Source organism: Salvelinus namaycush, chromosome 4 (genome assembly GCF_016432855.1).
Source record: "Salvelinus namaycush isolate Seneca chromosome 4, SaNama_1.0, whole genome shotgun sequence".
Classification (NCBI taxonomy): Eukaryota; Metazoa; Chordata; class Actinopteri; order Salmoniformes; family Salmonidae; genus Salvelinus; species Salvelinus namaycush.
This window is the reverse complement of record NC_052310.1, coordinates 48465132-48609310: the sequence shown is the minus strand read 5'-3', so window position 1 is coordinate 48609310 and position 144179 is coordinate 48465132. Positions and strand designations below refer to the sequence as shown.

Sequence of the window (144179 nt, the reverse complement as noted above, 5' to 3'; positions counted from 1 at the left end):
GGTTGGACTGGGGAAGAGAGAAATGCATGTGTGTGCCTAAAGAAAACACAGAGAACAATTAAACTATTTGAACCGACCCGGCTAGAACTCTGAGAAATTTACGATAGGACAGGGAGTACCCCTCCAGGTTTCCCTAATCTTGGGGGAATGGAACTGTTGGCTGGGTAGTGATAAACCGTGGTGAGAATTCTGGAGAAGAAGATAGCTCTCTTAGTGTGCATGTGTGTGCGTAAGTAAGGAGAATGGTATAAAATTAATGTCTTTGGATATGAACTTGGAGAGCTCTCGTTGATTGATTTGACTTGATTTGACTTGAAACATTGATTTGACTTCTGTAAGCTGGGAATTCTGTCTGTTTCATTTAAACCAGAACTTTACAAACTCTGGGTTGCAGATCGATTAGAATAACTGAAATTTATGAACATTGATAACAAAATTCCATATCAGTTTCCCTCAAGAATTACCCTGTATTTAGCGCCATCCATCATTCCTTCCATTCTGACCGGTTTCCCAATCCCTGCCGATGAAAACATACCACAGCATGATGCTGCCACCACCATGCATCACTGTGGGATGGTGTTCTCGGGGTGATGAGAGGTGCTGGGCTTGCGCCAGACATAGCATTTTCCTTGATAGCCAAAAATCTCAATTTTAGTATCATCTGACCAGAGTACCTTCTTCCATATGTTTGGGGAGTCTCCCACATGACTTTTGGCAAACACCAAATGTGTTTTCTTATTCTTTTCTTGAAGCAATGGCTTTTTTTCTGGCCACTCTTCCGTAAAGCCCAGCTCTGTGGCATGTACAGCTTAGTGGTTCTATGGACAGACACTCCAATCTCCGCAGTGGAGCTTTGCAGCTCCTTCAGGGTTATCTTTGGTCTCTTTGTTGCCTCTCTGATTAATGTCCTCCTTGCCTGGTCCATGAGTTTTGGTGGGCAGCCCTCTCCTGGCAGGTTTGTTGTGGTTCCATATTCTTTCCATTTTTGAATAATGGATTTAATGGTGCTCCATGGGATGTTCAAAGTTTCTGATTTTTTTTATACCCCAACCTTGATCTGTACTTTTCCACAACTTTACCCTGACCTGTTTGGAGAGCTCCTTGGTCTTCATGGTGCCACTTGCTTGGTGGTGCCCCTTACTTAGTGGTGTTGCAGACTCTGGGGCCTTTTAGAACAGGTGTATATACACTGAGATCAGATCATGTGAAACTTAAAGTCCATCTGTGTGCAATCTAACTACTTATGTGACTTATGAAGGTAGTTGGTTGCACCATATCTTATTTAGGGGCTTCATAACAAAGGGGGTGAACACATATGCACGCACCACTTTTCCATTTTTTTATTTAACCAGGTTCTTTTTCTTCATTTCACCAATTTTGTGTATGTCCATTACATGAAATCCAAATAAAAATCTATTTAAAATTACAGGTAGTAATGCAACAAAATCGGAAAAACACCAAGGGGGATGAATACTTTTGCAAGGCACTGTAGTTGTTAACATGCTATGGTACATGTTTCTAAATGGATGACTAATTCTTGCCTGCATTTAAATATCGACAAGACTGTTTGTATGTACTTCTAAGAAATCCATTGATTCTTCCCAACAAGCTGTTTAAAACCTCTTGAGAATCGGACCCTTTTTAAAAATAATTGCCTAAAATGACATACCCAAATCTAACTCAGGCCCTGAAGCAAGAATATGCATATTCTTGGTACCATTTGAAAGGAAACACTTTGAATTTTGTTGAAATGTGAAAGGAATGTAGGAGAATATAACATATTTGATCTGGTAAAAGATAATACAAAGAAAAATATGTTTTTTATACCATCATTTTTGGAATGCAAGAGAAAGGCCGTAATGTATTATTCCAGCCCAGGCGCAATTGAGATTCTGGCCACTAGGTGGCAGCAGTGTATGTGCAAACTTTTAGACTGATCCAATGCATATATGTTCAAAATATTGTATCAAGACTGCCCAAATGTGCCTAATTGGTTTACTAATACACTTTCAAGTTCATAACTGTGCACTTTCCTCAAACAATAGCAGGGTATTATTTCACTGTAATAGCTACTGTAAATTTGACAGTGCAGTTGGATTAACAGGAATTTAAGCTTTCTGCCCATATCCGATGTCCTGGGAAATGTTCATGTTACTTACAACCTCATGCTACTCACATTAGCCTACGTTAGATTAACCGTCCTGTGAGGGGAGTCACCATCCCATGGAGGTTAATGGGGAGAATCTGAAAGTTGTGTTGAACGTCAGGTATCTCGGCGTCATTTTGGACTCCAACTTGACATTTAAGAAACATGTGAAGGTGGTTAACAGTCAAGTTTGGATTATACAACTTTATGTTTATAAGACCTTTCCTTTCTCTGGAGGCCGCCAAACTATAAATGCACGCTGTGATCTTCTCACATATTGCCTCACATGCTGGTCACAAGCAGGAGCTACTACTCTGAAACCAATTGAAATCACTCTATAAACAAAACATTGTGATTTTATATAACAAACCAAACAGTTACCACCATTGTCATATCATTTACAAGCATAAATTATTTAGTCTGGATAGCTTTAAACAGTACATAGATGCAAGCCTTGTCTTTAAGATCCTGCATATACTTAACCCTCCACCCCTATGCCGGCATATCATGCTCAAGGAAAGCAACTCCAGGATAACAAGGGCAGTAACTAGAGGGGATTGCTTTGTCCCTTTTCAACACAGTAAAATCAGTCTATCGGTATTCTGTTAGAGCTACAATATACTGGAATGCAATGCCCATGGACTTGCGAAGCTGCACTGATTATTGTATTTTTACATGTAAATTGAAAACATGGCTCAAATCTATGAATGTACCCAAATAAATGTCACTAGAAAACAGCTTAAACAAATGCAAATGCAGCTACTTTATGTTATTCTGACTGCATTGTTTGACGTAACTGTCAGTTAGCTAGCAAGGGATAAGAACTTTGCCAGCCAGTATGGCAATAGAACATTTAGAACGAAGAAACGTTGCGTACATAAATACAGAACATGATCCGATAGAGTGAACGACCAGCCGGCTTGGGGAGCAGCCCTAGATTTGTGTCGGGACTATATCTTATGGAAAGATGAAATAGTATGAATGAATTCATCTAAATAATGTTTAATGAAAATATGTAAATCATTATTCGAATATGTTAATAACCCGTTGTATAAAAGTGATAATGCCCTCGAAACCGGTGTTTGGAGGATATATTAACACGATTTGCGGGGCCTCAACGAACAACACTTGTGCCAATATATCCTCCAAACACCGGCTTATCGGGCATTATCACTTAATTGAGTGGCATTGGTGTGGTCTGTCAGAAAGGGCACCTCAAAAACAAGCCGACAGAGGAGAAGTTGCATCATGGACAGCCTGAGCTTACTGAGAACACAAGCAGATAAAGACAGTATGCACCAACATTTCCTTTAGAATAACATATCCTTGTAAATAACTGTGCCCATTCTGCCTCTATGGTAGAGAAGGTGTGCAAGTGATGGAGGCAATAAGGGAGCGGTATGGAGTGACAGTGATAACATAGTTCCTCCATGTCCCCCACCTGCTTATGGCCAGCATGGCGTCTCTCTGGGCCTTGGTGAGGCTGAGGGCCCTGGACAAGTGGTAGACAGCCTGTAGGAGAGCATCCAGCAGTGGCCTCTGGCCCTCTGTCTCAGAGAACAGGCTGGAGCACTTAGTGAGCACAGCCTTACAGGTACGGGCTAGGGCCATGTCTGTGGCACTCAGATTAGTTTGCAGGGAGAGAAGCAGCCGGGTGAAGTTTACTTTACTGAAGTGTCAGGACCAAAAAGAGAATTTTAGCCTAGGGGAGGCTAGCAGGAAGAGACTGAGGAAAAATGATTTGATCCATAAAAGTCTGAGAGGAGAGTCCGAGAAATGGAGAGGGATAGGAGCGAAGGGGACAGGTTGTTCATTGAAGTCTGTTAAGAATGAGTGGAAGGGGGAGTGAATGAGTGAGGAAAAAACAGTGGATATAGTAACAGTGCCCCATAGTGTTCGGTAGTAGCCACTACTATTCTGTGTCTCCAATACTAACCTTAATTCAAATCTCATTCATTTATTAATGGTGCACTTCATCTGCATTAGTGTCTCACTCTTTGTTACGCAATGTTCATTAGCTGATCACTCCAATGAGGTTATAGTGAATCACAGTGGGCATTTCTGTAGGTCCCTCAGTTCCATAACAATGGTCACTTCAGTGGTGCTTTGCCAGTATGCCCAATGTCTCCCTAATTGTGTCCAGAGAGGCAGTAGCCTGCAGGTCTGTCAGGAAGAACACTTCCAGCAGGTGGAAAAGGACGCTCTGGTCCTCGATGCCCTACACAGTCCAGGAACAGTGCCTTGGCTGACTTGTGGTCCGGGCAGAGCACAGTGGCTGGGTCTGGTTCGACTACAGTTCCATCTGGATAAATGACAAGCCCCGAAAGAAATTTGGACAAATTTCACCACATTATATTTCGGCAAAAAGCAACAGAATTTTTTGATGGGTGGATTTGTAATAAATGCTTGGCGATCTGTCTCAACATGAGCCAACTTAACCCCAGGCTGGTGAGACTAGAACCAATTTATCTATAAAAGTGGAGATTTATTTTTATTTTTATTAAAGTCCAAGCTGCAAAGATTGGGTTTACAACCACAACACTATAGTGACTTCTCACAGACGACTGACCTTTTGCTAGAGAAGGGAGTTGGAAAGGGATGCTGATGACCCCCTCAAGGTCTTGGATGGGGATGAGGATTGCCTTTTTAAAGGTTCAATGCAGACATTTTTAACTCAATAAAAAATAAAAAATCTAGGTAACAATAAAGTCCTCATTGTTCAATTAAAATGGTCAGAAACAAAAATAGCTAAAGCCCTATTTGGACGGGATTAGTTTTATTGGGGGAAGTCGGGTAATGTAATTATGTGCACAAGCACAAAACACCACTTGCCATTTTTGTCCCGTCCGAATCTACCATGTCAGTCATTTTTACATGTTAGTAGAGTAACAATTCCTGCCAGAATAACCTCTGACAATACTAGTCCCGTGCAAATCGACATCCCTGTGTTTTGAGAGAAATGTCTGAGTTTGATCAGGAAAACATTAACTGAGTCGATAAATATATATATGAATGGCCTACATGTATCAACTTTCACAGTGAATGCTTTTGTTTGTTGTTTTGTACATATGAATATTGCCAAATGCATCAGTAAAAAAATATTGCGCCTATTTAATCCAACCCTTGCTGTTAATAGATCACAAAGCAGCATACACCTGACATAAACGTTTGGAAAGGACAAGTTAATAACCTCTTTGGGCTCAAGGGGCAGTATTGAGTAGCCAGATAAAAGGTGCCCATTTCAAAAAAGCCTCGTACTCAATTCTTGCTCGTACAATATGCATATTAGTATTACTATTGGATAGAAAACACTCTCTAGTTTCTAAAACCGTTTGAATTATATCTGTGGGTGAAACAGAACTGGACTTAGAGCAATTTTCCTATGTGTATGTCAGAATGCAGAATTTTGCTGGCTGTTCTGAGACCTGTATATTAATTTGCCTGTCCTCTATTGGTTGAGATGCACTGCATACGCCTTCCACTGGGTGTCAGCGAATAGGGAGAGTTGAAATGGAGTTTCTACGTAGGTCCCAAAGGTTATAAATTGCTTGGAACCGAAGTGTCCCATCTTTCCACTATTCGCTCTGACGCAGGAAGGGTCTTGGCATGTCATTTTAGAAGCTCCCGTATTAGCTCCTAGATATATCCGGCTCTGTTTTTATTCGATATAGGTGTTGAAGACATCGTAATGTTGTTATTTTAAACCGAATTATATCAGTTTATGTCAGTATATTGCGATTTTCGGGTATTTATTTTCGTGACGTTTTAGGAAGTTTGGTATCTCTGGCCCACATGGCTATTGTTTACTGCTAATTGCAACGTTGAAGACGACGTTCTCCAACCTAGCAACGATTCTTTTGGACAAAGGACACATTTCCCAAGATTCTGATGGGAGTTCATCTAAAAGTAAGAACTATTTATGCTGATAATTCATTGTTCTGTTGAAAAATGTCAAATGCATAAGACGCCATTTCCTGCAGTGTAGCCTTGCGTTATCGCAGCCTGTATTGCGCAGTAAGGTTAATTTTAAAAATGTAATTCAGCGATTGCATTAAGAACTAATTTGTCTTTCAATTGCTGTCCAACCTGTATTTTTTTTGTCAATTTTATGAATAGTATTCGATAAGAAAAGGTGCCTTTACAAGATGGCGCCGGACAGATTGCTTGACGTTATGGACACTATTCTCATTGTCTAAGCACGATTTGTGCCGCTAAATATGCACATTTTCGAACAAACTCTATATGCATTGTGTAATATGATGTTACAGGACTGTCATCTGAAAAATTCTGAGAAGGTTAGTGAAACAATTAATATATTTTGGTGGTTTATACGTTATAGCTATTTTTGCCTTGAATCAATGCTGTTGTTATGTTTGCTATTGTGCTAAGCTAATATAACGCTATATTGTGTTTTCGCTGTAAAACACTTGATAAATCGGAAATATTGTCTGGAATCACAAGATGCCTGTCTTTCAATTGCTGTACACTATGTATTTTTCAGAAATGTTTTATGATGAGTATTTAGTTATTTGGCGTTGGTGTCTGTAATTTTTCTGTCTGCTTTCGGTGCAATTTCTGACTGTAGCTGCAATGTAAACTATGATTTATACCTGAAATATGCACATTTTTCTAACAAAACATATGCTATACAATAAATATGTTATCAGACTGTCATCTGATGAAGTTGTTTCTTGGTTAGTGGCTATTTATATCTTTATTTGGTCGAATTTGTGATAGCTACTGATGTAGTAAAAAACTGATGGAGTAAAAATAGTGGTGTCTTTTGCTAACGTGGTTAGCTAATAGATTTACATATTGTGTCTTCCCTGTAAAACATTTTAAAAATCGGACATGTTGGCTTGATTCACAAGATGTGTACCTTTCATCTGGTGTCTTGGACTTGTTAATGTGTGAAAGTTAAATATTTAAAAAAAATATATTTTGAATTTCGCGCCCTGCACTTTGAGCTGGCTGTTGTCATAAGTGTACCGGTGTCGGGCTTGCACGCCAAACAGGTTAACTTTCTCATCCATAGCCTTAATAAAACACATCTCAAGTGCAAATGCACTGTTTAGCTCACATCTGAAGGCTGGGGGTCATTTATGACAAAATATCCTAATTATAATATTTCCTCAATCTAAGTATTATGGTGAGGCTATACCAAAGACGGTTTGGTATGGTTTAGAAATTTGTGAACCAAACTCGAGTCAGTGTAGCCCTGCTGACACTGAACATGTTGAAATACAAGGTGTTTCTCAATATGCTTACTACCGTGCTCCACACTCTCAGTATGGAGAATGCATAAAACAATACATTTGAGAAGCACTCACACGCCACCTACTGTATTACATGACTTCTTCACCTCCCATTCACTGAACCTTCTTCCAGCCAGGACAATGGCAACAACAACAAAACAAGACATGCAAAGCAAACGTTATTACTTCATAATAAGCTAGATATGTGAATCATAATATCCTAGCTAGCTAGTTACAGGCAAAAATGACCTAAAACAAATGTTTTGCAAAGTAGATACATTTTTCATGGGTAGCTAACAATTCTTCGTGGCTAGCTAGCCAGTTAGCCCTATGGACTTACCCGTTTACTGAATCCCCTTCCAGACAGAACAGAGACGAAACAAGATATATACAAAGCAACCGTTTTACTTCACAACTATCAGCTAGTTATGTGAATTGTAATAATGTAGCTAACCAGATAGTTTAACAGACAAAAATGATCTAAAACTAATATTATGCAACATAGATGTCAATTCTTCGTGGGTAGTTAGCTAACATTTTTTTTGTGGCTAATAGTACTAGAAGGTAGCCAGTTAGCCCTATTGACTTATGGGCTTGCGATATACGGTATGTTGGCAGGTAACATGCCAAAATAAACACAGCATGTATTTATTCGCGTATCAAGATAAAATATTGTAGTCAGGTAACATGATATGTGAATAGGCAACATTTCTTTTCGAAGTGCGAGTGTATTTTCTATCGCTTCAGCTCAAATAATGGTCGCCATTGATTAAGAAGTTTTGCGTAATTTTTACGTAGTTGGATCATATTTCTTTACATACTTTGTTGAAGCTTGCGTCGATGCATGCTTCAAAATATGTACAAGTGGAGTACGCATTCGAGAAGTCTCCTCCATGCTCCATTTCGCATACTACATTTCACATACTATGATTTTAACTCGTACTCCCACGCTCCTGTGCTCCAATTTGCATGCTCGGAGCACGGCAGTATGCTTAAGTGATAATGCCCTCGAAGCCGGTGTTTGAAGGATATATTAGCACGGGTTGTTAGGCCTGAGATGAAGTCGTGCCAATATATCCTCCAAACACCGGCTTCAAGGGCATTATCACTTTTATACAACGGGTTGTTACGAATCCCGCCGAGGATGGTGCCTCTTCCCGTTCGGGAGGCGCTCGGCGGTCGTCGTCTCCGGCCTACTAGCTGCCACCGATCCCCTTTTCTGTTTTCATTTAGGTTTGTCTAATTGGTTACACCTGTTTTGTGTTTAGGGTTAGGGTGTTATTTAAACCCAGTTAGCCCGCCGACTTTTGTGCGGGCTTGTTATTCTGTTTGTTGTGGTGGTGATTTTGTATAGTGGATTCTGTCCTATTTATGTTGGACAGTATTTTTGACGCGCCCTTTGTTGTGTGGAATAGCCGTCTCATAGATTATTTCTGGTTGAAATAATAAATTCCACTTGCTCAGAACTACCCTGCTCTCTGCACCTGACTCCTTCATTTCACCATTGGAATTGTGACAGAAGCCCGCACCACCATGGAGTCAGCAGAAGCAGCAACCACCCCTCTTCCATCGATGGAGGAGCGTGTCCTCCATCACACCGCCGTTCTCCATAGGATTGGGTCGGCGATGGATATGATGATGGAGAGGATGGAGCGATGGGAGAGGAGTGGTTTCCCGACGTCTACCCCAGCTCCTTCAGGGACGTCGCAACCTACTCCTTCCACGTCAGCGTCTGGTTCAGGCGCGTTGCGTTTCGCGCTCCCGAGGGAGTACGACGGAGCGGTGGCTGGGTGCCAGGGGTTTTTGCTCCAGTTGGAGCTCTACTTGGCTACTGTTCATCCGACTCCCTCGGGAGAGGAGAGTGTTAGCCTCCTCATCTCCTGTCTGACGGGTAGAGCCCTGGAATGGGCTAACGCGGTCTGGAACGGCCCAGACTCGGTTCGAGACCACTACCCAGAGTTCACCCGCCGCTTTCGGGCCGTATTTGACCACCCTCAGGAGGGCCGAGCGGTGGGTGAGCGACTGTTCCACCTCAGACAGGAGACGAGGAGTGCGCAAGACTTCGCGTTGGAGTTCCGGACCTTGGCTGCTGGTGCGGGGTGGAATGACAGGGCCCTGATGGACCATTACTGATGTAGCCTTCGGGAGGACGTCCGTCGGGAGCTAGCTTGTCGGGACACTACACTCTCCCTCGATGAGCTTATTGACATGTCAATACGACTGGACAACCTGCTAGCTGCCCGCGGGCGTTCAGAGGGGGTCCTGTCAGTTCCACCTCCCAGCCCTCCCGCTCCAACTCCGATGGAGTTGGGAGGGGCTGCATCTAGGGGGGCCGGAGGAGGTGGCTTCTCTTGCACCTATTGTGGCCGAAGAGGACACACTTCGGACCGGTGCTGGAGGAGTGCCTCTGGGAGTAGAGATGGCAGGCGGAATACTTCTCGGCCACCCCAGGTGAGTAGGCACAAGACTCACCCAGAGCTTCCTGTCGGTCACATGTTTTTGGTTATTTTTATCCCTGCGTTTTTCCCCTCTCTCCAGCATAAGGCGCTAGTCGACTCAGGCGCAGCTGGGAGTTTTATGGATCGAGGACTCGCCCTTAAATTGGGTATTCCGCTGGTGCAGATAGACCCACCTTTCCCTGTGCACTCCTTAGATAGCCGACCGTTAGGGTCAGGGCTGATCAGGGAGGCCACGATTCCGCTGGACTTGGTAACGCAGGGGGATCATAGGGAGCAGATTAGTTTCTACCTTATTGATTCACCTGGGTTTCCAGTGGTGTTGGGGGTTCCCTGGCTCATTTCCTGGAGACAGGGAGCTCTTCAGGGGTGGTCAGAGGAGTGTTCAGGTAGGTGTTTGGGAGTTTCCATCGGTGCCACGTCGGTGGAGAGTCCAGACCAGTTTTCCACTGTGCGCATTCCCCCAGAATATGCCGATTTGGCTATCGCTTTTAGTAAGAAAAAAGCGACCAAATTACCACCTCATCGACGGTGGGATTGCGTGATAAACCTCCAGGAGAACGCTGCACTTCCCAGGAGTCACGTGTACCCATTGTCACAGGAGGAGACGTTGGCTATGGAGACAAATGTCACTGAAGCTCTTGGAGGGCCGAATGAACCCTTGTCTATGTCACCCGCCTCCTCGAGTTTCTTTTTTGTGAGAAAAAAGGAGGGAGGACTGCGTCCGTGCATTGATTATCGAGGTCTCAATTCAATCACAGTGGGATTTAGTTATCCGCTACCTCTCATCGCTACGGCGGTGGAATCATTCCACGGAGCGCGTTTTTTCACAAAACTGGACCTCAGGAGCGCGTATAATCTGGTGCGTATTCGGGGAGGAGACGAGTGGAAAACAGCGTTTAGTACCACATCAGGCCACTATGAGTACCTCGTCATGCCGTATGGGTTAAAGAATGCTCCAGCCGTCTTCCAATCCTTTGTAGATGAGATTCTCAGGGACTTGCACGGGCAGGGTGTGGTAGTATATATTGATGACATCTTGATCTATTCTGCCACACGCGCCGCGCATGTCTCCCTAGTGCGCAGGGTCCTTGGGCGGCTGCTGGAGCATGACCTATACGTCAAGGCTGAGAAATGTGTGTTCTCCAAACAAGCCGTTTCCTTCCTGGGTTATCGCATTTCCACCTCAGGGGTGGTGATGGAGTGTGACCGCGTTAACGCCGTGCGTAATTGGCCGACTCCGACCACGGTAAAGGAGGTGCAGCGGTTTTTAGGGTTTGCCAATTACTACCGGAGGTTTATCCGGGGTTTTGGCCAAGTGGCGGCGCCCATTACCTCACTGCTGAAGGGGGGGCCGGTGCGTCTACGGTGGTCGGCCGAGGCAGAGGGAGCCTTCAACCAGTTGAAGGCACGGTTTACTGAGGCTCCCGTGTTGGCGCATCCGGACCCTTCATTAGCGTTCATAGTGGAGGTGGATGCGTCCGAGGCTGGTGTTGGAGCCGTGCTATCACAACGCTCGGGCACGCCACCGAAGCTCCGTCCCTGTGCTTTCTTTTCTAAGAAGCTGGGTCCGGCGGAGCGGAACTATGATGTGGGGGACCGGGAGTTACTAGCTATGGTAAAAGCCCTGAAGGTGTGGAGACACTGGCTTGAGGGGGCTAAATACCCTTTCCTCATCTGGACTGACCACCGCAATCTGGAGTATATCCGAGCGGCGAAGAGACTGAATCCGCGTCAGGCTAGGTGGGCCATGTTCTTTACACGCTTTAGATTTACGATCTCTTATAGACCAGGTTCCCTCAACACTAGGGCCGACGCGCTGTCCCGTCTCTATGACACCGAGGACCGGCCCATCGATCCGACTCCCATCCTTCCAGCCTCTTGGCTGGTGGCCCCGGTGGTATGGGAGGTGGACGCGGACATCGAGCGGGCGTTGAGGGTAGAACCTGCGCCTTCTCAGTGTCCGACTGGCCTTACGTACGTATCGCTTGGTGTCCGTGATCGATTGATTCGGTGGGCTCACACACTACCTTCTTCGGGTCATCCGGGGATTGAGAGGACAGTGCGGGGTCTTCGGGGGAAATACTGGTGGCCCACCTTGGTTAAGGACGTGAGACTCTATGTCTCCTCCTGTTCGGTATGCGCACAGAGTAAGGCTCCTAGGCACCTACCGAGAGGGAAGTTACAACCCCTCCCGGTTCCACAACGGCCATGGTCTCATCTATCGGTAGATTTTCTGACTGATCTTCCTCCATCTCAGGGGAACACTACCGTTCTGATCGTTGTGGATCGGTTCTCTAAGTCCTGTCGTCTCCTCCCATTGCCTGGTGTCCCTACGGCCCTACAGACTGCGGAGGCTCTATTTACCCACGTCTTCCGGCATTACGGGGTGCCGGAGGACATCGTATCTGATCGAGGTCCCCAGTTCACGTCCCGGGTGTAGAGGGCGTTTGTGGAGCGTCTGGGGGTCTCGGTCAGCCTCACCTCTGGGTATCACCCCGAAAGTAATGGGCAGGTGGAAAGAGTGAACCAGGAAGTGGGTAGGTTTCTGAGGTCGTATTGCCAGGACCGGCCAGGAGAGTGGGCAAGGTACGTCCCGTGGGCAGAGTTGGCCCAGAACTCACTCCGCCACTCATCAACGAACATGTCGCCCTTCGAATGCGTACTGGGGTACCAGCCGGTCCTGGCTCCGTGGCATCAGAGCCAGACCGACGCTCCTGCGGTGGAGGAGTGGGTACAGCGCTCTAGAGAGACCTGGCGGGCAGTCCAGGACTCTCTCAGGCAGGCCAGTGAACGGCAGAAGAGGAGCGCTGACCGCCACCGCAGTGAGGCCCCTGTGTTCGCACCAGGGGACAGGGTCTGGCTCTCGGCCCGAAACCTGCCCCTCCGCCTGCCCTGCCGGAAGCTGGGGCCGCAGTGTGTGGGGCCATTTAAAGTCCTGAGGAGGATAAACGAGGTGTGTTATAGGTTACAACTTCCCTCTTACTATCGTATTAACCCCTCGTTTCATGTGTCTCTCCTCAGGCCGGTGGTAGCTGGTCCCCTTCAGGAAAATGAGGTGCCAGAGGTCCCTCCGCCCCCTCTTGACATCGAGGGGTCCCCGGCGTACATGGTACGAACTATTCTGGACTCGAGACGCCGGGTGAGGGGCCTGCAGTACCTCGTGGACTGGGAGGGTTACGGTCCGGAGGAGAGATGCTGGGTACCGGTGGGGGACATTTTGGATCCGTCCCTCTTGAGGGACTTTCACCGCCTCCACCCGGATCGCCCTGCTCCTCGCCCTCCGGGTCGTCCTCGAGGCCGGGGTCGGCGCGCTGCGGGAGCCGCGCGTCGGGAGGGGGGTACTGTTACAAATCCCGCCGAGGATGGTGCCTCTTCCCGTTCGGGCGGCGCTCGACGGTCGTCGTCTCCGGCCTACTAGCTGCCACCGATCCCCTTTTCTGTTTTCATTTAGGTTTGTCTAATTGGTTACACCTGTTTTGTGTTTAGGGTTAGGGTGTTATTTAAACCCAGTTAGCCCGCCGACTTTTGTGCGGGCTTGTTATTCTGTTTGTTGTGGTGGTGATTTTGTATAGTGGATTCTGTCCTATTTATGTTGGACAGTATTTTTGACGCACCCTTTGTTTTGTGGCGTAGCCGTCTCATAGATTATTTCTGGTTGAAATAATAAATTCCACTTGCTCAGAACTACCCTGCTCTCTGCACCTGACTCCTTCATTTCACGATTGGAATTGTGACACGGGTTACCAACATTCAAATAATGATTTAAATATTTTAATTAAAAACTGTATTCATACTATTTCATCCTTCCACAAGATATAGTCCTGACACAAGTATACAGTTGCTACCCAAACCGGCTGGTCGTTCGCTCTATCGGTTTGGTTGCCAAAGACGTGGCCCAGTCATTTGTTCTAAATGTTCTATGGCCATACTGGCTGGCAACGTTCTTATCCCTTGCTTGCTAGCCAGCCTACTACGGCTAACTTACTAGTGACATTTATTTGGACACATCCATAACAAAGAGCTAGTGAGGCTCGATTTCACCTGGCATAGAAAATCTGCTCTCGTCAGGACACTGTTGTTCAGAGGAGCTAGCCATTAACTCAGCTAACACAATCAAGGCACCCTTTGCCAGATCCGTGTAAAGCTGTTCTAACTCTAGTTGTAAAGATTTAAATACAAACTCTTTTTGAAATAGAGTATCTTTCTTTAGAAAACTGTCAAGCTTGCTCATCAACTGTTTTTCTAAGGTTCTTTAGGTGCACATTTAATGGCTACAACTGACTTTATATTTGAAAAATTCCCGTCTACTTCCATGACTCAAGTCCTTTATTGCAAAAAAATATTTAGCTAACAATTATGTTCCAATGAGAAAAGGATCTTTAAGAAGTGTTTAAATTTCCAATACCCTCGGGTACCTTTTGATTTTTTAGTAGCTTGTAAATTCAGGGATATCAAATCATGATCAGAAAAGGGAGCCAACTGATGATCTACATCTATAACAAAATGGGGGGAATTAGGAATAAATCTATTCTAGATTTACGTGACATAGTTGTGTTGGTCCAGGTATAACACTTTGCATCCGGATTGAAATAACACCAGGCATCAGAGATCCTTGCATAATGTTGATATTGCTATTTTGAGAGCTTTGCCTCATTCTAGGACGAAAAGGATCAACAGTCATGTGTTTCATTAAAATTCCCTGAAATAATTAGAAAAGCCTGAGTATTTGTTGTGTAAATCCTGTAATTTTCTGGTAAATTGGGGGGAAAAAAGGGTCTTATTGGAGCATGTGAGTTATGGCCATACACATTACAGATGATGAAAATAGCATTGTCAAGTTTAACAGTTACTATGACTCATCTCCCATCCTGTGAAGATGTGGATTTAAGAATGCCACCTTTAAACTTGTGGATAAGTCTCAAAACACCAGCAGAATGGTTTTCAAATCCCTTTCACACAAATGAGTTTCCTGAAGGACAAAATCTACATTACTGCATTTACAATATAAAAATAAGGCTTTCCTTTTACTAAGATCTCTCAAACCCCTAGCATTCAGACTAACGATATTGAGTGAGATGAAAACAAACTCCTGCATTAAAAAAAGAGACAAACTAGATGACAGATGTAGTAATGTGAACAATAAAACAAACATTGAACCTTGAGGGTTACTCTGACGGAAAACTACGGTCAGCAGAGGTAGCGGTGTTTAACAGTATAACAAATCCCTTTTTTTCTTGGCAAGTGTTCATAAATTGTAGTTCAAACAGTAAATTTACTTGTGGTGGTACATTAAATGTACTCTTGGCAGTACTCCCAGTTCAAGTGTGGTTCATGTCAGAGTGAACCAGTAATCTTTCTTCCTTTGATAAATGCGTGTGGGCCCTTGAACCCAGCGTTCTTTCCCTCTTGTCGTGCGTTCTGTATAAGCGGCCACAGTTTCTCCCTGGCAGTCTGATCCTGCGGTATCAGAGCCTCTGATGCGGAGCTTCTTCTTGTCCAGAAACTTGTTCCCCTAGGCCATTTTTCAGATGATGTCCCTGTAATGGTGCATAGTGAAGCGCAGGATGACATTGCGAGGGGGTACATCAGATCTTAGTTTCCCAAGTCAATGTACCACGTCGATCATGTCTCTTAGCTTGTCTTTGATGCACGGAGCCAGGATATTAATGACGGCTTCCCTAATGTCCTCTCCCTCTCTTACACCTTGGATTTTCAGATTCCACCTGCACGAGTACCTTTGAAGTTCAGCTACATTCTCACAGCTCATTATTTTTGGGATTGCAGTTTCTTCAGCTCATTCTCTAGGAACGTTATCTTTTCCTTGTTCTTACTCAACTTTGTGAAGCTGACGGACAGTCTCTGACAATTATCAATCTTTGATGTTTCTTCGGTAACCTGCTCTATGATGGACACTTTTGATAACGTGGCACCTTGTTTATTAGACAGGGAGAGGATTGCGGAGAAAAGTTAATACATGGAAATGTCCTTTCACTTTTTTTAAATTTGTGGTCTGAGGTAGGTAAAGCAGTTGCAAGGATCTCATCCTGGTCAGTTTTTTTCCTCTTGCTTGAGCTTGCAGCATCTAGTGTATCCATGCTGCTCTGGCTCTCATCGTAGCCACCTACTCCTGTCGGCTTCTGTGAGGCTTGGATATTCCATCTTCTGTTGTCTTTCTGTCGTGCTCTTCCCATTGAACTTGACAAAAACTAACTCTAAAACTTGCCCTATGTGGTTAAAACAAGTTATAGTTAGTTTCTTGCTACATTGATAGCATATATTAGACTGTTAACCACCTAACCCTCAAAGTTGCTTTGACAAGTGAGAAAACACTCCCTCACAGCGACGCCATCTTGGCTTCATCTCTCTTATTGGTATATTAACTAATGTCACCAGGCAGGCCAAAACTCTATCCCACCAAAATAGGCTGAAACTGCAGGTGGCCTTTTCAAACAGCTCTTACACGAAAAGGGCATTATCATCATTTTCACAATAGCATTCCAGTATTCTCATAGTGTGGAAATATATGTTAATATATATAAAACACAGGAAATTAAGTTAACTGCATTGGGCCTTTAAGCTCTGCCATTCACTCCAAGATCTTCAAAGACCTCAGAGAAGCAGCCAATGTCAAATTATTTAGCGGTCAAGTAATTTGCTTGATATAATACCAACCTTTACTTTTTGGACACACAAAAAAGTGAGGAAATATAGATTCTTAACCCTGATAAAGTTTGGATTAGTATGCAGTGTCAATCACTGCATGGCCAATCAGTGTAAACCCAGGGGAGCTATTTGTGGTCCTACAAAACAGTACTAGTCTATTGGACTATTGACAGTGTCCCATCAGGAGGTTAAACAGACTCACGTGCATCTCAGGAGCACAGCGGCCCAGCAGGTTGATGAGGGCGGAGTAGAAGGTCCTGATGGCGTGGCCCATGTGGATGATGTCATTCTCCACATCCTGCAACACGTCGCTGTGTGGGAAGTGAGAGAGAAGTGTTCACATGACTCAGATGCTCTGCACCATAATGATTTTATCAAGGCGAGACCCAGATGCAGACACAGGAGGCAGATGGTCGGAGTCTTACAAGGTTTAATAATCCAAAGGGGTAGGCAAGAGATTGGTCGTGGACAGGCAAAAGGTCAAAACCAGATCAGAGTCCAGGAGGTACAGAGTGGCAGACAGGCTTGTGGTCAAGGCAGGCAGAATGGTCAGGCAGGCGGGTACAGAGTCCAGAAACAGGCAAGGGTCAAAACCAGGAGGACTAGAAAAAGGAGAATAGCAAAAAGGAGTACAGGAAAAACACGCTGGTTGACTTACAAGACTAAACATACAAGACAAACTGGCACAGAGAGACATGAAACACAGGGATAAATACACTGGGGAAAATATGTGACACCTGGAGGGGGACAATCACAGGAACAGGTGAAACAGATCAGGGCGTAACAGATTTTACTCATGTTTAAAGGTCAGTTGACATTACTGGATGCCTAATTGAATCAAGCTGAAGAGGGGACAGTCAGAATTACAGTGCAAACAGTATACTATAAATAAAATTGAAAACAATTGTCACATTCGCCGAATACAAGAGGTGTAGACTATGTTTATAGTAAATTGTTTGCTTACGAGCGTTTTCCAGACAATGCCGTGTTAAAAAGTAAAAAATTAAAAATAAACTCCTTTGTCTTGTTGACGTTGAGGGAAAGGTTTTTGTCCTGGCACCACACTGCCAGGTGTCTGACCTCCCTGTATGCTGTCTCATCATCATCGGTGATCATGCCTACCACCGTTGTGTCGTCGGCAAACTTAATGATGTTGTTGGAGTCATGTGTGGCCACACAGTCGTGGGTGAACAAGGAGTACAGGAGGAAACTAAGCAAAGAGAAATTCCACAAATTTACTTTTAACAAAACACACCTGTTAATTGAAATGCATTCCAGGTAACTGCCTCGTGAAGCTGGTTGAGATAATGCCAAGTGTGCAAAGCTGTCATCAAGGAAAAGGGTGGCTATTTGAAGAATCTCAAATCTCAAATATATTTTGATTCGTTTAAAACTTTTTTGGTTACTACATGATTCCATATGAGTTATTTCATAGTTTTGATGACATCACTATTAATCTACAATGTAGAACAGTAAAAGTAAAGAAAACCCTTGAATGAGTAGGTGTTCTAAAACTTTTGACCGGTAGTGTATAAAGATAACTTTAAATGGAGTAATCTTCCATTAAAATCGTACAGGTAGAACAAACCTCTTAGAATGATCCATCTTTAAACGATCCATCAAACAAGCAAAGTGTCAATACAGGATTAAGTTTGAATCCTACTACACCGGCTCGTCGGATGTGGCTGGGCTTGAAAACTATTACGGACTACAAAGGGAAACCCAGACACAAGTTGCCCAGTGACGCAAGCCTACCAGATGAGCTAAATGCCTTCTATGCTCGCTTCGAGGGAAGCAACACTGAAGCATGCACGCTCGCACCAGTTGTTCTGGATGACTGTGTGATAACGCTCGCACCAGTTGTTCTGGATGACTGTGTGATAACGCTCTCGGGTGCCGATGTGAGCAAGACCTTTAAACAGGTCAACAGTCATAAAGCCACAGGGCCAGATGGATTACTAGGAAGTGTACTCAAAGCATGCACGGACCAACTGGCAAGTGTCTTCACTGACATTTTCAACCTCTCCCTGACTGAGTCTGTAATACCTACATGTTTCAAGCAGACCATCATAGTCCCTGTGCACAAGGAAGCGAAGGTAACCTGCCTAAATGAATACCGCTACGTAGCACTCACATCGGTAGCCTTGAAGTGCTTTGAAAGGCTGGTCATGGCTCACATCAACAGCATCCTCCTGGATACCCTAGACCCACCCCAATTCGCATTCCGCCCCAACAGATCCACAGATGATGTAATCTCAATCGCACTCTACACTGCCCATTCCCACCTGGACAAAATGAACAGCTATGTGAGAATGCTGTTCATTGACTACAGCTCAGCGTTCAACACCATAGTGCCCACGAAGCTCATCACTAAGCTAAAGACCCTGGGACTAAACACCTCCCTCTGCAACTGGATCCTGGACTTCCTGACGGGCCGCGCCCAGTTAGTAAGGGTAGGCAACAACATGCCTACCACTCTGATCCTCAACACTGGGGCCCCTCAGGGGTGTGTACTTAGCCCCCTCCTGTACTCTCTGATCACCCACGCCTGCATGGCCAAAACGACTCCAACACCATCCTTAAGTTTGCTGACGACACAACAGTGGTAGGCCTGATCACCGACAATGATGAGACAGCCTATAGGGAGGAGGTCAGAGAACTGGCAGTGTGGTGCCAGGACAACAACCTCTCCCTCAATGTGACAAGACAAAGGAACTGATTGTGGACTGCAGGAAAAGGCAGGCCGAACAGGCCCCCATTAACATCAACGGGGCTGTATTGGAGCGGGTCAATCTACCAACGATCTATCATGGTCCAAACACACCAAGACAGTCGTGAAGAGGGCACAACAAAATATTTTCTCCCTCAGGAGACTGAAAAGATTTGGCATGGGTCCCCAGATCCTCAAAAAGCTCTAAAGCTGCACCATCGAAAGCATCCTGACCGGTTGCATCACCGCCTGGTATGGCAACTGCTCGGCATCTGACCGTAAGGCGCTACAGAGGGTAGTGCATACGGCCCAGTACATCCCTGGGGCCAAGCTTCCTGCAATACAGAACCTATATAATAGGCGGTGTCAGAGGAAAGCCCATAACATTGTCAGAGACTCCAGTCACCCAAATCATAGACTGTTTTCTTTGCTACCGCACAGCAAGCGGTACCGGAGTGCCAAGGCTAGGACCAAAAGGCTCCTTAACTTCACTAGGGTAGGGGGCAGCATTCGGAATTTTGGATGAAAAGCGTGCCCAAATTAAACTGCCTGCTACTCATCCATGAAAGCCAGAATATGCATATTATTAGTAGATTTTGATAGAAAACACTCTGACGTTTCTAAAACTGTTTGAATGATGTCTGTGAGTATAACAGAACTCATATGGCAGGCAAAAACCTGAGAAAAAATCCAACCAGGAATTGGGAAATCTGAGGTTTGTAGTTTTCAAGTCATTGCCTATCGAATACACAGTGTCTATGGGGTCATGTGGGACTTCCTAGGGCTTCCACTAGATGTCAACAGCCTTTAGAACCTTGTTTGATGCTTTTACTGTGAAGGAGGGGGGAATGGGAGCTGAATGAGTCAGAGGTCTGCCAGAGTGCCATGAGCTGGTCACGCACGCTAATGTGAGAGTTAGCTCTGTTCCATTGCATTTCTACAGACAAAGGAATTCTCCGGTTGGAACATTATTGAAGATTTATGATAAAAACATCCTAAAGATTGATTCTATACATCGTTTGACATGTTTCTACGAACTGTAATATGACTTTTCGTCTGAACTTTCGCCTGGACTTGCCCACGCTTCGTGAGTTTGGATTGTGTACTAAACGCGCAAACAAAAAGGAGGACATAAATGATGGACTTTATCGAACAAATCAAACATTTATTGTGGAACTGGGATTCCTGGGAGTGCATTCTGATGAAGATCATCAAAGGTAAGTGAATATTTATAATGCTATTTCTGGCTTCTGTTGACTCCACAACATGGCGGATATCTGTATGGCTTGGTTTTGTGTCTGAGCGCTGTATACAGATTATTGCATGGTGTGCTTTTTCCGTAAAGTTTTTTTGAAATCTGACACAGCGGTTGCATTAAGGAGAAGTGGATCTAAAATTCCATGCATAACAGTTGTATCTTTTAGCAATGTTTATTATGATTCATTCTGTAAATTGATGTGATCTCTGCAAAATCACCGGATGTTTTTGAACTACTGAACATAACGTGCCAATGTAAACTCAGATTTTTGGATATAAATATGAACTTTACCAAACTAAACATACATGTATTGTGTAACATGAAGTCCTATGAGTGTCATCTGATGAAGATCATCAAAGGTTAGTGATCAATTTTATCTCTATTTCTGCTTTTTATGGTATTCCTCTCTTTGGCCGGAAAAATGGCTGTGTTTTTCTATGACTTGGCTCTGACCTAACATAATCGTTTGGTGTGCTTTCGTCGTAAAGCCTTTTTGAAATCGGACACTGTGGCTGGATTTACAACAAGTGTATCTTTAAAATGGTGTAAAATACTTGTATGTTTGAGGAATTTTAATTTTGGGATTTCTGTTGTTTTGAATTTGGCGGCCTGCAGTTTCACTGGCTGTTGACGAGGTGGGACGCTACCGTCCCACATACCCTAGTGAGGTTAACAGCTTCTACCCTGAAGCCATAAGACTGCTGAACAATGAATCAAATGGCCAACGGACTATTACATTGACCCCCCCCCCCCCCCCCTTCCATATGTTTTGTACACTGCCACTTCTCGCTGTTTATTATATATTCATAGTCCCTTCACCTGACTCGGTACCGGTACCCCCTGTATATAGCCTCGTTATTGTTATGTTATTGTGTTACTTTTTATTATGTTTTACTTTAGTTTATTTTAAATATGTTCTTAACTCTTCTGGAACTGCACTGTTGATTAAGGGCTTGTAAGTAAGCATTTCACGGTAAGGTCTACACTTGTTGTATTCGGCGCATGTGACAAATAAGGTTTGATTTGATGGCTCCCAACGTTTTTGTATTTATTTTCGGTAATAACAATTACCCAAGCGAAGACATTCTTTTAAAAAAGTATAATTGGTCATAACAGACATCATATGGGCAAATACAAGTCATCGAATAAAAAGGAAAGTTTTACATCTTCCTAAGTCTGAGGGTGGTTTGAACCTTCCAGACTTGGATCTGTATCAACTCGCTACCCAAGGCTTATTTTACAAGAACCAACATCACTCCCTAGAAACACAACCTAAAGGAACAATCCTTGGATAGTTTTTCAGAACTCATCGTAAAATTTGCACACATGGAAAACTAAAGGGATAGAAACCGTAAATGACTTGGTACATTTATTTCCATCACATTTTTAAAAATACATTTTGGATTGACCAATGTAGGTAGATATTTTCAAATACATTCAACTTAAAATGATCCAAGATGGCATAGCAGTCAGGCGTCTTTGTCTTCATCTTGTCATGTCCCGTGTATATATATTTTTTTCTTCGCATATATTTCGTATATATATATATATATTTTTTTTTTTACCGCAACTTCAACATACTCTCCTGCAACCCGCCTCACCCAATGAGGTATGGATCTGCTATTTTCTTTACTTTAGAACCGGAACCCCCAACAGAAGCTAGCCAGCTAACTAGATACTAGCTAGTTGTCAGCTAGCCACTGCTAGTGGTCATCAGCTAACCTTTAGCCCAGACAACTCCTGCCAGTCTGCACAGTGCGATTCATCCCAGAGCATATCGGACTTCTTTTTCTCCACATCTCCGGATTCCTACCGCAAGCTCTGAACCTTTTCACCTGGATCATCGCAGCTAGCTAGTTGCTATCCGATTGGCTACTCCTGGCAAACGTCTCTGTTCCGAAGCAAGCACCAATTAGCCTGGAGCTAGCCTATGCCAGGCCCATCTCCCGGCTACCTGAAGAGGTCCATCAGCCACTCCTTGGGCTACAATTGCCATTTGGACTGGGCCGCTTTTACTGCCAATACAGAGCCCCGCCGATCCATCAGTACTGGACTACCGACGTAATCCGCACGAAGGGGTTTTCAACAGGCTCCTCCGTCGCGACGTCCCCTGAATGCCCGCCTGCTAGCCGCGGCCCGCTAGCTGTCTAGAGCATATCGGACTGTTAGCTGAAGAGGTCCATCAGCCAAACTCTTGGGCTACAATACCTATTTTGCCAATTGACCTGGACCCTTTTACTACACGGATCCCTACCGATCCATTACGACTGGTCTGCTGACGTAACCGCACGAGGGGGCTACAACAGACTCTTCCGTCGCGAGGTCCCCCTAAGGCCCTTCTGCCAGCCTGCTAGCCCCGGCCCACTAGCTGTCTGAATCGCCGTGTCTCCAGCCCACCTAGCTACTCACTAGACCCCATGATCACTCGACTACGCATGCCTCTCCCTAATGTCAATATGCCTTGTCCATTGCTGTGTTGGTTTTGGCTTTGCTTTATCTTGGCCAGGTCGCAGTTGTAAATGAGAACTTGTTCTCAACTTGCCTACCTGGTTAAATAAAGTTGAAAAAAAATATATATATTTTTTAATTTAAACGTTTTTTTAACACAACATGTCGAATCACAAAATGAGAAATCTTGAGGGAAATCTATTTCAGTCAGAAAATAATATTAATATGATAGGTAAGCTATACAAAACCTTGCAAAACCTTATGCAACTGACAATCTCTTAGAAAAAAATATAAACTATTGGAAGCCAGATTTGAAAAAAAACTGATATTGGCACAAGATGGAGGAAATGTTGCAACATAACTAACTAGATTACAACTGGCAATACTTGGAAAGTAATGTAGGCCTATGTGAGTAAAGAATGGACATTTCAGTGTGAGTCAGAGGGTTATTAATGGTTGTGTACCTGGTGACCTGGTTGACAAGGCAAGTCTGGAGAAGCAGGTTTCGCTCTGGTAGCAGGATATCACAGATGCTGGTTGAAATGCACTGCCATACTGTGACATAAAAAACACAGAGAACAACACCGCACATCCAAGACTTTACTCCCTACATTTTCCTTGACACCCAAAAGTACTCGTCACATTTTGAATGCTTAGCAGGACAGGAAAATTGTCTAATTCACACAATTATCAAGAGAATACGTTGTCATCTCTACTGCCTCTTATCTGGTGGACTCACTAAACACAAATGCATCATTTGTAAATTATGTGTGTGTTGGAGTGTGCCCCTGGCTATCCATACATTTTAAAAACATTAAAATGGTGCTGTCTGCTTTGCTTAATATAAGGAATTTGAAATCATTTATAATTAAGTATATTTGATCAATTACATTTACTTTTGATACTTAAGTATATTTAGAACCAATGCTTTTGGACTTTTACTCAAGTAGTATTTTACTGGGTAACTTTTACTTTTACTTAGTATGACAACTGGGTACTTTTTCCACTACTGGTGTATTGGTCATATTCAGTATCACAAACCCCAGAACTATTATAAACCGGTTAACAACATAATTGGAGCAGTAAAAATAGATGTCATACCCATGGTTTATGGTCGGATATACCACGGCTTTCAGCATTCAGGAATCGAACCACCTAGTTTATAATATCATATAGCCTACTATAAACTCAGGACCCTGTCTTTCAAAGATAATTCATAAAAATCCAAATAACTTCACAGATCTTCATTGTGAAGGGGTGTAACACTGTTTCCCATGCTTGTTCAATGAACCATAAACAATTAATGAACATACACCTGTGGAATGGTCGTTAAGACAGTAACAGCTTACAGACGGTAGGCAATTAAGGTCACAGTTATGAAAACTTAGGACACTAAAGAGGCCTTTCTACTGACTCATCTGCGTGAAAGTACCTTAGGCATGCTGCAAGGAGGCATGAGGACTGCAGATGTGGTCAGGACAATAAATTGCAATGTCCGTACTGTGAGACGCCTAAGACAGCGCTACAGGGAGACAGGACGGACAGCTGATCATCCGTGCAGTGGTAGACCATGTGTAACAACACCTGCACAAGATCGGTACATCCGAACATCACACCTGCTGGACAGGTACAGGATGGCAACAACAGCTGCCCGAGTTACACCAGGAATGCACAATCCCTACATCAGTGCTCAGACTGTCCACAATAGGCTGAGAGAGGATGGACTGAGGGCTTGTTGGCCTGTTGTAAAGCAGGTCCTCACCAGACATCACCGGCAACAACTTCGCCTATGGGCACAAACCAACCGTTGCTGTACCAGACAGGACTGGCAAAAAAAGCTCTTCACTGAATTCGCGGTTTTGTCTCACCAGGGGTGATGGTCGGATTCGCATTTATCGTCGAAGGAATGAGCGTTATAGAATTAATTTGGAGGTGGAGGGTCCGTCATGGTCTGGGGCGGTGTGTCACACCATCATCGGACTGAGCTTGTTGTCATTGCAGGCAAACTCAACGCTGTGCGTTACTGGGAAGACATTCTCCTCCCTCATGTGGTACCCTTCCTGCAGGCTCATCCTGACATGACCCTCCAGCATGACAATGCCGCCAGCCATACTGCTCGTTCTGTGTGTGATTTCCTGCAAGACAGGAATGTCAATGTTCTGCCATGACCCAGCGAAGAGCCCGGATCTCAATCCCATTGAGCACGTCTGGGACCTGTTGGATTGGAAAGTGAGGGCTAGGGCCATTCCCCACAGAAATGTCAGGTAACTTGCAGGTGCCTTGGTGGAAGAGTGGGGTAACATCTCACAGCAAGAACTGGCAAATATGGTGCAGTCCATGAGGAGGAGATGCACTGCAGTACTTAATGCAGCTGGTGGCCACACCAGATGCTGACTGTTACTTTTGATTTTGACCCCACCTTTGTTCATGGACACATTATTCCATTTATGTTAGTCACATGTCTGTGGAACTTGTTCAGTTTATGTCTCAGTTGTTGAATCTTGTTATGATCATACACATTTTTACAGTTTGCTGAAAATAAGTGCAGTTGACAGTGAGAGGATGTTTCTTTTTTTGCTGAGTTTATATACACATATTACTGTCCACTACAGTGAATGTATTTCATGCTGAGTGGGTCATTCTCACCTGGTAGCTCATAGAAGTAGTTGAGGATGTTCTCCCACTCATCTGCTGCCTTTTCCTAGCAGCTTAGCAAAATGGGTTGCCTTGCTGTACAGGTGTAAATGGTCAATGCAGTCAAGGACCAAACCTGATGACCCCCTGAGAGATAAAGAAATATTATGTGTTAAAATAGCAAACTTTCAAACAAAAACATACAAATACAGAAAACGTATTTTGTCGTGGCTATTCTGGGGACAGTAGATTCAAGGCTAAATAAATCACCATTACCTCCACTGTTCTTCAGTGCTCGCACACTTTTCTGCTTAGCCTCAGGTCCTAGCCCCTCCCCAGGTGTCTGGAAGTAGGCAATCAGATCCTGCAGACTCAGGCCCACTGTTTCTAGTGGCAGGTTGAAAGAGGGAACGTTCCCCTGCTGACAGACCATCAAGTCTCCTAAAAACTTGAGAGAAGATTGACAACATTCAATCAACCATTTCTGCATTTCCAAATGTATAGATTTTTTGTCCAGGCCTTGCTAAATGAGCCCAAATGTTCACAAACTACACAATGGCTCCATCATTTACACTCTTTACTCAACCAATCACACTGTTACCTCAGCTAAATCCCTCTCTGGGGGAACCCAGTTAGCCAGGTTCCCTAGATGGCTGTGTGGTGGCCTGTCTGATGAAGTGTGTGAAGAAGAGGACTGTGCTGAGGATGAGTCTGGTTGTGTGGGACTCCTCTCTATGATAAAGGGACAGGCTCAGACCGTCATCCATGTGACACTCACTGTGCATAATGACCAAGAGAAAAGGTCATGGGACAATGTGACAACAAAACACAATACAGTACACAGTACACACAAAAAGTCAACAAATTAAAGATGGGAAAATAAGCACATGTCAAAGTAATGACTCAAATACTGAGTAAGCCTACGGTGTAATGAAGTTCAGCAGAAATCAGTACTGGAAAAATACATTCTATTACCTTGTGCTGCACCCCTCCCAAGCGTACAAACTTGGCATTGATGGCTTAGTAGGTGAGCTACAGACCAGAGTCCACATGCTGGACGTAGGACATGGAGTCTTCATACTTGATCACTGTGGCAGCCATACCATCTATCTGCTTCTTTGGCCCACACTTCAGCTTCTACTAAAGACTAATGTGGAAATGTGATTCTAATCAACATCAACAATTTACCAATCAATACCACTGGGTATCAGATTTTGCCTATGTGTTCGGGGTAGACAAAGAACAGATCATTTGTCCTCTGACCTTGGAGGGTCGGCAGCAGGATATGGACCTGACGTCGGCCCTCCCCCTGTCCCATAATGACAAAGCTAAAACTGTTTTTTGGAAATGTTTTACATAAGTATTCAGACCCTTTGCTATGAGACTTGAAATTGAACTCAAGTGCATCCTGTTTCCATTGATCATCCTTGAGATGTTTCTACAATTTGATTGGAGTCCACCTGTGGTAAATTCAATTGATTGGACATGACTTGGAAAGGCAAACACCTGTCTATATAAGGTCCCACAGGGCATGTCAAAGCAAAACAAAAGCCATGATTTTCGAAGGAATTGCTCATAGAGCTCCGAGACAGGATTCTGTCAAGGCACAAATCTGGGGAAGGGTACCAAAACATTTCTGCAGCACTGAAGGTCCCCAAGAACACAGTAGCCTCCATCATTCTAAAATGGAAGAAGTTTAGAACCACCAAGACTCTTCCTAGAGCTGGCAGCCTGGCCAAACTGAGCAATCGGGAAAGAAGGGTCTTGGTTAGGGAGGTGACCAAGAACCCAATGGTCACTGACAGAGTACCAGAGTTCGTCTGTGGAGGAGGGAGAACCTTCCAGAAGGACAACCATAAACAGGCGTTTATGGTAGACTGGACAGACTGAAGCAACTCAGTAAAGGGCACATGACAGCCCGTTTGGAGTTTGCCAAAAGGCACCTAAAGGATTCTCAGACCAAGAGAAACAAGATTCTCTGGTCTGATGAAACCAAGATTGAACTCTTTGGCTTGAATGCCAAGCATTACGTCTGGAGGAAACCTGGCACCATCCTTACGGTGAAGCATGGTGGTGACAGCATCATGCTGTTGGAATGTTTTCAGCGGCAGGGACTGGGAGACTAGTCAGGACTGAGGGAAAGATGAATGGAGAAAAGTACAGAGAGATCCTTGATGAAAACATGCTCCAGTGCACTCAGGACCTAAGACTGGGGCGAAGGTTCACTTTTCAACAGGACAACGACCCTAAGCACACAGCCAAGACAATACAGGAATGGCTACGGTACAAGTCTCTGAATGTCCTTGAGTGGCCCAGCCAGAGCCCGGACTTGAACCCAATCGAACATCTCTGGAGAGACCAGAAAATAGCTTTGCAGTGACACTCCCCATCCAACCCGACAGAGCTTGAGAGGATCTGCAGAGAAGAATGGGAGAAACTCCCCAAATACAGGTGTGCCAAGCTTCTGGTGTCATACCCAAGAAGACTCGAGGCTGTATTCGCTGCCAAAGGTTCTTCAACAAAGTAATGAGTAAAAGGTCTGAATACTTTCTGGGTGTTTTTACAACGCATTTAAAAAATGTCAAAAATCTGGTTTTGCTTTGTCATTATGGGATATTGTGTGTAGATTGATAAGTGAAAAAAAACACCAGTCTCAATGTCAACAGTGAAGAGGCGACTCTGGGATGCTGGCCTAGGCAGAGTTCCTCTGTCCAGTGTCTGTGTTCTTTGCCAATACTAATATTTTATTTTTATTGGCCAGTCTTAGATAATTATTTTTCTTTGCAACTCTGCCTAGAAGGCCAGCATCCCAGAGTTGCCTATTCACTGTTGATGTTGAGACTGGCGTTTTGCGGGTACTATTTAATGAAGCTGCCAGTTGAGGACTTGTGAGGCGTCTGTTTCTCAAACTAGACACTCTAATGTACGTGTCCTCTTGCTCAGTTGTGCACCGGGGCCTCCCACTCCTCTTTCTATTATGGTTAGGGCCAGTTTGTGCTGTTCTGTGAAGGGAGTAGTACACAGCGTTGTACGAGATCTTCCGTTTCATTTTGAGCCTGTAATTGCACCCACAAATGCTGACGCTCCAGATACTCAACTAGTCTAAAGAAGGCCAGTTGTATTGCTTCGTTAATCAGAACAACAGTTTTCAGCTGTGCAAACATAATTGCAAAAGGGTTTTCTAATGATCAATTATCCTTTTAAAACGATAAACTTGGATTAGCTAACACAACGTGCCAGTGGAACACATGAGTGATAGTTGCTGATAATGGGCCTCTATACGCATATGTAGATATTCCATAAACAATCTGCCGTTTCCAACTACATTAGTCATTTACAACATTAACAATGTCTACACTGTATTTCTGATCAATTTGATGTTATTTAAACAAGGACATTTCTAAGTGACCCCAAACTTTTGAACGGTAGTGTACGTGTTGAAAGTCTTCGTCGGGTGTCTCTGTTGGGCCTAGGCCTTCGTGGGATGGGTTCTGCTTTGTGAGAAGGGTTCGATTGGGCTTTCTTCTTCAGATGGCCTTCTCCTTCGTTCTCAGGTGTAAGTCTCTGATTGTCCACAAGAGATCACAATGTCCTTCTTCTTAGTTGTCTGTTTACTTGCACTCGTTCTGGAAGAGTGGTCTTCTGAGGACGGCTAATCAGTCATATCAATGATCCTCAGAGTGGTGATGAGAGCAGTGTAGGCGACGATGATTTGAAGAGAATAACTGGATCATTCTACTTAAGTTCACGTTCTTGGATACAGTACTTAGAACAGCTACTCAACCGTAGCATTGGATTGTTAGAGGTTTCTTTGTCTTCACCAACCTCGTGTGGCGTTTCAGGGTCGTGACTAATGTAGACCTAGCTGCAGCTTGTGGTCCTTTTAGTCTGATACGTTAATTTTTAACTCAATCTTTTATACCCTCTGGTAAAAATGTCATACTGACATGCTCTCTGGGCTCACTGGAGTGTGGCTAGTTATGAGGCAAGGTATCATAATTACTATGATCTCGTTAAGTAACTAAAATCACAATCCTATTGTCACAAAAACATTCTGTTTATCCTTGATATTTTCTACACAACATAAAAGATGTAAACCTGATATACCCTGTGTAAAAGCTTTATACCAATTTTAATGACATCACAAAATAGACATACATTTCCATATTCCATCTCTCATAATTTCTAACATTTGGATGTTGAAATATATTGTGTGTGTCCCCCCCCCTCTCCCGCTGATCCACTGTCCTAATCTTTGGATCCTCACAGGAGAGTCATGACATAGATATCGTGACGAGATCCTGAGGCCCATTGTTGTGCCATTCATCCGTCACTATCACCTTATGTTTCACAATTCCTGGAAGCTGAAAATGTCCACATTGCACAAGCCACAATCAACAGCCTGATCAACTATGCGAAGGAGATGTGTCGCGATGCATGAGGCAAATGGTGGTCACACCAGATACTGACTGGTTTTCTGATCCACGCCCCAACCTTTTTTTTTATGTATAATATCTGTCACCAACAGATGCATATCTGTATTCCCAGTCATTTGAAATCCATAGATTAGCGCCTAATTTTTTCTTCTTCAATTGACTAATTTCCTTATGTGAACTGTAACTTTGAAATTGTTACATGTTGCGTTTATATTTTTGTTCAGTAAAAGTTAATGAGGCAATACAAATGTGATGTGACTAAAATGAAAGGGCATTTAGTTGACTAAAAGACCCACTGTTTTCATAATTTCGACAATAACTACACAAAAGCATTATGCAAATGGAAAAATGTGACTAAGACTATTACATTTTTTTTCAAAATGACTAAGTCTAGACTCAATTTAATAAAGAGTGCCAAAATGAACACTGCTTAGATACTACTTCAACACTGTAGCAAAGATTCCTTTAAAAAGTGCACACCAAGGGAGTCAGGTCACAGCCATATAAGGAAAGCAGCCAGGCTGGAACACCTCTCAGTGCCCAGGGCATGATGTCACTGTGGTGTCTGATCCCTGCCTCAACCTCCATTCCACCCTACTATGAGCAGCCTCTGGACTTTATGAGTCACACTGCACAGTAGAACCACTTATGGACCTAACTGAGTAAGGAATAGGGCTCAGAGCTGGCTGGGGTGAAGAATGTCATTTCCACTCAGGCCATACATTTAAAATTGTCAATATCCCATGAGATTTGAAAGGTTTTGAATTGTTACTGAGCTCAATCTTGCATTGTAGAGTCAGGTCAGGGCAGGGCAGGGGGATTGACTTGGCCCATCTCAAGTTCTTTGCAAGCAGAGATAAAGGCCACAGCAAAATTAACTGCAAACTTAGTTTCAGAGATTTCTAGTGTGGGCTGAGAGACCAAAATGACCGAAGCAGTACTTGTCACCACGGCCATAAATAGTCCATCTAAGCACGTGACTGTCTCACACAGCATCAGCCAACACTCCACCAGTGACATGTCTTATCAAATGGCTGAGATACCAAGCCGTGAGAGGATGACTCACAACCACAGAGAATGATAGGCCTCCGTTATCTCAGTAGAGATAATATGTTTAAACACAGAAAAAAATGAAATAAACTAACATTTCTACAGAAGTAGGCTAATGTTTCTTTAGAGTTTGTAAGAAAAGTCACCAAGTCATTTGCAAGAGTGACTCAAGAAAAGGGTTAAATGGCTGTTGTTATTCACTCAAATGAGAGGAGAGCAATAGAGAGAGTGAAATTCTGTAATTTACTGTCTTTTCTTAGCAAAATAAAAACCTGTTTTGGTGGGATGACATAAACAGGCAGTAAATTAGTTAATAAAACAATAACAAATAGAGTTTCAAACCTCTTTGCTAATAACAGCTAGTTTTTTGTTTCCCCCTTCCCACTCAGACCACTCCCAAACAGTCCTAGCAAAATTCTTTCTTGAGGAATTGCTCTTTGTTAAGAAACTATTTTAGTAGATTTGTGACCATTTTAATTTAAAACAATCACAGTAAGGTACTTAATTGTTACCCAAATATGTTGGGATTTTGAGAAAAAAATGGCTGCATTGAACCTTTAAAGACAAGTAATAGCCATTCAACACAGCCTAGTAACTTTCAAATAGACAAAAATTTAACAGTTTCATAGTGTACTCTAAACTCTCTATCATGAAAACAAAGGTTTGGCTTTTGTAATTTTTTATAAGTAACTTTCAAAAGAGAGTGTGACAGTGGGAAAAAGTGAAGAAGTAAAATAGCACATATTATCATACACCTGACCATTGTGGCCGAAAGTACCAGTGATTATTTTACAGTAGGCTACTGTAAATGGTTATTTTTCTGGCTACCGTATCGATACCCAACATAGCGTATGCGGCACACAACCTTACTTTCCCGCCAATGCCACCACCTGTGTTAAATTCTCAGTAGCATTAACCTACTTACCGTACTTAGAAATGTGATTTTATCTTCGCTTTCTCCCGATTCAGCCATGTCTGAAAATGTTAAACAGTTCACTGTCTGTAGAAAGCATAGTTGAAAAATAATCAGTGAGATGGACCGACTCTCATTGGGTGGCTCCTTATCATTCTGACCCAGCGTCTGCTTGGCAGGTAAAACTAGGCTACAGTCGAACATTTGTCCACAACCACGCACATGAATCGACCAACCTGGGCAATTCTGCTACTCTTAGACTGCTAATGCTAGAAATTCTATTCAAACTTTGAAACGTGCAGACCGGTCTGGAATAGTGCACTTTATACAGCTTTTAGATAACACTGATGAATCACGCTTCACCATCTGGCAGGTCAAGTGACGAATCTGGGTTTGGCGGATGCCAGGAGAACACTACCTGCCTGAATGCATAGTGCCAACTGTAAAGTTTGGTGGAGGAGGAATAATGGTCTGGGGTTATTTTTAATGGTTCGGGCTAGGCCCCTTAGTTCCAGTGAAGGGAAATCTTAATGCTACAGCAAACAATGAAAATATGTGCTTCCAACTTTCTGGCAACAGTTTGGGGAAGACCTTTTCATCACATTCCCAGTGGGTCAGAAGTTTACATACACTCAATTAGTATTTGGTAGCATTGTCTTTTAAATTGTTTAACTTGGGTCAAACTTTTCGGATAGCCTTCCACAAGCTTCCCAAAATAAGTTGGGTGAATTTTGGCCCATTCCTCTTGACAGAGCTGGTGTAACTGAGTCAGGTTTGAAGGCCTCCTTGCTCACACACGCTTTTTCAGTTCTGCCCACAATTTTCCTATAGGATTGAGGTCAGGGCTTTGTGATGGCCACTCCAATACCTTGACTTTGTTGTCCGTAAGCCATTTTGCCACAACTTTGAAAGTATACTTGGGGTCATTGTCCATTTGGAAGACCCATTTGCGACCAAGCTTTAACTTCCTGACTGATGTCTTGATGTTGCTTCAATATATCCACAAATTTCCCTGCCTCATAATGCCATCTATTTTGGGAAGTGCAACAGTCCCTCCTGCAGCAAAACACCCCCCACAACATGATGCTGCCACTCCCGTGCTTCACGGTTGGGATGGTGTTCTTCAGCTTGAAAGCCTCCCCCTTTTTCCTCCAAACATAATGATGGTCATTATGGCCAAGCAGTTCCATTTTTGTTTCATCAGACAAGAGGACATTTCTCCAAAAAGTATGATCTTTGTCCCCATGTGCAGTTGCAAACCGTAGTCTGGCTTTTTTATGGTGGCTTTGGAGCAGTGGCTTCTTCCTTGCTGAGCGGCCTTTCAGGTTATGTCGATATAGGACTCGTTTTACTGTGGATATAGACACTTTTGTACCTGTTTCCACCAGCATCTTCACAAGGTCCTTTGCTGTTGTTCTGGGATTGATTTTCACTTCTCGCACCAAAGTACGTTCATCTCTAGGAGACAGAACGTGTCTCCTTCCTGAGCGGTACGATGGCAGCGTGGTCCCATGGTGTTTATACTTGCATACTATTGTTTGTACAGATGAATGTGGTACCTTCAGGCATTTGGAAATTGCTCCCAAGGATGAACCAGACCTGTGGAGGTCTCCAATTTGTTTCTCTGAGGTCTTGGCTGATTTCTTTTGATTTTCCCATGATGTCAAGCAAAGAGCCACTGAGTTTGAAGGTAGGCCTTGAAATACACCTCCAATTGACTCAAATTATGTAAATTAGCCTACCAGAAAATTCTAAAGCCATGACTAATTTTCTGGAATTTTCCAAGCTGTTTAAAGGCACAGTCAACTTCGTGTATGTAAACTTCTGACCCACTGGAATTGTGATACAGTGAATTATAAGTGAAATAATCTATCTGTAAAAAAAATTGGAAGCATTTCTTGTCATGCACAAAAGTAGATGTCCTAACCGACTTGCCAAAACTATAGCTTGTTAACAAGAAATGTGTGGATTGGATGAAAAACAAGTTTTAATGACTCCAACCTAAGTGTATATAAACTTTCGACTTCAACTGTGTGTATTACAGAGCCCAAGATACAGCAGACCCAAACAAATGTACAATTTTTTAACTTTTTTCCTGTTTTGAACAGTTTGAGATAAAATATGTCTCCAATTACTATTCCAAAATTATTTTTTCCCCCCTGAGATCTTTTACCTCATGGTGGCACTCTAAACATGAGCAAATTCCCATTGGAACACACCCATTTTAAAAGTGCAGGGCTTGTGCAATGTCCCATACATTATTTTTCATCTTACTGGAATTATGTACATGCAGTGCATTCAAAAGTATGCAGACCCCTTGACTTTTTCCAAATTTTGTTACGTTACAGCCAAATACTGAAGTGGATTAAATTTACAAAAAATAAAAATCAATCTACACACAATACCCCATAATGACAAAAATAATATAGGTTTTTAGAATTTTGGGGAAATGTATAAAAATAAAAAACAGAAATACCTTACTTACATAAGAATTCAGACCCTTTGCTATGAGACTCGACATTGAGCTCAGGTACATCTTGTTTCCATTGATCATCCTTGAGATGTTTCTTAAACTTAATTGGAGTCCACCTGTGGCAAATTCAATTGATTGGACATGATTTGGAAAGGCACACACCTGTCTACATAAGGTCCCACAATTGAAAGTACATGTCAGAGCAAAAACCAAGAAATGAGGACAAGGAATTGTCCGTAGAGCTCCGAGACAGGATTGTGTGGAGGCACGGATCTGGGGAAGGGTACTAAAAAATGTCTGCAGCATTGAAGGTCTCCAAGAACCCAGTGGCCTCCATCATTCTTAAATGGAAGAAGTTTGGAACCACCAAGACTCTTCCTAGAGCTAGCCACCCGGCCAAACTGAGCAATCGGGGCAGAAGGGCCTTGGTCAGGGAGGTGACCAAGAACCCGATGTTCACTCTGACATAGCTCCAGAGTTCATCTGTGGAGATGGGAGAACCTTCCAGAAGGACAACCATCTCTGTAGCACTCCACCAATCAGGCATTTATGGTAGAGATGGAAGCCTCTCCTCAGTAAAAGGCACATGGCAGACCACTAGGAGTTTGCCAAAAGGCCCCTAAATGACTCTCAGACCATGAGAAACAAGATTAATTGGTCTGATGAAACCAAGATTAACCTCTTTGGCCTGAATGCCAAGCATCATGTCTGGAGGGAACCTGGCACCATTCCTACGGTGAAGCATGGTGGTGGCAGCATCATGCTGTGGGGATGTTTTTCAGCAGCAGGGACTGGGAGACTAGTCAGGATCAAGGGAAAGATGAACAGAGCAAAGTACAGACAGATCTTTGATGAAAACCTGCTCCAGAGCGCCCAGGACCTCAGACAGTTGCGATTGTTCAACTTCCAACAGGACAACGACCCTAAGCACACAGCCAAGACAATGGAGGAGTTGCTTCAAGACAAGTCTCTGAGTGTCCTTGAGTGGCCCAGCCAGAGCCCGGACTTGAACCTGATCGAATATCTCTGGAGAGACCAGAAAATACACTCCCCATCCAACCTGACAGAGCTTGAGATGATCTGCAGAGAAGAATGGGAGAAACTGCCCAAATACAGGTGTGCCAAGCTTGTAGCATCATACCCAAGAATATTCATTGCTGTAATCACTGCTAAAGGTGCTTCAACAAAGTTCTGAGTAAAGTGTTTGAATACTTATGTAAATGTGATATTTACATTTTTTTATTGTGATAAATTTGCAAACATTTCTTAAAACCTGTTTTTGCTTTGTCATTGTGCGGTATTGTTTGCATATTGATGAGGGGAATAAACAATTTAAGCAATTTTAGAATTTGGCTGTAATGTAACAAAATGTGGAAAAAGTCAAGGTGTCTGAATACTTTCCGAATTCACTGTATGAGGAGAAAGCTGAAGTCTCTACTCAACTGTTGATGTATATCCTCTGTCTGATTCCCAGTTCATCCACCAGAGAGCAGTAGGAGATCACATGACATCTCTTAGCCACTTGAAACGAATTGTGTCTGGTTTGGGCAGTGAGCCTGACATCTTAAAATGAACTTAGCAATCAGGGCTTTCAAGTTCAACTAGCTTTCAGTCTCACGTCAGAATAGACGTTCATCCATGTTTCTCAAATGTCAAATTTCAAAGTTGTTGCTAATGTCAAATTTCAAAGTATTTAAGATTACGTTTTGGCATTAACTACACATTTTTAAGGTTAGGGTTAAATTTAGGCATTAACTCAGAAATCTTAAGGTTAGGCATTAACTCTGAATGGTTAAGGTTTTGGATAGGCTTAAAACAAAATTTCAAAAACAACTTTCTATTGCTGGATTCGAACTTGCTCAAACGTCCAAAAGACATTGGCGTTGGTCAGTTTTTAGTGGGAACTGACTTAACAAATACCCCTCTTTGTCAGGAAGCTTATGCTTATGCATACTATCCCCATATTTAAAGAGGTGGTGTCAGGTAACTAGGCTACGTTATCCCCACTTTGTCCTACATTACCATTTTGGCACAAAACGGCTCAATATACCCTCTCTGTGCTCATAATCACACTCATACAGTAAGTAGCCTTTGACTACAGGAATGCTACCATTGAGAGCCCTTGCCCTGCCAATCTTATCAAATGTAGGATATTCACATCAGATTTTGCAGATAATTTTTATTTATTTATATCCATGTTTGAATTGTGACTGTCATTTTAACTTTCATATAGCCTACTTTAATCAACTTCAATGAAAGGAAATACGGCTTTTACAGTTTAGGCCTAGAGAATAGAAAAACACAATGTTGTATTTAACTAAACTCTTTTATTATGTAAAGAAAAATAAACATCAGTGATGATCAGGAAGAGGGTTTATTGAATAATATAATCAAATCACTTCAAAGTACAAAGTTTACTGTCAACAGTCTCTCAAACGGTCAAATGTTTTTTTTTGTTGCTTTGGATTGAATAGTACATGGATTCTTTTCTCCCTCCCTGTCTTCAAATGGGAAATCCCAACTGCTTAACAGGTGGCAGGCTGAGAGACAGGCTTAACCCTCTTTGAGGTTTGATTCAAAGTATGTAGGAATTTGATAGGATTTAAGGAAATAAGCAATATCATCAAAGAGGCAAAGTTGTTCCAAACTCCTTATGTTCTCAAATAAGAAAATGTAACAATGATTTCTCTTCGCTTTGGGTGTGAGAAATACACTGTACATTGTGTTTTAACTGTGCAACCTATTATTTTATCAATCAACCATAGCCTATAACTGTTCTTCTTTATATATATATTGGGTAAATTGTGATGTGAGAAAAGTTTGCATGGAGCAGGAAACATGAGCTATGATTATACCACAAGTACATTTTGGTTACATAAACAACATCCCACTGGAAGCAAGCATCAGTTCAACATCTAGCATTGATGTTTTTGTCTTATTCCCAATTAGAACTCATGCAGTAGTTCCTAATAAGGCACTGAAAGAAGATGAGGAGAAAATGCTGACTATTAGCCTGCTATTTGTCTGTTCTAGCTTCATATCCAACTGCTGCTATTACTGTAGTCAATAAACATTATATTATATCTAACTATTGTAGCTTATATGATCATGTTATTCCTTAAAGCAGATAAGAAAAACTGTTATTCTATCTTCACTTCACCGCAGAACTCATATGAGGGAAACTATTGTGTTACAATAAGTGGCGAGATGTACTATATCTACCTATTGTGACTAACATAGGTAACCACCTTGCATTTACAGTGTGTTTGGTTAAAGGGAATTTCCTCCAGACGTATTGGGTGGGGTCAAGAGGTCACTTTTGGGCATCATCTTGCAGGGTTAGAGGTCACTCTCTCCATAGAGGGCAGTGGAGAAGGCGGTGTAGTCTAGCGCCCCTGTGGACCCCCCTGGGCCACTGTAGCGGGGCATCCTCAAGATGCAGTACTCTGCCTGGTCAGGGGGGAGCTCTCTCCTCAGCTCCTCAACCAGGATGTAGGGCTGTGGAGTCGGGAGAAAAACAGAGAGAACACGGGCTCATGTAGGTAAGTCCGCTTTAGCAAATATTAATAATCTGACAGAACAATATGCGTGTTGACCATTGTATGAATCTGCCCCATCTGTGTGATTGACATGTTCCACTCAATTGTCACACTCCCCGTTCACTTTCTCTCACACACACACACCTTATCGGCTGCCAGGATCCTGAAGGATGCCACAACCTGCTCGGCGGTGTCCGTGTCAGCGGTTTCTCTGGTCATAAAATCAATAAATGATTGAAAAGACACCATGCCAGTGGCACTGGGGTCAACCAGCATCATGATACGGGCAAATTCCACTTCACCCTGACAGACAGAGAGAGAGAGAGATATTAGAGCGAGATCAGAGACAAGAGCACTGATATCTTTGTTCGTTATTACACATAGAATATTATCAATACCTCTTGGTATTAGTATGCATTGTTTGCATACTGTAATTCTGCATGAGAACATTGAGACGCCTACCAAATCATAACCCATGGAGATCAGACAGGCCCTAAAGTCATCAGTGTCCATCGCCCCATGTTTCTTCTGTAGTCGGAGGTCAAGGGTCATAGGGTGGAGGTTGGGAGTAGGAGAGGAGGGAGGGAGACCAAGAGAAGATGGATGGTAGAGTAGTGGAGATCCGGTAGGGGAGAAGACCAAAGCTAACATCAGAAACATGTACACATACACACAACCACAGACGAAAGCTGCTACCACCTATATCGCCATAATGTAGTGTATTATTTAGAGCCCACTATTCAAAAATAGATAGAACTGGGAAAATATGTGAGGTAGCAGCAGATTTGGTCTGTTCTAGAAGGATGGAAGAAGCCTAAGTCGTCCACGAGAGTCAGTCAGGAATCATGAAAGGTTAGAGGTCAGTAGGGGTGAGTACCTGATGTTCATTGCCCACATGACCAAGGCTGATCAGACAGGTCTTGAACTCCTCACAGTTTCCCTGTGTTCTCCTGGGACCAGGTGTTAGAGTTCACTCAGAGGTGTCACACACACACACACACATGCAAGTGTCCACTGTCCATAACATGCAGCATTAAAACAATGTAGAACCAATATAAAAAATAGATTTTTTTATAGATCTATACATTACACTATCATACAATACAATTGGATTTGTATTATGTTTTCTAAACAACCAAGGCCACAGAGCAGTGACCATTCGATTACAGCATCAACAACAACATATTACCCCAGTTTCCTTACGCAGCTTCTGAATAAGATAGGCAAGACGGTAAAAAAAATTGTCTGTGGTATTATGCTACTTAACATGCCATTCAGGTTAAGGGTTATTATAGGAGACAGAACCGGGAGTCCAGGGTGTGGATAGAGTACTATACCCGGTCAAAATGGTTGAAGGAGGAGCGGAACTCGTGCATCTGTTCTTGGCTGATGCCCTTGGCGTCGCGGGTCAGGATCTGGGTCTCGATCTCGTTGATGGTGCGGGCGATGGTGGTGAGGAGGAGCTCCCAGCCCACACGGATGTGCTTTTACCATGACGATTAAACACACCGACAGATATAGACACAGACAGACAGATTAATCAGCTGTCAACAATGTATTCCAACAATGCACTTTGGGATCTCGATGACATCCATCATCATTATCCCCATTACCACTTCTAATCTATATAGACCGCATGTAGAGACCGTCTCTCTGTGGTGCTCTGCAGTACCTCCATGGTGTAGTTGGTATGCTTGTTGTCAAACACCAGGGATTCCTGGATGTGCTGGTGGTCTCCCTCCAGCTTGTCGATGTTGGGCTTGTAGGTAACAATGATGTGCTCAAACTGCTTCAGCTGGGTCATCTGGTCCTCCAGGGTACCGCCCACCTCCAGGGAGCAGCGCCCAATCTCCTGTCAGAACCACACAAGTGAGCAAATCAGGGTTTTGTTCCGGATCCAAGGGTACCCTTAGACACTAAAATGATGGTTGACTCTCTGACCTCCATCCTTGTCTGTATCCAGGGTCCTATGAGGTTAGCCTGGGTAGCAAACTGCCGTCTCAGGCTCTCGCTAGTATGCTGCCGGGCTAGCTCCTCCTGGAGGGAGCCTTCCCTCTGGGGAACGAGCTTCTTCACCTGGTCAGCAACATGGCAACAACACATACATCAATCTGACAGAAATTGGCTGTGTATGTGCATGCGTGAATGCATATGTGTGCATGCATGTCTCGTGTTTATGTATGTGAATTTTCGAGGTTGTACCTTGTCCCACTTGGCGAGGAGCTCCTCTGTGGTGATTGTGCTGTAGAGGTTGAGGAGGTTGGCCTTGATGCCGTAGCTCTGGGAGATCTTCTGCACCTCGTTGTGGATCCCCAGGATGGCCTGTCTCTCTCTGTCTGCCTCTGGGAGGGTGGCCTTGAACTGCTCATGGGCGGAGATCAGGCTCTGCAGGGGAGAAGGAGAGGAGAGGTTGCAGTGTACCTAGCAAGTACTTTGGGCACTGAACCAAAATTACATAGCTGCAACATTTGTAACAACCGTAGGATGATTAAATCATAACAGCGAGTATTACGTACCTGGACCTCATCGATCGTGTGTACAATAAACATATCCTGCAGATCCTCCATAGCCCCTTCCATCCAGTTGTTGAAAGGTGCTGATCTCTTGGCAAACTCCAGGAACAACTGATCAATGGTTTCCAGCAGCTTCTCTGTCCTCTGGAAAACAGGAGCGAGAAAAAACTTTGCCATTCATCTCATTGACAATTCATTAATATTGCTTCACCTGTTTGGGATGCTAATCCCAGGATGCATCACATTGACATGACCCAATTGACCCCTGAGTTTGGCAAGATGGATTAGACTACTCCCTTTGGGCAGGGGCAGGTGTCAGACAGCAGCCCATGTCAGTCACCCTAATCCCAGGCCTGGATAAGGGTCTTGACACATTTGCAGGTCATGAGCGTCCAGTATGGATCAGAGGGGCTCAGAGGAAGGGGACTGTGGGCATCCTGCCAGCCAGATACTGTACAGGCAGCCATATCTACATGAATGTGCCTTTAGTTCATCCCCTTATCTCGGTCAGCAGACTTAGTGGGCAACCAATAATACGCTGTGTCTTCATTCCCAAGACCCAATCCTAAACTATCTCAATAGAATATACATGAGATGTAGCTTTATTATGGATTAAGCGGTCCTGTGAACACTCCACCCCAACCCAAGGTTACGTCATTCACTGCTTTACCTCCTCAGTTCTCAACTGGATTCATGGAACTGGTTCTCTTTTCACACTACCAAGATGTACTGTGACGGCTTGCTTTTCACTGGGTTTAGCCCAGTTTAGCTGAGAACATAGCATGTCATGTCCCAAACCTCAACCCCCTCCACTCACCTCCAAAGCCTCTCTCCTCTTCTGGGTCAATGTACCAAGTTGATCCCACAGATCACAGATGCTCTGACACCTCTGGTTGACAGCAGCCACACCATGATAGTCCAGCTCACTGCACAACACCACAGGAAACATACAGGTCAATCTAGGGCTGGGAAGTTTACTGTGTTTTATTAGCATAATACTGGCATTGATGCAAGTACCAGTTTGGATTTTTACTGTACCTTCTCTATCACTATTTTAATTTATAGAAATAGAGGCACACAAAGACAAAACAAATGTGGTACAGTGTGGAAATTAGTTCAGGAAATGTAGAAATGTACAAAATTGATAAATGATCAGAATGGAGAAATCCCATTAACATAACTTAGAATGTATTTGTTGCCACACCTAATCACAGGTAATGTGCATCATACCATATTTATGTATTTTGAAAGTTCTATATCTTAAAAACGTGATTGCTGACATGCAAAACATTTGGGGACTATATCAACAATGGACTGGTTTTTGGGTGGAATTTCCCTTTAAGTAGAATGCAGATTGTATTCCTTGTCAAAGCCATGATTTTAGGAACAGGATTTGGTAGGGATGATGGTTAGGAGTGAGGGTTAGAGGAAAAGTCCGCACTTGAGCTCCTGTGCGATGGCAGCGATCTGCTCCACCCTGTCCTGGTGAGCAGCCAGGTCACTCTCAAACGCCTCGTGTTTCCTTAGTAACGCCCGAACCTCCGTCAGGGTGGCTGTCTCGTAGTCCTTCTGAGATAAAATCAGCTCTTTACCTTGGTCACAGAGAGAGAGCGAGATAGAGAGATTATTGTTTATTTCACTTTTGTATATTATCTACTTCACTTGCTTTGGCAATGTTAACATATGTTTCCCATGCCAATAAAGCCCCTTGAATTGAATTGAGAGAGACAGAGACAGAGACAGAGAGAGAGACAGAGAAAGCGAGAGCAACGGTCATGAATCTCCCGTTAGTCAAAACAAATGCTGAAGATTTACTCTGACATTTTCCCATTGAAACATCTCAAAGGATTTGGAGCTAATCACTTACATTCAAAGGTCAAACTCTAGACATACCAGAGACATAAGTAAACACTGCACAGACAGACAATAATAGCCCATACTGACCACTAGCCCAGGTCTCATGGGTGGTGGCTTTCTGGCAAAACTTTTCAGCCAGGTGGTCCAGTCTCTCCAGCCTGCGGATCTCGGTCAGAAGCCACTCCTCATAACCTTTCTCAGCCCCCTCCAGCCCCTGCCATGCACTGGCTATGTCCTACAGCCACATGGAGACACAAAAACACAGGTCAAAAGCAGCAAACCATCACGCTCAGTTGATATGCTATTAAAACAGCTTTTTAACTTTATCAACATTCTGGTAAGAGTGCCTTGGTCTTTACCTTGGTCTTTTGGATTACCTACATCCATAGCTATCTATAGCTACTGTACTTTGACTGGTGGCTTGTGTTTCATCAGTTTTATATGATTCATCATTGAATGTTGGGTGTTAACACTTACAGATACCATCTTTCCCTCAGAGGGCATAAAGGCGGGCCGGTTGCTGATGCGCAGCTTGGTCTGCAAGGTGTTGAAGCTGATCTCCAGCTGGCACTTCTCCTGCACCTTGGGGGGCTTGTGCATGCGGCGGTAGTCCCTGAAATCCTCCAGCTTCCTCTGCATCTCAACCATGGTCTTCTCTGCGGCCCTGTTCTCTAGCCATGGGGTGGTCCGGCAGATCCACTCCAGTAGCTACGGAATACAGAAGGTAATGATGGAGTGGAGCTATGGGGTTTGTGTGCTGTGTGTTGTTATTCCTCTCAATTCAATTAAGTTGAATTGGACTTTGAATTTGATTTGAATACTTGGAAATTTCCAAGTGGGGTAGAAGTATGTCCCTAAGAGAGTTCACCAATATGAAAGCATATATCCAAAAGTATGCTTTACCTCGCTGGCCAGCCTCTCGTATTCCTCCATAAGTTTCTCATTATCCTGATTCACACCCAGCACTTTACAGATCCTGTTGGCTGCTGTCTCAGCCTACCAAGGGGAGGGAGGAAAGAGGAAAGAGAAATGAGGTCAGGGAGGAAAGAGAGGTGAGGTGAGGGTGTTGTCGCATATCTAATGCAATTCCTCATACAATTACCCCCCACCCCACCAACATGCACACCATTTAAGTCATACATTTAAAGCAATCTGTGTGTGTCGTTTCAAAAACATGCATGTCAATGTCAAACTCACAATTTACCAAATTAGTATGATGTCAAACAACTTTCAGGCTAGCGAAGAGGACAGACCAGGATATGTGTTTTTGGTAGTGACGGGGAAATAAGACTATAGAAAATTTGAATGATTGGATTATCATGTGCTTATTTTAAGTGGAATGATTGACACATGGTAATCACCATCAAATGATTTGGGGATATTGTACACAAAACATATTGCATTCACAAACTCGATTCAAATTGTTCATGGTGCAAGCTGTATACCTGCTCAGCTCCAGCAAAAGCATGATAGAAGCAGGACACATAGGTCATGATAGCTCTCTCATCAGGCTTAGGAGTGTTGATGATGTCTACAGTGTGGACACAGGGACAGAAGAGGGTGACAGACAACAAGTAGAGAAGGAGGAAGACACTGAAGGTGGAGACAGGAAACACAAGAGCACAGACAGAGGAAAAGGACCACAGATAGAGACTCCACACCTGAACGTCTTAGCCCAGGGCTATCCTGGAAGGAAATTGGGTTGGTCTATGGCCAAGGGGTCTAAACAAGGACCTAAAACTTGACCAATGTGCCCTCACCTTCTGTACCATTGCAAATGTGTGATACAAACTGCACATATAGGTCATAACAGTCCTGTTGTCTGGCCTTGCTGCCCTTATCAAATCTGTGGGATACCAGGCACTTAGGACTTTATCATTACAATGTTCATACAAGTACAGACAATCCTCCTGGCAATCTCCTCCAGACAATCCTGCAACAAAGCCCATAGTCTGACTCCCACCATTACAGTACCAAATAAGATGGTTTATGTTTTCATATTGAGCAAAACAAGATGCCTATAGCTAATGCCGAATTCAAAACGTTGTTTCCTTAGAAGACATTACCTTCTGCATCCAGCATCTTGGGAATATCCAGGTGCTTCTCTGCTATTTCAAAGGCCAGGTTCAGGTTCCCCATAGGATCATCCTAGAAAATAATCAGTATTATAGAAACATACGTTCCAATTATATTGTTACATAGCAGTTAGCATATAGCTGTCTTTCAATGCCACCTTAACACTATTACACTTTTTAAAACTAAGATACAGTCATGTTTTCATTTACTTTTAACATGAAAAAATGTGCACATGTAAAGTATTTGAAATCAGATTACAAACTGTCCTGCACCCAGTGATGTATTAACCAAACAGGTGACAGACAGTCAGTAAGTGTCTCCTCACTAATGCGGTAGGGTGAGTCAGTTTGTTTAGTGGGAGGAGAGGGCTCATGCTGCTGCTATTGTCCTAAGTCTGTTCCACTGATGCTGGCTGAGGGGGGAAAGCCTGTTACAGGACAGTGGCAGCTGCAGAGATCCAGGGCGGGCAGATACCCATGGGCCTGTTCCCCACATGGAGCCATTTCAGCAAGCTAACGCTCATGGCTTACTCAGCCCACTCACCTGGAGCCAGACATGACAGCTGACAGGGCCTGTCTGGGTCCAATGCAAGCATGGGAGTGTTTGGGGGGGCAGCAGAGGTGTGTGTGTGTGTGTGTGTGTGTGTGTGTGTGTGTGTGTGTGTGTGTGTGTGTGTGTGTGTGTGTGTCTCCACGTGCATATGTACGAGAGAGAGAGGGGGAACACCTCTACTAAAACTGTCTCTTTTCGGTATTAAACAACATTCTGAATGGTTTGGGTTGCCCAGATCTATCCATTTTTATGTGTATTCCCAAACAACAATGGATAGATTGATTGCCCTATAAAGGGCTGCCTCATTTAGAGGTATCTGCCCACCACAGCTGAGGTAAACCCTGGGCTCTATTGGGATGTGGCTCATATTTCTTCATCTATTCACAGTCAGGGCTAAGTCAGTTCAGCCTCCTGGGAAAACCATAATGGACTATGTTACTTTTTTTTTAGATTAACAAGGATGGAGATGTACTGTGAATGTAATTCGGTATTATAAAGGCCACAGGTTACACGGTGGAAGGACACAAATCTGTATATTCAAATCTGTATAGTCTACTCTTTAAAGTTACAATCATCACATATTCTCCAAAAAATACGTACAGTTAGGGTACATTTCTGTTTCCGAGGACACAAACCTATTTTATGTACCCCCAATGGTCCACTAATGATTATTGATGGTACTGATCTGTACCTTTGCTTAGCAGAAAAGTTACCCATTTAAAATGTATTGAAGGTAGATATTTGTACCCACCATTAGATACAATAATGAATCCACCTGTGCCATCGTATTGACAGGATTAATGTATTGTAATGGCGGGGCCTCGTTAAATAGGAGGCGTGGTTTAGTGAGGGTGTGGCTTTCAGTAAGTTCTTTTTGGCCACCCGTGAGTGGAAGTTTTGTATCAGTTTAAGTGGTCTATGGTTATTCTAATTCAACTTTGAGCAGATCTGCTGCCAGTTCTATAAAAGCTTGCATTAGAGCAATTAAAGCACACTAATAAATTAAATAAATAAATACATGTAATTACCCAGTGTGTACTAGGCTTGGGCGGTATACTGTATATACCATAAACCAAGGTATTTGGAAATAGCCGAGGTGAGGAGGGGGATTGTTTAAGATACTCTTTGAAGAGGTAGGGTTTCAGGTGCTTTTGGAAGATGGGCAGGGACTCTGCTGTCCTAGCTTCCGGGGGAAGCTGGTTCCACCATTGGGGTGCCAGGACAGAGAAGAGCTTGGACTGGGCTTAGCGGGAGCTACTCTCCTGTAGGGGTGGGAGGGCCAAGAGACAAGAGACCAGAGTGGCAGAACGGAGTGCTCAGGTTTGGGTGTAGGGTTTGAGCATAGTCTGAAGGTAGGGAGGGGGCAGTTCCTTTTGCTGCTCCGTAGGCAAGCATCATGGTCTTGTAGTGGATGCGAGCTTCGACTGGAAGCCAGTGGAGTGTACGGAGGAGAAGGGTGACATGTGAGAACTTAGGAAGGTTGAAAACCAGGCGGGCTGCAGCATTCTGGATAAGTTGCAGGGGTTTGATAGCACAAACCGGCAGCCCAGCCAACAGTGAGTTGCAGTACTCCAGACAGGAGATGACAAGTGCCTGGATTAGGACCTGCGCTACTTCCTGTGTGAGGTAGAGTCGTACTCTCATGATGTTTTAGAGTATGATCCTGCAGGATGTTTATCCTAGTTGTTTATCCCCCCCTGGACAAACGTTGAATATTTAAGTAAGACCGTGAGATCTTGTTAGTGTGTGTGTGTGTGTTTATGCATATGTAGAAGTGTGAGCGAGTGCATGTGTGCTAAGAGTCAGTGCAAGGAGACTGTTGGTGTGGAGGTGGTCGGTCCCGGTTCAGGAGTTCAGCAGTCTGATGGCTTGTGGTTAAAAGCCGTCTCAGCCTGGTCTGAGACCCGATGCTCTGATACCATTTGCCAGACGGTAAAGGAGAGAACCATCCGTGGCTGGGATGTGTGGGATCCATGATGATGTTACGAGCCTTCCTCAGGTACCACTTGGACTAAATGTACTGTATGGGTGGGAGCCTGGCCCCAGTGATGGACTAGACCATCTTCACCACCCGCTGAAGGGCTTTGCAGTCAAAAGCGGAGCAGTTTCCGTACCAGGCCGTGAGGCAGCCAGTCAGGATGCTCTCAATGGTGCAATGGTAGAAATTGGAGAGTGTCTGGAGGGACATGACACATTTCTTCAAACAACTGAGGAAGTAGAGGCACTGTTGCACCTTCTTCACCAGAGTGGTGGTGTTGAGGGACCATGTCAGGTTCTCAGTGATGTGGACACAGAGGAACTTCACCTGTAACATTATTTTACATTATGAAGATTACCATAGTTTCTCAGAACAGTCGAGACAGTCACGTGTTTGTTTGTAAATAACACAAAGGGAGAACGTGGGAGAGGGTGAGTCCAGCTGTGTATTTGGTTTGACTTGCTAGTTAGCTAAGTGGCTGAATTAACAAAGAGACAGGACATCATAGAGTGCTTTGGATTAGTTATCTGTACAGCTGCAACTGCTATCTTGATTTCCTTGCGTTTTTTTATCCTCTCCGTTCTCGGTCCACTAGTCTGCTCCTCCACCCTCTTCTCCAAGCAGAGCAGGCAGGCAGGCCCATTGCCCTAGCGACGCCAGACTCCACACAGACACAGCATGCACACATGCTGCTCCAGAGTCAGTGCTCTGCAGTTCTTCCTTTAAAAAAGCATGCGCCAAAACTTTGTTTATCTGCACAAAGTCTCTCATTTACATTCGCTTGTAAATGTCCAAACTCACCAAAAAGGACATTTGGTAGCTACTACCTATATATGTATAACTTTATGAGCTGGATTGCCTGTCTTTGCAAATTGTTTTTATTTAGTTTGTGCTCGTTAGCAGATTTAGCTAGCAGCCTCTATGGAAATTCGCTAGTACTTGTGCTAATTTGTTAGCATTCTGGTAATAGTTTTTATTGATTTATTTTTGTTCGTTTTTAGCGATCCCTTGTGTACTAAGGCTGTAATACCATAAATCCTGGAAAGAGATAAGGACGGTATGACAATATGAAAATCTGGATACTGCCCAACCCTAGAGTGTACCATACAAACGCTAAGTCTATAAGAGCTTACTACTACACACTGCACACACAACAAAGTCTACTTTTATGATATTTCAAACACTGCTGTACCTACACATATGATACCTTCAGATTGTGATAGTTGATTAGATCTGGCCTGTGTTTGTGTCTGGCCTGTGTATCAGGGCACAGAAGGCTAAACCTTCCTTCCAGCTTTATACAATAGGGGGTCATTCAGGTGAGCATGTCAGTAAGACAGTGGATGCAGAAATCAGTAAAGAATAGATTGGGTGAGTTAAATTAGGGGTTCATTTCATTTTTTGGGCAAAGGGATCCGTGGAATAAGTTAAGATAATGGTATCCACAGTACCACACCAATTATAAATGTTTTAATTCAATACTATCACCCCCCAAAACATTTTTTTTAACATAAATGTACTTTAATTTAATCTTTAAAAATGCACAGTTTTCTCTCTGCCTCGTGGCAAAATGTGTAGAATTGAAGGATATTAGCTTGAAAACTGCAACATTTTCTCTCTAGTGCCAAGAGGCAGGCCTGTTAAAAAAAAAATCCCAGGCCTGAGAATTGGATTGTCCAGCCATGTACTGTAGAAGTCCTTGTAGGCCATTTTTAACACACTCGAGTTGTGTTCTGATCATGAGGGAGTCCCTGATGAATTTGCAAACACAAAAGGTGTCCCTGGCCCCAAAAAGTTTGAGAACCCCTGAGTTAAACATAATGAAACACTCTCTTATTTCTGCTTCTCAAAAGTCAACCCACCCACATCATAACTTTCTATTAATCCACACTGTGGGAAAAGGCTGGAGTTAATATTATGGACATAGGGAACCCTTCTCTGTTAGTATGTGGGAGGCACCAGACACCATCATGGTTAGTGATTGGGACACACGAGAGACCTTGTTGAGCTTAGCATAGTCGATAAGGTCAGGTCTGTGTCTGTGAATCAGGGCGCAGAAGGCCAGTCCGTCCTTCCAGCTTCACCAGCAGGCAGCAGAGAGAACCAGGTCAGAGGTCAGATTGGCATGATAACTGAGTAAAGCAGAGGTCACCAACACTGGTCCTAGAGAGCTATAGTGTGTGCAGGCTTTGCATCTCTTATTACTTATTACTAACACATTAGTATAGAAAATAATAAAATAGAAAAATACCTATTAGGCATCTTCAAGGAGTCTTAACATTCAAAATCAAAATAACAAAATTATCCTTGTAATGAACTTATTAAAACAATTCCATATAGCTAAGTTGAACACCATCAACTGGGGTAGACAGGGCTTGGACTCTAAAGGGTTAGGAAAAGACTCAAGAGTGTTCTCACCTAATGTGGAAGTTCTGGACATTGACATTTCTGTAGGGGGCAGTCTTTCTCTGGCACCACAAGAGAAGGCCTTCCTTTGCAGATGTTTCTGAAAGGAGAGAGAAATATTTGTTCAACAGCAATATTCCCCAGTGAGATCTATATTTCATTAAACCAGGAAGGCAATACAGATCATCTGTCCAATAAGGTAGCTGCAGTATAAAAACACTGGGAATCCATATGCAGGACATAACTTACTATACAATAATTACAAAGGCAGGTTTTTTTCCACTCAAGTACGCTATTTTGTTAGAATTGTCCTATATTACCTTCTACAGAGATGTCCTGGATTGCAAAGCGGAGGATGATGGTCCATATCATTCCCAGAGTCATCTTAACGTTACCATCCACAATTTCTGAAGAGAAAAAATCCAACTACCATCAGATCCATCACATAATTGTAAAAGTTAATGTAAAATGGACTGTAAAGTTTTACAACATTGTGGAACACTCTACCTTTGATGAATAAGACCTGCTTCAGTGAATTAGATAATTGATTATTCAAATGAATCAAAAGATACTGAGCTGCCAACAGGTAAAGTACAGGCCAAATAAAATATCACCTTCAGCTCCAATAGAGACGAGTTTCACTCCCTTGCTGGTGATGAAGTCTAGGGCTTTGTTGACATTGGCAATCTTGTGAAAACGCATCTTCCCTCTGTCAGGCTTAGGTAACCTCTCACCTGAGGGAAGGAGCAAACAGCATTAATTTCTCTGTGAGTACCAATCAATTTATTCAACTATCAACTATTTAGTCAACAAACAGTACCTGAAATAATTTCCAAGAGAAGCATGAGTTTGAGGCCATTCCTGAAGTCGTCCTCAATGTTCTCAATCTGTGTTTCTGCTTTCCTCAGGTGGGAATTACACCAAGCTGTGAAGGTCTACAAATAAAATGATATTTTGGTGAGTAAAATACAAATAGTAGAATGTAAATTCCCATAACTTAGGATCTTATTCGTCACATTCTACCTTATTCGTCAAAGGTAGAATGTTCCACAATGTTTAAAAACTTTACAGTCCATTTTACATAACATTTTCCAATTTACCCTTCCCAGTTGAAAGTGTTTGCCATCTATACTCTATGAAGGTAGCTACTGTAAGTGTAAAGCTTGGTTGTAACATACTATAAGATAACAGCTTAGCATGACTTAGCCAGAGGCCATCAATTGTGATGACTGTGGTCCCTATGGCAAGTGCCACATATTGAGATGTATCCTATCTGTCGAGGGTCAGCAAACCCCTAGGTTTCAAATTACACCTTCCCTCCAACCAACCTACTGCCTATAAAGGATAAAGGATAAAATAATGTGTTCTCCGATAACGCTCATGCTTTCAACTGTATCCTGATGCATGACTTAACCTCTTTCAGCTAGGGGGCAGAATTTTTATGTTTGGAAAAATTACGGTTTTAAATTTGGTTTTAAATATACTTAAGTATCAAAAGTAAAAGTATAAATCATTTCGAATTCCTTATATTAAGCAAACCAGATGGCACCATTTTCTTGTTGTTTTTTTTATTTATGAATTGCCAAGGTCACACTGACATAAATTACAGACGAAGCATTTGTGCTTCTTGAGTCCGCCAGATCAGATGCAGTAGGGATGACCAGGGATGTTCTCTTGATAAATGTGTGAATGGGACCATTTTCCTGTCAAAATGTAACGAGTACTTTTGGGTAGTACAGAAAATGTATGGAGTAAAAAGTACATTATTTCATTTCAGAATGTAGTGAAGTAAAAGTTGGCAAAATATAAATAGTAGAGTAAAGTATACATCCCCCAAAAACTACTGAAGTAGTACGTAAGAGTATTTTTTACTTAAGTACTTTACACCACTGCTGATGATATAAGGTGTCAAATGTAGCCTGCTCTGGTGGCCCTAGTGATAAGAGACAGGAAGAAAACATTTTAACTGAATATCAAAATGAGAGGAAAATGTCACATGCATACAGTGCATTCTTCTCTCACGTGTTTCTCTTTGAAAAGAAAAAAGCCACACTTTTACTAAAATGATAACAAGTGCCTGATGATCAAAAAGGATAAGTGGAACTATAGCCTTATTGCTTTCGCTATCTATCCAGTCCTTCCAGATACTGTATGTGAATACCGAAAGGGCAAAGGCTAAAACGGGTGGGGGCTATGGGCCTTAATTGAAATTAATCTTGCCGTGTCACAAACTGAGAGTGATCTGCAGTTTATTGAATGGAATACATTGAACATCCCTTCTCAAAATGCCTTACTGGATCAGCCTCAATTAGACTCCTTACATCACTCAGGAATGTGATCTGTCAATCTGCTTCCAGCTTTCATCTACACAGTGTTGACTGTACTGTGCATAAACACAGAGAATGTTTGTATGCTTCAGTGACATGTTGTATTTTCAAGCCATTCCAGTCCACACAGCATGACTGGGGGAGTGATCCTTTGGCCCTTAAGAACCTTAAATTCTTATAGTACATAGCCTGGTCCCCCAGAGGGCTGTGGGTTAACGCCACCCGCCTGGAGAGGCTGCCCTGTGGAATGCCTGTCTAAATTAGGAATATTAGAGGCTTTGGAACAAAGGACGCAGCATGACAAAGCAGACCAAAGTGTACGTGACATTGAACTGCTGCCCCCTCGTTAAACATGACTAGTCTTCCAGACCTAACCCCCGCCAACCTCATTCCTCCCTCCAACAGCCCTAACGTTCAGAGCTAAATATATTCATGAACCATGTCCAATAGGGACCAACCCTGTCATTGAAGGAGGTGTTCAAACACATGAACTGGTTGAAGGCTGTTTATTCATTATTTTCACTCTTGGTTCCAAGAATCATGCCTAATTTGCCTCTGTTCACCAAACCCGGCTGAATCAGGTGGCACACCTAGCCTGTGCTAGAACATGGTAGCCTAATTGGCAAGTTAGTGTACAAAGGTAAGGACAGTTCAGTGTGCCAGAAGGTCTCATTCAAGGGCAGCCCTGTCTTCCCTGGTGGCTCTTACTGGGTAATAGGATTAAAGTGGAGGGAAAGCTAATAAAGAGCCTTAATTAAGATGCCAAAGAAGTTACTGAGAACTGCAAACAAATCCCATGTGGTCAACACTGCTATCCAAGTATACCATGCTTATACCATGCAGAAGGCACCCAGTAGGCCTATAGGTCTTAATTAGCATGTACCTAAAATACCCACAAAATACATATTTGCTTTGCCTTGTTAAATGAAGATAGTTGAGACACAGTTCAACCTCTTCCATGACAATAAAGTGTGAGCATTTCTGAAGGAAGACATACTGTAACCTCCTTCTGTATTAGACCAGTTGACAGATAGGCTACTGAGTTGGGAGCCTATATTCAGATGCTTGGTACAGTATTTTGTGGTTTCTATAAACAAAACAATTCCACACCAAGGACACTTGATTAACCCACTATAATGTCTTTTGGTCTTGAGGTTAAAATTAGATATAGCATCCATTCTAATCCCAAGCACGCCATCGTGTGTTAAGAAGCATCTGTTGACAGTTCACATTCCTCGCGTATCAGTGGAATGGCAGCAGTTTCGAGAGCCGCTCATTGAGCTATTGTTAGCTGGTACCCATCGCATCTGTCCGTCAATATTCCCGTCAACTGGAGCCAAGACAGACCCCTTGCTCCGTCTGAACCCAATACCAGGAACCAGAGACGCTTTGAAGTCTGAGCTCAACGTGAATAACTTAATATTTAATTATCAAACAATTTGGAAATGCAAACAAATTTTTATTTGATGTCATGTAAACTCCCAACCCGGTGCGTAAAGTAATGCAGTGCATAAAGTTAATTTGTTGAATTGGTTATGTGCATGTCGTCATCTTCTCTCGATTTACCTTTCTTTGCTGTTTTTCCCAGGCAGGGTCCAGCAACATGTCCCTGTCCCACTCATCATCCTGTATCATGTAGTCCTCCTCATCTCCGAATCCGTTATCATAATGCACCGTCGTCTCTATTTGGGTAATCATCGCGTCCTAAGTATTTGTATTTCCCCAAATTCACTGCGTTTTTGTCTTCCAATATCCTTATGTGTTTTGACTCTGATAATGAATTATTGACCTGGGATGGGTAACTTCCACTCTCCCTCTCTAGCTCACTCCCTCACGCTTGCCCGTGTTCTGTCTGGCCGCAGTTGCCACAGCCGGTCAAGCGCTGACATCAATTAGTACTGACAGGTCACGTGACAGGCGCGTTGTGTATCAGGGCGCTATACACAGGGGAGAAAACTGCTCTACTGTTCACAGACCCACGGGCGCCACACACACACACACACAAGTATTTGTTTCATTAATATAATATCAGTATGATTGTAAGATGGATAGTTATATTGTTGTAATGATAAATTGAGTTTCAAATGCTATCATCTGTGATAATACATTCTGGAACAATAAGTGCTTTCACATCTGAGTACACACAGAAGTGCTCTAGGACACCACAGGATAACTGAAGTGATTAGGATGAGAAGACATTGCTCTTGGAATTTGATTCCCAGGTTTGGACACTGTCACTTCCAACATTGGAGACCTAAGGAATATGATTCTGGTGATTCTGCAAGCAGGTCCTAGCAGTGACTTAACATACATGCGTATACACACACACACACACACACACACACACACACACACACACAATAATGTATTTCTGATTAAACCAAACACACTATCATTCACAAACGCACAGCAAAGCCTCCTCCCTAACTGTTCCATAAAAGCATCCCCTCTTCCAATCAAGCGGGGCAGTTTTTTTTTCACCCCTTTTTTTCTCCCCAATTTCGTGGTATCCAATTGATAGTAGTTACAGTCTTGTCTCATCGCTACAACTCCTGTACGGAGTCGGGAGATGCGAAGGTCGAGAGCCATGCGTCCTCCGAAACACAACGCAACCAAGCCGCACTGCTTCTTGACACAATGCCCATCCAACCCGGAAGCCAGCCACACCAATGTGTCGGAGGAAACACCGTACACCTTGCAACCGTGTCAGCGTGCACTGCGCCCGGGCCGCCACAGGAGTCGCTAGTGCGCGATGAGACAAGGATATCCCTGCCGGCCAAACCCTCCCTAACCCGGACGAAGCTGGGACAATTATGCGCCGCCCCGTTGGCCTCCCGGTCGCAGCCGGCTGCGACAGACCTGGACTCAAACCCAGAATCTCTAGTGGCACAGCTAGCACTGCGATGCAGTGCCTTAGACCACTGTGCCACTCGGGAGACCCTAAACACACCCTTTCTTTGCATGAGAGAGTACATAGCATCTCTCAAATCCAGAGATGCTTTTATAAATCATCAAAGCCTACTTCTTTTGGATATTTGAGTGAAAATGGCCTACAAAATACCCAGGTCAACAAATGAGAATAAAAAATAAAAACATCACTCAGGTGGGCAGCAATATACTTGATTTCTGTAGAAAACATACATTTCACACTTCCAAAAAGATTCCTGCACATTTGAAAGGACATACAAACACAACATGGGGGAATTTTGTCAGATATAAATATAATCTTTCTTCCTTGAGGCCCCCAGATAGTATTGCATAAAGAAAAACAGTAAACAAATTACACCCCAAGCTATAAACAGATAAACATCAGATAAGATTGTCTGTGCAGTACGTGGGAGTGTTGGAGTGTATGTCTGTGTGTGTGGTGTCTTTGTGAAAGAGTTATGTTAGTATAAACTGGAGTGACTTGAAATAAGACGTTGAGTGAACATTGACCTGAATTAACAAAAAAGTCCATGGCTTACTATGGACTCATTCATGTAGAGAGGAGCAGAGACTAAATATGAATTACACTAGAACATAGCTAGACTTGCCGTCATCTCCAGAACCTGCACTCTGAAATAACCATTTGAGCTGTGTACACACAGAGTCCATAAAGAGTGCAAACAAAGTCATAAGAATGAACACACAACGTGTTCATTTGAGACATATCCAACAGTCTTGAGATCACCATGTCAGTCAGAACACCACTAATACTGTCCAAACTGAAAGCCCCAAAACATCCTGGGCTCAGAGGGGAACAGAGTGGGGGTAAGGAGCGAATGAAGGAGGGAGGGAGGGAGGAAGAGGAGGAGGAGGGATGCCCATGGCCCCCTTTTCATAGACTGAAGTGTTTGCAGAAGTGTTCTCAGGTCCCGGGGTTCAAGAGGAACAGTGGGAAAGAGGAGGAGGGGTGTGGAAGGAAAGCCTTCACCCTTCATCATGCAGTCTCATTCAGGCCACAGGGTCGTCTGAACTCCTGCCCTCGTTCATGGATCCATTTGTTTGATACTGAGGGTGACAAGGAGGATAGAGAAAGATGTTAGCTGCCATAGCCTGGTCTGGTAAAACTTCTACAGTACTTACAGAGATTAATTTAGGTGGTTTCAATACACAAACTCACCCCACTTGTTGCCCACCAGTACTGGGCAGGCTGCGTGTCTAGTACTGTAATCTCCCTCTCCACTGAGAAACAGGTTGTACCAGAACACTGCAGTCCCCTGTAATACATCAGACACAGCAGAGAGGTTACAGAGAATGATGTAACTACGCTCATACACATTGGCCGCAAATACACACACTCATAAGCATTTAGTCACCTTTTTCGGCCATACTACAGCACCCACATCTGGGAAAACTGTAGCACCTCCTGCTGCCACATCACTCATCTAGAATCGAGAAAACAAGAACTAGTCATCCACTATTATCTTATTGGAATCTTCCCTAATGTATTTATTTTAGGGGGGTGGGGGTAAAGAAGGAAGCAGTCCCATGCATATAGAGATACTCACATAGAAGAGCCAGGTTGCTATGCGGTTTCCAGTTCCCAGCTCTTTAAAGGCATCAGGCTCATCTTTCTGTAGAGAGAGAGAGACTAAGTTATCATGACATGATCAATATGAGCAAAAATGGCACGTACTATGTGTAATCCAAAAACGTCTTACAACAATAATGTGGCCAGTTATAAATCAGGGCTGCAGGGCAATACTAACCCGTCCAAAGTCAAAGTGTGGCTCATACTGCCCTCCCACACCGTAGTTTGCAACCTGAAAAGCAACACAAATTTGAATAGTAAGATCATTAACATTGGAAATGTAACCGTCAACAATCCCAAACAATGACACAAACAAACACACATTACCTGCAACTCTTCTGCAGTGTCCATCTCCAGTCCTGTGAGGTCCTCAATCCGCTGGTTGACCTGGTCAATCAATGGGTGTTCATATGCTGTCAGCCATGCACTGGGACAGGGGAAGGACACAGGGGTTAATGGAGAACAGGTCAAATACAGGGTATATAAATTGTCACAGGGGGGCAGTAGAGTCACTATAGGACAGTAGTTATTACTGATGAACAGTATAGAAGAGAGAGAAACTAGACAAACCATGCTGCAAGCTCCTGCTGAAGATGAAATATATAAACTACAGTAGGTTAATGCGTTACTTGCATTCGATAGATGAGCGGTGGGAGGAGCGTTGAGAGAGGACGAGGAAGGACTTGAGAAAGCGGCCCGACAGTCTCCAATCAGCTCAGCATACAGTGGTGGGAGTGTCTGAAGTTTAGGAGTAACTAAATAAAGTCATGTGTTTCTTTATCTACTTTTCAAGAACGTATGCCTTCTATAGGTCAAAGCTTTCAGTCATAATATGGGCCGTCCTTTCATTAAAAGACTCAATCATGGACACTCTTACTGACAGTTGTGGCTGCTTCGTGTGATGTATTGTTGTCTCTACCTTCTTGCCCTTTGTGCTGCTGTCTGTACCCTATAATGTGTGTACCATGTTTTGTGCTGCTACCATGTTGTGCTGCTGCCATGTTGTGTAGCTACCATGTTGTTGTCATGTTGTGTTGCTACCATGATGTCATGTGTTGCTGCCTTGCTATGTTGTTGTCTTAGATCTCTCTTTATGTAGTGTTTATGTAGTGTTGTGTTGTCTCTCTTGTCGTGATGTGTGTTTTGTCCTATATTTTTATAGTATTTTTTATTTTGAATCCTAGCCCCCGTCCCCACATCAGGTCTTTTGCCTTTTGGTAGGCCGTCATTGTAAATACGAATTTGTTCTTAACTGACTTGCCTAGTTAAATAAAGGTTAAAGAAAAAAGGGAAAAAAAGAAATGTGGCTTGGGAGAATTCTGGAGGTCACATAGGCTTGGTTGACCACACACTCTAGCAAACACACACACAAATAAGCACTCATTTGCAGTAATAGGCAGGGACAGAAAAAAGAAAGTGATGTGGGGTGGTGGAATGGTTGGTTCTATTATTAAAAAGAGGAACATTTTTTAAGTAACTTTGACTTAAGACTGGTGTAACAGTATAGCTTCCGTCCCTCTCCTCGCCCCAACCTGGGCTCGAACCAGGGACCCTCTGCACACATCAACCACAGTCACTCACGAAGCATCGTTACCCATCGCGCGCCACAAAAGCCGTGGCCTCTGCAGAGCAAGGGGAACAACTACTTTTAGGTCTCAGAGCAAGTGACGTCACCGATTGAAACACTATTAGCGCGCACCACCGCTAACTAGCTAGCCATTTCACATCGGCCACACTGGCATGTTCACGTACAATCAGTAGTCTGACCATAGATTTGGGTTGTGTGGGTGTATTAGATCTCCACAAGGGGGCACTCACTGTTCAACAGGATCGAGAGAGAGAGAGAGACAAAGAGAGAGAGAGACAAAGAGAGAGAGAGACAAAGAGAGAGAGAGACAAAGAGAGAGAGCGACAAAGAGAGAGAGAGACAAAGAGAGAGAGAGAGAGAGAGAGAGAGAGAGTGCATGCGTGTGAGATGATATGGAACTTGAGGTGTTATTGGCCCTGTCTGCACAGAAACACTGTGGCCTCAGATGGAGAAGAGACAAGATGCCAGAATGAGCTCATTCACCTGATTGTAAGAGAGCAGCGCACTGTAGATTCACTGCAGAAAAAGGTTGGTGAGATGGCCCTATTGACTCAAAGACCTGCCAAAACATGGATAGGACATCCTGGGGATGCAGGGCAGGTCAGGGTGGTATTTGATGGATAGAGAATAGAGGGGATGGGGGGTCTCTGGAGCCCCTAATGTATTATGCCCTTTGACCGCTTACCTCTTGGAGACTCTGTACAGGGCCGTGGTGAGTTTCCCAGTTAGAGGGTCATGTACTGTGGCGCGCCTTAGCTAGTTCCCCGGGCACAAGAAAAAACAAGGAAGGAAACAATAGACAGAGCGAGAGAGAGGTGTAACATACACAACACAACAATATAGGAAGTAGAGGGAAACGGGAAGTGAAAGAAACAGAAAGAGGAGAAAGATAAGCAGATCTGGTCAATGTTATTCCGACATTATGCCAGGGGTTGTTTCAGGGCCAGTCCTTTCACCCAAGGTTAGTATCACTTAATGGTTTATGCTGTAGATTAGGAGAATACTAAACTAGTGATTACATTAGTGATAAAAGGAACAGGGGATTTGTGAAAGGACTGCTCCTGACACACCCTTAGTTGGCCAAAAGCAACTATGTAAACAATATAAACAACTACATCGTTACACCCATACGTTTTATCCTCCCCCCTCCACTGGGTTAAAATCCTAGAGCAGCTGTAACTCCTGAGCAGAAGCACATTTTCACCACTTTCAGGCCCTACACTCTTCTCTCCTTTTTCATTAGTTTATACTCTGAACCTCTAGAACGCCCTTGGAATCTTCTAGAATCTGACTTATGGTTAGACTAACAAATTTGTCAGAGAGAGAGAGAGTGGAGGAGGGTCTAATCAAAGTAAGATTCTGTGCTTCTGCAGAGGAGTCTTCAAGCCTAGGACGGAGGGAGGAATGCGGACAGGACTCAGAGGCATAGGCCAGTGGCAGGCGTAAGAGGAGGGGATTGAGGTGGGGTGAGAATGGGGAGAGGGGTTATGTGTGCCCCCCTCCTGCTCCACCCCTCCCCTCGACCCCATCCTCTCCTGCTGCCTGCACCTGGCTGTGCTTTACCTCTTGCTGATCCTGTAGGGGGCAGTCTCGAGCACACCAGTGATGGGGTTGGAGATGGTGGCCCGGCGGAGCTGTAAGCCAGGGAGAGGGGGTTTACAGGATATCCTGACACCACCTTCATCGCCCAACTCCACGCCCCAGCCTCTGCTCTGGGTGGGCTTAAAGGGCTCAACCTACCTACACTTTCATGGCTCTTTGATATAAGTCAATTCTCATTGACTCGATCAATGCATACTGTGTCAAGAGTGTTTAGGTTTAGCATTAACATTGCCCATTCGTTCTGCCTTCCAATGGCCTCGAAGCTGCAGATACACAGCTGCAGCTGGTCAGACAGTTACTAGTATGAGTATCTTGATTACCCCAGAGCAAAGACACAAAAATTACACTTCTGTAGGACCATGAACCCCTTCCATCACACACTTCTGTGTGGCCATGACACCCTTCTGAACCGTTATTAACTCAATGTAACACACACACACACATACCCGACAGAGAGTGGAACTTACCCTGGGCTTGGCCAGCTCTTTGACCTTCTCGATCTCGCTGTGAGAGATGATGTCATGGTAACGGACGATGTAGGGCCGGTCCCACTCGTCCTCCTGCTTCACCGGGCTCAACAGGTACCTGGGGTGACTGTGGTTGTCATAGTAACGGCAGAAAAGCCGGCTCTGTCTGCGGGGGGTCTACAAGGCAGAGATGGGGGAGGGTGGAGGTAAGAAGACAGATAGATTGACACAGAGATAAAGACACAAGAAGAGACGGAGCTAGAAACTGGACGTTACTCTTTGATGACTACAACTTGTGTTCAACTAACACACATATGCACAACCACATTAACACACACTCTAAACCCATTTATATGAGCTCAACCTTTCACTGTGTGTGTGAGTAACTCCTCCTCACCAGCTTGATGCCCTCCCCTCGACACAGCATCTCATACATCTTCCTCTCTGGGACAGGCTCCCTGAAGCGCATCTTCTTCTTGGAGGCATCACTCGTCTGTCTCTTCGTTCGCCCCTTGCCCTCATTCTGGGTCTTCTGGGCCTCCTCGGCCTGGGCCTTCCTCTGCTTTATCAGTTGAAACTCAAAGTACTTCAGGTTGCCGTTGGCACGCTGGTGTTCCGGGTCTGGAGTGAGGAGAGAGAGAGAGGGGACAGTGAGATGAAATACTGATGCTCATACAGTAACAAGACAAGGAAAACTTAATCTCATTACTCAGCGCTACTGACTATCTGGATGACTAACTTCAGATCCTACTGCCACCTGGGACATTTTATGAGTAATCCTCTATCCCAGTTTATGCTGGGCATACAGGACAGTATCTGTTGTTCAATGATTCACCTGGAGGGCATCATATTCCCTCAGCACTTGTTAACAGTTCAGGTCCTTCAGTGTGCTCTCATTTTCACTCCTTTAACTTTCTTTGTGTGTCCTAAGTTTGACGCCACCCTCAGTGTGCCTAGTTTAACTCCTTTAATTCTGAGCCATGTTAGGGTAACTCACCCAGTATGAGCAGCCTCTTGGTGAGCTCCAGGGCCCTGCCTAGCTCCCCTTGCTGGTAGATGGCATAGCTGAGGTAGTCCAGCACGGTAACCTTGTCCACGGTGGACTCCTCTCCTTCGTCCAGTTGCTTCAGGGCCTGCTCCATCCACAGCTCAGTGTGGTAGTAGTCCACCTCGGTGTAGGCAATATTCCCCAGCTCAAAGCAGTCCTCCACCGTCATAGGGCTCTTGTGCGTCACTCCTGTGGATGAGTTAGTGGTTACAAACTTACAAATTATAAAAGACCTCAAGTTCTCTCTATAGCACTCCCTAACCCCTTACCTGGCAGGTCTCCTGTAGAGATGATGTTGGTATCCAGCCTGTAAGTGTCCTGCAGTCTGAGAAGGGCCTTGGCTGCGCCTGTCTGGTCCTCGTCTGTAGGGAAGTGTTTCCTCTGGAGGGTCAGGTTAGAGATGAAGCCTGATAGAAAGATAGAGATCCTCATTGATGAGGATGCTCACTGTGAGTATACAAAAGACAAACAAACATTCCAGCAAATCTCTAAGATTAACACTTATCTGTCGTTGCTGCTTTGTGACTACTTACAACATCCTTTTCATCCCTTCTAATGTGACCCTCATTGTGTAATAATGTCTAACCGTCTGTGGTGTCCTTCAGCACCAGGCTCTCCAGGTCTCCCCATTCTGTGTTCAGCCTCTTCATCAGTTTGAAGGCGTTGACCGGGTGTCCCAGGAAGCCCTCGGGATCCTGCACGGCTGTGGCTGACAACACATCCAGCTTCTCTGCCCACCTAGGAGAGGGTTGGGAGAAGAGATGCAATTCAGCAACTCTGTTTGTGTGTGTGTGTGTGTGTGTGTGTGTGTGTGTGTGTGTGTGTGTGTGTGTGTGTGTGTGTGTGTGTGTGTGTGTGTGTGTGTGTGTGTGTGTGTGTGTGTGTGCGAGCGAGCGTGCGCGTGTTTCTGGACACTCACAGTTTGACCTGCTTCAGCTTGTTCTCCTCTGCCGTGATATAATCCTTCAGTGAAGTGACCAAGTCTTTCTCTGTGTACAACAGATCTGTCATGTGACCTAAGGGAGGAAATACACACACACATTATCAAACTTTGTTTTAAGTTTATCTAAACAAATAATACACATAGAGATAAGGAATACATTGTGTACTATATAATTCAACTTCCGGGTAGATAACAATCACAGTATGTGCTTGACATTTCAGACAGCCAGAGAATTTATTTCATTAGGGCAGTGAGGACAGACCAAACCGGTTTCTATTTCATAGGAGAGGGAGGAGCCTCACCGATGGATGTGTAAAAGTCACTGTGGGCTGAGAAAATCTGGAGCAGGCAGCTCAATACCGGTAAACACCACCAACACCGTCGCTCCATCCTGGACATACTGGGAGAGAGAGAGACAGCGACAGAGAGAGGTGAAGGAGAGAGAAAGAGAGATAGAGAGGGGAGGGGAGGGGAGGCAGAGAGAGGAAGAAAGAGGAGGTGAAAATGAGGGTTAGTGAAAGAAGGACAGTATGCTGTTTTTGAACTCGAATAATCTATCAGCTAATGTACTAGAAAAAGTCATGATTTACAGGGTAGTTCCCTTATGACAGAATGCACTAAGCACGGACCAATGTCGACGTCTTTTGGAAGTCTTTTTTCAAGCTCTTTTTTTTGTGCGGTCCGCACAGGCCTTGATTTCAACGTCCACAGACGTCCAGTCTGGACCAGCCTATATTTGGCCCAAACATAGACGTCTATAATTGGTTCAGATTAGGTCCGGTGTGGGCTGGCCTTGATTAGTCACAAACATAGACGTCTAAGTTCGGACAGCACAGTACAGCACAGTACAGTAGAGCACAGTAGAGTAGAGAACAGCACAGAAAGTAAAGTATAGTACAGTATGATACAGTAGAGCACAATAGAATACAGTAAAGTATAGTTCAGTACAGTAGAGCAGAGGAGAGTATAGAACAGAATAATGAACTGTATTGTACCCTACTTTACTCTAATGTACTCTGCTCTACTGAATTAAACTACTGTACTGTACTGTACCGTATTGTACTGTACTCTACTAAATAAAACTCTACTGTCCTGTACCGTACCATACTGTACTCAACTGTACTCTACTGTGCTCTACTGTACTAAACTGTGCAGTACTGTACTGTGCTGTTCAAACTTGTGAAACACAGCCTAGAAGTCTACATTAGTCTAGATTTGGTCTCGTCCGGACCGAACACATTTGTGACTCGTTTCAGGACACTAGGCATATGTCGCGCGTCACTACTTCACAGGAGAGGCATTTGAACGTAAATATATATATTTTTTCAAAATGCGTTTTTGGCAGAAATGCTTTCTGGAACATGTGAACTTTCATGTGCCTTAATAACAAATGTGTATGCCATCTGTAAATATTAATAGAACTGTTAAATTATGAGCCTAGTTGGTTTAGCCACGGAAAAAGGCAGGAACCTTCCAGCTAGTCATGATTGGCTGAGATAATGGATGGGTTGGAATGGAAGCAGAGTATGATAGCTAAGGAGGTGGAGAAAATCCAGGCGTTTGATTGCAAATATGTGGAGAAAGTAGAAAAGAGGACACACAGAAGGCTGTTGTATATAACACCTGTCTCCGGATTACATCTTCAAATTAAGGGCAACCATGGCATCCGTGACAGAGGGAGAAGCGTTCATCCATGTATACGGGTAAGAGAGTCTAGGTAGCTACATTTTCAGATATTATACGTTTCTATTTAGTCAGAAAGTCATTTTCATTGCAAGTAAAAGCGTACCTTTAACAAGCCAAGGTTAAAAAAATTAAAAGGAGAGCCGCACATTCTAGGAGCTCAGAGGCAATAATTGAATAACCTAATAACCAACGTTTCGACAGACAAGCTGTCTTCATCAGGGTATAATGACAAACACTGCGGGGTGACGAGTTTACAGTATATAGTGTCAAAGGATACACACAGGTGTCTGTAATCATGGCTGGGTGTGGCCTGATATCATTGGTACATTCTCAAATATAAAAATAACATACTAAAAACATGAATGGATAGCATACGATCATAGATACAATTTGGCTACATAGGCCTACAGACATTTACAACAGCAAAATCACAATAATCACAAGAATGGCTTCAGATCAAAGTCTACGTTGAGACCGAAGGGAGCAAGTGTAACGATTGTCTAGTTCTTCCTCCTCCTCGGACGAGGAGAGGAGAGAAGGATCGGAGGACCAAAATGCAGCGGGTTGTGAATACATAATGAAGTTTATTCAACAAACGACGAAACACGAAAATAACACTTGATAATAAACTACAAAATAACAAAACGACGTAGACAGACCTGAACATGGAACTTACATAAATACACGAAGAACTCACGAACAGGAACAGACTACATCAAACGAACGAACAAACCGAAACAGTCCCGTGTGGTGCAAACATACACAGACACAGGAGACAATCACCCACAAACAAACATTGTGAACAGCCTTTATATGGTTCTCAATCAGAGGAAACGTCAAACACCTGTCCCTGATTGAGAACCATATAAGGCTAATTACAAGTGACCTAAACATAGAAACACAAAACATAGAATGCCCACCCCAACTCACGCCCTGACCAACTAAACACATACAAAAATAACAGAAAACAGGTCAGGAACGTGACATAACCCCCCCCCTCAAGGTGCGAACTCCGGACGCACCACCAAAAGTCTAGGGGAGGGTCTGGGTGGGCATCTGTCCACGGTGGCGGCTCAGGCTCTGGGCGTGGTCCCCATCCCACCTTAGTCAAACCCCGCTTTTGTAGCCTCCTCCAAATGGCCACCCTCCAAATTAACCCCACTGGATTAAGGGGCAGCACCGGACTAAGGGGCAATACCAGAATGAGGGGCAACACCGGACTGCGGGGCAGCAGCTCCGGACTGAGGGACGGCAGCACCGGACTGGATGGTGAATCCTGGCTGGCTGGCTCTGGCGGATCCTGGCTGGCTGGCTCTGGCGGATCCTGGCTGGCTGGCTCTGGCGGATCCTGGCTGGCTGGCTCTGGCGGATCCTGGCTGAATGACGGCTCTGGCTGGTCATGGCTGGATGACGGCTCTGGCTGGTCATGGCTGGATGACGGCTCTGGCTGGTCATGGCTGGATGACGGCTCTGGCTGGTCATGGCTGGATGACGGCTCTGGCTGGTCATGGCTGGATGACGGCTCTGGCTGGTCATGGCTGGATGACGGCTCTGGCTGGTCATGGCTGGATGACGGCTCTGGCTGGTCATGGCTCGCTGACGGCTCTGGCTGGTCATGGCTCGCTGACGGCTCTGGCTGGTCATGGCTCGCTGACGGCTCTGGCTGGTCATGGCTCGCTGACGGCTCTGGCTGGTCATGGCTCGCTGACGGCTCTGGCTGGTCATGGCTCGCTGACGGCTCTGGCTGATCCTGTCTGGCGGAAGGCTCTGGCTGATCCTGTCTGGCGGAAGGCTCTGGCTGCTCCTGTCTGGCGGAAGGCTCTAGCGGCTCCTGTCTGGCGGAAGGCTCTAGCGGCTCCTGTCTGGCGGAAGGCTCTAGCGGCTCCTGTCTGGCGGACGGCTCTGTAGGCTCATGGCAGACGGGCGGCTTTGCAGGCTCATGGCAGACGGGCGGCTTTGAAGGCTCAGTACCGACGGGCGGCTTTGAAGGCTCAATACAGACGGGCAGTTCATGCGGCGCTTGGCAGACGGACAGTTCAGACGGCGTTGGGCAGATGGACAGTTCAAGCGCCGTTGGGCAGACGGGCAGTTCAGGCGCCGCTGGGCAGACGGCAGACTCTGGCCGGCTGAGACGCACTGTAGGCCTGGTGCGTGGTGCCGGAACTGGAGGTACCGGGCTAAAGACACGCACCTTCAGGCTAGTGCTGGGAACAACAACAGGGCACACTGGACTCTCAAGGCGTACTATAGGCCTGGTGCGTGGTACCGGCACTGGTGGTACCGGGCTGAGGGCACGCACATCAGGGCGAGTACGGGGAGAAGGAACAGTGCGTACAGGGCACTGGAGACGCACAGGAGGCTTGGTGCGTGGTGCCGGGACTGGTGGTACTGGGCTGGAGACACGCACCATAGGGCTAGTGCGTGGAGGAGGAACAGGGCTCTGGAGACGCACTGGAAGCCTGGTGCGTGGTGTAGGCACTGGTGGTACTGGGCTGGAGCGGGGAGGTGCGCTCTACTGCGTAACACGGTGTCTGCCCGTACTCTCGCTCTCCACGGTAAGTACAGGGAGTGGGCGCAGGTCTCCTACCTGACTTTGCCACTCTCCCTTTAAGCCCCCCCCCCCCCCAAGAAATTTTTGGGGTTTACTCACAGGCTTTTCGGGTTTCCAGCCACGTCTCCTTGCTGCCTCCTCATACCACCGCTCCTGGGCTTTAGCTGCCTCCCTCTCTTCAACAGAGCGGCGATATTCCCCTGTCTGAGCCCAGGGTCCTTTTCCTTCCAATATTTCCTCCCATGTCCACGAGTCCTGGTTTCGCTGTTGCGCTCTCCCCCGCCGCTTGGTCTTTGGTTGGTGGGTGATTCTGTAACGATTGTCTAGTTCTTCCTCCTCCTCGGACGAGGAGAGGAGAGAAGGATCGGAGGACCAAAATGCAGCGGGTTGTGAATACATAATGAAGTTTATTCAACAAACGACGAAACACGAAAATAACACTTGATAATAAACTACAAAATAACAAAACGACGTAGACAGACCTGAACATGGAACTTACATAAATACAAGAAGAACTCACGAACAGGAACAGACTACATCAAACGAACGAACAAACCGAAACAGTCCCGTGTGGTGCAAACATACACAGACACAGGAGACAATCACCCACAAACAAACATTGTGAACAGCCAACCTTTATATGGTTCTCAATCAGAGGAAACGTCAAACACCTGTCCCTGATTGAGAACCATATAAGGCTAATTACAAGTAACCTAAACATAGAAACACAAAACATAGAATGCCCACCCCAACTCACGCCCTGACCAACTAAACACATACAAAAAGAACAGAAAACAGGTCAGGAACGTGACAGCAAGAGTTTTTAAATTAAAGATCCAGGCAGCCTCTCGTTTTATCAATAAATTGTCGAGGTCACCCCCTCTCCTAGGGAGGGTGACATGCTCGATGCCAATATAATGTAGGGACGAAATCGAGTGGTTTGCTTCCAAAAAGTGGGCAGCAACTGGGTAAGTCAAGTTTTTGCACCTAATGGTGCTACGATGCTCTGAGATTCATACTTTTAATTAGCGCTTTGTTTTACCCACATAATTTTTACCACAAGGACAAGTTATAAGATAAATAACTGCCTTAACTTTGAACGTTCAAAGCAGAATTACTTTCCCATTGTTCCTCAACTGTTGTGTATGATATACCATTTCTTTCCTTTATCCAATGTAAAAAAATATATATATAATAATTTTGCTACATAAGACCGAATCGAACAGGTCGGTCACATTTGTACTTGTTTGGGGTGGAGGTCATTAAATAATACCCAGCATGCTTTGCAAGTGTTTGTTTTTACTTTACATTTTGGTCATTCAGCAGACTGTCACGGTCGTCTTGAGGTGAATGAATGGACCAAGGCGCAGCGTGATATGAATACATCTTCTTTTATTTTACGACGAAGAATGAACACGAAACGAAACACTTATACAAACTATACAAAACAACAAACAACCGTGAAGCTACAAACGAAAGTGCACACACAAGCTACTTACGTTCAACATAGACAATCTCCCACAATCACCTAAAGCCTATGGCTGCCTTAAATATGGCTCCCAATCAGAGACAATTAATGACATCTGTCTCTGATTGAGAACCAAACCAGGCAACCATAGACTTTCCTAGAACTCTCTCCTGAACACAACCCCATACACTATACAACACCCCCTAAACAATACACACACCCTAAACTAGACAAAACACACAAACTTCCCATGTCACACCCTGACCTAACTAAAATAATAAAGAAAACAAAGAATACTAAGGCCAGGGCGTGACACAGACACTCATCTAGAGTGATTTACAGTCAGTGCATTCAACTAAGGTAGATAAACAAATCACATATCACAGTCAAAGCAAGAAGAAAAGAATTATGTAACTGTTACTGATAATGTTATTGTAGTTCAAGTGGTTTGTTGGTTTACATCTGAAACCTATAGCATAATGAGTCCACTCATCTTTTTTTCCCAGAGTTTAGACTATCCTGACAGAGGTCAGAAAATACATTTAATTAGCTATAGCTGTGCTTCCACTGGTAGAAATAATTATAATAAAAGTGGGAATGGACATTCCTTGAGGACAAGACTACCCATAACCCTGTCTGGATTCTGACACAGCAACATAACATCACAGCACAAGCCCTCAATCCTCAACCCCAAAGAAGACACCGGTTAGGTCAGTGTGAGGCCGTGGAAGGATAAGCCATAGGGAGATACTGTAAAAACAGAAAAGAGAAAGAAAGCGAGAGGAAAACTGCTGACCTGGTGTATTCTACTATTCTAACTCTCAACAGTAATTTGAGACCTCGACTTTAATTATTATCAAACTGGACATAGATTTTTTCTTTAATGAATCCGATGCAAAGGATATACTGCTTTGTCAAAACAAGGCTCAAATCCCCGTCATCAGCGTGAAGAAAAGAAGGATTCGCCGACGAGTAGGTAAACCACCACTGCCCATGGTATTATTGGCCAACGTGCAATCATTAGAAAACAAACTGGACGATCTATGATTAAGACTATCCTACCAACGGGACATTAAAAACAGTAATATCTTAGGTTTCACCGAGACATGGCTGAACGACGACACGGATAATATAGAGCTGGTTGGCATCTCCGTGTATCGGCAGGACAGAGCAGCTACGTCTGGTAAGACGAGGGGCGGGGGTGTGTGTCTATTTGTCAATAACTGCTAGTGCGCGATGTCTAATATTAAAGACGTCTCAAGGTATTGCTCGCCTGAGGTAGAATACCTCATGATAAGCTGAAGACCACACTATCTACCAAGAGAGTTCTCATCTAAATTATTCATAACCATCTATTTACCACCACAAACCGATGCTGGCACTAAGACCACACTCAACGAGCTGTATAAGGCCATAAGTAAATAAGAAAATGCTCATCTAGAAACGCTCCCAGTGGCCAGGGACTTTAACGCAGGCAAACTTAAATCCGTTTTACATAATTTCTCCCACGTTGTCACATGTGCAACCAGAGGAGAAAAAAAACTCTAGACCACATTTAAGCCACACACAGAGATGCATACAAAGCTCTCCCTCACCCTTCATTTGGCAAATCGGACCATAATTCTATCCTCCTAATTAGGCGCATACATGCAAAAACTAAAGCAGGAAGTACCAGTGACTCGCTGACGAAATTTCATGACCGCCACAGCCCTAGTCATGACTGACCTTGGATGACCAGACTATGTGTCAACATCCTATGCCAATAGAATTATACCTTCCTGTGTCTGACCAAAGTGAGCCTTCTGGTACACACACACATGTTTTAGCACTTATCTTGTTTGATGTTCATTTTTCAATTCAGACTACACTAAGAAAAAAGGGTTCCACAATGGTTTCTTCCGCTGTCCCCATAGGAAAAACCTTTGTGCTTGCAGGTAAAACCCATTTTTTGGATCCATTTAGAAATATTTGGGGTTACATGTAGAAGCCTCTGTGGAAAGAGTTCTACATGGAACCCAAAAGGGTTATTCAACGGGTTCTCCTATGGGGACAGCCGAATAACCCTTTTAGGTTCTAGATAGCACCTTTTTTTCTAAGAGTGTACTGTCTGAGGCTGAGCTTTGTTTCGTGTTTAACTGAAATCTCTTTCAAGCTCATCACCTGATATGATAGATACTAACTGATCTGTTATGACCGCACAGAATAGGCCATAGAGAAATTTGACTTGGCACTTAAAACGTAGATATGGAGGCTTCATTCCTGTGGTTTTCAAGGAATGTTGTGGAGCACCCATGTCTGTACAGGTATTCATTGGCCACCTATATGTTGTGTTGACAGTCTTCAGTCGTAAATCTTTATCATTGACCATGGTTGTCCTAAAAAAGACCCCACTAGCTTAAAGGTTAGGAAGCATGAATTTTTACTCACCAAATTAACAACTTAGTGTGACCATGACTGACCCAGCAGACTCGGACCAGCTCCGCAACGCCATCTCCTCCCAAGGAGCCACCATTGGTAGACACGAAGAGTTACTTCGAGGTCTTCTCCGCTTCTACACCCTCGAACCCCGAGACCATACTTCCTACCTTGTGCCTGGTGGCTACCCTCGTCTGGGGAATAGGGGGGGGGGGGGTGTCCCAGACGCTGGCCGCTCCCCTGTCTTGGAATGGGCTCATTCATCCAGGCTTGCCTGCCACCCTAGCTCTTGTTGGACCCTGGCCTTTGTGCGACAACGCCTTTGGTGGCCCACCATCGTTCCAGACATTGACACGTTCGTCGCCGCCTGCACCATCTGTGCTCAGAACAAGACTCCACGGCAAGCTCCGGCTGGCCTCCTTCAACCTCTTCCTGTCCCTCACCGTCCCTGGTCACATATATCCCTGGACTTCGTCAATGGTCTCCCTCTGTCTTATGGCAACACCACAATCCTCACAGTGGTGGACAGGTTTTCCAAAGCCGCCCATTTCATTCCCCTCCCCAAGCTACCTTCTGCCAAGGAGACGGCCCAGCTCATGGAGCAGCACGTCTTCCAGATCCATGGACATCCGGTGGACATGGTTTCTGACCGTTGTCCTCATTTCTCGTCCCGGTTCTGGAAGGCGTTCTGCACACTCATTGGGTTGTTGGCCAGCCTCCGGGTTTCATCCCCAATCCAACGACCAGTCCGGAGCGTGCCATTCAGGACCTGGTGACAACTCTTCTGTGCCTCGTCTCGGCCAACCCCACCACCTGGAGCCAGCAACTCGTGTGGGTGGAGTACGCCCGGAACACCCATCCCTGCTCGGCCGCTGGGCTCTTGCCCATCGAGTGCTCCGTGGGTTATCAGCCCCCGCTCTTCCCGGAGCAAGAGGAAGAGGTCAACATACCATCTTCCCAGATGTTTGTCCCCTGCTGTCAGCGTACCTGGAAGAGTGCTCTGTCTGCTCTTCTCAAGACCACCTCCAGGTATCGTTGACAGGCGGACCACCACCGGACCCCAGCTCCCCGCTAGCGTCTTGGGCAGAAGGTATGGCTGTCCACTCGGGATCTGCCCCTCCAGGTAGAGTCCTGCAAACGTTCCCCTCGTTTTATTGGCCCTTCCCCATCTCCAAGATTATTCCCCCCCTGCTGTTCGCCTTCTGTTGCCCCATACCCAACGTATGCATCCCACTTTACATGTGACTAAGATTAAACCTATGTATCACAGACCTATGTCTCCTGTTTCTTGTCCTGAGGTGGAATGTCACGATAACAGCTAAAAACTCCCTTGAGAGTTTGAAAGGTCGGCATTTGACCATCAGGTATTCCAACATGGGTGAACATTTTCATTATCCAACTACAGTCTCATTTTGATATCCTCTTTCTTAAAATGTTTGAGATTGATGACCAATGAGTTAACTTCTCTGTGCTACGGATCCCTTTAGCGGGATCATTTTCCTAAACAACTGCTGAATTGCAGTTGTTTACTAAAAATATTACTAAAAATATTTATAATCATGCAATAACAAGTGAAATATACCAAAACACAGCTTAGCTTTTTGTTATTCCACCTATCGTGTCAGATTTTGAAAATATGCTTTGCAGCGAAAGCAATCCAAGCTTTTGTGAGTGTATCAATCAATGCTAAAACAGCTAGCCCCAATAAAATTAATCGCTTACCTTTGATAATCGTCGAATGTTTGCACTCACGAGACTCCCAGTTACACAATAAATGTTATTTTTGTTCGATAAATATTACTTTTATAACAAAAAAACGCCATTTGGGTTGCGCGTTATGTTCAGAAAACTACAGCCTCGTTCCGGTCCTGAAAGGCAGAAGAAAATTCCCAAACGTATCAGATTCAAAAATATTACAAAAAATATTTATAATCATGCAATCACAAGTGAAATATACCAAAACACAGTTTAGCTTGTTGTTAATCCACCTATCGTGTCAGATTTTGAAAATATGCTTTGCAGCGAAAGCAATCCAAGCTTTTGTGAGTGTATCAATCAATGCTAGAACAGCTAGCCCCAAATTAGCATGGTCACGAAAGTCAGAAAAGCAATAAAATTAATCGCTTACCTTTGATAATCTTCGGATGTTTGCACTCACGAGACTCCCAGTTACACAGCAAATTTTATTTTTGTTCGATAGATATTACTTTTATAACAAAAAAACGCAATTTGGGTTGCGCGTTATGTTCAGAAAACCAAAGCCTCGTTCCATTCGACGAAAATTCCAAAAAGTATCCGTAATGTTCGTAGAAACATGTCAAATGTTTTTTTATAATCAATCCTCAGGTTGTTTTTAACAAACATAATCGATAATATTTCAACCGGACCGTAACCTATTCAATAAAGGTGCAGGAAGTAATCAGAGGACACCTGACTATTTTTGAAAAATCTCGCTAATTTTTCAAAATAAAAGCCTGAAACTATGTCTAAAGCCTGGTCACAGCCTGAGGAAGCCATTGGAAAAGGAATCTGGTTGATACCCCTTTAAATGGAAGAAAGACGGGCCAGGAAACACAGATTAAAAATAAAAAAAATCACCTCCGGGTTAGATTTTCTCAGGTTTTCGCCTGCAGAATCAGTTTTGCTATACTCACAGACAATATTTTGACAGTTTTGGAAACTTTGGAGTGTTATCTATCCTATTCTGTAAATTATATGCATATTCTACGATCTGGACCTGAGAAATAGTCCGTTTACCTTGGGAACGTAATTATTATTTTTTTAATCTGACCCCTAGTGTCAAGAGGTCCCACTTCAATATAAAGGGACAGGGGAGCAAACTTGCCTTTGCTACCACTCGTCTGTGCTCCATTGCAGTTGGTAAATAAATGTGAGCAGTTGAGACATTTGACATAGACAATGAGACATTTTTTGTAGATTCTGACTGTCAAAGATTTTTTACTGTGCGTTACTGTTCTGTCGTGGCCTTCACGCCCACATTATGCCAATTTTTATGCTTACAGTAAGTGTCATATGTTGCGGTCCCTCAGGAAAGTCCTAAAATATCCCTGACCGCAGTGGTAGAGGAGGATGCAAAGTATGTATATGAGCAATTTGCTCTTTTTTAAAGATCTATAAGCTATAACTGCACAAGCTTCTTCAACTAGTACCATGTGTCACGCCTGCTCCCGCTCCCCCTCCCTGGCGCTCGAAGGCGCCAGGCTCCCCGGCATTACGTACTCCTGCCGGCATCATTACGCTCATCTGCCTTCCCCCGTCACGCGCGTCAGCAATTATTGGACTCACCTGGACTCAATCACCTGTGTCATTACATCTCCTATTTCTGTCTGTTCCCAAGCTCTGTTCCCTGCTTCAGGATTTATGTTCGTATGTCGTTGTGTTACCCGTGTGCTGACGCTGTTCCTGTCTTGTTCCATGTCTGTTCCTCATTAAATGTTCAACTCCCCGTACCTGCTTCTCTACTCCAGCATCGGTACTTACACCATGGAAATACTTTTAGCCAGCTGATTCCACAAAGTTTCTTCAGGAATGTCCTTTTCTAGTTTTCTTTTAAAATCTCAAAATGATAAAGTTGTAATGTGCTGATTCTTCTCACTACAGATTTGACCCATCACACCACTCTTGAGGGCCACTACGCTCCAGATTGCCTTCTCTGCTCAGAGGTCCTTGATGAGGATTTTACCCCATCACACCACTCTTATTAATCAGTCATTAAAACATTATGAATTATAAAACAGTTACTGTATGCAGATGTGCAAAAAAAATGTGATGTAGATTTATTTTTGCCATTGCTTGATCTATTTTAAATATAACAATAGGTTGCAGATTGAAACTTAAATTGGTACCTATGGAAACCAAAAGAAATGTAATTAACAATATTTTCAATATATAACTTTATTCTCTGCAACACTTGATACAGTAGGTAATAAGCTGTGGTCATTAACAGGTTAGGATTGTAATATTTGTGTTGTGGAGAAATGACCAGGCAGGAGACGGGAGTACAGTTAGTTTTCGTTTAGTCAAAACCTCTCGTGCTCTACAGTTCCCGGGCACACTAGTGCGCATGTGCATTTCCTATTAGGTGTAGTAACGTAACACTGTCGTAATACATCACTGCTTAGTAACAGCATAGTAACTAATATAAACAGATGTAGATCCCAGATACTACACTTCTCCCCCATAGTGTTTAACTCCCAGAGAACAAGGTAAATATGTTAGGGAACTACTAATGCAATATCTGAACAATGCATTCTTAACATTTTTCAACTACTGGGTTGAAGCAGACTTTTCAGAGCCCAGCACAAATCCAGGGGATTATTCTGCCCCGAAGATGGAGTTTGTGTCCTAATAACTAACCCAGGTAATGTCCTTTTTCTTTCCTTTTATCTAGGACATATTAAAGTGTTTGTTTGTTTTACTGTCTGTTACCTTAAACAGCTCAACTCACAGGTCAAGCTTTTGAGGTGCCTTTCGCTGTCGAATAGGATATCTCCGCTCCTCCTGGGCTTCCGGTAGTGGGCCAGGTTCGGGTGGAAGGTCAGGCTCTGTCTCTCCCGTACGTCCACAGTCAGGAGAATAGTCCTGGGGGTCGTTATTGTTCTCTCGGCGTGTCTCTGCTGGGGCGTTGGACCGTAGCAGATGATCCACATGAACGTTGACCTGGAGATGACCAATTTGGACTTGGTAAGTCAAAGGTCCTTTGCGTTGCAAGATCACACCTGAGTTCCACAGGCTCTTGGGGTGTCTGAAATCACGTACCATCACCCTCTCTCCCTCTTTGAATTCTCTGACAGTCTTTGAGTGTCTGTCATGAGCTTTCTTCTGCTGTAGCTTGTGCTTTGCCACAGTGCTTGACAAGTCTGGTTTCAACAATGTCAGGCGGGTACGTGGTTGGCGTCTCAGAAACAGTTCAGCTGGTGTACATTCCGTTACTGTGTGTGGTGTGTTGCGGTAAGTAAACAGGAACCGGGGAAGCCTTTGTTGGGTGGGCACAGACTGAACCTCGAGTCTAGTCCAGGCCTTCTTAAAGGTTTGCACGGCTCTCTCCGCTGCTCCGTTTGATGCCGGATGGTAAGGTGGTGACCGGATGTGCCTTACTCCATTGTTCTTGAGAAACATTTCAAAATCATTTGACGTGAAAGGAGGGCCATTGTCCGATACGAGCTCCTTGACTAGTCCAAAGGATGCGAACAGGTGTCTGAGAAGATTGATGGTCTTCTCAGCTGTGGTCAGTTGAGTAGGGAACACTTCCATCCACTTGGAATGGACATCGACGACAACAAGGAAATGTTGCTTGTCAATCTCGGCGTAATCCACATGGATGCGTTCCCAAGGTGTAGCAGCCCAGGACCATGGATGAAGAGGTGCAGCAGCAGGCTTGTTGCGAACAGCTTCACAAGGTGAGCAGTGGCCTACATGCTGTTGAATGTCCTGATCCAGTCCAGGCCACCACAGATAACTGCGAGCGAGTGCTTTCATTCGAGTGATCCCTGGATGTCCCTCATGCAGGTCAGATAGCAGTCTCCTCTGGAATTTGTGAGGTACCACCACCCTTGATCCCCACAGAACACATCCTTGATCAGTGGACAACTGGTCTTTCTTGTCGATGAATGGACGAAGGTTATCGTCATTTACGAAGTTTGGCCAACCTCCTAATGTTAAGTCCAAGACTTTGGAAAGCACTGGATCTTTCCTTGTTTCCTCTGCTATGTCTGAAGCAGATATGGGCAGTTCGTCAATGAGAGAGATCTGGAAGACTGCTCTATCATCTTCACTGTCGGAGTCACTATTGCATGGTAGTCTTGATAGTGCATCTGCATTTGCGTGATCACTGGATCGTCTGTACTCAATCTCGTAGTCGTAGGCTAACAATATCAGAGCCCAACGTTGCATTCGAAGTGCAGCAAGGGTTGGTATAGCTGATTTAGGTCCAAGGATGGCCAACAGAGGCTTGTGATCTGTCAGCAGTTGGAACTTCCTTCCGTACAGGTATTTGTGAAACTTCTTCACTCCGAATATTATGCTCAGGGCTTCCTTCTTAATTTGAGCATTATTTTTCTCACTTGGTGATAGAGTCCGTGATGCAAATGCAATAGGGTGTTCTTCACCTGACGATATAACATGTGAGATGACGGCTCCTACTCCGTATGGAGATGCATCATACGCGAGTCTCAGCTTCATCTCTGTGTTGTAGTGGGCAAGCCACTTGCTCTTTAGCAGACGCTGTTTGCAAGTCTTGAATGCTTCTTCGCATTGTGGGGACCAATTCCACTTTGTATCGGCCTGCAGCAGTTGGTGAAGCGGATGCAACAATGTGGACAAGTTTGCCACAAACTTTCCGTAATAGTTCAGGAGCCCCAAAAATGACCTCAGCTCTGAGATATTTGTGGGTGCTGGTGCGTTTACGATTGCTTTCACCTTGCTGTTGGTTGGGTGCAGGCCTTGTGCATCAATCTTGTAACCGAGATACTCCACTGAGTCCTGGAGGAACTCACACTTGCTGCGTTTCATTCTCACTCCGTATTTCTCCAGTCTTGACATCCCTTTGTCCAGCACTACAAGGTGCTCTCCAATGGTTGGTGCTGACACGAGGATGTCGTCCATGAAGCACACAACGTTGTCTATACCGTCCAAGATCTGATCCATTGTGTGTTGGAATATCGCTGGAGCTGTCGAGATTCCATAGGCCAAGCGATTGAATCTGAATAGCCCCTTGTGTGTATTGATGGTCAGATACTGTTCTGACTCCGGATCCAACTTCAGTTGCTGATAAGCGAATGCCAGGTCCAGCTTACTGAAAACCTTCCCACCAGCTAGAGTGGCAAACAGATCTTCAGCGTTTGGTAGTGGATATTCCTCTGGTAGTATGCAGCGATTTACTGTGACCTTGTAGTCACCGCACATTCTGACGGTCTTGTCTTTCTTTGGGACTACAACAATCGGGGCGGCCCAGTCGCTCCTCGCTACTTTCGTGATTATGTTATTCTTCTGTAGGCGGTCCAGTTCCTTCTCTACTGCTTCCTTAAGAGCATAGGGAACTGGACGTGGTTTGTGAAAGATAGGCTTGGTTCCTTCTTGCACTCTGACTTTTGCTGTGAAGTCTTGTATTTCGCCGTAGCCATCTTTGAAAAGTTCTTTGTGCTTCTCCAGCATGTTAGTGAGTGTAGCCTGACTCACTGGTTTGTCCTTTCTCAGACTGAAGATTTCTCCCCAGTTCAACTTGATCTTTTGTAGCCAGTTTCTGCCTAGCAAGGCTGATTTTTCTCCTTTAACAATGACAAGCGGTAGCGTCCACTCCTTCCCCTCATACCGGACTGGTACCTGGATCTGCCCTAACACAGGAATAGTGTCACCAGTGTATGAAGAAAGGCGGATGGACGCTGGCTGAAGAGGGCACTCTTTCAGTTTTTCTTTGTAGAGTCTCTCTGGAACCAGAGATACAGACGCTCCGGTGTCCAGCTGCATTTTTACCGGTTTTCCCGCTAACTCCATGTTGAGATAGATTCCATCTTTTTGTTGTTGAGCTGTGTACACTGTGGACAGTTCCAATACTGTTTCAGTAGTACCTTCCTCTTCTTGTGCTGCGTCTGACACTTTGTGCGCTCTTGCTGTGCGTTTTGAGGCTTTACACACTTTCTGTAAATGTCCAACCTTTCCACAATTGTGGCACTTTACATTTTGGAATCGACATTCACTGTGCTGATGATTATCTCCCCCACATCTGTAGCAACTTGGCTTAGACCTTTGAGATGTGGGCTGCTTTGTTCTTGTGTAACCTTGAGGACGGGACTGAGAAAAGTGTGACTTTTGTGAGCCTTTTTCACCACGTGCATCACTGACCTTGTGAACACCTTTCTGACGTTCTGCATATCCCGATAGCTCAATAGTATCCCTGTGGGCAAGCTCGAGTCCAAGTGCGATATCACAGGCTTTCCGAAAGGTCAGGTCCTTCTCTGACAGAAGCCTTCTGTGATATGCTTCACCTGTGAGACCACATACAAACTTGTCTCGAAGAGCATCATCAAGAAATTGTGCAAACTCACATGTACTTGCCAGCCTTTTCAAAGCAAGGATGTAGTCAGCCACGGTTTCCCCTTGACTCTGGTGACGTTGGTAAAATCTGAAACGTTCTGCAATGAGAATTGGCTTAGGCTTGAAATGCTTTGAAAGAGTTTCAGTCAGTTCTGCATAGTTCAACTCCACTGCTTTTATTGGTTCAATGAGACCTTTCAGCAATCCATACTCAGTTGGACCCAAAACACTGAGAAATACGTCTGCTTTCTTTTCATCTTTGATTTCATTTGCAGCCAGCCAACGCTCAAAACGCTCCAAATAGGAATCAAAATCCTCTTTTGTAGCCTCAAACTCTGGTACTCGACCAATGGTTGCCATTTTCACAGTTAATTGTTCAGTTTCCTTATTCCTTGTATTCCTTAATTTGCATCTAATTCTTCACTTCAGAAGTTTCTGCAATTTCTTCGTTCACTGCACTCATTTGTAATAATGTACACACCGTGTTACGTTCCCTCTTCCTTTTTTTTCTTTCTTGATAATATTTCTCCACTGAGATCGCCTAATTTCAATGGGTTCAATGACAGTTTTTTTTATTTAACCACCAGAGGGCAGTGTCGCTATTCTGGACTCCAATAGTCTTGCTACTTGGCAGCTCCTGAACACTGTACCTGCTAGCAGTGCTTAGCCTTTTTTTACTGGCGAAAGAAAATAAAAAATAACTGACGAATTACGTAATTATTTTGAGTTTCATTACTCACGCAACATTCTTCCCTTCAAGCAATGTCCGTTAAAGAAGTTTAATCACCTCGTCGCCACTGTAATATTTGTGTTGTGGAGAAATGACCAGGCAGGAGACGGGAGTACAGTTAGTTTTCGTTTAGTCAAAACCTCTCGTGCTCTACAGTTCCCGGGCACACTAGTGCGCATGTGCATTTCCTATTAGGTGTAGTAACGTAACACTGTCGTAATACATCACTGCTTAGTAACAGCATAGTAACTAATATAAACAGATGTAGATCCCAGATACTACAATGATGAGGTCTTAACTATGACCAATAAATAATATACCACATAATAGTGGTCAGAATTATGAACAGCTGGTCAGATAGAGGTCACAATTATGACCAGTTGGTCGTACGGTGGTCAGAAAACCAGTGCGACTAGAATAAGACTTCTGAAAAAGTCATACTGACGTCTTTTCAACCAGATTTTGCTCACTGGGAACAGGGTTGCCATGTCTGTAGTTTTCTACCCAAATGTAGATACTTTGAAAATGATGTTGCGGGTGAAAATATATTGGTCACAGGTTGCAGGTTTTTGGGCTACTTCTAAGTTACACCGCGGCCGCCATGGAATTTCTCTTAAAAAACTAAATCTATTTCACTGTGACCTGCTGCTGCTGACTTTCAGGCAGTGAAGCAGGCTGTTGGTGAGCGAGTGGTGTGGAGGCCTTAAGGAGTGTGTGACTAGCATGTGAACTTGGCTGAGTCACGTGAGTGAGGAGACATAGCAGTTATGTTATGGGGAAAAGTCCTGAATGGAACTGACATTAAATATGGAAAATAATACATCTGTTGGCAATAAAGTAGCCTATTAATTTATATGATATTGTAGGCTACTGTAGGCTAACATTTGACATAATAAATATGTAGAGATGACAATATCACTGGAGTCATTGCAAATCAATGTGTGCCACTTGCGTAGCCTACCTGGAGCTATTTAACAGATTTAATAAATAGCCTATAACTTCAGTTTACTGTTGTTGTAGCCTTGTGTTACTATGCAATTATTAATGGCCATGTTTTGTTAATTCAATTGGAAGTTGAGAAAGCTCTATCGCAACTGCTTATCAATTGTTAGAACGCATAAGATTGAGGTTTAACAGTCAGTCAGATTAGGCTACAGGTAAAAAAACACTTGCTGTTGTCGACAAGCATATTCAGTTCATATACATATTATTAATATTTCATTCAGAAAATTGAAATTACGACCCCATCCTCAGTAGCCTATTCCAGCAGGCTATTGGGAAACAAGCACTTCTTACCTTGAAATCGCCTCACTATTCATGTTGAATAAATTAGTCAGTTATTTTGAACTAAGCAATCTGCTAAATCGTTCAGTTTACATCTAACCTACACCTTGCCTTGGCTACTGAAATGAAATGTAGGTGTATCCGGGGCTATAGGCTACCTGCATTTACCTAAGCAAACCATGACAATGTTTAATTATGAAATGAAAAGTAAATCTTGCAAATGGCCATTTATAACTGTTTGTAGTCTTTAAAATCTGGCACATAATGAAGGCAAAATTGCCAGAAAATAGCCAAGCATTTGTTTTTTAAAAGTTTGTCCAAGAGTTTCTTCCTCAAAGATTTCTAGATCCTCTGTCCAACTTTCATCACTCAAACTCTCCTGTCAGATGTATCTATAGTTATGCACATGGGCAAAAGGGATGTCGTGACTGAGGGGGTTATCTAGTTTATAGATTTCTAGGTTGGTGGTATCTGTGGTTCCCAATTAGTGGCAGCTGGTAATCGTTGCCTCTAATTGGGGATCATATTTAGGTAGGCTTTTCCCCCACCTGCATTTGTGGGATATTGTTTTGTGTTCGTGCATGTGCACCACGTAGTCACGTTTAGTTGTTCATTTATTGACTTACTGTTTTTTCTTTAAGTTTCACTTTGCAATAAATATGTGGAACTCAACATCCACTGCGCCTTGGTCCCGTTCTTACGACAACCGTGACAAGGGATTTATTTACAATTATAAACCGGGTTCGAGCCTGACTACTGATTGGCTGAAAGCCGTGGTATATCAGACCATATACCACTAGTATCACAAAAAAATATTTGTACTGTTCTAATTACGTTGGTAAGCAGTTAATAATAGCAATAAGGCACCCCGGGGGTTTGTGGTATATGGCCAATATATAACAGCTGCATCTAGGCACTCCTCTTTGCATCATACTAAAGAACAGCCCTTAGGCTTGGTATATTGGCAAAATACCATACCCCCCCGTGCCATATTGCTTAATCATAGGAGTCAAACAAGTTAAATCAACATCCATTGATGGAAAATGATCTGGCAAGTTTAATAAGGGTGAATTATCTTTTATCTTGAGACATATTCAAATTCCTTTATTATGTCATGTCATAGCTAGCAAGACCTGCATTTTGCTTCTAATGTCTTTACAAGTTACATTGATATTCCTTCTTAATTGGCTTGATAGCGTTATGGAAAAAGGGTTTATTGTATCAATGTGGCAACTCTTCTCTTTCTGCAGGAAAAAAACTATTTTTCTAGTTTTCAGGCCTTTTGTACGGGTTTTGGGTTGTAATTCGCTTATACATTTTGCAAGACCTGGCAACCCTGACTGGGTTAACGTCACACAAACTGACACCCAAAACAAACTTGAAATGTGACATCAAGTCTACCCTTACAAAGAATAGCCGTTTTGAAACTGCAGAAAGTGCGGTAACTGCAGTCGACTGTGGTATTATGGACACAGTAATTGCAGAATAACTCCAGTGCGAAATTACTGTAGTAGAAAAAAGTGTAATTTTGGATGCAGTTTTTGCAGCATTTTTAACTGCAATATTCTTTCGTAAGGGTATATCACTATCGTCCATATATTTGGAGGGCTGCTGAATCCAAATACATGCATAAACGTAAAGAACATAATTCCCAAAACTGTGCTACAGTCATTTTTTTGGGAGACTAAAGACATAAGTATGAGTGAAAGTTCCAGAATCAGAGGATGTGGAGAGCACTGCCACGTCTTCGCCACTCCCCCGCATGGAATTTTCTCGTGATGGGAGTAGCCTATGTGAATGCTGTGATTGCTATACTTGCAACCGGCAAGAAACGAATGAAAAATACTGAGAGCTGAAATACCTACCTGGAGATTCTGACAGTTTGTTAATTCAGTAAATCAGCCCTGACAGTCAATAAACATCAGTGGGCTACACACGTATACTATAAATAAATGACCTGCTAATATGTAACAAACAATGGTAACAATCACTATAACAACAATAACAGCCAGGATATAATGTTTATTAATTTTAGCAACGGAAGTCTTATAGCTAACTTTTCCTTTTGATAGACTACTAAAGCCATGGCATATTCATATATCCTACAATATAGCAATATATGGAATAAAACAAACATCATTGCCTTCTAGTGTGTATATAAAGTCATACCCACGTTGCATCAGAATTTAACGCAGTGGGTTTTGAATAGATGCCTGGATGTATAGGTTTTGAGCGTCTTGTAGGCTACAAATAAATAAATGACAAGACCAGTTTCAATGATAAAATATAGACAATAGATTTTAAGCAACTGACTATCACAAATTGAACATGCAACGCGTTTGTAGAGAAAGTTATTGGTCTATTGATAATGCAGATGCATGCAGATGAAGCTCCCATCCAATATGGTGATCATACTAAACACTAGGCTATGTTTAGACAAACATGAATCATTACCGAAATGATGAGAACACTTGTCTTGGAACCGTGGCACAAAAGCAGTCCGGTGTATCCCCAACTCCCGCTCGTAAGCTCTCCAAAGGTGTCTCCCTGCTCGGTGCGTTGGTACTGTTTAGGACAGCCCCAATCTCCAGTCGCTCTTATCTTCGGTGTGTGATCGGTCCTCGGCTCACCATCTAGCGGCTGGTTCTATCCTCGGAAAATGCTACGTGCAAAGGCTCACACAAACTCCACCTTAGTTTGGTACGGGGAATTTCAATGCAGTTGAGAACTGCGGTCAAATTATCCTGCAAAATAAAATCTTTAGTTAACGCATCTGCACTGTAGAATTTCCCGAATGGTCTATTAGGTTAGACTTTATATAGTAAACGTAAATTCTGGATAATCAAATTAGTATATGCTATGTTTGGTATGGTTACATACTTAAGGCAAAAAAAGGGAGGGTGGTTGGTGGGGGTAGATGGTCAAATCTCATCACGGGAACATTAGCATTTTAGTTCATTAGCAACTTTGCAACTACACTGAACAAAAATATAAACGCAACATGTAAAGTGTTGGTGCCATGTTTCATGAGCTGAAATAAAAGATCCCAAAATAGATGTCTTAAGTTTTGATGGAGCATGCAATTGGCATGCAGACCGCAGGAATTTCCACCAGAGTAGTTGCCCGATCATTTAATGTTAATTTCTTCACCATAAGCCATCTCTAATGTCTTTTTCGATAATTTGGCAGAATGTCCAACCAGCCTCACAACCACATGTAACCACGCCAGCCCAGGACCTCCACATCCGGCTTCTTTACCTGCAGGATCGTCTGAGACCAGCCAGCATGGCGTTGTGTGGGCGAGCGGTTTGCTGATGTCAATGTTGTGACCAGAGTGCCCCATGGTGGCGGTGGGATTATGGTATGGGCAAGCAGGCATAAGCTACGGCCAACAAACACAATAAAATTTTATCGATTGCAATTCGAATGTACAGAGATACGGTGACGAGATCCTGAAGCCCATTGTCTTGCCATCGATCCGCCACCATCACCTCATGTTTCAGCATGATAATGCACAACACCAAGTCGCCAGGATCTGTACACAATTCCTGGAAGCTGAAATGTCCTGTATACAATGGCCTGTATACTCACCAGACATGTCACCCATTGAGCATGTTTGGGATGCTCTGGATTGACGTGTAAGACAACGTGTTCCAGTTGCCGTCAATTCCAGCAACTTCACACAGCCATTGAAGAAGAGTGGGACAACATTTCACAGGCCACAATCTATAGCCTGATCAACTCTATGCAAAGGAGTTGTGTTGCGCTGCATGATGAAAATGATGGTCAAACCAGATACTGACTTGTTTTGTGATCCATGCCCCTTCCGTGACGAGTACCTGAGGCTCATTATGAGGCCAACAGATGTGACCAACAGATGCATATCTGTATTCCCAGATGTGAAATCCATAGATTAAGGCCTAATTAATTTATTTCAATTGACTGATTTCCATATATGCTGTGTTTATACTTTTGTTCAGTGTACTTAACTACCACATTTTATCTACTTTGCAACTACTTAGCATGTTAGCTAACCCTAACCTTAACCCCTAACTCCTAGAGCTAGCTCACATTAGCATTAGCCACCTTGCTAACGTTAGCCACAACAAATTGGAATTCGTAACATATAAGTTTTGCAAATTCGTAACATATTATACGAATTGTAATTTGTAACATCACAAGAAAGGAATGATGGACATCCACCAATTAAAACATACCATACAAAATGTAACATATCATACTAAATGGAGTGTCTCGAAGTTACGTACAGAATAATACAAAATGCTCTGAGACCACATTGAGCATTTGCAACATTAATGCACTGCACATTATAACAGGGTTTCCCAAACTCGGTCCTGGAGCCCCTCTTGGTGTACATTTTGTTTTTTCCCTAGCACTACACAGCTGATTCAAATAACCAACTCAAATCAAATTTTATTTGTCACATGCGCCGAATACAACAGTTGTAGACCTTACAGTGAAATGCTTACTTACAAGCCCTTAACCAACAATGCTTTAAGAAGTTCTAAGAAAAATAAGTGTTAAGTAAAAAATAGATAATTAAAAAATAGAAAATAAAAGTAACAAATAATTAAACAGCAGCAGTAAAATAACAATATCGAGGCTATATACAGGGGGTACCTGTAACGGCAGTCTAAGTCGTCCTCCTCCTCAGACGAGGAGAGGCGAGAAGGATCGGAGGACCAATGTGCAGCGTGGTAAGTTTCCATGGTTTAATAACAAGAAAACTATACACAAAATACAAAACAACAAATGTACTAACCGTCACAGTCCCGTGTGGCACAAACACTGACACAGGAAACAACCACCCACAAATCCCCAACACAAAACAAGCCACCTATATATGATTCTCAATCAGGGACAACGATAGACAGCTGCCTCTGATTGAGAACCATATTAGGCTGAACATAGAAACAGACAAACTAGACACACAACATAGAATTCCCACCCAGCTCACGTCCTGACCAACACTAAACAAGCAAAACACATAAGAACTATGGTCAGGACGTGACAGTACCGGTACAGGGTCAATGTGCGGGGGCACCGGTTAGTCGAGGTAACTGAGGTAATATGTACATGTAGGTGGAGTTAAAGTGACTTTGCATAGATAATAAACAGAGAGTAGCAGCAGCGAAAAAGAGGGGTCTGGCTAGCCCTTTGATTAGCTGTTCAGGAGACTTATGGCTTGGGGGTAGAAGCTGTTAAGAAGCCTTTTGGACCAGATGTAGAACCTTTTGAAGATCTGAGGACCCATGACAAATCTTTTCAGTCTCCTGAGGGGGAATAGGTTTTATCGTGCCCTCTTGACAACTGTCTTAGTGTGTTTAGATCATGATAGTTTGTTGGTGATGTGAACACGAAGGAACTTGAAGCTCTCAACCTGCTCCACTACAGCCCAGTTGATGTTAATGGGGGCGTGCTCGGTCCTCCTTTTCCTGTAGTCCACAATTATCTCCTTTGTCTTGATCACATTGAGGGAGAGGTTGTTGTCCACACGGCCAGGTCTCTGACCTCCTTCCTATAGGCTGTCTCATCGGTCAGTGATCAGGCCTACCACTGTTGTGTCATCGGCAAACTTGATGATGGTGTTGGAGTCGTGCCTGGCCATGCAGTCATGAGTGAACAGGGAGTACAGGAGGGGACTGAGCACGCACCCCTGAGGGGCCCCTGTGTTGAGGATCAGCATGGCGGATGTGTTGTTACCTACCCTTACCACTTGGGGGACGGCCCGTCTGGAAGTCCAGGATCCAGTTCCAGAGGGAGGTGTTTAGTCCGAGGGTCCTTAGCTTAGTGATGAGTTTTGAGGGCACTATTGTGTTGAACGCTGAGCTGGCATTCTCACATAGGTGTTCCCTTTGTCCAGGTGGGAAAGGGCAGTGTTGAATGCAATAGATATTGCAACATCTGTGGATCTGTTGGGGCGGAATGCAAATTGGAGTGGGTCTAGGGTTTCTAGGATAATGGTGTTGATGTGAACCATAACCAGCCTTTCAAAGCACTTCATGGCTACAGATGTGAGTGCTTCGGGTCGGTAGTCATTTAGGTTGGTTACTTTAGTGTTCTTGGGCACAGGGACTATGGTGGTCTGCTTGAAACATGTTGGTATTACAGACTCAGTCAGAGACAGCGTATGTTCGGAGTACACGTCCTGGTAATCCGTCTGGCCCTGCATCCTTGTGAATGTTGACCTGTTTAAAGGTCTTACTCACATCAGCTACGGAGAGAGTGATCACACAGTCGTCTGGAACAGCTGATGCTCTCATGCATGTTGCAATGTGACTCGAAGCGAGCATAGAAGTAATTTAGCTCGTCTGGTAGGCTCGTGTCACTGGGCAGCTCGCGGCTGTGCTTCCCTTTGCAGTCTGTAATAGTTTGCAAGCCCTGCCACATCTGACAAGCATCGGAGCCGGTGTAGTATAATTCAATCTTAGTCCTGTATTGATGCTTTGCCTGTTTGATGGTTCGTCGGAGGGCAAAGCGGTATTTCTCATTAGCTTCCGGGTTAGAGTCCCGCGCCTTGAAAGCGGCAGCTCTACCCTTTAGCTCAGTGAAGATGTTGTCTGTAATCCATGGCTTCTGGTTGGGGTATGTACTTACGGTCACTGTGGGGACGACGTCATCAATACACTTGTTGACGAAGCCAGTGACTGATGTGGTGTACTCCTCAATGCCATCGGAAGAATCACGTAACATATTATAGTCTGTGCTCCGTGATCATCCGTTTACCCACACTGCGTCTCACAAAGACAAATCAGTCGGAACCAAAAATCTAAAATTTGGAGTCTGGACCAAAGGACAAATTTCCACCGTTCTAATGTCCATTGCTCGTTTTTCTTGGCCCAAGCAACTCTTCTTCATATTGGTCCGGCAGGTAGCCTAGTGGTTAGAGCGTTGGACCAGTAACCGAAAGGTTGCTGGAGCGAATCCCTGAACTGACAAGGTAAAAATCTGTTGTTCTGCCCCTGAGCAAGGCAGTTAATCAACATCCACGGCACCCAGGGAACAGTGGGTTAAGGCAGCCTCACGCACCTCTCTGATTCAGAGGGTTAAATGCGTAAGAAACATTGCAATTGAAGGCATTCATTTGTACAACTGACTAGGTATCCCCCTTTCCTTTAGTAGTGGTTTCTTCACAGCAATTCGACCATGAAGGCATGATTCGACCATTAAGACATGAGCCTGTTTCATCATAGCGCTTCATGGTTTTTGCGACTGCACTTGAAGAAACTTTCAGTAATCTTTTTGTTATTAGTCCCAACTTTTTGTTTAATTCAAGCCCTCCCATCTATCTCTTAACACCATCCATATTGGATTTCTGTTTGCCATATATTTGTCAACTCCGCTGTGATGTTTCACAAAAGTTCTGAATATTTCTATTCTCATTGTTTCTACAGATTGTAAATTAAAGATTAACATGTTTGCTAAAAGTATTATTATATTATTGATCAATTGACTATGACTTTTCAAATCACCCAGTAGTTATATCTGCAGAGTTAGCTCCAGGTAAATGTTGAAATTCTTCAGCCATTCCTGGACCTGTGACCAAAAACAAGCTACATATGGACAGTACCAAAATAAATGATCTGATGACTCTGTCTCTTTGCAGCAAAATCTGCAGAGCTGGGAAGGTTGTATCCCCCATATATATAACATTCTATTGGTTGCAAGAATTTTTATAATAATTTAAATTCTATGTTTTGAATATCAGTTCATAAACCATGTGGCATGGAATCGGTACATTGAAAATCTCTTCCCAACTATTTTGCAATCTATATGGCACAGCTGTCTATTTTTGGTCCTTAAATGAAAGTGGTATACTTATTTATTTATCACAATTTTCTTTAACCAATTTGATCTTTAATGTAGGGCCGGCAGACAAGTTCCTTACTTTTCCCCCTTTCCACTTGCCTCTTCCATTTTTGCGGTAATGCCGCAATTAGTTGTTTGTAATTTTAGGTAGAGCAGACATTTACATATATTTTTGTTAGCTGCATGTGTGACATAACTCCACCAGTCCTATTTATGATATAATTTACAAAAATTATACTTTTTTAAAATGTATTAAAAATATATATTTTTTTATCAATTACTATATTTGAATTTAACCACAATATTTCTTGTATTATTTGTTCTATCTTTTCTGGTGGATTAAACTGAAATTCCAACCAACTTTCGATGGCTTGTTTTAAAAATATCGATATTTTGGAGATTATTTCATTTTCAATTAACCGAAAGTGAGCGGTTGTAATCTGAATTATGGGGAAAAGGCCATTCTTGAACATGGGGTGAGACATTCTTACTAATTTGCTATAGAACCAGTTCTGATTTAAGTGTAACTTTTGTAAGACACATTTTCCCAGTCAGAGCAATAGCACTAAAAGCAACAAAACAAAATACATAAAAGCAACAAAGTGTTTCCACACCTCACCAGCTGCAGACAACATGGAAAGCGGCAATACACAGCTAGGGATTATGTTCACTAGTCTGATTGGCCTTTAGCCATGTCTTCATGTTTTTGTGAAGGTGTGATAGTTGGTAAAGTTGTGTGTGTCTGATAGCTGGGTATTCCAGACATTGGAAGCTCTCACAGAGAAAGCAGATTGACTAAAGGTGCTTTTCCTTCAGAGAACTATACAGTCACCTCTCATGGCAGACCTTGTGGATCTGCTGCCATAGGTTTGGGTTTTCTGTTTAACAAAAGTACTGAGTGGAGGGGGAGCCATTCCATGTAGGATCTTGAATACAAGATGTGTCTGTGTATTGCGCAAGATTTTCCCAACTCAGGAGCTCATGCTTTCTGAGGATGTAACAGTGATGATGGCTATTGGGTTTCCTATCAAGCCCTTTGAGAGCCTGTTTGTAGACAGGCTGAATGGGTTTTAATGTGGTACAGCAAGCTCGGGCCCAACTAGTCAAGAAGTATGTTAATAAGTGGGGGAGTATCATAGATTTGAAGTACAGTTTTGCTTCCTCTGTAGTCAAAAATTTTGTGTAAATCGGAAATTAGCTAGGTTGAATTTGGTTATTTGAGTTACCTTTTTCACCTGCTTTTTAAAAGAGAAGTTGAAATCAAGTATGATGCCAAGGTACATAAAATCAGATACCACCTGGAGCTTCTCCCCTGACACATAGACATCTGGCTCAGTGGCATCAGTTTCCCTCCTTGTGAACAACATGCAGACTGTTTTTTTTCACATTGAGATGCAAACATGAGTCACTGAGCCACTTTGTAACCTGGACCATTACAGTAGTGAGTTCTTGTGCAGCTTGTTGTTTGCTCTTTGCATACACATATATCACTGTATCATCTGCATACATTTGAACTTCAGACCCAGTACAGACAGAAGGCAGATCATTAATGTACAGACTGAACAGTATTGACCCTTGGGGCACGCCCACATCATAGCTAAGAGTGGGTGACACTTAGTTTTGACTATTCCGCTGATGAGACAGCACCAACTTTTTGAAAGTTCTGGATTTGTTAAACAACAGGTTTATATTTGAACTAAATCAATGCAACAGGATGAAATGATTAGATTACTAGAAAGGGGTTACGGGTTTGTTTATTGTTCATTTTAGGTGTCGATTCCACTTAATGAAACACTGTATTATCTGATGTGTTTTGAGTAGGATTCTTCCTTCCAGAACTGATGGAAGTCCCCTACAGTATGTATTTTAAGGGAGACATAGGAGACATGTCTCAAACAACTTTTTAATAGATGCCTGGGATCAAATATCACTGATTCCTTACCCTGAGAAATTGACTACATTTGCGACAGGAAAAAAATGTAGTAACGATACCAAGATAATGTTATATGGATATGGAAAAGACAGACCAGTCATATAATATAATATGGGAGTGAATTGTTAGACTCGGTGGCGAGATACATTTGTGTGTCTAAGGGTAACACCTGCTAAATTAAGCGCACATAAGCGTTGGGGTACGTTAAAACGATTAATGATTTGAGGGAGTACAATGGACTTATCATTACCATAAACCTCTGGGTTACTGATTATGAAATTAGTATAGTGAATGCTTATGAAATTGACATTTTCTTCAAGGATAATGGGGGTAGTCATTTTCTCACTTTGAAATGTTTCCTGAGGCTATGGTCTCGGGGAGAGCAGTGAGTGAGATTGAGGCCGTAAACTACCAAATTAAATAAGGGCTGGCCATTTTTGTTTGTTTTCACCTTAAGTACCCACACACAACACACTTGTCATGACTATTTGTTGTTGTTTTTTAAATACCAGGTTTAATTTATTGTTAGTGTTCTATTTCATTTGGGTTTAGTGAGTTTTTCATTTGTCTTTGTGCCAAGGTATCTTAAAGGTGCACACACACAAATGGAATTTTCTGAAGTTTATCTTTTCTAAGTTTTAATTGAAAACGTGAATTCTTTTGATAAGACATGTACTGGAAATTTACTAGAAACATGGGATACGAAATGTATGAAATGTTTGACTGTTTTTCATTTCATTATTCTAATATAGTAAAAAAAAAAAATATTTGAAGGGTTTGTATGACCTCTGTCCTGACTTTCCAGTGTGGTTTGATCCCCCTCACTGGAAAACAATTTGGATAATGAATTTAAGGGAATTTGTAATATTGATTTGAAGGTCATTTGTAATATTGATAATTATGAAGTTTAAAGCCATATTTGTTATTTGGACCAACGGGAAGAAGGAGAGGGAGTAGCCTTTGACTAAGGGTAGGCTATCTTAACTTCTTTGGGGTAGGGGGCAGTGTTTTCACGTCCGGATGAAAAACATGCCCAGAGTAAATGGCCTGCTACAAAGCCATAAAAGCTAGAATATGCATATTATGAGTAGATTTGGATAGAAAACACTCTGAAGTTTCTAAAACTGTTTGAATGATGTCTGTGAGTTTAAAGAGACCAAACTGAACGATAATTTATAGCTAATGCTATCTGGCTATGGGATACTCCTCTTTCAAGTAAAAGGCCCTTTGTAATGTTCCTAAGATCTGTGGTTCGTCATGTGAGTTGAGAGGGGTGTATCTTGGCTATAAAAGATACTAAGAATTGTTTTGTAAGGACTCTCAGAGAATTCATTTATAGACACTGAATTGATCTGAGAGTCAAAGGGCTATGGTGAAGCTCATATAATTAAAGATGGACTTTAAAATATAACTCTGACTTGTGTGTGGTTTGCTCTCTCATCATTTAGTAATACAGGAAATTACCACGACACTTGTTAATAAGGTAGCAGGTCAATACAACACACACATATAAAGTGAATCGATTAGAGTGCTCCACGATAATGATGGCTGGTCGACGACTCACTCTTAGGTGATTCCTTGAGAGCCCCGAGACAAAGGTACAAAGGTCTTTTATAGCCAAGATACACTCCCTTCAGTCTACATGAAGTATGGAATGGGTCACAAGGTTAAGATTTGTATGAAAGATACTTATAATTCACAGCAGACAGTATCTGCTGTAAAAACTGTTCTCATTGTGTAGAAACCAGGGTCTGGCCCCGAGCCATCTCTCCCTGGTACCTTATAGAACAGAAACACCAATTCATGCTATGGAATGTGTTCTTGTTAGGTTTATCACCCAAAGTATCGTAAATCTTCTGTCAGCATTAAGCGCCCCAGAGGCCCACTTTCAGTTCTTACAGACACAATAGAGTTATAAGAACCCTCTATTCTGTTGCATAAAACAATTTGATGCAATAACAGTATTATAACATAATCTTGTAATTTCTCTCACACTACATGTACAAAATAACTTCACTAACCTGTACCCACGCACATTGACTCGGTAGCGGTACCCCCTGTATATACAGTGGCAAGAAAAAGTATGTGAACCCTTTGGAAATACCTGGATTTCTGCCTAAATTGGTCATAAAATTTGATCTGATCTTCATCTAAATCACAACAGACAAACACAGTGTGCTTAAACTAATAACACACAAATTGATTTTTTCTTGTCTATATTGAATACATCATTTAAACATTCACCCCTAGGCAAGGGGTTCTTAAACTTTTTCAGGCTGGGACCCAAATTTGAAATTCTGTGTTTTCCTGGGACCCAAGCTTATACATAAATATCAGTACATTTCATTGCCCTTGTGCCCAAAACAGATGCAATATAGACAAAAACAAATAACAATGAAATATCCATATAAATATATATTCATGTTTATTTCCCCCCATTAAAAACACTCTTACATATCTGTCTAGGTTGGAACTGTTGCTGTTAAAATACAATAAAGCATTTTAATTCAGAACTGGAATAAACTTATTGATCACATCCCACAGATGAATAACAGAACACACACACAGGCTTTTTGATAGTGCAACCCTAAGTAACAGTACAGATGAAAAATGATCAGGCCAACTGTACATCTTACTATAGAAATTATTGTTGAAAGAAAGTCCAGGTTGGAACTGTTGCTGCTAAAATAAAATAATATTTTTTATTCTGAACTGGAATAAACAAACTGATTGATCACGTCACAAAGATGTAGACCAGAAAACACACACACACACACTGTCCTATTGAGAGGTGTGTAGCTGGTTGAAGTTTCCAACAAGCATGTCTATTCTGGGCTCCGTTTTTGACAGTGCAATACCGAGGTCATGCTCAGCCTTGAAACTGTTTCTGTACTTGTTTTTTAAGTGTGTCAGAGTTGAGAACCCTGACTCGCATAGGTATGTGGTGCCAAACTGAACCAGAACATCTACTGCTTTCTCATTCAGGCAGGACACTGCTCCCTGCTGTAGATGAGCAACCCAGAACTGTGTGAGTGGGTTTGCCTCAAAAAGCATCTTGCTTCAATCAGTTTATTCCAGTTAAGAATAAAACATATTATTGTATTTTAACAGCAACCGTTCCAACCTAGACTAGTTTTCAACAATAATTTCTACAGTAAGATGTACAGTAGGCCTGGTCATTTTTCATCTTCATCTGTACTGTTACTATGGTTGCACTATCAGTAGCTAGCGTGCTTTGGCAAATGTTAGCTATTAGCTGTGTACAAGGCCAGGGGATTGTTTGAAAGAGAAACTCACGTCTACTACTATGAGAGTTAGTACTCCCTTATTTCTGCTCATTATCACCTGTTATAAAATGACAACAACGCCTTGCTAGCGGACTTTTCCACTTTTGAAGCACTGTTTCCTGAAGCATTCTGCCCTGTTCTGAAAGAACTCCCTGGGTTTACCATCACGCTGTGGATGTTTGGTCAGGACGTGTCGTTTAATTAATTTGTTCGTTATGAGAGACTCATTACCAAGCACTTTCCATCACAAAACACATTGTGGACGCTCCTCGTTATAAGTTTGTATGAAAGAGAGAGAAACTCATCGCGGTATATGCGTTTCATGACAATTGAGCTCAATCCATTTCATGACAGAGGTGAGTGATGGCGATTGGGAATGACAAGTCAGAGGCAGACAGCACATCTGCTGTTGAATGACAGTGCTGCATTGTGTGTGTCGCGGAGTAATCTTCAAGAAAACTGCAGAAAAAAAGATCTGTTAAACCGCGAAGCACACGGGCATCTCCCTCTCACACTCGCGCAGCTGCCAAACTGAACAGAGACCACTGCTAAGCAGAGAGCGCACTGAACAGTGAGCGCAGATGCACTTGACCAAATCAATTCCAGTAATTCATGAAATAATTATAAATGTACTCTGACACGTCGCGACCCACCATTAACAGGTCTTTAAAGAAAGGCTGCCCTAGGCTAATGACTTCTCCAAAAGCTAATTGGAGTCAGGAGTCAGCTAACCTGGAGTCCAATCAATGAGACCAGATTGAAGATGTTGGTTAGAGCTGCCCTGTTCTATAAAAAAAACTCACAAAATTTGAGTTTGCTATTCACAAGAAGCATTGCCTGATGTGAACCATGCCTCAAACAAAAGAGATGTCAGAAGACCTAAGATTAAGAATTGTTGACTTGCAAACATCTGGAAAGGGTTACAAAAGTATCTCAAAGCTTTGATGTTCATCAGTCCACAGTAAGACAAATTGTCTATAAATGGAGAAAGTTCAGCACTGTTGCTACTCTCCCTAGGAGTGGCCGTCCTGCAAAGATGACTGCAAGAGCACAGCGCAGAACGCTCAAATAGCTTAAGAATCCTAGAGTGTCAGCTAAAGACTTAGAGACTAACATCTCTATTGACGAGTATACGATACGTAAAACACTAAACAAGAATGGTGTTCATGGGAGGACACCCCGGAAGAAGCCACTGCTGTCCACAAAACAACTACATTGCTGCACGTCTGAAGTTTGCGAAAGAGTACCTGGATGTTCCACAGCGCTACTGCCAAAATATTCTGTGGACAGATGAAACTAAAATGTACTTGTTTGGAAGGAACACAACACTATGTGTGGAGGGGAAAAAGGCCCAGCACACCAACATCAAAACCTCATCCCAACTGTAAAGTATGGTGAAGGGAGCATCATGGTTTGGGGCTGCTTTGCTGCCTCAGGGCCTGGACAACTTGCTATCATCGACGGAAAAATGAATTCCCCAGTTTATCAAGACATTTTGCAGAAAAATTTAAGGCTATCTGTCCGCCAATTGAAGCTAAACAGAAGTTGGGTGATGCAACAGGACAACGACCCAAAACACAGAAGTAAATTATCAACAGAATGGCTTCAACAGAAGAAAATATACCTTCTGGAGTTGCCCAGTCAGAGTCCTGACCTCAACCCGATTGAGATGCTGTGGCATGATCTTAAGAGAGCGGTTTACACCAGACATCCCAAGAATATTGCTGAACTGAAACAGTTTTGTAAAGACGAATGGTCCAAAATACCTCCTGACCGTTGTGCAGAAAACGTTTGGTTGAGGCTATTGCTGCCAAAGGAGGGTCAACTAATTATTAAATCCAAGGGTTCACATACTTTTTCCACCCTGCACTGTGAATGTTTACACATTGTGTTCAATCAAGACATGAAAACGCATAATTGTTTGTGCATTATTAGTTTAAACAGACTGTGTTTGTCTATTGTTGTGACTTAGATGAAGATCAGATCAAATTTTATGACCAATTTATACAGAAATCCAGGTAATTACAAATGGTTCACATAATTTCTCTTGCCACTGTAGCCTCTTATTTTTATTATGTTACTTTATATTTGTATTTTAGTTTATTTAGTAAATATTTTCTTAACTCTTTCTTGAACTGCATTGTTGATTAAGGGCTTGTTAGTAAGCATTTCACTGTAAGTATTCGGAGTATGTGACAAATAAAATTTGACTTAAATGGAAATTGAAATCTAGACACTGACTGTAGGTCTATAACCTCTCATATAGCCTTAATAATAACTACTGCAGAATTAAGCATTTCTTGCAGTAAAATGATACACCAAATGTAAGCTACATTTTGACTCGGAAACAGGAGTGGAGAAATATGATTTCTTTCTTTCAGCATCTTGAGAGAATGCAAACACAGTTAGAAACCATTTGTAGAGGTGCGATCTTTATCAGCATCATAAAAGCTGATATTATTTCAACCAGATAAATTATGCATCCAAGCTGAACTATAATCTTATCAGAAACATGTTGGGTAATTTTCACAGCTTTTTTCACAGAACGTTAGAAATTATAGGCTAAACCAAAAATTGTTCCGCCATCTGACTGTAGCCTAAAGCGCATTTTCTATATTAGCATCTTAGTGTTGGGGGCGGGCTTCAGATTTTCACTTTATCACATATAGGCTAGTTGTGCGGTTGCGGATTGGTTATTAGCAATAGCGGGCGGGTGCAGGTGAACAAACAGCTGTCCAGCACTACGTCTTGCTCCCAGACAAACTAAACAACTTCTTTGCTCGCTTTGAGGACAATAAAGTGCCACCGACCCGGCCCGCTACCAAAACCTGCGAACTCTCCTTCACCGCAGCCAACATGAGTAAAACATTTAAACGCGTTAACCCTCGTAAGGCTGCCGGCCCAGACGGCATCCCTAGCCGTGTCCTCAGAGCATGCACAGACCAGCTGGCTGGTGTGTTTATGGACATTTTCAATCAATCCCTATCCCAGTCTGCTGTTCCCACATGCTTCAAGAGGGCCACCGTTGTTCCTGTTCCCAAGAAAGCTAAGGTAATGGAGCTAAACGACTATCGCCCCGTAGCACTCACTTCCGTCATCATGAAGTGCTTTGAGAGACTAGTCAAGGATCATATCACCGCCACTCTACCTGACACCCTAGACCCACTAATTTGCTTACCGCCCTAATAGGTCCACAGACGACGCAATCACACTGCACACTGCCTTAATCCATCTGGACAAGAGGAATACCTATGTGAGAATGCTGTTCATCGACTACAGCTCAGCATTTAACACCATAGTACCCTCCAAACTCGTCATTAAGCTCAAGACCCTGGGTCTCGACCACGCCCTGTGCAACTGGGTCCTGGACTTTGACAGGCCACCCCCAGGTGGTTAGGGTAGGAAACAACATCTCCACCCCGCTGATCCTCAACACTGGGGCCCCACAAGGGTGCGTTCTCAGCCCTCTCCTGTACTCCCTGTTCACCCATGACTGCGTAGCCATGCACACCTCCAACTCAATCATCAAGTTTGCAGACGACACTACAGTGGTAGGCTTGATTACCAACAACAATGAGACGGCCTACAGTGAGGAGGTGAGGGACCTTCGGAGTGTGGTGTCAGGAAGATAACCTCACACTCAACGTCAACAAAACAAAGGAGATGATCGTGGACTTCAGGAAACAGCAGAGGGAGCACCCCCCTATCTACAGACGGGACAGTAGTGGAGAAGGTGGAAAGTTTGAAGTTCCTCGGCGTACACATCACGGACAAACTGAAATGGTCCACCCACAGACAGCGTGGTGAAGGCGCAACAGCGCCTCTTCAACCTCAGGAGGCTGAAGAAATTTGGCTTGTCACCAAAAACACTCAAACTTTTATAGATGCACAATTGAAAGCATCCTGTCGGGCTGTATTGCCGCCTGGTACTGCAACTGCTTCGCCCACAACCGCAAGGGTCTCCAGAGGATAGGGAGGTCTGCACAATGCATCACCAGGGGCAAACTACCTGCCCTCCAGGACACCTACACTACCCGATGTCACAGGAAGGCCAAAAAGATAATCAAGGACAACAACCACCCGAGCCACTGCCTGTTCACCCCGCTATCATCCAGAAGGCGAGGTCAGTACAGGTGCATCAAAGCTCGGACCGAGAGACTGAAAAACAGCTTCTATCTCAAGGCCATCAGACTGTTAAACAGCCATCACTAACATTGAATGGCTGCTGCCAACATACTGACTCAAATCTCTAGCCACTTTAATAATTAAAAATTGGATGTAATAAATGTATCACTAGTGACTTTAAACAGTGCCACTTTATATAATGTTTACATACCCTACATCACTCATCTCATATGTATATACAGTGAGGGAAAAAAGTATTGGATCCCCTGCTGATTTTGTACGTTTGCCCACTGACAAAGAAATGATCAGTCTATAATTTTAATGGTAGGTTTATTTGAACAGTGAGAGACAGAATATCAACAAAGAAATCCAGAAAAACACATGTCAAAAATGTTATAAATTGATTGGCATTTTAATGAGGGAAATATGTTTTTGACCCCCTCTCAAGCAGAAAGATTTCTGCCTCCCAGGTGTATTTTATACAGGTAACAAACTGAGATTAGGAGCACACTCTTAAAGGGAGTGCTCCTAATCTCAGTTTGTTACCTGTATAAAATACACCTGTCCACAGAAGCAATCAATCAATCAGATTCCAAACTCTCCACCATGGCCAAGACCAAAGAGCTCTCCAAGGATGTCAGGGACAAGATTGTAGACCTACACAAGGCTGGAATGGGCTACAAGACCATCGCCAAGCAGCTTGGTGAGAAGGTGACAACAGTTGGTGCGATTATTCGCAAATGGAAGAAACACAAAAGAACTGTCAATCTCCCTCGGCCTGGGGCTCCATGCAAGATCTTACCTCGTGGAGTTGCAATGATCATGAGAACGGTGAGGAATCAGCCCAGAACTACACGGGAGGATCTTGTCAATGATCTCAAGGCACCTGGGACCATAGTCACCAAGAAAACAATTGATAACACACTACGCCGTGAAGGACTGAAATCCTGCAGCGCCCGCAAGGTCCCCCTGCTCAAGAAAGCACATATACATGCCCGTCTGAAGTTTGCCAATGAACATCTGAATGACTCAGAGGACAACTGGGTGAAAGTGTTGTGGTCAGATGAGACCAAAATGGAGCTCTTTGGCATCAACTCAACTCGCCATGTTTGGAGGAGGAGGAATGCTGCCTATAACCCCAAGAACACCATCCCCCCGTCAAACATGGAGGTGGAAACATTATGCTTTGGGGGTGTTTTTCTGCTAAGGGGACAGGACAACTTCACCGCATCAAAGGGACGATGGACGGGGCCATGTACTGTCAAATCTTGGGTGAGAACCTCCTTCCCTCAGCCAGGGCATTGAAAATGGGTCGTGGATGGGGATTCCAGCATGACAATCACCCAAAACACACGGCCAAGGCAACAAAGGAGTGGCTCAAGAAGAAGCACATTAAGGTCCTGGAGTGGCCTAGCCAGACTCCAGACCTTAATCCCATAGAAAATCTGTGGAGGGAGCTGAAGGTTTGAGTTGCCAAACATCAGCCTCGAAACCTTAACGACTTGGAGAAGATCTGCAAAGAGGAGTGGGACAAAATCCCCCCTGAGATGTGTGCAAACCTGGTGGCCAACTACAAGAAACGTCTGATCTCTGTGATTGCCAACAAGGGTTTTGCCACCAAGTACTAAGTCATGTTTTGCAGAGGGGTCAAATACTTATTTCCCTCATTAAAATGCAAATCAATTTATAACATTTTTGACATGCGTTTTTCTGGAGTTTTTTGTTGTTATTCTGTCTCTCACTGTTCAAATAAACCTACCATTAAAATTATAGACTGATAATTTCTTTGTCAGTGGGCAAACGTACAAAATCAGCAGGGGATCAAATACTTTTTTCTTTCACTGTACTGTACTCTATACCATCTACTGCATCTTGCCTATGCCGTTCGGCCATCGCTCATCCATATATTTATATGTACATATTCTATTTCATTCCTTTACACTTGTGTGTGTATAAGGTAGTTGTTGTGAAATTGTTAGATTACTTGTTAGATATTACTGCATGGTCGGAACTAGAAGCACAAGCATTTCGCTACACTCACATTAACATCTGCTAACCATGTGTATGTGACCAATAAAATTAGATTTGATTAACACACACTTCACTCTACCCACACATTCACACTGGCAGCCCAACATACACACACACTGCTGCTACTGTCTATTATCTATCCTGTTGCTTAGTCACTTCACCCCAACTATAATGTACAGTACATAGCTACCTCAATTACCTCGTACCCCTGCACATCGGCCCGGTACTGGTACTCCCTGTATATAGCCATGTTATTTTGTATTGTTTTTGTTATTCACTCTTTTTATTCCCCGTGTCACTATTTCTAATTTTATCTCTCTCTTTAACTCTGCATTGTTGGAAAAGGATCCGTAAGTAAGCAAGCAAGCATTTCATTGTTAATTGTAAAAATGTGATTGTATTTATTTGTATTTATTTGTCATATGCTTCATAAAAAAACAGGTGTTTACGAAGCATATGACATAAATAAAATGTGTATTTAGTTATCACATTTTTATAGCTTCAATGAGGCTTACAGAAGTGTATGAGTTCCCTAAAAGCCTATGTAAATACCATTGTTGGGATAAAAAAACTGTTATTCCTTATTTTAATATATAATAAATAATCATAATATTATAGAATAATGTTTAAAAGGCACATAAATAAATCAAGGAATGTTTTAATGTCTAGTATGTAAACTTAACATGAACAGGAACGACATTTACTCTCACGGATGGCCAATAAGAGCTCTCTGAAAGTCATGCCCCTAATAGGCCACGCCTCCAGAAAATAAATACCCAGCTGCTAGGTCAACACAGCATGAGTAAAAAAAAAGCCAACTGATGGTTAAATTTAAGCCATGGGTCACAATAACCCAGCATATGTTCTGTCCAATATTTACCCAGCCCTGGGTTACCAAATAACCCAAATTGGGTTGTTTTTAACTCACCATTTTTTTGTGCATGAAGGATCAGTGATGAGATTCCCACTAGGGTTACTGTAGGACTAGATACACCTCCATGCACATATGAAGTCATACTAAACAGTACGGTATGTCACATTTGCAGAGGATGGATACAAATGCAGAGGATGGAGCAGACAAATGCATTGTTTATTTAAAAATGAAAGTCAAAGATTGACCTAACAGTACTTCCATACAATATGTAAAGCATTCATGACAAAGTTATATGTGCTTTTACCACTAGGCTACATATACTGTAAGCTCTATAAGCATAAAACCATGACCAAGCCATGCTATGTTTATAACGTGTCAATAACATGTTTACAACTATCTACAATGTGGCCCACAGGTATTTTTCAAATGGCTTCAAGGCATACAACTGTATCCTGGATAGATAACCAGCTGACATGCATGGGTTAAAACCTCTGAATTCCTGAAACTACAACCGCCTCTCCTCTCAGGGATCAAATCACTCCTTCCTATGACCACCTCTGGGTGATCTATTTAAGCAAGAAGGCCCGAGGAGGTGTGGTATATGGCCAATATAACACGGCTAAGGGCTGTTGTTAGGCACGACGCAAAGTGGCCATATATCACAAACCCCCAAGGAGCCTTATTGCTATTATAAACTGGTTACCAACGTAATTAGAGCAGTAAAATGAAATGGTGTCATACCTCTGGTATACGGTCAGATCTAGCACAGCTTTTAACCAATCACAATTCAGCGCTCAAACCACCCTGTTTGTAATTACACATGGATCACTCATTTAAGAGAGCTACTGTTTGTTGATCCTTTTCTGTTAAACAAGATACAGATTGAGTTTGATGCAAAGACAATTTTACATTATTTCCCTACTGTAGAATATATAGATACATAGTGTCTTTGTTAGTGGTATTTGCCCACCAACAGAGACACTTTACTGTCCCCCTATGGATTCTAAACTCAGCAAAAAAAAGAAACGTCCCTTTTTTAGGACCCTGTCTTTCAAAGATAATTCGTAAAAATCCAAATAACTTCACAGATCTTCATTGTAAAGGGTTTAAACACTGTTTCCCATGCTTGTTCAATGAAGCATAAACAATTAATGAACATGCACCTGTGGAATGGTTATTAACTTCTCTGCGTTACGGATCCCTTTTACGGGATCATTTTCCTAAACAACCGCTGAATTGCAGGGCGCAAAATATGACTAAAAATATTTATAATCATGCAATCACAAGTGAAATATACCAAAACACAGTTTAGCTTGTTGTTAATCCACCTATTGTGTCAGATTTTGAAAATATGCTTTACAGCGAAAGAAATCCAAGCTTTTGTGAGTGTATCAATCAATGCTAGAACAGCTAGCCCCAAATTAGCATGGTCAGGAAAGTCAGAAAAGCAATAAAATTAATCGCTTACCTTTGATAATCTTCGGATGTTTGCACTCACGAGACTCCCAGTTACACAATAAATGTTCTTTTTGTTCGATAAGTATTACTTTTATAACATAAAAACGCCATTTGGGTTGCGCATTATGTTCAGAAAACTACAGCCTCGTTCCGGGCCTGAAAGGCAGAAGAAAATTCCCCAAAATATTTATAATCATGCAATCACAAGTGAAATATACCAAAACACAGCTTAGCTTGTTGTTAATCCACCTATCGTGTCAGATTTTGAAAATATGCTTTACAGCGAAAGAAGTCCAAGCTTTTGTGAGTGTATCAATCAATGCTAGAACAGTTAGCCTTATATTATCTTGGTTAGCTTGGTCACGAAAGTCAGAAAAGCAATAAAAGTAATCGCTTACCTTTGATAATCTTCGGATGTTTGCACTCACGAGACTCCCAGTTACACACACAACAAATGTTCTTTTTGTTCGATAAATATTACTTTTATAACAAAAAAACGCCATTTGGGTTGCGCGTTATGTTCAGAAAACCAAAGCCTCGTTCCGTTCGACGAAAATTCCAAAAAGTATTCGTAATGGTCGTAGAAACATGTCAAATGTTTTTTATAATCAATCCTCAGGTTGTTTTTAACAAACATAATCGATAATATTTCAACCTATTCAATAAGAGAGAAAAAGAAAATGGAGAGCTACCTCTCTCGCGCGCAGGAACTATTCAGAGGACACCTGACTAGTTTTGAAAAATCTCGCTCATTTTTCAAAATAAAAGCCTGAAACTATGTCTAAAGCCTGGTCACAGCCTGAGGAAGCCATTGGAAAAGGAATCTGGTTGATACCCCTTTAAATGGAAGAAAGACGGGCCAGGAAACACAGATAAAAAAAAAATCACTTCCGGGTTAGATTTTCTCAGGTTTTCGCCTGCAGAATCAGTTTTGTTATACTCACAGACAATATCTTGACAGTTTTGGAAACTTTGGAGTGTTTTCTATCCTAATCTGTAAATTATATGCATATTCTACGATCTGGACCTGAGAAATAGTTTACCTTGGGAATGTTATAAAAAAACAAATAAAAAGTCACTAACAGCTTACAGACAGTAGGCAATTAAGGTCACAGTAATGAAAACTTAGGACACTAAAGAGGCCTTTCTACTGACTCTGAAAAACACCAAAAGAAAGATGCCCAGGGTCCATGCTCATCTGCGTGAACGTGCCTTAGGCATGCTGCAAGGAGGCATGAGGACTGCAGATGTGGTCAGGTCAATAAATTGCAATGTCCGTACTGTGAGACGCCTAAGACAGCGCTACAGGGAGACAAGACGGACAGCTGATCATCCTCGCAGTGGCAGACTACGTGTAACAACACCTGCACAAGATTGGTACATCCGAACATCACACCTGCAGGACAGGTACAGGATGGCAACAACAACTGCCCGAGTTACACCAGGAACGCACAATCCCTCCATCAGTGCTCAGACTGTCCGCAATAGGCTGAGAGAGGCAGTACTGAGTGCTTGTAGGCCTGTTGTAAGGCAGGACCTCACCAGACATCACCGGCAACAATGTCGCCTATGGGCACAAACCCACCGTCACTGGACCAGACAGGACTGGCAAAAAGTGCTCTTCACTGACGAGTCGCGGTTTTGTCTCACCAGGGGTGATGGTCGGATTCGCGTTTATCGTCGAAGAAATGAGCGTTACACCGAGGCCTGTACTCTGGAGAGGGATCGATTTGGAGGTGAAGGGTCCGTCATGGTCTGGGGCGGTGTGTCACAGCATCATCGGACTGAGCTTGTTGTCATTGCAGGCAATCTCAACGCTGTGCGTTACAGGGAAGACACCCTCCTCCCTCATGTGGTACCCTTCCTGCAGGCTCATCCTGACATGACCCTCCAGCATGACAATGCCACCAGGAATGTCAGTGTTCTGCCATGGCCAGCGAAGAGCCCGGATCTCAGTCCCATTGAGCACGTCTGGGACCTGTTGGATCGGAGGGTGAGGGCTTTCACTGCTATGCGGATGACACACAGCTGTACATTTCAATGAAACATGGTGAAGCCCCAAAATTGCCCTCGCTAGAAGCCTGTGTTTCAGACATAAGGAAGTGGATGGCTGAAAACTTTCTACTTTTAAACTCGGACAAAACAGAGATGCTTGTTCTAGGTCCCAAGAAACAAAGAGATCTTCTGTTAAATCTGACAATTCATCTTGATGGTTGTAAAGTCGTCTCAAATAAAACTGTGAAGGACCTCGGCGTTACTCTTGACCCTGATCTCTCTTTTGACGAACATATCAAGACTGTTTCAAGGACTGCTTTTTTCCATCTACGTAACATTGCAAAAATCAGAAATTTTCTGTCCAAAAATGATGCAGAAAAATTAATCCATGCATTTGTTACTTCTAGGTTAGACTACTGCAATGCTCTACTTTCCGGCTACCCGGATAAAGCACTAAATAAACTTCAGTTAGTGCTAAATACGGCTGCTAGAATCCTGACTAGAACCAAGAAATTTGATCATATTACTCCAGTGCTAGCTTCCCTACACTGGCTTCCTGTTAAGGCAAGGGCTGATTTCAAGGTTTTATTGTTAACCTATAAAGCGTTACATGGGCTTGCTCCTACCTATCTTTCCGAGTTGGTCCTGCCGTACATACCAATACGTACGCTACGGTCACAAGACGCAGGCCTCCTAATTGTCCCTAGAATTTCTAAGCAAACAGCGGGAGGCAGGGCTTTCTCCTATAGATCTCCATTTTTATGGAACAGTCTGCCTACCCATGTGAGAGACGCAGACTCGGTCTCAACCTTTAAGTCTTTACTGAAGACTTATCTCTTCAGTAGGTCATATGATTGAGTGTAGTCTGGCCCAGGAGTGTGAAGGTGAACGGAAAGGCTCTGGAGCAACGAACCGCCCTTGCTGTCTCTGTCTGGCCGGTTCCCCTCTCTCCACTGGGATTCTCTGCCTCTAACCCTATTACAGGGGCTGAGTCACTGGCTTACTGGTGCTCTTTCATGCCGTCCCTGGGAGGGGTGCGTCACTTGAGTGGGTTGAGTTACTGACGTGATCTTCCTGTCTGGGTTGGCGCCCCCCCTTGGTTTGTGCTGTGGTGGAGATCTTTGTTGGCTATACTCGGCCTTGTCTCAGGATTATAAGTTGGTGGTTGAAGATATCCCTCCAGTGGTGCGGGGGCTGTGCTTTGGCAAAGTGGGTGGGGTTATATCCTTCCTATTTGGCCCTGTCCGGGGGTATCTTCGGATGGGGCCACAGTGTCTCCTGACCGCTCCTGTCTCAGCCTCCAGTATTTATGCTGCAGTAGTTTGTGTCGGGGGGCTAGGGTCAGTTGGTTATACCTGGAGTACTTCTCCTGTCTTATCCAGTGTCCTGTGTGAATTTAAGTATGCTTTCTCTAATTCTCTCGTTCTCTCTTTCTTTCTCTCTCTCTGAGAACCTGAGCCCTAGGACCATACGTCAGGACTACCGGGCATGACGACTCCCTGCTGTCCCCAGTCCGCCTGGCCTTGCTGCTATTCCAGTTTCAACTGTTCTGCCTGCGGTTACGGAACCCCTACCTGTCCCAGACCTGCTGTTTTCAACTCTTAATGATCGGCTATGAAAAGCCAACAGATTTATTCCTGATTATTATTTGACCATGCTTGTCATTTATGAACATTTTGAAAATCTTGGCTCTCTCTAATTTTCTCCTTCTCTCTTTCTTTCTCTCGGAGGACCTGAGCCCTGGGACCATACGTCGGGACTGCCGGGCGTGGTGGCTCCTTGCTGTCCCCAGTCCGCCTGGCCTTGCTGCTGTTCCGGTTTCAGCTGTTCTGCCTGCGGTTATGGAACCGCCACCTGTCCCAGACCTGTTGTTTTTCAACTCTTAATGATCGGCTATGAAAAGCCAACTGAAAATTATCCATGATTATTATTTGACCATGCTTGTCACTTATGAACATTTTTGAACATCTTGGCATAGTTCTGTTATAATCTCCACCCGGCACAGCCAGAAGAGGACTGGCCACCCCTCATAGCCTGGTTCCTCTCTAGGTTTCTTCCTAGGTTTTGGCCTTTCTAGGGAGTTTTTCCTAGCCACCGTGCTTCTACACCTGCATTCTAGCTGTTTGGGGTTTTAGGCTGGGTCTCTGTACAGCACTTCGAGATATTAGCTGATGTACGAAGGGCTATATAAAATAAACTTGATTGATTGATTGATAGGGCCATTCCCCCCAGAAATGTCCGGGAACTTGTAGGTGCCTTGGTGGAAGAGTGGGTTAACATCTCAAAGCAAGAACTGGCAAATCTGGTGCAGTCCATGAGGAGGAGATGCACTGCAGAACTTAATGCAGCTGGTGGCCACACTACATACTGACTGTTACTTTTGATTTGAACCTCCCCTTTGTTCAGGGACACATTATTCCATTTTGGTTAGTCACATGTCTGTGGAACTTGTTCAGTTTCTGTCTCAGTTGTTGAATCTTGTGGTCATACAAATATTTACACATGTTAAGTTTGCTGAAAATCAACACAGTTGACAGTGAGAGGACATTTCTTTTTTTTGCTGAGTTTATAATCTAACAGGTGAGGTTAAAGTCCATCTAGATGTCAATTACTGTGTACTTAGAGTTCGTGAAGTTCTGTGTGCTTAGAGTTCTCATGGAAAATGCATTCCGCTCAGGTCATTGGCCATCAGACACGCCATACAGAGAACAAAGAAAGGGAACTATTTTAAACCTGTTTGATAAGGAACATGCATCTGTGGATATTGGTTGGAGAGGAGAAGGAGACGAGGGACAGTGGAGGAGATTGTGGAATATTAAATAAACACCTAATGTAAAAACACCATAATGGAACAATTCAAACTCAGTGGTAAGTCCATCAGTTTTACATGTTAAAACTATGTACATTTTCTTAAGTGTAACCATTTTAGATTTTCTGTTTCTTTTGAAAACATTATCCTTGGTATTGGTCTATTTGTGTTTTATATGGTGCTTATGTCATCTGCATGTTCATGATTCTTGTGTGTGAGTGGTTACATGATGACTTGCTATGTACAGTATCATCGTCCATTCAGTAAGTTCAGTTTAATAAGTACAGTATAAATGGCTTATTTACATAGTTAGTTTTTCAATCCGATATAGTTACTAAGAGCACTCCTGTAAAAACAAACCAATCTTTCCACCCTATATTATAGATCACAGATAGAACGGTGGATATGAAATGTCATGGAAACAACATACATTTTTCTTATGGAGTATTGTCTGAGTAAATATAGGGTATAGTCCACTTGAAGAGTTTGGGAAACCCTGTTTAAAATTACTAAAATGTCAAGGTAATTGTTTTACATACAGATCTCATATTACTGTATTGAATTATAATGTTTTATATATTTGTCACAAATGTATCATTTGTGTAGTTCTTTATTAAAAATGTAGTTATGTTACATTTGACAGTGTAAAACCTAGCAGTGCTACTTATTTATCTGAGAGTGAGGCAGATATGGCAAAATAATTTGTCTCTAAAATATCAACCCCATGTTATTAGATAGTGAAAATAAAACACCAAGCTCTTTCATAATTTATTTAAAACAATTAAAGCTAATTTACCAACATTTCAGAAAATGTATATATGGCGTTTCGGAATGTATTGTTTTGTCATAGTGTTTTGGCAGATACAAAGACAGAACACCCAAGATAATGGTGAAGTAAATTAATAAAGAAATAATGTTAACGTGATTTATGCCATGGAAGTGATTGGTGAGCGCCCATTTTTTAGGGAGTGGAGGAACGATGGCTCTCTACCTCCATTACCTGCTGCAGTAGAGGGGTTGATGAGAGGCAGTTGGAATATGAGGATGGACCCCAGTGATACCTACCCTACTACCAGGGGCTGTCTCCTAACAGAATGGTAATTCACCTGTTTTCTATAATAGTAGATAATAGTTGAATAGTACTTAATTGTAGACACATGAGATATATGCAGTTCATTGCAGTGTATTCCTATTCGTTCAAATGTTTCTATCAATAGTCTCCTGAAGTACACTCCTTCTGTATTACTCTCTGTACCATTGTGTTCCCTGACCAGTCCTTGGTGGATGAGATGGAAGAGTGCTCGTACACTGAGGAGGTTTTTGCCTGATGTATGGAAGCCTCTGGTGCCATTACTCAGCTTTAGTGCCACCCTATTGGTCATGGTGTTGTATGCCCTGGCAGATCGGCTCCGCAGCTTTGTTGCTGATATCTTCATTCCCCAGTACCACTACCCGTTTGCTGTACCAATCACATTTGTCCAGGTAGGGCACGATTTGCTCAGGGTTACTATAAAAGTAATCTGTGTCGGGTTTTGAGTTGTGGTGTTTGGATTTTGCATGAGCCATCAAAGTTTCTTATCATCATTAGGCCTTTGCTAAGTGGTAACTTTTTGAAATAATAATGACCAGAATTATCTTCAGCCGACTGGTGTGCGACTGTAGGAAAGCTGGTTTGACTTTGGATAGCCTATCTACGGGGCTAGTTAGGGACCGTCAATAAATTACACAATGTAAATGGGAAAATATTTTCATGTTGCAGACCTTTTAGTTGTCTCATTAAATGCTTTCAATATTTGTAAAGGAATTTCTACAATCTATAGTTGTTTTGAGATTAAGTATATGAAATTGAGAGCTATTGACATTTTAAGATATTGTTCCATGTACATTGTGTAATTTACTGTTGGTCCCTAACTAGCCACATAGGGATATCAAATGTCAAACCAAATTGTGTTGCCCATTGTCAATCTGGTCGCATGCAGCTGTGTTCCCAATTGATGATTGCTTGGGTGCTGCCGGCTGTGGGCATGTGGGCTTTACTGAAATAAACCCAACCCAAGGAAAACTGTTACGGAACCCTCATTATGTGACATACTATCATCTCGCAAATCTCAGTTTTGGATGAGATGGACTATGACCACTTATTTACAATTCGTAGTCAATTTTGACACTAGAATAAATGTTTGATTTATCGATGCCAAATAGGCCATTTTCAGAAGGAGAAGTTGTTTTTTAGGGGCAGTTGCTCTTTAAAATGGTTAATGTTTGCCTGTGTTTATGGCATGTCTTTCCCAGGTGCTGGTGACTCTGCTATACTTGCTGCTCCTCCATGCCATGGGCCTGGCACCACTGAAGCCCTACTCTCTGTCTCTGGGAGAGCGCCTGCTGGTGCCTTCTATCTGTGGCAGTGCCCAAGCTGTGCTGGGTGTGTGGGCAGAGGCCAGTGCCCACTCTGGCATGTACGCCCTCACCATGCGCCTGCTGCCCCTGCTCTGTGTGGGCTGGAGTCACGGTCTGCGGCTGGCAGAACCGCCATCAGTCCACCTAACAGGCCTTATTACGGTCATCACTTTCACCTCCGTCACTATCACAGGTAAATGCATTTACAGTGTTTAGCTTGAGGGGAAAGTCAGTGGGGGAGGTATGTGGGAAATCTTAATAGTCTCATAAAATTGAATGTGTTGGCGTGTCAATCATCAGTTGTGTCAGTACACTAACTTACCCCTTCTCCTTGCAGCGTCTCAGGGTCTCCCGTCAGTGGAGGTTCTGGAGTGTCTCTACGCCCCGCTGGCCCTCCTTCTCCACAGCCTTTCTCTGACCTGGCTGGCCAAGGTGGCTGAGACCGAGCACCGGCGCCACAGCAGCTCCCACACCTCGCCTTTTGACCTGTACTTCACCCTGATGGTGAACCAGAGCCTGGTGCTTGGCTTCCTGTGCCTGCTGCACCCAGAGGGCCCCCGGGCACTGGGCGAGGGTAGCTGGCACAGCCTGCTCTTCATGGGCTACCTGCTGGCAATACTGCTGCTGGGAGCTCTACAGCACCTCTTGGTGGACATGGCCGCTCTGACCTTCTCACCGCTGGCTGCAGCGCTACTCCACACGGCACACGGATTAACAAGACCGTTGTACAGCCTGTTGTAGATGATCCAACATGGAGGAGGATGAAGTTGACTATAGAGACTAGTCAGAAGTCAGTTGCCTCCCTCAAATCAAATTGCATTTGTCACATACATATGGTTAGCAGATGTTAATGCGAGTGTAGCAAAATGCTTGTGCTTCTGGTTCCGACAGTGCAGTAATATCTAACAATTCCCCATCTACTTAATACACACAAATCTAAAAGGGGTGAATGAGAATATGTACATATAAATATATGAATGAGCGATGGCCGAGCGGCATAGTTGGTATAAAATACAGTATATACATATGACATTATATATAAACATTATTAAAGTGGCATTGTTTAAAGTGACTAGTGATCCATTTGTAAAAGTGGCCAGTGATTGGGTCTCCATGTAGGCAGCAGCCTCTCGGAGTTAGTAATCGCTGTTTAGCAGTCTGATAGCCTTGAGATAGAAGCTGTTTTTCAGTCTCTCGGTCCCTGCTTTGATGCACCTGTACTGACCTCGCCTTCTGGATGGTAGTGGTGTGAACAGGCAGTGGCTCGGGTGGTTGTTGTCTTTGATCTTTTTTGCCTTCCTGTGACATCGGGTGCTATAGGTGTCATGGAGGGCAGGTAGTTTGCCCCCGGTGATGCGTTGTGCAGACCACACCACCCTCTGTAGAGCCTTGCAGTTGACGGTGGAGCAGTTGCTGTACCAGGCTGTGATACAGCCTGACAGGATGCTCTCGATTATGGATCTGTAAAAGTTAATGGTTAAAGGGAGGATTTGGCAAGGATAATCTGATCCTAGATCTATGTCTATATGGTCAACTTCTACTAGTAGCAGGATAGTTGTACTACAGAGCAGTATTATTCACTCTCTGTAGTACAAAGTCTTCAACCCCTAGGTGCAGCGCTTTTATTACCAGCGCCTTGTGTTCCTTCTTATCCTGTATATCATACTTACTACTGAACCTATAGAAAATGGTTTGAAAAGGTACTCAATATGTAGGGAGACTGGATAAAATCTTGCACTGGATTATCAACCATACAGAAATGATCAGAATGTGACTGGGAATATGTCATAAGGCTGCTACTTTAGAGTGGTGTAATTGATAAACTAAATGATAAGCAATACAGTTCAAGTGTTAACCTATAAAGATACACTGTCTACCTCAAGGTTTTTCAAATCCCCACATGCAACAATAAAAGTTAAGTGACTAGGTTTCCATCCAATCATGTGAATATTCAAAAATATGCATAAAGAATCAACTTGTTGGGGATAATATAATAACATATGCCATTTAGCAGACGCTTTTATCCGAAGCAACTTAGTCATGCATGTATAGGTTTTACATATGGACGGTCGCGGGAATCGAACCCACTACCCTGGCGTTACAAGCACCATGCACTACCAACTGAGCTACAAAAGACAAAAATAATAAAAAGCAGCACATGATGACCATCCAATTACAATACTAGAATAGTCTTGAACCTTATAAGGTAAATGTTAGCCATTTTGGTCTGGGAGTTGGTCAACCATGGTTTGCCAGTGCTATAAGATAGTGTAAAATAATGCATTTGAAGAATTTATATGCACTGTATGTTTGTTAGCTAGCCATCCAAATTTAGAGGAATGATTCCATGCATTTTTCTAACTGCCAATATTCAATTCAACCAACGCAGTCAATCCACAGACATACAATACACTGGCTGAAATCAGTTGATAGGACTTAGAACATTTGTATGTTCATGTAAATCTACCGAATAAAAATCAGTTCATTTTCTACTCTAGCAATTGTCACAAAAACTGTTGCGTTAAATAGCAACAGTTATTAATAGTTACATAATAAAACACTAGCCAACAGCTCACATATACAGTGGGGGGGGGGGGGGGGGGTAGGTTAATTATGGATAAGAGCGAGATCATTTTTATTTGTCAAATAAAATATATATTGGAAAGGCGCAGCAAACTCATCACCGTGCACTTTCAACACCCTGTGAATTTCATAACATATTTCACCTGTAACCTAATAAACTTTCCCTGAGTCTTAGTGGGATGACCACAAAACATATCTTCGCGTGACTCCAGGTTTACGTTAATAAATCATTATTGTGCATAAAGGTGTTTCCACCACCATTTTCCACATAATTAATGTTACTGACAAATCTCACATTGTCTAGAATATTTTTTGGACATTTGTAAAGTTTACTGACAAATTTGCTGTTTCCATCAGGCCTGTCCTGACATTTTTTATCCGACATGTGCAGTACTTTACTCAGATGAAAAGGTTAGATGGAAACCTGGTCAGTGAGCAAGTCAACGCATTTATCTGAACATGTATTACTGAAATTGGCTGGGCTTTGGTTAATATTTAATAACAATGTAATTCCAATAAAGGCACAGGGTAAGTGAGGAAAGGTATTTTCACTGCCTTGAAACCACATTTAATTTAGAAAATGGTTACACATTTTGTCCCCAAAAAGTAATGGCTTTATTATTTGACTATTTCATGTATTCTAAGTGCTGTAAAAAAGAAAACATATTTCAGACAGTCAGAACCAGATTAATAATTCCAACAGGGATACAAGTGTCTCTATGTTAGAATCACACATTTTAGGGTTACAGTTAACTTTTAGATCCTGCCATTCTGAATGCAAACATGATCCAGTTGTCAAACCCCTATCCTGATGATCAATATTGATTCTGGCCCAGTGTACTCTGAGCCAAGAGTTTAAAGTCCTGTGCATCCTGGCTGTGCAGACAGTAAGATATGGACGCTAGGTCATAATGAAAGGTCAGTGTTGGGGGCAGATGTTCATGAACGGTCAGTATTGGGGGGCAGGTGGATGCCAAGACTGTGCAGCAGGTTAGAGGCAGGCCCGGCCAGCCCAGCCTGGGAGCTCAGAGACTCCAGGAGGTTAGTGACCAGGTTAAGGTCTATGTTCAGGGGCTGGATCTCCTCTTCATCCTCACCCAGCAGATCCTCCTGGCTGGGGCCTGCTTTACTGGTGTCCTGCTTGAACCATAGAATAAAATCGTTATTTAACATATTTCTATGCAACTAATTCAACTTATGCAGCCTCTCTCCAAATAACTCTTTACAGAATTTCCACACTGCAACAAGAAGTAATAAATATCCACCACAACTTGGACTTGCCTGCTGGTTGAAGCTCTGTCCAATGTTTGTGCCCATTAGCTCATGGTCCATCTCATCCATGTACTCCCTAAGACCTTCCAAAGCTTCTGGCCCTACTCCTAGCGGTCCAGTAGGACCCTTCACGCTATCATCATCATCGTCGTCGTCATCGTCATCTAGGTCATCTGAGTCCAAATCCTCGTCCTTAGCCCCTGAAATATTTACATAGCTGAAAAGTACAGACTAGACAGGCCCCGACATTATACAGCAGGTTAGGGCCGGGCCTGTCTTCTGTACAGCACTTCGAGATATTAGCTGATGTACGAAGGGCTATATAAAAATAAACTTGATTTAATCAATAACTAGGGTAAGGGCAGGGCTCGGTTATCACTAACATTTTGAAGCTGAACCATTTGCGCATATACTCTGCTGTGCAGTACAAGCATATCAAATAAAATGTTATTGGTCACCACATATTTAGCCGTTATTGCGGATGTAGCGAAATGCTTCTGTTCCTAGCTCCAACAGTGCAGTAGTATCTAACAATTCACACAAATATAAAATAATGGAATTAAGAAACATAAATATTAGGACGAGCAATATCGGAGTGGCTTTGACTAAAATATAGTACATACACATGAGTTGAGTAAAGCAGTATATAAACATTATTAAAGTGGACAGTGATTCCATGTCTTTGTATGAAGGGCAGCAGCCTCTAAAGTGCAGGGTTGAGTAGCAGCTTGTGACAGCAATTTAACAGTTTGAAGGCCTTGAGATAGAAGCTGTTTTTCAGTCTCTCGGTCCCAGCTTGATGCACCTGGGGCGGCAGGTAGCCTAGTGGTTAGAGCCAGTAACCGAAAGGTTGCTGGATCGAATCACCGAGCTGACAAGGTAAAAATCTGTCGTTCTGCCCCTGAACAAGGCAGTTAACCCACAGTTCCTAGGCCGTCATTGTAAATAAGAATTTGTTCTTAACTGACTTACCTAGTTAAAGTTAAAAATATATTTTTAACTTTATCTTAAACTGTACTGACATCGCCTTCTGAATGATAGCGAGGTGAACAGGCCATGGCTCGGATGGTCGATGTACTTGATGATCTTTTTGGCCTTCCTGTGACATCGGGTGCTGTACGTGGCCTGGAGGGCAGGAAGTGTGCCCCCGGTGATGCATTTGGTAGACAACACGATTGCGGGAAGTGCAGTTGCCATACCAGCGGTGATACAGCCCAGAATCGAGCGCGATGGGAAAAGGACAAACCCTTCCCTAACCCGGATGATGTTGGGCCAATTGTGCACCGCCTCATGGGTCTCCTGGTCACGGCCGGCTGCAACAAAGCCCGGGATCGAACACGGATCTGTAGTGACGCCTCAAGCACTATGATGCAGTGCCTTAGACCGCTGAGTCACTCAACTGTGCATCTGTAAAAGTTGAGGGTCTTAGGAGGCTATAGAAATTTGGTTTGGCCCGAGGTTGAAGAAGCGCTGCTGCGTCTTCACCACACTGTGTGGGTGGACAATTTCAGATTGTCAGTGATGTGTACACAGAGGAACTTAAAACTTTCCACCTTCACTACAGTCCTGACGATGTGGATAGCGGCTTGCTCCCTCTGCTGTTTCCTGAAATCCACGATCAGCTCCTTTGTTTGAGGCGGCCTCGTCATTGCTGGTAATCAGGCCTACTACTGTTGTGTCGTCAAAAACATGATTGAGTTGGAGGCGTGCATGGCCATGCAGTTAATGGGTGAACAATGAGTACAGAAGGGGGCTGAGCACACACCCTTGTGGGGCCCGTGTGTTGAGGATCAGCGAAGTGGAGGTGTTGTTTCCTACCTTCACCACCTGGGGGCGGCCCGTCAGGAAGTCCATGACCTAGTTGCACAGTGCGGGGTTCAGACCCAGGGCCCCGAGCTTAATAATGAGCTTGGAGGGTACTATGGTGTTGAAGGCTGAGCTGTAGTCAATGAACAGCATTCTTACATAGGTATTCCTCTTGTCCAGATGGGATAGGTCAATGTGATTGTGATTGCATCGTCTGTGGATCTATTGGGGCAGTAAGCAAATTGAAGTGGGTTTAAGGTGTCAGGTAAGGTAAGGTAGAAGGGATATGATTCTTAACTAGCCTCTCAAAAGCACTTCATGATGTGAGTGAGTGTGAGTGCTACAGGGTGATAGTAATTTAGTTCAGTTGCCTTTGCTTTCTTGTGTAAAGGAACAATGCTGGACAGCTTGAAGCAAGTGGGGACAGCAGACTGGGATAGGGAGAGATTGATTATGTCCGTAAACACTCCAGCCAGCTGGTCTGCGCATGCGCCGAGAACGCAGCTAGGGATGCAGTCTGGGCCGGCAGCCTTGCGGGGGTTAACACGCTTAAATGTCTTACTCACGTCGGCCACGGAGAACGAGAGCCCACAGTCCTTGGGAGCTAGCCGCGTTGGTGGCACTGTGTTCTCCTCAAAGCGGGTGAAGGGGTTTAGCTTGTCCGGCAGCAAGACGTCGGTGTCCGCAACGTGGCTCATTTTCTCTTTGTAATCAGTGATTGTCTGTAGACCCTGCCACATACGTGTCAGTCATTGAATTGCGACTCCACTTTGTCTCTGTACTGACGTTTTGCCTGTTTGATTGCCTTATGGAGGGAATAACTACACTTTTGTATTCGACCATATTCCCTTTCCTCGTGCCATGGTTAAATGCGGTAGTTCGAGCTTTCAGTTGTGCGAATGCTGCCATCTATCCAGTTTGGGTAGGTTTTAATAGTCAGTGGTAACAACATCCCCTGTACACTTCCTGATGAACTCAGTCACGGTGTCCACGTATTAAGTCAATGTTATTCTCACAGGCTACCTGGAACATATCTCAGTACATGTGATCAAAACAATCTTGAAGCATGGATTCCGATTGGTCAGGCCAGCGTTGAATAGACCTTAGCACAGGTACTTCCTGTTGGAGTTTCTACCCATAGGAAGGGAGGAGCAAAATGGAGTCGTGATAGGATTTGCCGAAGGGAGTGCAGCAGAGGGTCTTGTAGGCATTTCGAAAGGGGGAGTAGCAGTGGTCCTGTGTTTTTCCAGAACGAGTACTACAGTCAATGTGTTGATAGAACTTCGGTAGTGTTCTCCACACATTCGCTTTGTTAAAAATCCCCAGCTACAATAAATGCGGCCTCAGGATTTGTGGTGTCCAGTGTGCATAAAGTCCATTGTAGTTCCTTGAAGGGGAATATATATACTCGGCTGTGACTATAACAGAAGAGAATTCTCTTGGGAGGTAATACGATCGGCACTTGATTGGGAGGTATTCTAGGTCAGGTGAACAAAAAGACTTGAGTTTCTGTATGTTATCACAATCACACCATGAGTAATTAATCATGAAACATACACCACCGCCTTTCTTCCCGGAGAGTTCTTTATGCCTGTCTGCACGATGTACCGAGAACCCAGCTGGCTGTATGGACGGGGACAGTAAGTCCCGAGAGAGTCATGATTCCGTGAAACAGAGTACGTTACAGTCCCTGATGTCTCTCTGGAAGGAGATCCTCGCACTGAGCTCGTCTACTTTATTGTCCAGAGACTGAACATTAGCGAGTAATATACACGGAAGTGGTGGATGTGTGCTCACCTCCAGAGTCGGACTAGAAGTCCACTCCGAATACCTCTTTCTCCGCCGGTGGCGTCTCAGAGTAGCCTCTGGAATAAGTTCAATTGCCCTGGGGGTACGAAAAGGCTCCAATTCGGGAAAGTCATATTCCTGGTAAGTTACCGCCGCTCTGATATCCTAAAGTTATTACCGGCTGTATGTAATAACACAAAAAACGTTCCGGGCTAATAATGTAAGAATTAACACAAAAACAACAATACTACAAAGTTTCTTAGGAGATATAAGCAGAGCTTCCATGTCTGTCGGTGCCATCTGTTAACTCGAAATGACACAAAGACAAGGTTCCAGTTTAACAAAGTTTACTATACCGTATGAACACTCAAAGGTAGCCATTACACTCAAGGCTAGGTCCATCAACGATTAGACTTCCTGCGCATGCGCACTCTTGACTGAGTGATAGCCCCGTAATAACAGAAATATAGGGATACTTAAAACCATCTATGTGCCATCTGACTAAGACCATAATATAATTTCAGAAGTGCTTCAACCTCGTCCAATATAAAATAGGAGAGATTATTTCACAGAAAATAATGTTCCTCAAGTTCAGAGTGATGAAAATTACACAACTGCTCGCTCATGTCTCTTCATTGAGCAGAGCAGCCCAAGTTGATCCATTGCTATGGATACTCAGACTCAAGAGCGTCATGAGCAGAAAGGGCTGCGCGCAGGGAGCGAGTGAGACAGCGAGGAGCAGCTAATGGATTTACAAACAGAATAAGTTATTTCAGATTTCGGGCCGGGCCTTAAATTTGGCAGAATAAATCTGTCCTGGGTAGGGCATGAATGTCGCAGGCATGGGAGCGCTCTGGCTTTAAATTCATACCTGTGCAGGGCTCTAACGCAGACCACCACTTCAAGCTAGTTCTACTGTGACATATGGATTTCATAAAACAGTAGCCCTTATTCAACTACATACCCAGTAGTCTGTCCAGTGCACCAGCCATGGATTCTGGATCAAACCTGAACGGCTCATTTGAATGGGACCTATAACAAACAAAGGCAAATTACATATATATTACATATTCCTGAATACCCGTTGCTGTCAGCTAGCGTACATTAACGTTCTATACAGTATTATTGCATAGCCCTTTACGTGGGAAGCTAACTGCTAAGTAGAACAGTGTGGACAGACAGTGAATCAGCCACTCAGTCAGTCTAACCAGGGTAGTTCGGCCCCCTCGTGTGAAGACATGGCGTTGATGAAGTTCTTCATGCCCTGGGTCACAGCCACTAGGCTGTAGCTGCCCTCCTCCTCCCCTTTCTCACTCCTTCCCCCCTGCGTATGTTTGGTCAGGCTGGGCTTTGAGCCACCCAACCCCACTCCACTCCCCTCTCTTTCCTCCAACAGATGCTCCAACTCCTGGGCTGAAATATCCAGCCAACTTTCACCTGGACATGGGGGATAATAAAAAAATAAAAAAGTGTTGTCATCAACTTTGAGCTCATTCTAGCTTATCTTTAAGGAAACCGCTTCTTTGTTCTGTTTACTACATGGGTATGTTCACTACAGGCTGATCCCTTCCCCTAATCAGCAGTCCTTATGACTGTGGTTTATCTAACATGAAAGCCAGCATGCTACGTTATTGTGAACATATCAGTTCAGTGAGTGAGATCAAATAAACGGAACTTCACTCAATGCACCTGAGCTGGTACAAGACTGACTGTTGTACTATAGTAAAGTGAGGTGATGTACTCACTATCCTCTGGGGGTAGATGGGCCTCCCGTTTACTCAGCTCATCCAAGTTGTAGGGAGCACAGCTCTGTAATAGCTGAAGGACCTCCTCAGCTGGGGCCCTGCCACCTGAGCTACAAACACACACATGATAGTGTATTCACAGTGTTTCCCCTATATGCATTTAGCAGTGGTGCACTGCTAAAGCATTTTCAGTAAACTTAAACGACTAAAACCAGATAGAAAGTACGTAGAAAAGCTAATGGAGCAATATATTTTTCAATAAGATCCTCTTTAAGAACTAACAACCACCAAAACTAGACAGTCAGGGAGAATCTGAAATTCCCAAAATGTCATGAAGTCCACATTGATTTTGTCATGTTTGAGTCACTCAGATGGCTTATGCCATGTCAAAATGCGCATAATTGTTAGGAAATTTGCTTTACAACTGAAAATTCTCAGCCCTGTTGACAAAATGTGTAGAATTGCAAGAATTTGTTTGAAACTGCACTCTCGCTCTGCCCCATGGGAAAATTGCAGGAAATTAGCTTTAAAACAGGTAAATTTGTCTCTGCGGCTAAGACCACGGCATTGAAAATACCACACGTGTACCTACACACAAACATAAGCGGAAAGCACTCACCTGTGTGTTGGGGTGATTGACTGCTTAAAGAAGTTCTCTGCTGAGGTCATCAGTTTTCTGTAATGTGCAGAGCCCTCCAGCTCCCCCTGCCAGACAACACAATAATATGTCACCAAAAGGTATAACACTATGAAACACTGACAATTGCAATGCTAACAGCACAACACTGCTATCCTCACTGAAACACGAAATAGAGGGTTGTTATGAGTAATCTAGGAGTCTGTTCAAGAGTTTATTCCCCCCCCCCCCACCAACAACAATTATGAAATAATTATTTACTTTTGTTTGCAAGATTGCTAATGTTTTTTTTTGTCTGTTGCTAACCAATAGAAAAATCGATACTCTTGAACATGTGTAATCAGTTCACTGGGTTAACGATCAGTTGAAGCAATTGTACATGCTGTCAAGATTACAGCGGTTTAATAACTCAAGTTCATTGGTACAAAACCGATGAGCTAGTGTCTGCTAAATGTTATATCATATAAAATAAATATTACATAAAAATGTGACACGTGATATATACACACACACACATCAACCAAATATATGCAAGCCTTGAGCCAATCACCCTTTCTGTCAGAGGCAGAGTAATGACTCACTCTGAAATAACCATTCTTCTTCAGACTGTTCAGAAATCCTTTCCACAAGGGGTTACAACTGATGGGAGCATCAGGTACCGATGATGGCTGTCTGCATTTGGAGCACAGGATTTCAAAGCCATGGGCCTGGGAAGGTCAGAGACAAGAATGACTAAGATCTACACAATAAATAATTATCCCAAGTAGTCTAAGAAATATCAATATTGCTAGTGGGTGGGGGTGAACTCACCAGTTTCATGCCCAGCTCGTGGGCACGGTACTGGGGGTGGGACCGGGCAGGCAGGGTGAACCCACTCCTCCGGTCGGGGGTGAAATGCTGCTGCTGCATTTGGGCGTACAGGCAACGGGTGAACGTCACCTGGAAATACAAATAGACAACATCTAAATACAGCACTAATATACCAAAACTACACAGCATAACACACAATGCAGTCATGTTGTAATGATACCAGATACTAGGAAGTAAAGGACACAAAAACAGCCTTATGTTTCCAACCAGAGTCACATTTGTATATTTCACAAGTTATAGCACATATTTTACAAAAGCAGGTTTTAAAGGACAATAGAGTTTAGGCTGTGTAGTATTCTTTTTTTGCCAAGGAAAATCTGGTATCTCAATATTGGTATCATGACAACACTAAAATGCATACACCCGTCAACCAGTCAAAGGCAACTTATGTGTACTGAGGTTAGGACTCGTGTGTCAGCGGGAAAGGTCCGGAACGTCCGACAGGCCTGTAGATCCACTGGATCTCTCAGGTAGAAAGCTGACACTGCCGGGGCAACCAGTTCTGGTCGCTTTGCCAACACTGTAGCGATGCCCGCAGGCAGGAAGCAGTGAGCATGGTGAAGGTTTGCCTGGATCTTCTCTGGATATCTGTGAAGCCAGATACACCCACTTGCGGTCATTATGACAGTAGGATTGAATGTGTGGCTAGACCTACACAAATCTATATACCTTTAAATATGTATTTCTGAGCAATCATAAGGCCCAAATCTACCCTCAAACAGATACCCTACAATCACTTCAAGTCATAGCGTTGTTTCTGCTGCTTCACTCACCCCTCCAGTCTTTTTCCCAGGGCAGTGCGGATTTTGGGGCTTGCGAGACAGGCCTGTGTGTGAGATGACAGCAGTGCCAGAGCCTGGGTCACACTGGGCACCGCATCCCTGGGCAGGCCAACATCACCAGAGCTGGAGGGACAAGGCAGGATGTACAGCTCACCTCTGTGGAGGAACACCTAGCCGACCAGAACCAGAGAAATACACAGATTGAGAGAGACCTACAGAGAGACCAGAGTGAGCGAGACCTGATATGCACCTACAGAGACAACAAACAAAGGGATAGTAAGGTATGTGAAGCGATGTACAGAGAGCGATACACAGATTGTAGTCATCACACGTAGACATCTTACTCTGTTCTCACTACTCTCTGGATTCAACCACTTTGGAAGATAGTCTGCTGCTTCAATCAGAAGGAACTCCCCATCATTGTCCTCTAACCTGTATCAAGTTAAAGTAAATATCAGTAGGAAAGAAAACACAAAAGAAGAATTGAAATCAACTGGATGTATTACAGGGCTTTGCAGACTGGGTTCCACTCTACCTGGCAGCAAGTTCAGGGAAGGCTTGCGTGATTTGTAGGAGGAGGTATACAATGAACCACTCATCCTCCACACTGTCCCCAAACACAGTGCTACCTCCAATGTGTGCAGGAACTCCCCCTGCAGGTACAATCAAGACATCACCATTCAATCAGTCAAAGCTTGAAATTAATTTATATAACAAATACTTAAAACCTTGAAGAGCATTTGTATCCAGATCAGGACAAGTACTGTACCTTTCTCAGTGTGGTACTTGAGGTTGAATGGTTGCTGTTGCCAGATATACCGCATAACGAGAGGTGCAACCTTGGCCAAAATCTCCTCCACTAGGTGTTGCAGACATAGTTCGTCAGCCTGTGTGTCTGAGACGTTTGGCTGAACCAAGAAGAGATTGTACTGGACCATGTCCTCTTGCATGGCTGTTCTACTAAGTAGGTCCATTGTGGGGATGGCTTGATGAACCTATGATATGAGCAATAACAAGAGAAGTGATGTTTCTTGAGTTTTATATCAGCAGAGACTGTTGTAGGTCAGGACATTGTGACATACAGTGCATTCAGAAAGTAAATCAGACCCCTTGACTTTCTCCACATTTTGTTACATTAGCCTTATTCTAAAATGTATTAAATACATTTCCCCCCTCAATCTACACACAATATCCCATAATGACAGTGTAAACAGGTTTAGAATTTTTGCAAATGAATAAAAAATAAAACTGAAATACCTTATTTACATAAGTATTCAGACCCTTTGCTATGAGACTCGAAATTGAGCTTTAGATGGATCCTTTTTCCAATGACCATCCTTGAGATGTTTTATACAACTTCATAATAATTAACCTTTATTTAAGTAGGCAAGTCAGTTAAGAAAAAATTCTTACTTACAACGACGACCTACCCCGGCCAAACCCGGACGACGCTGGGTAAATTGCGCACCGCCCTATGGGACTCCCAATCACAGCCGGATGAGATACAGCCTGGATTCGAACTAGGGACTGTAGGGACACACTGAGACGCAGTGCCTTAGACCACTGCGTCACTTGGGAGACCACCTGTGTTAAATTTAGTTGATTGGACATGATTTGCAAAGGCACAAACACACCTGTATATAAGGTCCCACAGTTGACACTGCATGTCAGAGCAAAAACCAAGCCATGAGGTCGAAGGAATTGTCCGTAGAGCTCCGAGATAGGATTGTGTCGAGGCACCGATCTAGGGAAGGGTTCCAAAAAATATCTACAGCATTTAAGTTCACCAAGAACATAGTGGCATCCATTCTTAAATGGAAGTTGTTTGCAACCACCAAGACCCTTCTGGCCGCCAGGCCAAACGGAGCAATCGGGGGAAAAGGATCTTGGTCAGGGAGGTGACCAAGAACCTGACAGAGCTCCTCTGTGGAAGTACTTGTCCTTCTGGAAGGTTCTCCCATCTCTACAGCACTCCATCAATCAGGCCTGATGGTAGAGTGGCCAGACAGAAGCCACTCATCAGGAAAAGGCACATGACAGCCCGTTTGGAGTTTGCAAAAAGGAACCTAAAAGACTCTCAAACCATAAAATAATCACTCTTGCGTTTGGGCCGCCTGGCTCATTGCGAACTAATTTGCCAGAATATTACGTAATTATGACATAACATTGAAGGTTGTGCAATGTAACAGGAATATTTAGACTTATGGATGCCACCCGATAGATAAAATACGTAACTGTTCCGTATTTCACTGAAAGAATAAATGTTTTGTTTTTGAGATGATAGTTTCCGGATTCGACCATATTAATGACCCAAGGCTCGTATTTCTGTGTTACAATTAAGTCTATGATTGATAGAGCAGTCTGACTGAGCGATGGTAGGCAACAGCAGGCTCGTAAGCATTCATTCAAACAGCACTTTCGTGCGTTTTGCCAGCAGCTCTTTGCAATGCTTCAAGCATTGCGCTGTTTATGACTTCAAGCCTATCAACTCCCGAGATTAGGCTGGTGTAGCCGATGTGAAATGGCTAGCTAGGTAGCGGGGTACACGCTAATAGCGTTTCAAACGTCACTCGCTCTGAGACTTGGAGTAGTTGTTCCCCTTAATCTGCATGGGTAACGCTGCTTCGAGGGTGGCTGTCGATGTGTTCCTGGTTCGAGCCAAGGTAGCGGCGAGGAGAGGGATGGAAGCTATACTGTTACACTGGCAATACTATAGGGCCTATAAGAACATCCAATAGTCAAAGGTATATGAAATACAAATCATATAGAGAGAAAGTCCTATAATAACTACAACCTAAAACTTCTTACCTGGGAATATTGAAGACTCATGTTAAAAAGGAACCACCAGCTTTCATATGTTCTCATGTTCTGAGCAAGGAACTTAAACGTTAGCTTTCTTACATGGCACATATTGCACTTTTACCTTCTCCTCCAACACTTTGTTTTTGCATTATTTAAACCAAATTGAACATGTTTCATTATTTATTTGAGGCTAAATTGATTTTATTGATGTATAATATTAAGTTAAAGTGCTCATTCAGTATTGTTGTAATTGTCATTATTACAAAAAAAAAATAATAATAATAATAAAAAACGGCCGATTAATCGGTATCTGCTTTTTTTGGTCCTCCAATAATCGGTATCGGTATTGAAAAATCATAAATCGTTCGACCTCTAGCCTGAATGCCATCATCACGTCTGGAGGAGACCTGACACCATCCCTATGGTGAAGCATGGTTGTGGCAGCCTCATGCTGTGGGTATGCAAAGTAAAGAAAGATCCTTGATGAAAAGTGCACTCAAGACCTGGCCCAGCAAGAGCACAAATCAAATCAAAGTTTGTCACGTGCACCGAATACAACAGGTGTAGACCTTACAGTGAAATGCTTACTTACAGGCTCTAACTAATAGTGCAAAAAAGCTATTAGGTGAACAATAGGGAAGTAAAGAAATAATACAACAGTAAAAAGACAGTGAAAAATAACAACGAGGCTACATACAGACACCAGTTAGTCAGGCTGATTGAGGTAGTATGTACATATGGTTAAAGTGACTATGCATATGATGAACAGAGTAGCAGTAGCGTAAAATATGAGTTGGTGGGTGGTGGGACAATGCAGATAGCCCGGTTAGCCAATGTGCGGGAGCACTGGTTGGTCAGCCTAATTGAGGTAGTATGTACATTAATGTATAGTTAAAGTGACTATGCATATATGATAAACAGAGTAGTAGCAGCAGCTTAAAAGAGTGGTTGTGTGGGGGCACACAAAGCAAATAGTCCAGGTAGCCATTTGATTACCTGTTCAGGAGTCTTATGGCTTGGGGGTAAAAACTGTTGAGAAGCCTTTTTATCCTAGACTTGGCACTCTGGTACCGACTTGAACCCCCTGTGCAGCAAAGCTTCCCATCCAACCTGACAGAGCCTGAGAGCATCTTCAGTGAAGAATGGGATTAACTCCCCGAATACAGGTGTGCCAAGCTTACAGCGTCATTCCCAAGAAGACTCATGGCTGTAATCGCTGCCAAACGTGCTTCAACAAAGTACTGAGTAAAGTGTCTGAATAATTATGTGAACGTGATCAGTTTTTTATTTTTGCTTTTTCATTGAGGTTAGTGTGTAGATTAAGAAAAAACTATTTCATCCATTTTAGAATAAAGCTGTAACGTAAAATGTGGAAAAAGTCAAGTGGTATGAATACTTTGGGTGCACTGTATGTACAATGACATTTGAATGATAGCTAATTGAATTATAGGAAAATAAACTATTCAGCTCGTCCTATATCGATTAATGTACTGATTCGCTTGCTAACTGTTAAAGTAAGCTCTAGGGTTCTAGTTTGGACATGCCTCTGGAGACCTTGCTATCGTGGTATGATGTAATTGAGCTAGCTAGCTAACTGGTTTCTTATGTAACTGCAATTGATCACATACCATCTTGATCTCTCGAAGTCTTCAATGTATAGGCCTAAACTAAAAATTACAGGATATTTGCAAATTAAGTCATGACAATAAAAGTAAGCTCTCTGGACTGCTAGCTAGCTAGCTAACGCGACACCATTCTAGTCAGTGTCTTTACCATGATAAATTCACGTTAGTGACAGTTCCGAGAGCGGTATTACCTTGCCTTGTTTATTATGTAGCTGATGTAACGTTGGTTTTCTAGACGGAGTCCAATGAAATTACAATTAGTCGTGAAGTTCTGTCGTTCTCATGCTGTTTTTAAGACCGTTTTTGTCCTACCATTAATACATCTCGGCTATAAAACTAGTTTTACTATGGTTCCTATATGAAACGGATTTATCTCAGAAATATTTATTTACTGCAATGAAAATGTGCTTTAAACGTTTAAATATTGACCAAACGTATAATGAATCAATAGAACATTTGTAAAATGTACATAAAATGTGGAATTACAAAAAAATATCAAAATAATTATGCGCGGCCAAAAATCCCCGGTGAGAGACGGATATAATTTAGGAGCGCGATTGGAAAATCGCACAGAGCATATGGATTTGTAGTCTTTTAGATTAACGAGAAAGGTCATATTAGACGAGATAGAAATGCATTTCCCATCAGGCCTATGGATTGGGTGTCCATAACATCCTTATTGTTGTGGCGATAATCCTCTTTAGTAGTAATGGATGCTGTAATATTGGTATATATTATTACACTTGCGCTGAAACATAAAATACTTCATTTTTAGGCCACGGTTTGTTTGAAGTATTATATTGTAGATCAATCCTTCTCTTTTTCAGTTATCTAGAGTAACTAAGTTAGCTAGCTAGCAAGTTAGCTGCAATTACTGTTAGCCTCAATAAATTCAGTAACAAGGAGGTCAGCTAGCTAATTTGCAAGTGTGTACGTATTGACCTGCGGGCGGGGAAAAATGGCAAACCTCTTCCAAAAGACAAAGTGGGGACAGGAATCAGAGGGATGCACGACGAGAGAGGACACTCAGGAGGGCATGAGCCGATAAAAACGGAAAAAGGATAATGATTTCGCGATACAGTAGGAGACTAGTATCGCACAATCTTGAGATGTAAGTAAAACAAGCTTGTTTGCTAATGACCAAGCTTATCATTTTTTGCTAACAGTAATTTCTGTCATTCGAGATACTGATTTGGTAGCTAGCTAACATAGATTGACAAACGCTACATTGTTGGTAAGTAATAGCTAACGTTAGCTAATGCACAGTCCATGATCGTATGACAATGTAAAATGAGAATGTATTGATCAGATCACATTTTTGTCAGCCTATTTGTCACACCAAGGTCAGTTGCCTCCCTTACACAAAGGGATGGGATAGGATAATGTTTAATGCTTTAAATTGATTATGTAAAGTCCCACCTCATGCTTCACTCCTTGTTTGTTTGGGATTAGTGTATTTTTACAACAATACATATCAACCTACTATAGTATTAGAATCATATATCTATGTATCTGTCGATGCTATTGCTTACTCATGTTTAATAAAGCTGTATTTTCCTTTCTCTGCAGTCGGGGCATATCCCGAAGCAGCCTTGACCATCACCCTCTCCCAGAGGAGGAAGACGATAACTTCCTCCCCCAGCGCCTCCTCCATGACCTTCAGGAAGCTGTCTCCACTTACAACAGGTATGACCTGTTCTCAAAGAATCGGACGGGCGATACCAAATAGACTTGTAGGGAGCAGCAATTTTGCTTTCACATATCCTGTTTAGATGCGTGAAGGCAAGGAGACAAAAAAGAGGGAGGTAGCCAGTTAGTTACATAATCTGGTCTAAATTATTCCCTCACACACTCGACAACACACAACACTGTAATGTACAGCAACATGTAAACAATGTCTGTCCTCTTCTGCAGCTCGGAGACGACATCTGCAGCCTCTCGCCGGTCAGACTGTCCAACGGCCACTACTGGAGACACGACGCGGTCCTGGTCTGGGATCCACAGCTACACAGGGACGGGTATCTCTACAGAGAGGAGCTCTGTGTTCTCCTGGGGCTATGATGTGAGTCTCGCCTCACCTTCTCAGCTGGCAGTCTGAATCTTCCCATTCAATTGCCCTATGTTCTGAGTATTTTCAAGTGCTTATGGTGCCTTCAGAAAGTATTCATACCCCTTGATTTATTCCACATTTTGTTGTGTTACAGCCTGAATTCAAAATGGATTCAATATATGTTTTTTCTCACCCATCTACACACAATACCCCATAATGACAAAGTGAAAACAGGCTGTGATTACAGCTGTGAGTCTTTATGGGTACGTCTCTAAGAGCTTTGCACACCTGGATTGCAGAATATTTGCACATTATTCATGTCACGTTGGTTGTTGATCTTTGTTAGACAGCCAAGTCTTACCATAGATTTTCAAGGCGATTTAAGTCAAAACTGTAACTATGCCACTCAGGGACATTCAATTTAATCTTGGTAAGCATCTCCAGTGTATATTTGGCCTTGTGTTTTAGGTTATTGTCCTGCTGAAAGGGGAATTTGTCTCCCAGTGTCTGTTGGAAAGCAGACTGAACCAGTTTTTCCTGTAGGATTTTGCCTGTGCTTAGCTCTAAGTTTATTTTTATCCTAAAAAACTCCCTTATCCTTGGCCATAACATAACATGATGCAGCCACCGCCTTCCTTGAAAATATGAAGAGTAGTAGTCAGTGATGTGTTGTGTATTCATAATGCTTTGTATTCAGGGCATAAAGTTCATTTCTTTGCCACATTGCCACAGGGTGCATGTTTTGGAATAGTTTTATTCTGTAGTCTTCCTTCTTTTAACTCATTTAGGTTAGTATTGTGGAGCAACTACAATGTCGTTGATCCATCCTCAGTTTTCTCCTATCACAGCCACTAAACCCTGTAACTGTTTTAAAATCACTGTAGGCCTCATGGTGAAATCCCTGAGAGGTTTCCTTCCTATCCGGCAACTGAGTTAGGAAGGACGCATGTGTATTTGTAGTGACTGGGTGTATTGATACCCCATCCAAAGTGTTATTAATAACTTTACCATGCTCAAAGGGATGTTCAGTGTCTGCTTTTTTTACCCATCTACCAAAGGGTACCCTTCTTTGCGAGGCATTAGAAAACCTCCCTGGTCTTGGTGGTTGAACCTGTGTTTGAAATTCGCTGCTCAACTGAGGGACCTTACATACATTTATATGTAAGACAGAGAGTGTGTGCCTGCACAGGCAGGTTGTGTTTACTGTACAATATAAGTTAGGACTATAGGAGTATGACTCCTATGAGGCATTCTGAGGACATGGCTGTATATTTATATGTAAGTATTGAATCCCCGAGCTGACAAGGTAAAAATCTGTTGTTCTGCCCCTGAACAAGGCAGTTAACCCACTGTTCCCCGGTAGGCCGTCATTGTATATAAGAATTTGTTTTTAACTGACTTGTGTGGGGTACAGAGATGAGGTAGTCATTCAAAAATCATGTTCAACACTATTATTGCACACATTTTTACTGCTGAACAATTATAGGATTGCCATAACAAAGGGGTTTAATACTTATCGACTCAAGACATTTCAGCTTTACATTTTTATTTCATTTGTAAAAAAAAAAAATAAAACAAACTTTGACATTATGGGGTATTGTGTGTAGGCCAGTGACACAATCTCAATTTCATCCATTTTAAATTCAGGCTGTAACACAACAAAATGTGGAAAAAGTCAAGGGTTGTGAATACTTTCTGAAGGCACTAGCTAGGCCTAGCCATGCTGAATGCTACAACAGTCTTTTATACAGATTTCCATTAAATTAGCCTTATCATATTTTATTGTAATGATTTACAGTGTACTCTGTCTGCAGAGGTCAGTTCCCTCATGGTTTCACTTCATGGTGATTCTTAGCTTTCTAGAGCTTGCCCTCAGAAACTTTATAAAAACTCCATGATGTATTTACACACAGCCATGTCCTCAGAATGCCTCATAAGAGTCATAGTCCTAACTTATATTGTACAGTAAACACAACTTGCCTGTGCAGGCACACACTCTCTGTCTCTCACAAACATATGCACATGATACTACTTACTCCAGCACGATCGCTCATACACTGCCACACACACAGTTCCCTGGGAGCTCTAGGAGCCCATCGCCATGCACACTGTAGCCTGCTGTGAAATAAACAACTCAACGATGTGCTGCTAATATTTGATTAGCTTGAAAAGCAACTACCTTCTGTCATAGTGTTCCTCTGCAGGGCCTCCTCTCTCTCTACCTCTCTTTCTCTCTCCCTCCCTCCCTCAGGAATTTGACAAGGCGGCGTCGCAACAGGTGCAGCAGATGTTTGAGGAGATTGACGAGGAGCTTTATGAGGGGCGGGGTGGGGTGCATCTACGGGGGCTGCAAGATGAGTGTCATCAGTGGGCCTTCAGGTTCCCTCACCTACGGTGGGTCCTCACCCTACTGCCCCCTCACTTCTCACACACTGTCACACATTAGTGCCACTCTAGCCTTGTTCCTACACTCCTCGCCTGCAAATGTATCACTGAAAGTACTTAGGGTGCAATAAAGGGATACCTCTTAAAAGAACAGTCCAATTTGAAGGTACCTAAGATGAATCTGTTTTAGATTTGTTTTCAAACCTAAAAAGAAACTACTTGCCACATAATTATAGGCTCAAAGCCCTTGGGCCCCATTCCCAATAAGATACTCTTAATGATCGGCTATGAAAAGCCAACTGACATTTACTCCTGATTATTATTTGACCATGCTGGTCATTTATGAACATTTGAACATCTTGGCCATGTTCTGTTATAATCTCCACCCGGCACAGCCAGAAGAGGACTGGCCACCCCTCATAGCCTGGTTCCTCTCTAGGTTTCTTCCTAGGTTTTGGCCTTTCTAGGGAGTTTTTCCTAGCCGCCGTGCTTCTACACCTGCATTGCTTGCTGTTTGGGGTTTTAGACTGGGTTTCTGTACAGCACTTCGAGATATTAGCTGATGTACGAAGGGCTATATAAAATAAACTTGATTTGATAAACCATTGGCTCAGTGTGTGTGTGTGGGGGCTTAATACATTTTCTTATCGGTTGGATTCATTTAGGTTGTAATCACTGTTTGACCCCCTCCACCCTGCTATGTGAACCCACAGGATTCTGGGTAGTCAGCTGGTGTGTCCCAGTGACGAGGGCTTCCAGTGGTACGCCACTTCAGGGGAGGGGACCGGGACAGCCAGCAGCAGTGCAGCTGGACAAAAGGACAGCATCAGTAGCAAGCCCCAGGACAAGGACAAGCCTGGCCCCTGCACAGAGTGAGCACTGACTACCGATGCTGTTAACCCATCAATTATGGATGTCCGTTTGCTTTGTGGTTTTGTGACCTACATACTGTGTGGCTTGTCAAACAGCAAGTCAACTTACTTAAGTCAGCGTGTGTAAGTTACAAGGCGTCAGTTGCGATTTTAGCATGTAAATCTTGGTGGGGCAAATCCCCCCACGTTTTTTTAGATGCATGCCAGCAAACCCACTACACAACACTTAACAATATATTAATTGCAATATAACTCTGACACACTTAGGGCCTACATAAAGCTGTCCCAACAGCAGTCCCAACACTTGGCTATCAGTGGAGCCTTGTCTGGCAGCGAAACAGTTCATTCAGCCACATTTAATGCCTTAAAAAAACACAGCTGATATGGCTGACTTGCTTAAACAAATGTGGTTTCTACTAACAATTGAGATGTACCAACAAAGGCATAAGGGGTCGACGAGTGGATAAGAGGCAATCCTTAATTTTGATTAAGACATTAAGGAGCGAGCTAGGACAGACGTAGTCAATATAACTATTTGTTCAGCACTTTTGAAATGTACAGCGACAGAATTCAGAACACGGCCGTTCTTACAGTGTTCTCCCTGTACATCAAGTCAGAACCGTAGTTTAAATAAAGGGGGCATATAAGCAGACAATGAAAGCTCTTACAATATTCAATGATTACATTCTCTAAAACCGGCTATAGGCTACATGTGCACCACCAAGTCAGAACAGTAGGTGAAATTAGGAGGGGAAAAGGGACCACATTTTTAAGGTGAGGCACATGGGCTACTAACAGCTTACTACACAACATACACTTTAGTATTACTTTCTTAGCTACAGTATACATATCTCCCAGGCATATTTCATCATTTATGCAGCAGCATACAATACATTTTTTGACTCACCTTGTTGTGCTCACTTGAACAAGAAGGCGGTGCAGCAGTCCATCGTGGGCAAATTTTGTCATCAAAGTCTGGCATTATCTGGATTTACGGTTCTTTCAAGACAACTGGGAACTTGGGGGGGGGGGGGAATCAAAGGCGAATCATGATGACGTCAGTGATCTTCAGGTCGGAGCTCTAGAAAGAGGCCCGAATTCCAGACTTGCAATTCCGAGTTGGATGAACATTCCAAACCTATCTTTTTTTGCTAGTTTTTTTCAGAGTTCCCAGTTGTCTTGAACGCACTGAAGTCAGATTTCCCAGTTCCGAGTTAACAGTTTAGAGCGCGGCAGAAATCATGCTGGATTGACAGCATGGACAATGTTGAATGTTTATAATTTTAAGCTTGGAAAAGAGACCTTTAAACCCAGAATTGGGACCACACACCCACTCCACTGAATAGCAGGCTAGTGATTGCTTTGAAATGCTTGCAGTTAGCCACTGATTCCTTCCAAACCACTCATTGTTGAGTTTGCAATCTCTAACTTGTTGTGTAATGTTTATGTCCAATGTCCAATACATTTTATCTATAATTTCACTTCATTTCTCTCCATATGACAAGGATTAAAACTACTGGATTTGCCAGTAGATTGTCGACTTGATTCAAGATTTTAAAAGTATGATGTTGACATGATCAGTCCAATCAAAGCTGCTGTAGATATGTGGTTTGACATCATTTTATCTGTGGGCAATGACCTTGAGCCTTCTTGGATGGGCACTTCTAATGTAACTCTAATTGCAGCACCCAAAGGGCTTGAATTTTTGAGCTCTACCCTTAGATTTGGCGGTGACGTAGTGTCCCAATGAGTGACAGAACACTGAGCCAATCACGGCTCAACTAGAGAACGTTACCAACACCTACGCTCCGTATTTTCCGCTGGCTGCCCCACCACCACAGAAAGCATTGAGCTAGGCCTTACTCGAGAAACAAACTTCTAATTTTAGCTATGTGGCTTTATTAACTCATAAAAAATACAAATACAACATTTTTACATTGCTTGCAAACTCATGTGACACTTATTAATGCCAAAATAACATGCAAAACAGGCATCCCCCCCAAAATATATAAAATAATATGTACTATTTTATTTATTTTTTGCAAGGCGTACATGTACTGGCTAGGCTAGCTAGGCTACTTTGGCTAGCCAAAAAATTAGTACTGATGCTTTTTAGGAACCGTGTTGTGTGTCCAGTCTGTGTGTGCAGGGTAGGAAGGCTGTGCTGTCCAGGCCCAGTGCGGATGTTGACCACCCCCCTGGTACTCCCAGTGGATCCAGAGGTCATGACAGGCCCAGGGTGATCGAGGCTGAAGGCCTGATGGAGGAGTACCTGGCCTTTGACTGCAGGGATTTGTAGGTCACCTCCCGGCTCTCCTGTTTAGTACCCTACAGTATATCTATAGGGGCATGTCAAACACTTTACAGTATGGTGCACTTGATTGAGCTTGTTGCCTACTTTTGGGATTACTCTAAGGGTACCAAGTAACCTAAAACCAAGCTCAGTGTTTGACAACTTTGCCCAGGTCTGTTGTGTTGATGGTTTAATCTATGGTTTGACCTTTACAGGGATGACAAGTGGGAGCGGGGGTGCATGGGGGCTGGTCGGCGGCAGTACGGCCTGCCTCCGGTGTCTCCCTACCGCTGTCGCAGACAGGCAGTCCTCGACCTGCTGTTTGACGATGTGTGGCGAGAGCTGTTTGGCTGGATGGAGGAGCTGGTCCGCAGGCACTGGGAGGGCTGTGTGTCAGGTAGAACCACAGGGCAATGTCTTATAGGCAACGTTGGGTCATACATTAGAGTTCTGTTACTCAACAAAGAGACTTGCCATTTACTTTTAAACCAACAAATCCATCATTGCCAAATGATGCCATCCCCACAGCATAATCTGTTGCTTGAGCCTGTGTTGACCGTATTCTGAATCCTCTTTTTGACAGATGATGAGAAAAATGCAGTGAACTTCAGCCCATCCCAGTCAGATGCTCAGAACCCTTTCCAGCTCCTGTCCACACTGCCCACCCAGAGCAGGGTGCCCCAGCTAACAGGAACCCCGCAACCCCAGGTCAGTGCCCTGAGAGGTTGGAGAAGGACCACCAATGGGTCTACCTCCCCGCAGAGTGGAGAATCCTACTGTTAGGATGTAGGATTTAGATCAATAGGATATGTTACTACTAAGCACTGTGAATGGACTCTATAATAACCTTCAGATTAGTTTGAGAGTTTAGGCTTAGTTCTCAAAACTGGAAACACAGTCACACACTGATGCTGAATTGTTTTCCACTGCTGTCAGGAGTTTTTCTCACTCTGTTTTAAGGCTATCAGATAGTTCATTAACTTTAATCCTTTTTTCTTTCCTTCTTTTTGCCCCCTACTCTTTCTTGTTCCTTGGTCTGTTCCACACCCTTCTAACCACCAATCTGTCCTTCCTTACTACCTCCTTTTCTCTCTCTCTCTCATTTGGTCATCCGTTTTTCCCCCAAAGACCACAAAATTAAGGGGCTCAAAGCACAAGCCCAGGCGGAAATCCAAAAAGCAGAAAAAATCATCCACTGTATGCAACTCTCACCTAGAGGCAAAATGTTGCCGATCGACGCCATCCACAGCGGCATGTTTTTATTCATTCTTAGACTGAATGTGCTTGTGCCTGTTGAATAACTCAAACCATACCAATTTTAGTCACTTTCTTACTTCTTAACCAACTGTTGAGTTTATTTATTTTTTACACCCATCTGTCTTTTTAAAAAAATGTTTCAATGACAATTTTGGAATGCTTTTACTTCTTGCTTTAATTTAATTTTTTGTCTAATTGTTTGTTTGGTCTCAAGTGGGTGGTTGTAGGTCCTCTCCACTTGGTTGCATGTAGAAAGGCTGAGTTGGGGCTAAGGTGACGTGCAAGTGTCCGTAGTGATAATGAGGTGGCTGTAGTTTTTTTAGGTGAATGACCGCTTTAGCTGAATGACTCTTACTCTGTATCGCTTTCTGCCTCCCTCCCTCCTACAGTCCAGTCGGGTTACAGTAGAGGCGGCGGTGACACATCACAACCTCAACGAACTCATAGTCATCCACGGCATCCCCCTGCAGCAGAGGAACCTGGGAGTGATGGAGAGAGCCCAGTATGGAGACCATAAGTACTGATCATACTCCTGCTGATACTATAATAATCTTTATTAGTATTATTATTTAGTATAAGAATCTTTTGTGTTATAATTTAGTATAAGAATCTTTATTAGTAGAGTGTAGCATTAGGAGCTAACTCTAGGGGTCAACCACTCATCACCTCTTATCGTCTTATTAAATAAGAGGTGTAGAGACGGTTATTAGCTATGGATATGTAGGTGTGTATGCATATCTTACTTTGAGTAAAGATTAATTGCTTCCATTTCCTTCTTAGGGACCCTGAGGAGAGGGTGATGACCCATAGGCCAGGGTCCACCGTGATTCCGTCTAGCAAGCCACGTCCTCGCCGGGTGCTAGAGCAGAGCTCCTCCTCCCTGTCCCGCCCTGCCCAGTCGGCGAGACGCCGTAACCTGCCTCCGCGCACCCTTTTGCCCCTGGTTCCCAGCCTGACGCAGTCCAGTGCCGCTGGCTCCATGGATGAGGTCATCCGTGGGACGCGCCTGTGAGTTAACTTAAAGAGGGTTACCCAATCTCCATCTGGTCCCTGTCCTCCTCCATGTACACCCCTCCCTCCTCGCTCTTCTTCTCCTATCGCTCTGAAGCTGGAGAACCGTCTGTGCAGAGAGATTACTTTGAAAGTGGTTTGCCTTTTAACTTGTGCCTTGTGGCGTTCTGTTCAGCAGAATGGAGGGGAAGGGATGTGAGGAATTGTGTGTGTGTGTGTGTGACTGACTAAGTACGCTAACAGATGAACTTGTCATGAACCTTGAGTGGAACAATATCTGTGTGGAGCATATAATTTACCCTTGTGTGGAGTGAGATTTCAGTCTGCTCCATGTTAAAGGGACTTGTGTAACTTTATAGAAAGCGTGGAAGGTGAACAGAGTTGTTACTCTCTCCAGACCCACAGCCAGTGACCGCCTGGCCCCTCCTCCGATGCCTCTGAGCAGGAACACACTCCTTCCTCCCATCGGCTCAGGGGACGCTGAGCCCAGGCACTCTGGACAGCACTTCAGACCTACTCAGGTATGGGACGAGTAAAACTGCATTCTAGTTGTACATCTTGAACTGACTTGATAAAACACTTAATACTATCACCTGCTAATAACACAACGCAATTATATTTTGTGTAGCGGCATAGACACTCGTCCAGTCGTGCCCACAGTGCTGTTACAGATGAGGCAGGTAGTTTGCTTCCTCGGGATCGGCTTCATCAATTGGACATATTCTCCCGTCCCAACACCACCCACACCTACAGGGTATGGCTATAGTCACACATGGTAGTCACACATTATTACCACTACAGCATGATTTTGTTATATTTTGTAGGTTTATTTTGTAAAGGATGAATGTGGAATATGTTTGCCTGCGTCCCAGTCATTGAGATTTAACTCTGGGTTCTGTTGCAGTCGGACACCCCTTACCGCCGCTCCTTCACGGTGCTGGACAACATTGGACAGGGACGTCCTGGCAGGGCATCTGTGGGTACAGGTGGGCACCTCGTTTTACATTGCATACTGTACACATTTTCTACACATTTATTTTTGTGACCGACTGATTGAGTCTCTGTCTGGTTTCCTGGCAGACTCTCTGGGAATTGGAGTGACGGGCATCAGTCTGGGCATCAGCAGCTCCTCCTTTCTGGACTCCTTTGCCCACCACCCCCTGGGCCACTCCCCCATTGAAGATGAGGAGGAGTCTGACACAGAAGCCCCTCAGCCAGGTCAGTAGGCACCTCCAGTGGTCCTCATCATTTCTAAAAGGCTGTGGCTGCGGATCTGACCTTTATTTACCCAGACTAAAGATCCCGAAGCTTCTGCGCTTGTGTTTATTCACTACCTTATGCTTTCTCTGCTCTACTTGTAAAGAACAGTCTACTCTGGCGAACAGGTCTCGTTTAATAAAGTTAGATCAAAGCTGAATCAATGTCTGCAAGATCACATAATATAAAATCATAGTATAACATTAGTGTAAAACAAAATCACCACTGCATTTTTCTTTCATGTGGCCAAAACTCAACAGGGCGCGCCACTAGGCAAAATACACAGGTAGGCTATGCTACAGTTTGCACCATTTGCTCAAAAATGTGCTCACTGAACATCATTCAAAACACCACTGTATAACTCAAGAAGATCTAAATGCATATTCCCATGAAACTGATTGAGATAAAATGGTTGGTAAAACTTGAAATTATCATTCACGATTGACAGTGGGAAATGTGAAGGGAAGGAGACCTCAAAAATGTGTGCATAAAGTAGAGGTAAAGAAGCACATACGCAGAACGGACGGTGATCCGTACATGCCCCGACGCTTCGGGACCTTTAATCCATGAAAAAAAGATCTGCGGCCACTCCGTTAATAAAATATGTCGCTGGGTTGTGTTTGGTAATTAAGTATGTTTATGAGAGAGTTCGGTCGTAGCCTCCGGTTACGAGGAAAGTAGTTATCTTCAAATAGACGAATTTGAGTATTAACTATCAATGCTCATTAACACTTGTCTTCTTTGTCCTGATCTCCTCTCTTCTCAGCTCTACTGGTGCCTGTTTCAGTCCCAGCAAGCTCCCACAACCGGGGTGGCTTCATGTCCCGCAGTAGCAGACCTGGGTTGTAGCTGCTTTGACCTCACCCACCTCCACCTTCTCCAACCCCACTCTCCTCAGCACAGCAGGGTGCAAGCCCTGCTTCAGATCCCAACGGTGCCCTCAAACGACACTTTATAGAGAAGCAGATCTTTTGTACAATGTACTGTTTGGTGTTTTTATTTATTGATGCTTTTTGTCTTTCGAGAGCCTTATTTTTGTATTTTGGAACTCTCAGCTTACCTGGCTGCCAAAGATAGTAAACTGTCTCATTTACCACCTGTATGTTGGTATGTACTCTACCGTTCAAAAGTTTGGGGTCACTTAGAAATGTCCTTGTTTTTGACTAATCTAAGTTTGAGCTGTTCGGATCAGAAAGAAGAACATTCGTGAGATTCACAAAAAATGGAAAGATGCTGGAGGCGTGCTTGACACCTTCTGTCAAGCATGGTGGAGGCAATGTGATGGTCTGTGGGTGCTTTGGTGGTGGTAAAGTTGGAGATTTGTACAGGGTGAAAAGGATCTTGAAGAAGGAAGGCTTTCACTCCATTTTGCAACGCCGTGCCATACCCTGTGGACGGCTCTTAATTTGAGCCAATTTCCTCCTACAACAGGACACAGCTCGAAACTTTGCAAAAACGATTTAGGGAAGAGGCAGTCAGCTGGTTTTCTGTCTATAATGGAGTGGCCTGCACAGTCACCGGATCTCAACCCTATTGAGCTGTTGTGGGAGCAGCTTGACCGTATGGTACGTAAGAAGTGCCCATCAAGCCAATCCAACTTGTGGGAGGTGCTTCAGGAAGCATGAGGTGAAATCTCTTCAGATTACCTCAACAAATTGACAACAAGAATGCCAAAGGTCTGCAAGACTGTAATTGCTGCAAATGGAGGATTCTTTGACGAAAGCAAAGTTTGAAGGACACAATTACTATTTCAATTAAAAATCATTATTTATAACCTTGTCATCGTCTTGACTATTTCCTATTCATTTTGCAACTCATTTCATGTATGTTTTAATGGAAAACAAGGACATTTCTAAGTGACCCCAAACTTTTGAACGGTATTGTATGTACTGTGTACTGTATCTATGGTTTGGATGTATATGTGTGAATGTTTATTGTCTGTTCTTTTCTCTGATCTATCTCTATACTCTTAAGTGATTCTATGCAGGTAATGGGAAGTCAAAAGCATTTTGCACACTGACACGCTTCGTCAGGCTGCTTTGTACTTTTCTAAGGCCATGATTTTTTATTTTCCCATGTAAAAAAGACGAGCACAAAACCTCTGGGTTTCACATAGCATACCTTAACAGGAGGAGACAAGACAAGCCTTCGACGCTAACTAAATGGGTAGGTATTTGGTGTTTTCCTCACAAGCCTTTTTGTGATGAGGGCTTAGTGTAAGCCACAGTAGACATGTGAGGGAATAGAGGGGCTGTATTAGTACTGGGACAATTCACCTCACTGCAGTAGAAGCCATATGTTGTTTTCAGCAGAGGGACTAGCTGAGCCTAGATCAGTCAGGCAATTTTTATATAAATATGTGAAAGATGTGTGACTAGAGGGCATGCAGGTAACAAGTTTTAATACAAATTTGACCTTCTACCTTGTCTTAACTTCAAGGTTTTGTGCAGGGAAACGTGTAAGTTTTCTGCTAAATGTAATAGGGTTTTATAAGCACATTTATGTTTCTAGTCCCTTGTGCTTAACACAAGATATATTGGCGCTCCTTTGCATTTCCAAATTATGACTGAGATGGAAGGTTCTTATGTATATTTTCCAAAACAGAACTGCAGGTCCCCTTCTATTTCTATGGCTTCAACAACACAGTCAGGAGCACCAACTAACATGGAGGTATTTGACTTCTTTATAGAGTTAGGTTGCACTGAATGGTCTCCCTTGTAGATGGCATTAATAAAGCTTGAAATGCAGCATAGTTCTGTATGGATTCCTTTTGAAGTTTATCCCAGTATTTTATATAGAATAATAAAGATGTGTATTCAAGTACATATAATTATTGAATTGCCTCTCAAGGCTGTTGGATTATACACCGTAACATAAAACACCTCAAATACAAAATGCTATGTTTGACATGTGATAGTTATAAAGTACTAGTGTATAAAGATACTTTAAATTCGACCAACAGTATAACAGGATAAAAATTGCACTAACTAACAACTAAGTAACATTTGGTGTGGATGCATATGGAATACACAAGTTGCTGCCGACATGAATCTATCTAAAATGACTTACAACACTAAACAAAAATATATACGCATAATGTAAAGTGTTGGTTATGTTTCATGAGCTGAAATAAAAGTTCCCAGAAATGTTCCATAAGCACAAAAAGCTTATTCATCTCCAATTTTGTGCACAAATTTGTTTACCTCCCTGTTAGTGAGCATTTCTCCTTCGCCAGGATAATCCATCCAACTGACAGGTGTGGCATATCAAGATGCTGATTAAACAGCATGATCATTACATAGGTCACCTTTGCTGGGGACAATAAAAGGCCACTCTAAAATGTGCAGTTTTGTCACACAACACAATGCCACACGTCTCAAGTATGAGGGAGCGTGCAATTGGCATACTGACTGCAGGAATGTCCACCAGAGCTGTTGCCAGAGAATTGAATGATCATTTCTCTACCATAAGCCACCTCCAACGTCATTTTGGAGAATTTGGCAGTACGTCCAACCGGCCTCACAACCACGGACCACGTGTAACCACGCCAGCCCACATCCGGCTTCTTGACCTGCGGGATCGTCTGAGATCAGACCCTGAACAGCTGATGAATGTGTGGTTTTGTACAACCAAAGAGTTTCTGACAGTTTGTGCAGAAGTTATCTCAGGGAAGCAGGCATAAGCTACAGACAACAAACACATTTGCATTTTATCGATGGTATGCACAGAGATACCGTGACGAGATCCTGAAGCCCTTTGTTGTGCCATTCATCCGCCATGCATCACCTCATGTTTCAGCATGATAATGCTCGTCCCCATGTTGCAAGGATCTGTACACAATTCCTGGATGCTGAAAATGCTCTTGATCGACGCCTACGACGGCGTGTTCCAGTTCCAGTTCACACCACAGATGCGGAGATCATCCGTTCACCTACTTTGCGTCTCACAAAGACACGGTTGGAACCAAAATTTGCGCTCATCAGACCAAAGGACAGATTTCCACCGGTCTAATGTCTATTTCTCGTGTTTCTTGGCCCAAGCAAGTCTTTTTAGTGGTTTCTTTGCAGCAATTAGACCATGAATGCCTGATTCACGCAGTCTCCTCTGAACAGTTGATGTTGAGATGTGTCTGTTACTTGAACTATGTGGGCTGCAATTTCTGAGGCTGGAAACTCTAATGAACTTATCCTCTGCAGCAGAGGTAACTCTGGGTCTTACTTTCCTGTTGCAGTCCTCATGAGAGCCAGTTTCATAATAGTCCTTGATGTTTTTTGCGACTGCACTTGAAGAAACGTTCAAAGTTCTTGACATTTTCCGGATTGACTGACCTTCATGTCTCAAAGTAATGATGGACTGTCGTTTCTCTTTGCTTATTTGAGCTGTTCTTGCCATAATATAGACTTGGTCTTTCACCAAATAAGGCTATCTTCTGTATACCACCCCTACCTCATCACAACACAACTGATTGGCTCAAATGCATTAAGAAGGAAAGAAATTCCACAAATTACTTTTAACAAGGCACACCTGTTAATTGAAATGCATTTCAGGTGACTACCACATGAAGCTGGTTGAGAGAATGCCAAGAGTGTGCAAAGCTGTCATCAAGGCAAAGTGTGGCTTCTTTGAAGAATCTCAAATATAAAATAGATTTGTTTAACACTTTTTTTGTTACTACATGATTCCATGTGTGTTATTTCATAATTTGAATGTCTTCACTATTATACTACAATGTACAAAAATAGTAAAAATAAAGAAAAACCCTTGAATGAGTAGGTGTGTCCAAACTTTTGACTGGTACTGTGTATATATAGTGTCCTTTATTCAAGGGTTTGAAGACTTCACTTTTTTCCTTTCCCTCCTGTTTTGGCATTCCTCCCTTTTTGGAGTATTTGTTTGAACTGTTGATTACCCCTTTAACCTTAAATTGTCTCCTACCTCGCATACAACACACAACCATTCATTGACTGAGGTATAAAAGAAGGCACACAACTCACCTAGCTAGCTAGCTAGTTAGGTTGATAGCTGACAGTAGCCAACAAATTGATAAGTAAAGTTACCATACTTGCTAGCTAACGCATAGTTGCGTACTACAGAATAACTATTTTCTTAGTTGTTGGGCACCACAAAGTAGTTCAAAGTAATTCAAAACAGATATTGGCTGTAAAAGTTATTTACAATAACGTATCAAAACCTACCAGTCTTCTTTATCAAAACTGTCGAAGTAGCTAGCTGGCTCAAAATTTCACTTGCTTTGTTTACAAAATGTGGTGCTCTGTCCTGTCAACAGAGTGTAGGTTAAGGGTCAGCATACATAGGTTTGGTTTGTTCATAGCAGAAATCAGCTAGGTGAAGCAAAGTTCTGCGCTTGCATACTCCCTAACATTCTTTTTTTTTAAAGCGGCAATATTACTGTTTTTCCCTCTTGCGCCACCGTAGCAACAACAGCCATAACACTTCCTGAAACGAGTTAAATAGTTCAGCAGAACAGCCCTTAGGGGAGGGAGTTATCACACAATAATCCCTGGGATCGAGGGCCTTGCTGCTTTTATATAATGGTTGCCAAAATATTTATAAAAACATTATTTTAATGAGTAAATACGTTTTTGCATTCTGAAGATGCTACCCAAGCTGCTGGTCGTTAGTTATTTTCTCATGTTTTGACCAAGTTGTTAATCCTAATCATTTTATTCATTCAATGTTGCTACGCTAAACAAATCATTTCCATTTAGCTACCTAGTATAGATTTAATGATAATGAGAGACAAGAACGTCAATAAATAATGATTTAAAAGTATCAAATAGGCCTACATAGGCAACAACTATTATGCTTAGCGAGTCTGAGCTAATCAAGCTATAGTGACATTTCCATTGATGGCACACGAGTGGAAGTATTGTCCATGGTCCTGGTACTGGTAGCCTAGTGGTTAGAGCGTTGGACTAGTAACCGAAAGGTTGCATGATCGAATCCCTGAGCTGACAAGGTCAAATCTGTCTATCTGCCCCTGAACAAGGCAGTTAAACCACTGTTCCTACAGTAGGCTGTCATTGTAAGTAAGAATTTGTTCTTAACTGACTTGCCTAGTTAAATAAAGGTAAAATATTGACAGTCAGTGCTTGCCTCTTCTATGGTGGAAAATGGGACGTCCCACTCACATCGTTGCCGGCTAAAATGGCCCAGCGCTTTCTGTTCTCAACGTTAGGGGCTGCCAATAAATCTCACAGCCATTATGTCCCTTGCATCCTGGCCCGTATCGGATAACTTTTGCATTCTGAAGTTTCTACCCAAGCGGGATGATCTTTAGTTCTTCTCTCATGTTTTGACCCAGTCCTTAATTCTAATCATTCTATTCATTCAATGTTGCTAAGCTAAACAGATTCAAATAAAAAAATATCCAATAGGCCTACATAGGCCGTTGGCACTGTGCTGGTTAATGAATTAATGGCATTCCGAGTATTTACAGTTTCCATGGTGAATTATTAGTCCCATGTTTATTCTTGGGCTAGCTAGCCTGCTGGCATGGGAGTGATAGCATTTTTAAAATAACACATTGTTGCTCAGAATGTAGAGGCAGACAGGTAGGTTTATACAACCCCCAACTGTTGCAAACCAAATAGTAGCATTGGAAAATATATATAATCTGCTTTTTTCCCCCAGTGAGATGACGTTTATGATTTTCCTCCCTGGGCTGTGGGACAGTGTAATTATGAGATTAACATGTTATGGTGTCCCTCAACTCCTGCATATCAACCAATCAGCATCCAGGATCTAAACAACTAATTTTATATTCAAAATTAATCTAAGATAAATCAATTTAAATTTAACATTTCTGTTGAGGAGGTCTAAGTCACACAATTGTACATCTAGCTAAGATTTTATTGTACATCTAGCTAAGATTTTTGGTGCAGTACTTTTGAAGTGAATTTTTTTTCATGAAAACGATTTTCTTCTGCGCTCTCTTGTTGAATCACAGCAAACACTTACTTGGAAAATCCTGTCCATAGTTCCCACCCCTACTGTTGACCAATCACACACGAAGGGGCGTAGACTTCGGCTACCGAACTTTGACTTGCCTCAAGATAAAAACATTTTATGTTGTGTGTGCGAACAGCCCCCAAAAAATCAGTCCAACACCAAAACGAACAAAAACATCACACATTTTAATTTAGGCATAATATAGGCACAAACTGTTTGACTGGGAAGCATGCAACAGGCTTAACGAAAACGTGCTTACGTCGATGCAAAAACGCACTCGTATTGGTTACTTTTTTTGCGTGTTTTGTGGAATCAGGACCTTCTGATATCACAGGTTGATGACCACCCATTCTGTCTGTTGAAGCAGGTATGGCAGCTAGGCAATCATGATTTTCAGTCGTTTTCTTTAGTTTTGTAGTAATCATCCAAGTAGAGATAAATAAATGCAAGTGTTAACATTAGGGTCACATTGATTTCTCAATTTAATCATTTTCTCAACTAACTGTCAGCAAAGAGTCAAACAAAAGAGGATATTTGATGTTGATACCGAGATACAGATACTAATGTGTTTAGTGGTGCATTTTAAGCATAGCACAATTAAAATACATCAAAGACAATAACGCTAGACGCTAGCTCATTTTACCTGCTTCATGCGAAAGCAGAACACAAGATAGCCTACACACTGACTTTGCGCTAAGCATCAATAGATTACCCCATCTGTGTTTTAAGACTGTAGAATATAGAACAAAACAATGCAGCACTAAATATATTCTGTAGGTTCTTGCCATACGTTCTCTATCCCCATTGTAAAGTACGATCAAAGCTCCATCTGTTTCTGTTGCATATTTTTGGGCACAGTCTTTGCTGACATTTTTTGTCATCAAAAACCTCTATCCTCCTTTGTACTCAGACTCAGAATAAGTACTTGGACAACTGGCACAACTATAAACAAAAAGACAAAAAGCACAGCAGGTTACTGTAATGGAATTAATTTTGCTGGTGTGCGGTCCCCCCTCTGCTTCTCCTACCCAATCTATGGGTACCAGTGTTCAAATGCGACCACTCTTCGGAGGGTGTACCACAATTATTAACAGTCTCCCTCATAGTAGAATGGCTTTGTCATGGTAAGTCTTTGTAAATCACCTCTTTGTTGAGTCCAATGCTGCTGCAGACTACGAGACTAGGAGGGGGCAACAGCTCAGCACTCTTTCCTGGTTCTCACTGTCTTGCTGCTGTACTTTATGGGGATCCCCCAGCGTCTCATTAGATAGACATCAAACATGTAGGCCACCCCAGGCTCCAAGCCCCCGATCACGGCCGTCGTGACAGCCCGCCGAGGGTTTAGCTCCTGGAAGTATTTACACAGGACTCTCTCAGTGTCCGACCGTGA

At 43.2% G+C, this 144179-nt stretch overlaps 6 protein-coding genes across 17 annotated transcripts in view; 2 read left to right on the top strand and 4 right to left on the bottom strand.

The window, feature by feature from the left end:
- Window positions 1–36752: 36752 nt before the first annotated feature.
- On the bottom strand, window positions 36753–54262 carry LOC120046581 (alpha-actinin-2-like). Of its 6 annotated transcripts, XM_038991943.1 has the most exons (22): window positions 53260–54262; window positions 50187–50301; window positions 49981–50100; window positions 49687–49773; window positions 49379–49466; window positions 48960–49038; window positions 44421–44502; window positions 43800–43885; window positions 43258–43350; window positions 42832–43062; window positions 42442–42589; window positions 41939–42089; window positions 41315–41423; window positions 40501–40641; window positions 40187–40369; window positions 39926–40060; window positions 39657–39836; window positions 39322–39468; window positions 38862–38924; window positions 38447–38512; window positions 38129–38287; window positions 36753–37943 (listed from the first exon to the last, which is right to left on the bottom strand). In XM_038991943.1, exons 1-22 carry the CDS (start codon window positions 53389–53391, stop codon window positions 37785–37787), a joined length of 2754 nt encoding a protein of 917 aa, XP_038847871.1. In that variant the 5' UTR covers window positions 53392–54262; the 3' UTR covers window positions 36753–37784. The 6 variants fall into 6 exon arrangements, 4 of the variants coding, with proteins under 4 accessions (XP_038847871.1, XP_038847870.1, XP_038847868.1 ...); XM_038991942.1 differs by lacking the exon at window positions 38862–38924; XM_038991940.1 differs by lacking the exons at window positions 38862–38924; window positions 53260–54262 and having other exon boundaries at window positions 50187–50821.
- Window positions 54263–54792: 530 nt separating this feature from the next.
- LOC120046582 (prolyl 4-hydroxylase subunit alpha-1-like) lies at window positions 54793–82672 on the bottom strand. Of its 3 annotated transcripts, XM_038991947.1 has the most exons (16): window positions 82498–82672; window positions 62160–62257; window positions 61834–61930; window positions 61501–61652; window positions 61184–61321; window positions 60864–61103; window positions 60264–60487; window positions 59867–60043; window positions 59361–59431; window positions 58483–58548; window positions 56537–56636; window positions 56388–56441; window positions 56187–56252; window positions 55995–56063; window positions 55799–55895; window positions 54793–55686 (listed from the first exon to the last, which is right to left on the bottom strand). In XM_038991947.1, the coding sequence occupies exons 2-16, from the start codon at window positions 62254–62256 to the stop codon at window positions 55616–55618; spliced, it is 1719 nt and encodes a 572-aa protein (XP_038847875.1). In that variant the 5' UTR covers window position 62257; window positions 82498–82672; the 3' UTR covers window positions 54793–55615. The 3 variants fall into 3 exon arrangements, with proteins under 3 accessions (XP_038847875.1, XP_038847873.1, XP_038847874.1); XM_038991945.1 differs by lacking the exon at window positions 59361–59431 and having other exon boundaries at window positions 58483–58553; window positions 82498–82670; XM_038991946.1 differs by lacking the exons at window positions 55995–56063; window positions 59361–59431 and having other exon boundaries at window positions 58483–58553; window positions 82498–82670.
- Window positions 82673–106223: 23551 nt separating this feature from the next.
- On the top strand, window positions 106224–109690 carry LOC120046580. Of its 2 annotated transcripts, none has more exons than XM_038991938.1 (5): window positions 106224–106444; window positions 107326–107482; window positions 107660–107867; window positions 108678–108975; window positions 109120–109690. In XM_038991938.1, the coding sequence occupies exons 1-5, from the start codon at window positions 106423–106425 to the stop codon at window positions 109521–109523; spliced, it is 1089 nt and encodes a 362-aa protein (XP_038847866.1). In that variant the 5' UTR covers window positions 106224–106422; the 3' UTR covers window positions 109524–109690. The 2 variants fall into 2 exon arrangements, with proteins under 2 accessions (XP_038847866.1, XP_038847867.1); XM_038991939.1 differs by having other exon boundaries at window positions 106227–106444; window positions 107351–107482.
- Window positions 109691–111898: 2208 nt separating this feature from the next.
- ecd (ecdysoneless homolog (Drosophila)) lies at window positions 111899–125014 on the bottom strand. 2 transcript variants are annotated; one of them, XM_038991935.1, is made up of 14 exons: window positions 124884–125014; window positions 121035–121260; window positions 120801–120918; window positions 120610–120697; window positions 120257–120435; window positions 119879–120071; window positions 119424–119552; window positions 119195–119320; window positions 118596–118681; window positions 117977–118086; window positions 117440–117668; window positions 117196–117263; window positions 112647–112837; window positions 111899–112505 (listed from the first exon to the last, which is right to left on the bottom strand). In XM_038991935.1, the coding sequence occupies exons 2-14, from the start codon at window positions 121237–121239 to the stop codon at window positions 112305–112307; spliced, it is 1923 nt and encodes a 640-aa protein (XP_038847863.1). In that variant the 5' UTR covers window positions 121240–121260; window positions 124884–125014; the 3' UTR covers window positions 111899–112304. The 2 variants fall into 2 exon arrangements, with proteins under 2 accessions (XP_038847863.1, XP_038847865.1); XM_038991937.1 differs by having other exon boundaries at window positions 111899–112502.
- A 345-nt stretch (window positions 125015–125359) lies between these two features.
- Window positions 125360–137402, top strand: LOC120046578 (protein FAM149B1-like). Of its 3 annotated transcripts, none has more exons than XM_038991933.1 (15): window positions 125360–125803; window positions 126262–126378; window positions 126607–126754; window positions 128994–129136; window positions 129841–129999; window positions 132136–132294; window positions 132508–132689; window positions 132876–133000; window positions 133939–134051; window positions 134330–134557; window positions 134958–135081; window positions 135189–135314; window positions 135465–135546; window positions 135641–135778; window positions 136584–137402. In XM_038991933.1, exons 1-15 carry the CDS (start codon window positions 125757–125759, stop codon window positions 136664–136666), a joined length of 1974 nt encoding a protein of 657 aa, XP_038847861.1. In that variant the 5' UTR covers window positions 125360–125756; the 3' UTR covers window positions 136667–137402. The 3 variants fall into 3 exon arrangements, with proteins under 3 accessions (XP_038847861.1, XP_038847860.1, XP_038847862.1); XM_038991932.1 differs by having other exon boundaries at window positions 133939–134066; XM_038991934.1 differs by lacking the exon at window positions 132136–132294 and having other exon boundaries at window positions 133939–134066.
- A 6585-nt stretch (window positions 137403–143987) lies between these two features.
- Window positions 143988–144179, bottom strand: part of ndnfl (neuron-derived neurotrophic factor, like) — a 5953-nt gene continuing 5761 nt past the window's right edge. The window contains exon 3 of the mRNA XM_038990831.1: window positions 143988–144179. This exon is cut by the window's right edge and continues 1232 nt beyond it. Coding sequence (XP_038846759.1) covers window positions 143988–144179 — 192 coding nt within the window.

Excerpts from the sequence above, each read along its gene's own strand:
- LOC120046578 (XM_038991932.1), top strand. The coding sequence starts at position 125,757 with ATGATTTCGCGATACAGTAGGAGACTAGTATCGCACAATCTTGAGAT. Across the intron at positions 130,000-132,135 it reads AAGCCTGGCCCCTGCACAGA|TCTGTGTGTGCAGGGTAGGA; the intron begins GTGAGCACTGAC and ends TTGTGTGTCCAG. Across the intron at positions 135,315-135,464 it reads ACACCACCCACACCTACAGG|TCGGACACCCCTTACCGCCG; the intron begins GTATGGCTATAG and ends GTTCTGTTGCAG.
- ecd (XM_038991935.1), bottom strand. The coding sequence starts at position 121,239 with ATGGACCTACTTAGTAGAACAGCCATGCAAGAGGACATGGTCCAGTAC. Across the intron at positions 119,553-119,878 it reads ACACACGAGTCCTAACCTCA|GTGACGTTCACCCGTTGCCT; the intron begins GTACACATAAGT and ends TTGTATTTCCAG. Across the intron at positions 119,321-119,423 it reads ACGAGCTGGGCATGAAACTG|GCCCATGGCTTTGAAATCCT; the intron begins GTGAGTTCACCC and ends TGACCTTCCCAG.
- LOC120046580 (XM_038991938.1), top strand. The coding sequence starts at position 106,423 with ATGGAACAATTCAAACTCAGTG. Across the intron at positions 106,445-107,325 it reads GGAACAATTCAAACTCAGTG|TGATTGGTGAGCGCCCATTT; the intron begins GTAAGTCCATCA and ends ATGCCATGGAAG. Across the intron at positions 108,976-109,119 it reads CACCTCCGTCACTATCACAG|CGTCTCAGGGTCTCCCGTCA; the intron begins GTAAATGCATTT and ends TTCTCCTTGCAG.
- LOC120046582 (XM_038991947.1), bottom strand. The coding sequence starts at position 62,256 with ATGTCCAGGATGGAGCGACGGTGTTGGTGGTGTTTACCGGTATTGAGC. Across the intron at positions 61,322-61,500 it reads GCTGAAGGACACCACAGACG|GCTTCATCTCTAACCTGACC; the intron begins GTTAGACATTAT and ends TCTTTCTATCAG. Across the intron at positions 60,044-60,263 it reads GAGGGGAGGGCATCAAGCTG|ACCCCCCGCAGACAGAGCCG; the intron begins GTGAGGAGGAGT and ends TCTGCCTTGTAG.
- LOC120046581 (XM_038991943.1), bottom strand. The coding sequence starts at position 53,391 with ATGATTACCCAAATAGAGACGACGGTGCATTATGATAACGGATTCGGA. Across the intron at positions 49,774-49,980 it reads CGTCTCTATTGGAGCTGAAG|AAATTGTGGATGGTAACGTT; the intron begins GTGATATTTTAT and ends TTTTCTCTTCAG. Across the intron at positions 39,469-39,656 it reads ATACCAACTACACCATGGAG|CACATCCGTGTGGGCTGGGA; the intron begins GTACTGCAGAGC and ends TCATGGTAAAAG.